The sequence below is a fragment of the Stenella coeruleoalba genome (assembly GCF_951394435.1).
Source record: "Stenella coeruleoalba genome assembly, chromosome: 4".
In the NCBI taxonomy this organism is placed as follows: Eukaryota; Metazoa; Chordata; class Mammalia; order Artiodactyla; family Delphinidae; genus Stenella; species Stenella coeruleoalba.
The window spans coordinates 51292295-51407550 of NC_137149.1; the positions used below are offsets into that span (position 1 = coordinate 51292295).

General features: G+C 39.1%; 1 protein-coding gene and 1 long non-coding RNA gene across 3 annotated transcripts; one reads left to right on the forward strand and one right to left on the reverse strand.

Moving 5' to 3' along the window:
- Positions 1-7196: 7196 nt before the first annotated feature.
- SEPSECS (Sep (O-phosphoserine) tRNA:Sec (selenocysteine) tRNA synthase) lies at positions 7197-43174 on the reverse strand. Of its 2 annotated transcripts, XR_013827907.1 has the most exons (12): positions 42939-43154; positions 41961-42115; positions 39975-40093; positions 39488-39646; positions 36957-37110; positions 33014-33116; positions 26307-26436; positions 26082-26173; positions 12923-13016; positions 9843-9933; positions 8946-9083; positions 8324-8447 (listed from the first exon to the last, which is right to left on the reverse strand). XR_013827907.1 is itself a non-coding variant. In XM_079919090.1 (11 exons), exons 1-11 carry the CDS (start codon positions 43050-43052, stop codon positions 8144-8146), a joined length of 1515 nt encoding a protein of 504 aa, XP_079775216.1. In that variant the 5' UTR covers positions 43053-43174; the 3' UTR covers positions 7197-8143. The 2 variants fall into 2 exon arrangements, 1 of the variants encoding a protein (XP_079775216.1); XM_079919090.1 differs by lacking the exon at positions 8946-9083 and having other exon boundaries at positions 7197-8447; positions 42939-43174.
- Positions 43166-77649, forward strand: LOC307185205. The gene is made up of 3 exons (XR_013827908.1): positions 43166-43483; positions 45224-45354; positions 77389-77649. It is a non-coding gene; the product is annotated as an uncharacterized lncRNA (long non-coding RNA).
- The last annotated feature ends 37607 nt before the right edge of the window (positions 77650-115256 follow it).

The window sequence follows — 115256 nt, forward strand, 5'->3', positions numbered from 1 at the left end:
CTGTGCAAAAGGCTCCTATCTCCCACCTGCCACCACCTCCACCCCAGAAGGTTTGAGTCACCAGGTGATGACAAATAGGGCATAAATTGAACATGGTGAGAGCAGGCATGGGAAATGGAAGGCACAAAGAGAAACTGATGCATTTCACAAGGGAAAAAAAAGAAAGTTTACCCAAAAGCTGTGACAATGTTTACTAGATCAACTTTTTATCTTGCAAAGGGTTTCTTCACCTCCTTCAGACCTGCCCCTGCCCTGTCATAGGCCAGTAGGTGGCTCCTGCCTCAGTTCTGACCTTAATTAGCTGTGTGACTTTGGGTAGTCAGCCATTCTCAGAACTGTGTTCTTACTGGGGAAAGCTTAAAAGGGGGAATTTCATTTCCAGGTTAACTTCTTCAAGGAGAGGTTTTGCTTTTGTTTTTTGTTCTGTTCTCTTTTTGTTTTTGTTTTTGGACAGCTTTCTAGCTAAAAGTACTTTCTGCCTTTATGGTGTAAAGGACCAATTTACTGCCTATGAACACATTTTTTGGAGGGGGGAACACTCTCTCAGCTTTTTATCTGGTCAAAAGCCCCAAGTACTTCTTAAAAGTTCCTGTCTCTCTAAAGTGGTCCATGAGATACATCAGACATTCTTCTCATTGAGCGTCACACTCAGCTCCTCTGATCCATCCCAGAGGGGGGCCCTGTCTGCCTCCCTTCTCCTCTGAAAACTGGTTTTGAGATGGCACTCAACCTTCCACTGCTCATTAAACCTGGCTGGCTGGAGCCCAACACAATGACTCAACTAGCCTTCTACACATTTATTTAGAATAAGGGTTCCCTCTATATATCTAGAATGATTACCCCCACTGCCTTATAGGCTTAATCTAATTTGGGGTTCTAACTCGCAGCCTTATGTAAAGGAAGTTAGCATTGAAATTGAATTGTTATACACGACTATGGACTGAAGTCCATTTCTTATGATAACCAGTGAAACCTGGAGCAGGTCAAATGGGAATTTCTCCAGCATCCTGGAAGATCTTTAGGAGCCCATTTGGAGTACATCCTTCATAAATCCAGTATTATTAATCCATGGGAAAGTCGTTAGAAAAACACCATCTCAAGCCTTCTTCTCTCTGCACTTGTCTAATTTTCTCTGGTTCCTCAAGCCATCTGTTTCTCACCTCTTCTCCCTTTTCCACTAAAATCTACCCTTAGGGGATCTTATTTGGATCATGACTCAAATGTAAAAAAAAAAACAAAAAACGGTAATTAGAGAAATGAACAATGATAGCATATTTGATGATATCAAGATATTATGTTAATTTGGGGGGGTGATAATAGTATTGTGACTTTTTAAAAAATGAGTCCTTTACTTAGGAGATCCATGTTGAAATGTGAGCTACACCTTGAAATGCCTGAGATTTGCTTTCAAGTAAGAGGGTGGTAGAGGGGACACGAAATTGGACTTGACAAGTGCCAAAGATGAGTGATGAATACTGGGCCTCATTATATGGTTTGCTCTACTTTTGTATATGTTTGAAATTTTCTATAATAAGTTTTCTTTAATAACCCACTCTTAGGGAAACATCTGATAAACTCATACAAACTAAGATGTCACTAACTGATAAGGATAAATAGCAGTTATCTATTTCCTGATGTATCTACACTTTAACAGGAGAAAGAAAGACTTAAGACAAAGAAATGAATCCAACAGTGGCAAATACGACGGGAGCAAAGGGGAGAGAAGGGAGGGAAGGGGCCACAAGGAAAACAGCCGCTCGAACCAAGAACTCTGAATACAGTTCCAGTCTCAATTTTCTTTTTTTCCATCTGACCTAACAGGATTTAATCAAGATCAGGCCAATAAACACAGCTACAGTTTTTTAAATTGAAGTATAGTTGATTTACAATGTTGTGTTACTTTCAGGTATACAACAAAGTGATTCAGTTTTATATAATATATTCTTTTTCAGATTCTTCTTCAGTTTACAAAGATGTAAACTTGGGAGCCACGATCGGTCATTCTACTATAAAGTCATTTAAGAATAGGGCTAAATATAATAAACTGCTATGCTTGCAGGTCTGCTGACTATACCAAAAACTTTGGTCAGATAATACAATTGATGTGGAAGTCACAATGAATGAACTTTCTCTGTACATTTTTGCTGGGTTGTGATCTGAAATTTCAAGTACATAAAATAGATAATGCACTTTAAATATGTTTCTTAAAAAGAATACTCAAGGGGCTTACCTGGTGGTGCAGTGGTTGAGAGTCCGCCTGCCGATGCAGGGGATATGGGTCCGTGCCCCGGTCCGGGAAGATCCCACATGCCGTGGAGCGGCTGGAACCGTGAGCCATGGCCGCTGAGCCTGTGCGTCCGGAGCCTGTGCTCCGCAACGGGAGAGGCCACAACAGTGAGAGGCCTGCGTACCGCAAAAACAAACAAACAAACAAAAAAACAACTCAGGTGTAAACACAAAACAAAAAGAAACTCATAAAAATGAAAGTAGAAAAATTCTGGAAAAAGAAAAAAAAGATCGTCATCTAAAATCAAGTACATACTTTTTAATTTCCACTGGAGATGAGCAAAATTCATTGATGACTCCCTCTCAAAAAACATTCTAATAAACTAATGAAGAAATTTTAATTTTTGAAATTTAATTTAAATCTAGTACAAATTGGTACATTATAGCTTTATGCAGACCACCATAGCAGTTATTAATGGCAAGTGCTATGTTTTAGGCACTGAGTTAATCACTTTACTTGTTATCTCATTTAACTCTCAATCCTATAGGATTGTACCCATTTCACATATGATGAGACTGAGGTTCAGAGAGGTTAAATATGTGTACTCACATGGTCAGTAAGTACCAGTGCAGAGATCTAATTCCAAATCAAATGAGAACTACATGTAAAATTCAGATAGTACAATTTAAAAATGAAATTTGCTGAAGAAGGAAGTGACACTATTTTATTTTTAATTAAGGTGTTGCCTTTAGAAAAGATTCAATACTTCTAAGCCTCCAACTTTCTATAGTCAATAGATCCTTTGGGAAATGGTTGCTGTTTTTTTTTCTTTTTTAAATAATCTAGCCTCCACCCCCGTGACTCACGATTCTCATTATAAAGTATGCCTTTTCTTGCTGATTTCTGGGCAAGTCGATACTGTTGACTGAATCAAAAAATGGGCAAGTAATTTAATGTTAGTTATCTGTACTTTCAAATTGTATCTGGAGCAGTGATTAGGTAAAATAATATAATGCACTATCAATGATCTATTAAAAATTTATTTCATGTAATAAATTATACAATTTAGTTTTATTTATACATAGTCTACACCAAAAGTATTTTTGGAAACATCTTTTTCTTTCAGTGTAACATACAGGTTAGCAGGCTGACACCAGCTTCAATTCTAACAGCTAAAACCCCCCACAATTAAACATTTATATGTATAAATATGAAGAACATAGCCTTTCCTCACATTTCTCTAAAAGTTAAAGTTGATACCACTTGATAAAAACAAGACCATATAAACATTTCCAGATTTTGCTTAAGGTCTTAGATTGAACTGTAGAACATTAGGTCGAAAATTATAACGATATATTCATTAGCCTTGAACTCATCATCTTACATGTGTATGTTACCATAATGGCCAACAAAGAGCATGCAAGTAAAAAGGAAGGCACAAAAGGAAGCAGTGGGTAAGTCTTAGACCTGTACACTGAGTAGCCACAAGAGACAAATAATCAACACAATTTGACAGACAAGGAAAAAAACTGTTCACTGGATTTCTTGATGTTATACGTTAACAGCATATTCAATTGTTTTTATCAGATTATTCAGAAGGTATCAAACTTCTGAAATGATCAAACTTCTGTGTACACAAATTCAGTTACAAAATGAGGTCAGCCTCCTGAATGCAAAACATAACAAAACCATTTAAGGGCTTGGCAGAAATTAGTCCATCTTAGACAGTGGGAAAGAAAACCCAACTTTCATATGCACCAAATGTGGATGTATTCAAAAAAATTTCTCTGAGTGTATTATCAATGAGACTCATCAGGGTGTGTCATTGTCGTCAATTGTTGGCTATTTTCCTCTATGAAAGAACACAAGAATTTAACTCATGATGAGCTACTAATTCAATATTAAAGTAACATTGCTGGTTAAAAAAATTATCTTTGTTTTAATTTTAATTTTCCTAAAACGTTATCATAGCCATATAGTCTAAAAGTAAAAGCACATCCCATAGCTCAGACCTCAATTACAGTTCTTATTATAGTGGTTAGAGAAACAGAACCACAATAGAGGTATGTGCTATGGCAAAATATTAGAAAAAACTTAAAAGTTATCATTCTGCATATCAAGTGCCTATTGGCTGAACATAACTGTATTCAACAGTTCATATTCGGACACCTTGTCAACTAATGCAAAAAGCTAAATAAAAAGATTTATAGTTGAACACAGAGTTCCTAAGGCTAGTATCACACAGAGGGAGAATTTGTCAGCAGAGAACTTAGGAGCCAAATTGAGAATTGGATTTAAAATACCTTTCCCTGCTGTGTGTATAATTAGTAATACGTTCGGTGACCTAAAGAATATTTCATGTTATTCAATTTTCTTTTCGGGGCAGACTACCACAGCCCAATGACTTTAAAAACCAAACTCCAAAATTCTACCTGATAGTCTTAGTAAGGGCAGTCGGATCATAAAGACAGAAAAGGACATCTTAGTCACTGACTGGAAAAGATATCATCCGTTGCCCCTCTGCCCCAGTACGAGAATAACTGAGGCCAATTATGAGGATTACCAATCATTACTAGCAGGCTAAAATAAATAACTGTATGCTTTTTATACTTATATGTGGAGATGAGAGACAGCAAGTCAAAGGACACTGGGGTGGTGGCAAAGGAAAGCCTCAATATGCAGAACCTACAACATCCCTTCAAAAATTCTTGTGACTTCTCCGACCTCAAGGTCAAATTGAAACCAGCAGGAATAGAGCTGGAATTCCAAAACCTCTGAAAAGAAAGGACTAATAAAAAAAACTGCAGCTGATTTTTATGCACCAGGAATGAAATGTTATAACATATCTATCACTCACATGTGGGTTCATGTAATTTATCTTCAATTAGAATTATTATCTATTCAGCAGCTGAAGCCCAAGAACTGCTGATACACTGCAGATGAGAAAACATTTGCTGGTCTCTCGGCTCTGGCCTTTTTTAAACTAAATGATGATCCCACGATATAGATCACTCGTTCTAGAAAACAATCTTGGCTTACGTGGACGGTATGCTGCACTGCCAGCATCTACATCTGCAACATCACTTCATTCCTTTTCACAGATTCGAGAGGGTCTATAGCAACTCTTCAGCTTATTAGTTCTACAATTCAGTCTCAAATTCACATTAAAAAATTATACAATTTTTTAATCCAGGATTTACCCCTTTGAAAGAAGTTATTATAGCTATTTAAAGAACCCAGACACTTCAAATATCTGAACCCCAAAGATACAATAATTTTAAGGTAATCTTTACAATATTTGTAATTAAGTACTTTATCTCAACACAGTTGACTTCCAAGGTTGTCAAGCCAGTGTCCAAAATATTCTAACTTACCCGTGGGAGTGGCAGCTGTCTGAGCTCACATTTAACATAGTTTACAATGCCAAAACAATAGAGAAAAACACCATCCAGAAAGCTACGTGGCATTCTCTACTGTAGTGTTTTCAAAAGTTCATTCAATGCGATATCGGTAACTATTTAATTAAAAAAAGGGTTCCATCTTTAGATAAGGATACATTCAAACTCGAATAGAAGGAATTCTTAGAAACTTTAATATGCCAATAGGCAGGTTTGCAAAGTCCCCAACTTATTTGTCGGTGGAACCTTTTATACCCATGAGCATCTCTTAGGAATAAATGCTCCACAGAGCAAGTCTTGAGAAATACAGCTTTGACATCTTGGTGCATTCAGAGGCTTCACTAACTCCTTAGGCTATGAGACATCAGTCTATTTTTTAAAATTAACAACAAACGTAATAGTTATAGCCAGTACATCTGGAATTTCAGACTCAGAAAGTAAGCATATGGGCAATGAAAAGGGAATACACCTGTTCTTCATACTCCATCATTTTCACCTCACCAGCAAAAATATGTTCAGAATCCCCATGTTAACCACTCTTAATGGCAGCTGTGCAAAACACCTGAACAAACCAACCAAATATACACACTCCTTGAAGCAAAACAATGGAATAAAGTTTTCACTTTCCCAAATGGAAAAATGCACACATGCCATATTAACAATTTGTAATTACATATTTAGAAATGGTAACCTCGGTTTTCACTTAAGAATCTATATGCTGTGGAAGCAACCTAAGTGTCCACTGACAGATGAATGGATAAAGATGTGGCACATATATACAATGGAATATTACTCAACCATAAAAAGAAACGAAATTGAACTATCTGTAGTGAGGTGGATGGACCTAGAGTCTGTCATACAGAGTGAAGTAAGTCCGAAAGAGAAAGACAAATACTGTATGCTAACACATATATACGGAATCTAAAAAAAAAAATGGTTCTGAAGAATCTAGGGTCAGGATAGGAATAAAGATGCAGATGTAGAGAATGGACTTGAGGACATGGGAAGGGGGAAGGGTAAGCTGGGACGAAGTGAGAGAGTAGCACTGACATATATATACTACCAAATGTAAAATAGATAGCTAGTGGGAAGCAGCCACATAGCACAGGGAGATCAGCTCGGTGCTTTGTGACCACCTAGAGGGGTGGGGTAGGGAGGGTAGGAGGGAGACACAAGAGGGAGGGGATATGGGGGTATATGTATATGTACAGCTGATTCACTTTGTGATACAGCAGAAACTAACACAACACTGTAAAGCAATTATACTCCAATAAAGATGTTAACAAAAAAAAATCTATATGCTGTTTAGTTGGTAACATTTATAGAGCTACCTTCTTTGAAGTACTACTGAATAATTCAAGTTGCTATGGAAAACTTCTCTTTACTGAGGAGTTCTTTTACTTTAGAGAAGTTTTTAACAACCTCAGCACTACTGACATTTTGGGCTGGATAAATCTTTGTTTTGAGAAGTTGTCTTGTCCATCGTAGGACGTTGAACAGCACCCCTGGCCTCCCCTCACTAGATGTCAATAGCATCCTACTAGGTTTCACAATCAAAAAAGATCCCCAGGGGCTTCCCTGGTGGCGCAGTGGTTGAGAGTCCACCTGCCGATGCAGGGGACACGGGTTCGTGCCCCGGTCCGGGAGGATCCCACATGCCACGGAGCGGCTGGGCCCGTGAGCCATGGCCGCTGAGCCTGCGCGTCCGGAGCCTGTGCTCCACAACGGGAGAGGCCACAACAGTGAGAGGCCCGTGTACCGCAAAAAAAAAAAAAAAAGATCCCCAGAGAATTCCCTGGTGGTCCAATGGTTAGGACTCCACGCTTTCACTGCTGAGGGCGAAGGTTCCGTCCCTGGTCGAGGAACTAAGATCCCACAAGCCATGTGGCATGGCCGAAAAAAAAAACCAAACAAAAAAACCCCAAAAATATCTCCAGCTGTTACTTAGATATAAGAAGCCAATCATCCCCAGTTGAGATCCATTTCTGTTGAGCAAAAATTAAAGCTTACACCTTGACCTTGACTCTGCTTTCCTGGGAAATGTCCATTTTCCAGGCATTCTGTGACTTACACATATCAACAAACATCTACTAATTAGTAGCATTAGCGATCTTTCTAAATTCTGTGTGGTCAGAAACATAAGTAATTTGTGAATGATAGAGAATGGTCAGAAGAAAGCAGTCTACACATTTCAAAGAGAATTAGAGTAATGTGTAATTTTACTATCATTATATTAGTAAGAATTATCTGAATCATAATGTTTATTTGGCAAATATTTAACAATTAGAAAAACGCTAATTGTACATTATAACCTGTTAAGGATAATGATTGAGGCAGTCTAAGAACAACAAATGTAACAATCGTCAATGGCTAGCTCAGACCATGTTCTATTCCTTGACCAAATATTCTCCATGAAATTCTCAATTCAAAAATCTCAAGTCTTGTCTTTAAACTGCTAGCTTATACGGTAGCCTCATCACTTTTTTAAAATTATCACAAAGAAACCCTTCACATGTCATCAGGAAGAATCCTGGCATGTGCCAAGAAGTACATTATCTGGTTTTAAAGCCATTTCTTCTATAACCACATCTTCAGTTTTATCATAATTGTCAACTCCAGATACATCACTCTCTTTACTTTGTTCTTTTCTTACTGTCTTTAAACACTTGTCAAGTCTATTTATGAACAAGTCCACATCCTGTGTCTTCATACCAATGGCTGATGCGGCATTGAGGTAAGCACAAGGGTAATTATTTGTATGTGACATAAAGCCTCTGAAAGTGTAGCCACTCACAGTCTGCACAGACCCAAGAGGCACAACCCTGAAAGGGAAAAGATTTACCAATTTAGTATGTCTGGTGATGTTAACAGAGTATCACCCATAAACAAAAGAAAGCTGTGTTACTAAGCCTTACACCTGCTTAGTAAGAAGTTTAATAACAGCCATAAATCGTAGCCTATGAAAACAGACTGCAGCCTTAAAATAAAATTATACAGTGCACTTCACATAGGAAGTACTACCTGATGCTTATCATTTACTTATCTTCTATTAAAGAGCTACAAGCTCTAGGAATCAAAAACACCTTTACATCTTCAAAAAGGTAAAAAGAAAGTTATTTCTGTTTTTGTATCAAATACCAGAATCTGATTTCACATATACACACTTTAATGGAATATTTAAGTTTGTAAATCAAACCACTTTGATTAACTGCCGTGTATCGCCTCAAGTAATCAATAGACTAGAATTACATCTATCTGATCACATTATGCAATGGAGGGTTTTAAAGCCAGGATCCAGCAGAAATTACATAACTGCTTACAGTGGGTTGATGGTCAGCAATCATTAAATTCAGCAATGGTACATGCATTTTTAAAGCTTGATTTCACTGTCATACTTGATATAAGCAGATTTCTAACAGTACTCTTTTTTTTTTTTTAAGAACTCAATTAAGATCAACCTAAACATAAAGACAAATAGTGGCAACACTAAAAAGCAAGGCCAAGAAAACCATTTTAGAAGTGTCAAAACTATGCTGCATATAGATATAGCTCATCAAGGTAAAAGGTGAATTAATCTAAGATGTTTTTCCTTTTAAAAAGTTGTTCTTTGATGTGAAATCTCTAACCTCTGGTAGTCAGAGAGAAATTCTTTAGCAGGAGCACGTAAAGAAGAGTACTTAGAGCAAGGTACTTTTCAAGTCATTTTTCTCTGACCTCATCAAACATAAAATGAAAAATGAAATTCATCTTAAGCTATGTACATATAAAAGCAAAAAGTAGATTTTTCAAAGGCAGTACTTAGACAAGAATTGCATAGCGTTTTCAGTTTGGGAAATGGACTTTTCCTTAAAAACATTTTCACTTAAACTTAGTAATGAAGACAACTTATTTCTAACACCATAATGTGACACCACTGAAGATAATCTAACAAAGGAAAATAAAGACAAAAATTTGTACAGAAGGGTAATGAACTTTGTTTTTATATGTCTATTAAAGCAAACAAGATTCATATCTTTCCTGTGACTATTTCACGTTCCACAGGTGACTGACTATGTGACAGCCTTGTAGATTCTCTACCTCATCATTCTTTTCCTCCACGATGAATTCTCAGGTGCAGTTCAGCACATACTTGGGGGACTTATTGTTAAAGAAAGGTGCTTTATTAGAGTTAATTTTAAAAAGTGAAATAAATCTAATCCTCTTTTAAACATACTTACCTGGCTCCAGAAACCTGTCTGGTAAAAAGCATGGAGCCAAGCCGAGTGACAGCTTTGTCACAGTGTTTATCTAGTGTTTTAAGCGTCATAGCTGAAAAAGAAAAAAGTATTCCAGTGAGCCTTGGTTCACCAGCACAAAACCACTTAAGAAACAAACAATCACAGAGACATCACTTTTTTTTATTGTGCTAATAAACATGTAACATAAAATTTACCATCTTACCCAATTTTTAGGTATACAGTTCAGTGGTATTAAATACATTCAATCTCGTTACACAACGATCATCACCATCCATCCCCATAACTTTATCTTATAAAACTCACACTCTATACCTATTAAACAATAATTCCCCATTTTCCCCTCCCCCTGGCAACCAGCATTACACTTTCTGTCTATGATTTTGAGTACTCTAAGTACCTCATATCGGTGGAATCATACAGCATTTGTCTTTTTGTGACTGTCTTATTTCATGGAGATATCACTTTTTATTCATTGTCACATGGCACCATTTCACTTTAATGCATTTAATATATTATAGTAAGGATTTGTTTCCATATCAGATAAAAATATGTTAACATAAACATGCTCAGAATCAGAAGAGAATTTCCATATCACCCTTCCAAAAAGTGAATTTTCCAACTAAATAAATGGAACAATGACATGGATAATATGACTTACTATACTAGATACTTTACAAATATAATCTCAACCATTTTTAACAACTTTGTATGTGAGGGATCATTATCTCTACTTATAGACAGGGAAAAGGAAGTTAGAGGCTAGTACATGGCAGAACTGGGATTCAAATCATACCGTATCACCTTCTATAATATCTACATAGATTATAAACCAACAAAGGACTGATTGGGGTGATTTTATTATCTATCAGTGGCCAAATGGTTTTCCAAGGAAGCCCATTCCTGAAAAAGGCTTCAATTACAAATTATTATTTCCTTACCTTCCTCAGATATACATGAAATATGAACCATATTATACTATATATATTCACAAATTAAAAGGGGTAATCATGAAGTGTAAAAGTTAGTTAAATGCACAAAAGTCAACATTCTTTTTATCCTGTTTAGTAGTCCTTGTACTACATGACAAAATGAAATGATCATAAATACAGATTTCTCTAACACAGGCATACTCAAGAAAATAAATAATAACAGCATTAAAAATTATAAGAATATCTTTAATGTTATGGTGTTTTGTTAACTGGTAGAAATTTTAAAATATTTATATAGAGTCCTTATCAGTGACCAAGTTATTTTGGTGAGAAGCAAGAGTTAAAAGTATTATTTTCCATATATTCAGTATAACACTTAACATAGATTTGAATTCTTTCAGCGTATAGGTTTTATATTAGAAATACATTACAGCATATTGTCACCTTATCTTTGATAAAGGAGGCAGAATGTACAGTGGAGAAAGGACAGCCTCTTCAGTAAGTGGTGCTGGGCAAACTGGACAGGTACGTGTAAAAGTATGAGATTAGATCACTCCCTAACCCCATACACAAAAATAAGCTCAAAATGGATTAAAGACCTAAATGTAAGGCCAGAAACTATCAAACTCTTAGAGGAAAACATAGGCAGAACACTCTATGACATAAATCACAGCAAGATCCTTTCTGACCCACCTCCTAGAGAAATGGAAATAAAAACAAAAGTAAACAAATGGGACCTAATGAAACTTCAAAGCTTTTGCACAGCAAAGGAAACCATAAACAAGACCAAAAGACAACCCTCAGAATGGGAGAAAATATTTGCAAATGAAGCAACTGACAAAGGATTAATCTCCAAAATTTATAAGCAGCTCATGCAGCTCAATAACAAAAAAGCAAACAACCCAATCCAAAAATGGGCAGAAGACCTTGGAGCTCCAATGGCACATTCGGTTAGCATGCGGTACTTATACAAAAATGGGCAGAAGACCTAAATAGACATTTCTCCAAAGAAGATATACAGACTGCCAACAAACCCATGAAAGAATGCTCAACATCAGTCATCATTAGAGAAATGCAAATCAAAACTACAATATCATCTCACACCAGTCAGAATGGCCATCATCAAAAAATCTAGAAGCAATAAATGCTGGAGAGGGTGTGGAGAAAAGGGAACACTCTCGCACTGCTGGTGGGAATGTGAATTGGTACAGCCACTATGGAGAACAGTATGGAGGTTCCTTAAAAAACTACAAATAGAACTACAATATGACCCAGCAATCCCACTACTGGGCATATACCCTGAGAAAACCATAATTCAAAAAGAGTCATGTACCAAAATGTTCATTGCAGCTCTATTTACAATAGCCTGAAGATGGAAACAACGTAAGTGTCCATCATCGGATGAATGGATAAAGAAGATGTGGCACATATATACAATGGAATATTATTCATCCATAAAAAGAAACGAAATTGAGCTATTTGTAATGAGGTGGATAGACCTAGAGTCTGTCATACAGAGTGAAGTAAGTCAGAAAGAGAAAGACAAATACCATATGCTAACACATATATACGGAATTTAAGGAAAAAAAACGTCATGAAGAACCTAGGGGTAAGACAGGAATAAAGACACAGACCTACTAGAGAATGGACTTGAGGATATGGGGAGGGGGAAGGGTGAGCTGTGACAAAGCGAGAGAGAGGCATGCACATATATACACTACCAAATGTAAGGTAGATAGCTAGTGGGAAGCAGCCGCATAGCACAGGGAGATCAGCTCCGTGCTTTTGGACCACCTAGAGGGGTGGGATAGGGAGGGTGAGAGGGAGGGAGACGCAAGAGGGAAGAGATATGGGAACATATGTATATGTATAACTGATTCACTTTGCTATAAAGCAGAAACTAACACACCACTGTAAAGCAATTATACTCCAATAAAGATGTTAAAAAAAAAAGAAATACATTACAGCATTTATAAAGGCTGACTAAACTTTTAAAATTTACAAATTAGCACTGTAATGAAATTAGAAACATCACTGTAACCAGAAAGAATTCATACTCTTTCTAGAAACACCAGCTTCCCACTGGGGATGGTTCAGAAGTACAATTTTGTTTTTAAGAAAAAAAATTACCTAAAGATATGGGGTTGTGAGGTGTATGCAACACTCTTTCATTGTAGGCTTCTGACAGCTTCTTTAGTTCGTTGGACAAATATGAAAACATTTCCTGCAACAACAAAATGTTACATTTAAAGAAAATCAAATAAATACTCACTGCAACTTGCTAGATTTAATAAAACAACCCTGATTGGTGTACAGTCTATGCTGTAAATTAACTCCTTCATATGCCCTAGGAGCAATTCTTTTCCTTTGCCACAATATAGAAAGATTTAAAGCTGCCAGAATTATCAGAAACCACAGGATTTAAAGGTAAAGAACCAGCACATTTCCTGCTCTGGGGCTATCACATATCTGTCACAAATCCTCCAGGGCTACCAAATCACAGAACCTCCAGGGCTACCACTCTAGTCCAAGCAGCCATTAACCTCTCCCCTGGACCACAGCAATAGATTCTAAATGACTTCTCTGCCTACTTTCCCACCCCTCCAGAGGCCACAGTGGTCTCTCAAAAACATGAATCAGATCATGTCCCTCCCAATGACTTCCTCCTGTAAGTGTTAAAAAAATCAAACTCTTCATCCACGTGATACACCCCAGCCAACACACCCAACTCAGTGACAGTCATTCCCTCCACTCACTATATGCTAGCCACATCAGCCTCCTTTCCAATCCCTGAACATGTCAGAACCTTTGTGCCTGTTTCCCCTGGACTTGGAAAGCTCTTCTCCCAGATGATGCCAAGAGTGGTCCCTTTTGTCACAATGTAAGGAGACCTTTCTTTATTACTTCCCTGTTAAAGTAGCTCTCCGACTCTGCCCACCCGAACTCCCAATCTCCCTCCAACACCATTACCTATTTTGGTTCCTTCACTATACTTATCACAGTCTGAAATTTCTCTTTAATTTGCTTAAATAAATATTGCCTATGACTACCTATTAGAATGGAAAAACTCCTTGAAAGCAGGGCCTTTCTACCTTCTTCACCACTGCTTTCCTAACAGCAAGAAAAACGTGCCAGACTTTTAGTATGTGCCAGACTTAGGAAGAGGCAGTTTAAAAATGTACTTCCTTTAAATATTATAAACTTAAAATTAACAATTCCCTTAACTCAATTAAAAGAACACAGCATCTAAAAACTAAAAATTGTATTCTTGATCCTACTCTGAAAAATAGTGTATACCCAGTAGTAAAAAATAAAAATACATATAGTTTACAAGTACAAAATCTCATGTGCACGTGTATGTGAGAATTTAATAAACCTACAAATAAATATTAAGTTGGCAACTGTTTGACCTAAAATTGTATTTTCTTCTCCTAGGAAGCACTTTAAAAGTGTTGAAACGAAAATCTGCCCAAGTGAGTCTGCAGCTGAACAAAACCCATTTGCACTGACCTCCTCCAGCCACAGTCAAAACATAGAAACTCTAATGATGCACCGAAGAGCCAAGGGCCAACAGAGTAGCCAAGTGGAGACAAGAGGAAATGATACTTCAACTTCAAAGGCCACATAAGCGGCTTCAGTTTTCTCTAAGGTGAGGGTTGGATAGTCTGATCCCACAGTGAGACCCAGAGTAGCTTTTTCATTTCTAAAGTACGTAGTAGATGACTAACTCCAGCTTTTGTTAGGTAAAGGTTTTAAAAAGAGGGAAATTCTTACCAGGTTTATGAATTATTAATGAGTCTCCTTAAGACCACAAACATTTTTATCCTTGTCAACACAGTATATTTTATATTCTGAACTAAAAAAACTTTAATAGTCATTCTTAAATTTTTAGGATATTTTATAAGATCAATTCTCAGCATGCCAGAATGATGAAATCTTAGATCACTAAAATGTACTGATTCTTTTTATATTCAAAAAGTTAACGCCCACATCTGTCATACTGAATGAAGCTATAAGTAAACATACTGTTATATGTAATAAGTCTTTCTCTTTTGTCATTAAAAAAAGTGTATAGAAATCCTTAAGGATGCATATGTTATCACCACTTGCAGAAACAGAAAAAAGAGTAGGCATCTTTTCTTAGACATATAAAGATTTCCTGGCCCCTCCTTCTTAAACTAATATTGATGTTCACTTCAGAAGGTGAAACAATAAGAAAATCAAATGAAATTTAAAAATCAAGAGTTTTTCCTGCAACTGAAACAATTCATAATCTTTTAGTACCACACCAGAGTTAATGAAGAGTAGAATTCCTAGGTTTCATTTATATTTTCATCTACTATGAAGTAACTAGGTCATAATTTAAATGCTCAGTGTTGGGAATTCCTTGGCAGTCCAGTGGTTAGGACTTGGCACTTTCACTGCCGAAGGCCCAGGTTCAATCTGGTCGGAGATCTAAGATCCCACAAGCCGCATGGCGAGGCCAAAAAGAAAAGAAAAGAAAAGAAATGCTCAGCGTTGTTTAAAAAAGGAAAAAGGAGTCACACATTTTAATTTAGATATTAACTGTTGATTCTTCTTCATTATATTAAACACCAAAGTCTTAATCTGCATCTAATTCTTACTCTCAAATTCATTAACCTCTCATAAGCAGAAAGAAATCTGATAACCAGGAAATGCCTTTTACAGACTCCTACATTTTCCCCTACATTTTCCCCCCTAACAACAAAAAAACTTATTTCAATTGTGAGGGCCAATTTCGAATATTATTCTATCTAGTCATGGCTGCCACAATAATCACCAATGCAGTCACACTTGTAGTGTGAAAGGAACCTGATGAGTAATTTGTCCTTAATTTGTACTTAGCTATTTCTTAAAAAGAAAAAAAAAAGAAATGTTTCCTCAGTAACACCCCTAGAGGGTGCTTTTAAATTTACTAATGCATACGTGGCTATTAAAAAACAAATTTTCCCAATGTTAAATTTCAATATTTAACAAATTAGTTCTAACCAGTTCTATCAATGACTTGCTAATGCCACTACAACTGTAGCTAACATTAGGATAAAAATCTTCAGACTAAACGTAATACTAACTCAATCACATATCACTAGTAAATGGGAGTAAACAAAAAAGAATATATTAGTGAGTCAAGTTCACATCCATCCGCAAATATTTTTAGTATCTCTACTCCATATAAAGTGTTATGACAGGTAATCCAATAAGCAAAGCAGTTTACAATATCTTAAAGCTCAATGCACTGAATCCTACAGTATTTCTCATATTAAGGTCCTAAATGCTCTCCCATTGATATCACTACATTTTAAAAATATCATTTAAGAGACTGTACCACTATTTCCTACACTATTTCCTACACTAATACTTAGCTAAGCAGTTTTTATCTGATATATCAAAGGTACTCCAGAACCTGCACTATTTTTTGCTACAGTTAGATCTATAACTGACATTTATTATAAAATACTTCCGTAAAGGGAGAAATTTATAAGCACCCCAAGCAAATGTATACAGAAAGATCTTACTTAAAAGAAATGAAATATTATCGATTTTCTATGTCTCTTGTGCTGTATTTAACTTAATTTTAAAAGACTCTTCACTAGAGATAAACTGAACTGTATACCTGAATGCTAATGTCAGCTACATTTCTAGAAAAAAAATATAAAACCTTTACACCATAATTCAAGATGTTAATGGAAGAGAAGCTGAATTATATTAAGCATTATCTTTCGTATAGTCTTTTGCAAATTGATTTGCAGTTGTGAAGCCCAGCATCTAGCTTATCCCTTCCCATAACCCAAAGATGTGCATCATTCACTAAATTCTAAAGAAAAAGGTCTTATGCTTATACTGCTTCATATTACAGGATAAGATAAAAGAGAACTTCACATATTATTACAATATGCCTCATAAGGTGGGTAATACAAAAAAAAGGAAACATAACAAGTAGTCTGGTATTTCATTGATAACATGGAAGGTTGGATGGACAACGGACTGTTGGTATGTATCCACACACACAGATGTCCTTAAGTGAAGACAACGGTACTAAATGAGGGATGCTGCTATCTATAACCGTGGCCAGGCCACAGTGTCCAGGCATACTCCTTGCATCACAGGCTAAAGCACTGCTTTCAAACTCTTCTGTTGAAGCCCCATATCCAGGCCTGAAATCTGACACTTTTGTTGAGATTCAACTACTCTATTTTCAGGGCTGCAAATCTTCTAAGTTCCCAAACTTAGCTTTATTATAGGATATTGTTTGAAACTGTATGTCTTATGTTCTCCAAGTTTCAGCTAACAAATTCCAGCCACAGGAGCAGCCAGTCCTCTGTCATTCCTCTTCTGAGCTTGTCCAGTTCAGCAGATAGTTGCAGCAATGAATGATTATCTGCCTGCCCTGTCCAGCAAAGCACTCTTCTAAAAGTAAAGCTAAGCAGAATTATAATGATCTTCTCCAGAACCAAATGTGAAGAATGAACGTCTAAGACTGATCTTTCCTTCTGCATAGAGCAACTCAAAGAAATAATTTCTTCAATTTTCACCCCTTTTCTTAAAGGCCTCTTCAGTTAAACTTCCTGGTCACTTCTCCCCTCAATGAAGCAGATGTGTTGATCAGGAAGGGGCTAAGAGCAAAGAGGTTCAATTCACACCCAGAGTTCCACTCTCTTTGATCCTTTCACCCTTCAAAAAAAAAAAAGGCTTGAGAAGGAATGGCTTCAAGCTGAGTTCTTGTCTTCCTCTACTGTGAAAAAGATAAAGCCTTTTTGGAAGATGTAGAGCTAGATGAAATAAACTAAAAATATCATTGTGGTGAATAAGGGCAAGGAATAAAAAAAAAAATCCTAAGTTGTCTTTTAACACTCCTTTTTTAGTAGGCAATAACACCAATAATATAAAGAGGAGCTCTCAGTGATGGTATATAAATAGCTCTGGCTGGAGCAAAATAGCTTTGCCTCAGCTTCTCCAGAGCTAAACCAATAAACTATCACGATTAAATTTTCACAGTTCAAAAGCAAGTCCATTTAAACAAAAGAGGCCTTTACTTCTGCAACAAATCCAATAAAAAAACAATATTTATGCTACATATATGCAATTATGGTTTATGGAGGACATCCACATTTTTCAACAAAAAGACTTTCCTGTTGAATGAAGTTGTTAAAAAGCAAACTTTATGCTCTTACAATGATAGCGTTCTCAAAGTTCTCAAATGAGCATTTTTATACTCTGACAATTACTACTATAGATAGTCTCTGTTCTAAATGAATTCTATACAAAGAATTTTAAATAAAACCAATGAAAACATTAGAGCCTTTGGGGTTTTACACACCTCTACTAGATAAGAACAGAGGTCAGGAGATTATCATTTTTATGGCTCAAATGCTTAGCACACAGCAGGTAAACACTTCCACAACAGTGGATGGGTGACCGGAAGCAGTGGCAAGAGTGGGAAGACAGAAAGTGGAGAGGCTTTAGCATCACCGAGACTTGGGTTCTGGCACTTATATGTGCTCCTTGGGTAAGTATACTTGTTCTAGCCTCAATTTCATCTGTAAAATGGGGATAATACCTACCTCAGAAACTGGCTCTGAGTAGTACATGAAATGAATAATGAATTCATTATAATGAAAATAATGAATTCATTATAATGAATATAATGAACCTAGCAGAATTCCTGGCATACAGCAGACATTCATAAAAATATTAGTTTCCTACCCACCTACTTTTCCCTTAGCCTAAAATAGTTTTCAGGTTGAAATAACTAACATTAGCTAGCAGGACTCCTACAGACACATGCTAATAACCTGCAGCTATAATCCTATTCTTGTCCTGTCCCTGTTCATTTCACTCTACACTATCTAGATAAAGGGAAAGAACAAAGTTCTGGATGTTACAAAGCGAGTTACCGCTTGACATCTAAAATGGAGTCTAATTCATAACACTAAAAACATAAAATTTCCCCACAAAATATTTACCTGATGATTAATAAAGGACAAAGTCACAATGAAAAGCAGAGCTGGGCAGCCTACTCGATCCATTCACCAGCTGAGCTACATACTGCTGCAGGTCAGTCTCAAAGAAGGTGGATTTTCATTCTTGCTAAGCAAAATGTACACCTGCATGGGCCTTTGGTATCACCTAAAAGTAGCTGAAAATTTTAAAGTCAAACCCTAAATGTCAATGGTCAGAAGAAGCATGGCATAAAAGAAATTCTTAGATTCCAAAAAGATGACAGAACACCCCTAATATCAACAATTCCAAAATCCTTAGGGGTAAGAAAAAGTACTTTTGGAAGAGGAGTATCCACTAGGGAGGAAGCCCTACTCCCAGAAGTACAGTGCCTGTTACATACAACAGGTAATCACCATTTTAACTTACTCCTTTTCACAAGTTTTCAACTATATCCATATGGAGAAATGTCTCTATAAGAACATCTAAGTCACAATGGAAGTCAGTATCAAAATGTTATTTACTTTCTGCCTAATTTTATAGAAAGATACTTATTCTGTGTAAAGCAAGAAAAGACTGTACAACAGTGGACCTGTGTGTTCCCAAATGCCCTGCATTAGTTCATTCTATAAACATCTGATGAGCGTCTACTACATAACAAGCAAAGGATGCTAAGAATAAAGGGATCAATCGGCAAACTCCAAAGTAGGCAGTAATCTACTACACTACCCAAAATCAAGGATCAAGTTTCACTTCAGACACCTGATGGTAATTTTTTAGGGATGTGCATTCAAACAGTCAGTTTAATTTGCTAATTAAATAAGTTTACTATCAAATTACTCAAGACTTATATTAGTTTACATAGCAAATATTTAATATTATTAGCTATTATTATTTACAGTTTCAATTCAAGAAGAACAAAAACAGGAAAAACTAAATAGTATGTTTATTTGATATTATAATAACAGCATATAAAAATTAAAAAAATTTGCATCTATATAATATAGTTTTAAAATGTCTAACTTAAAACTCTGTGTAATGGTTTTATTGTTTGAGCTACATATTCTATTTATTTAGTTTAAAAATGAAATTTTAGCCAAACCTGCAGACTGATCAATATAAGGTAAAAAGTAGCTACGGTATAAGAAAAGATTATAACTATGACAACTAAAAATACCAGAAATAAATAGAAAACTAACAAGTTGTATTTTCAAGCTTTGATATTTGCAATATTTGTGCAGTTCACCTCAAACTCCATGAAATATTATCTATGTATAAGTATTAAAATGCTATGATATATTCCCCTCCAAGTTTCTGTTACAGATACAAGTGACCTGTGTGCCCCAAAATAATGGGTTTTAAACTTGGGTGTGCAGGGAAGTTTGGTTGAAATGCAGTGTCTAAGCCCCACTCCAGACCTACTGAACCTGAACTTACCCTAAAGGAAAGTGATCTAAATCACAAAATCTCCAACAATTGCACAATACTTTGCTTTCCAGACTCAGTCTAAAATACCCTTTAAGAATTCTACACTTACGCTAGTCATCAATTCTAGCCTACAATTAAACCATGGGGGCCACTTAATCAGTGCACGAGTTGCATTTTCATAGAATAGATGTCACTTCTTCTAGTGACACTTGACCCTGTGAGAGCTGGGCTAGGTGCCCCAGCTAAGGTTAGGCGATATATGCTCTCATATACTCTGCTTGTTCTTTCATAACTCTCATCAGACTTGTAATTATTTATTTAATATGTAGATTTCCCCGACTACAATTTCCTTAAGGGTAACAACTATGTCAGTCTTGTTTGTAAATTTAACCTTAGGGCCTATGCATAAACATTTCTTTGCTTGAATGAATGAACGAGCAGGGGCCAATGCTGCTCAGGTAATGTGGGACCAGACCACAAAGGATCACGATGGATCATAATGGGAGGCTAAGGAGTTTGGACTTTGTCTTACAGGCAACCAAAACCCAAAGCGGAATAACTTGAAGAAAGGTGCATTTTTAGAATATAATCTTTTTTTTTTTTTGGGTCACGCTGAGCGGCTTATGGGATCTTAGTTCCCTGACGTGGGATTGAACGTGCGCCCTCGGCAGTGAAAGTGCACAGTCTTAACCAGTGGACCAAAAGGGACTTCCCCATTTTAAGAATATAACCTGGCACTGCTCTACAACATGACAAATTAGAGTAGACCAAGACTGGGGATCAGGAGAAGAGTTAATAAGTTATTGTAACCATCCAGGTGTGATATGGTAAGGGCTTTAGTTAGGGAGTTGTGGCAGGGACAATTGAAAAGAAGAAATGAAAGTTTGAAACATTATGAAGGGTATAAGAGGAATCAAAAGTATAAGCATTAGACAAACTATTACATACAGAATGGATAAACAACAAGGTCCTACTGTATAGCACAAGGAACTATATTCAATATCCTGTAATAAACCATAATGGAAAAAATATGAAAAAGAATATATGTATAACTGAATCACTTTGTTGCACATCAGAAACTAATATAACATTGTAAGTTAACTATACTTCAATGGAAAAAAAAAAAAGAAGTATCAGCATTAGAAATCTAGTTTAAAACGAAAGAGGTAATTTATTGGTCATATAACAGCCAGTTCTACAAGCAGGTAAGGCTGGATCCAGAGACTCAAATGACTCTCAGTTCTGTTTTCCCTCTTATGTTCTCTACTCTAAAGAAGGCTTTCTTGGCATGGCCAGAAATATGGTGGCTGAGAGTCATAAGATTACATCCTTACAGTTTACTATCTGCAAAGCAACAGACATAACATCTCTAAATGAACTATCATATCTGCTGGAAGGACTCTATCTCCACATGTCCACCTGCGAACGAGGCTAGCCAGATCACATGCCCACCCCTAAGAAAGAGGAGAAGGGACCCTGTGATTGACAGTCTCACCAGGACCACCTGGAGTCAGAGACGGAGTTCCCCAGCAACAGTGGTTCTGCACAAGCAAATAGTGTATATCTAAAATACAACTGAGCTTTTTTGGCCAAAGCTGCTAAATGTATTATTGCTTTTGCATCCTCTGGATATTAGACCTAGGTCTTCAGATTTATAGCTATTTAAAGTAGCAACATTGCTACCAAACTACATTATTTACCTATATAAAAAAAAAAGTACAGTTTAGAGGTTTTAAGAGAGAGGATCAGAAGACCAACTGCCTAGATTTAAACCCATGTCCCACAATTTACCTCATACATATTACTTCTCTGTCACTACGTTTCCTGTGAAAATGAGGATAACACTTCACAGGGCTGCTGTGAGGATTAAATGAATACATGACAAAGTGCTTCAAGGAGAGCCTGCCACATGGTAAGTGCTCAATATTAGGGGCTATAACTTCATATATATACATAAGTGTATCTACACATATATGGTATCTGCTAGATAACACAAGCCCTCCATTGAAAGACTATGTTAAGAATGATTTTTACATGAAACTTTTCTACCCAGTAGTCAAACCTTAGTGCTCACTCTACCTGACCTATCAGTGGCACTGGGCAATCACACTTCCCTCCTTGATACACTTCCTTCACTTGGCTTCTAGGACTCCACGCTCTTGCTTTCCCTCCTTCTCAGTCTCCTTTTCTGGTCTCTTTCCTTCTCCCAGACCTCTTAATGTTGGAGTGCCCCAGAGCTCAGTCCTCACACTTCTTTTCTGTTTAGACTCATTCTCTTAAAATCTCAGCTAATCTCTTAGCCAATTAACTCCCCCAATTTTTTATGTCCAGATCAGCTCTCTCTCTTAACACCAGACTCGTATCGTGCTCCATACCTACATCTCTACCTAGACATCAGAGGACATCCTGATTTCAACTTTGTCTGAAACTGAACTCTTGGCCTTCCCCTCCAACCCACGGGCTTCCCCATCTCAGTTAATGGCTCTTCCATTCTTCCAAATGCTCAGGTCAAAAATCTCAGAATTATTCTTGATGTCTCTCTTTCACTCACAATACATTCATCTGGAATTCCTGTTGGCTCAATCTTCAAAAGAAAGCTAGAATCCAACCACTTCCATCACCTCCACTGGCACCATCTAGATCCAAGTCAACATCACTTCTTGATTTCTGCAAAAGCTCAACTTCTACCCTTGTCCCCCTAATTTATTCTCAACACGGTAACCAGAGCGATCCTTCAACCAGAGGATCCTTCAAGGATCCTTTATGTCTTTCCTGATATAAATCAGATCACGTTACTCCTCTATTCAAAACCCTCCAATGGTTCTCCATCTATCTCACTCAGAATATGAGGCAAAGACCTTTTATGGCCTAGAAAGCCCTCCATGACCGGCCCACCCCCATTACCATCCTGACTTCAACTCTCACAACTCTTCTTGATCACGCTGCTCCAACCATACTGGCCTCTTCTCTGCTTCTCAAACGCACTGACTCGACCCTGATTCCTGGTACTGGCTTTTTACCTGAAACACTCTTCTCCATCATGCATGTATACTCCCTCAAACTTCTTCAAGTCAACTCAAATATGTTCTCAACGAGGCCTGCACTAACCACATTTAAAAAATCAATCCTCACCACTTCCCCCCACACATCATCCCCAACCCCCCCTTGTTTTACTTTATTCTTTTCTTCCACAGCACTTTCAGCTTTATAATTTATGTATTAAACAAACATTTATATTTTATGTGATTTGTTTATTGCTGGTGTCCTCCATATGAAATGCAAGCTCCGTAAGAGCAGGTATCTTTGTCTATTTTATTGATTGCTCTATCAACATTATGTGCCTGACACATAACAGATGCTCAACAGATATTTAGTAAATTAAGTATTTACTCAATGAAACTCATCCTACACTCAACTTTATCTACTTTGAGTTTCAAAGAAACACACTAGTCCATACTGTAGACCATGCTACTTTAAATGGGCTTGTCATTGTTCAGATGGGGGGTGGGAGGGGTCAAAACAGCTTAATAGGGGTGGAAATGGATAGGAGGTACCATGAAATTGAAGAGACCATCATCTTAAAATTTTCAAACTTAAAAAAGTTTGATTTATAAATTACCCATATGATTTGTGCTGGATTACTAAATTACAGGCCAATTCCCATGATTATAACGCTCAAGGCCCCAAAAGTAGCTGTTTTATTTCAGGAAATATTCTACAATCTTTTAGAACTAGAAGTGGCCTGAGATAGCAACTGTTTCTTTCACAAGTAGTGAAATAAAATCTGTGAGTTCAAGAACCTTTTCCATAGGGAAACAACTAGTGATAGGAGAGCTAAGACTCCCTGACATCGGATACAACTCAACTCTCATACAGAGAGATGATGGCTTTCCGCATCTATAAACAGTCTTTATCTGTCATACGGAGAAGGGCCCTTGAAAGATTCTGCTGAGGTTTTCTCCTGGCCAGGACAAGATGATTACTTCTTGGAGTTTATCAAACTGGAGTGTTAGTCTAATCATTTAAAATTTCTTTTCAGGCATAATTTACATATAGTACAATTTCAGGTGTCCACTTTTACCAATTTTGACAAATATATACAGTCATGAAACTACTCCCACTATCAAGACACAAAACATTTCACTGCCATTAATAGTCCCCTCCCCCAACCCAAGCCTCTAGCGTCCAGTGATCTTTTCTCTGTCCTGATGTTTTTTTGCCTTTTCCAGGATGGCATATAAATAAACCATATAATATGTAGCCTTTCAAGCCAGGCTTATTTCATTTAGTGTAATGCATCTGAGAGTTGTTACAGTATTGCATATATCAGTAGTTTGTTCCTTTTTATTGCTGAGTATGTACATACCACAGTTTGTTCATACCCCAGATGATGGACACTTGAGTTGTTTCCAGGTTTTGGCAATTATGAATAAAATCACCATGAACATTCTCATAAAGGTTTTTGTACAGATACAAATTTTCATTTCTCTTGAGTAAACAGCTAAGAGTGGAACAGCTAGTTTATGTGGTAAGTAAATGTTTATAAGGAACTGCCAAAGTGTTTTCCAAAGTTGCTGTACCATTTTGCATTCCTATCAGCAACATCTGAGAGTTCTACTTGCTTGAGATCCTTGCCAGTGTTGTCTGTTTTCATTGTTTGTTTGTTTGTTTAATATTAGCCCTTTTCCTAGGTGTGTAGTGGTATCTCACTGTGGTTTTAATCTGCATTCCCCTAATGACTGAGGTTGAGCATCTTTTCCTATATCACGTAAATCTTAAGAGATGTCCTAACAATGGAAAGTAAATAATTACCTTCCTATGCGTTGAATTAGTGGGGAGAAAGGGACTAGGGTAAAACAGGGCACAGAAAATGTTAAACTTCTGTTACATATTCATAAGGCTGTTGAGAGGATCCATCAGATGACGTACATGAAAATACTTTAAATATGTAAATTACTATTATAAATCTAAGGGGCTGTAATTGCTACAAAGTGTTAGAAAGTTATACAGATACAAAAACTGCACCAGGGGCCTCTAGCTCTCCCAGATGGGAGATGAATAAAACATCTTAGTCTGATCTGCCCTACCAACATTGTCTGTCTACAATTTTGGAGTTGCCCCTGAATTAAGCTAGTTTTTAGTGCTGGAGACAAAGTCCAATTTTTTTTTTTTTTTTTTTTTTTTTGCGGTACGCAGGCCTCTCACTGTTGTGGCCTCTCCCGTTGCAGAGCACAGGCTCCAGATGCGCAGGCTCAGTGGCCATGGCTCACGGGCCTAGCTGCTCTGTGGCACGTGGGTTCTTCCCAGACTGGGGCACAAACCCATGTCCCCTGCATCGGCAGGCGGACTCTCAACCACTGCGCCACCAAGGAAGCCCACAAAGTCCAATTTTTAAGCACAAATGTCACTTTTCTTTTCATAATCAACACAATCAATGAGTTCAGCATTCTAATAATGCCAAGGGATGGACTTATTATTTTAGAATGAGAAGCTGGCCAACATCTGACCTGGTTCTTCCTCCTGCAACTGACATGTCACACCTAAACAAATCTTCAGGCTTACAAAACTAAAAAGAAAAAATGTGTCCATTTGTCTTTTAAGAGCCTCTACCTATAAGTGATAAATGAATTAAATTTTACCGAAATAATAAGAATCCCTGATGCAGGAGTTTCTTAAGACAAAAACAAACACAAAAGCAAAAATCACTTTTCCAAGATTCCTCAGGATATCTGAATAGACAGGATAACAATGATTAATTAAAAACCATCCAAATCAAAGTAAATCCCCTAGGACTTTGCTAGGTATCTACATCCCAATGTGATAAACCAATAGACAAAAACACCAATACTTTGGAGTACTGTTTTAGTCAACAGTATTGTTTACACCTAACGGGAAAGCTTACCTTTCTTTCTTTTAATAGCTTCTTGTAGCCATTCGATCCAAGTGATAATAAAGTAATAAGGACATCTAAAGAAGGTGAAGCTGAAGCTCTTCCTGAAATAAGGAGGATAAGTTACATTCAGAAGGGGAAAAAAGCTTTGTAAATTAAGATTTATTACAGCAGCCTATGTACAAATGGATTTTTGTTTGTTAGTTACTTTTTCTGAAAAGCAACTGATTTATTTACCTGGATACATCTTGCTTATTTCCTGAATGAAGGAATCATTAAAGCCAGCAATTATAGCGCCACCTACTGGAACCATAAAATTTTTGTCCAAGCTCTGAACGAAAGCGTCTATTCTACCAACCCGAGCCCCCTAGAATAGAATAAGATGTAGTATTACATATTTAGAAGAAGAGACAGCAACTGCTATTAATAAATACCATTAAAACAATGCAAAGAAACAAAAACCAGATGAAAGATTTTTATTTTCTTTGTACCGATGCCAGTAAAATATTTTTAAGCGTTAAACTGAGTTTTTAAATGCTGTTCCTTATAGGTGGAAGAGCACTTTATAGTTACAAGCTGCTTTCACACATCAATCATTTAATTTCACACCAAGCCTGTGAGGAAGGCAGAGTTTCAGTATCAGTTCAGGTGGGAACTACACTGAAACAGAACTTTTCACCTTAAAATTGAGTAAGAGAGAGTGAATGTCTCCCATGCCTTTCATCTGTGCTCTTCTATTTGACAATAAATAACAACAGTGGGTCCTACAACTATTAAGTAATTTTAAACACCCTCTGTGAGTTCACGAGTGGCCACCATAATCTAATGGACTGTAGCCACCCATGCTGCCAATCAATAAGTTATACATTAAGTGCCTCTCTTTGATGCTTGGATAATCTACTAACCTGCATGACCACTTTAAGCAACAAGCTCTGCTCCTACCACCACTTGGATAATAAAGGAGAAAAGAAAAATTTTATTTTTAACTTCAACTAATGGAATTGTTTTGGCATACTCTTGGCATAAGAGTTTCTACGTAAGAGTTTCTACATAACTTATGTTTCCTAATGTTATAATCTTAGATGATCTCATTCCACTGCAAATGAACTTCAAGTGAAAATCTAGTATTCTGGTGAAAGACGGAATACTTGCTAGAAATGTAAAACTAAGCTCTAGTCCCATGCGACATAGTCTATAACCTTCTGCCTAATGTGATTCAATTTCCTCCTCTTAAAAACTAAGATACTATCTAAACTTCAACTAAGATAGTTTTTTTCTTTATCTGTAGCCACAGATTTTCAATCTGTATTCACAATCTACATTCCTATTAATATTGTAACACTATTTGACCTTCATCCTCCCACTTTATATCCACATCCATAGCTGAGGGAGAATAGAAGGAGCAGATAGAAGAGAACAGAAGTAGCCTAATCTAAGAGGCCAGATCCAGGCCATAGGTAGAAGCAGCAAAAGCAGAAAAGGGAAGGGGCACAGACAACTTCGGAGGCTATCGCATGATTGTTTAAATCTTAACCTTCCCCTGTCATTCTCCTTTCTAACTTCCTCATAAACTATGATCAGAGAAAATCTCACCTTATCACAGGAAAACAGAGAGAAGCATATGAGACTAATTGAATAAATAACTGAAAACCATGCAAAGTAGCACATAAAAATAAAGTGGAACAGTCAGAGTTGCCTTTTTATTAACACTTAAGTAGTGCCCGAGGTTTCCTGAGAGAAATCTGAACCTAAATTAGGAGGAGTACTAAGAGAGCAATCAGTGCACCAGACTTTGCTAGAACCCCTTCATCACTAAAACACAGAAGCATTCAAAGGGTAGCAAATTCTGTGGCAAGAAAACAAACAGGCTGGACCCAACCTCAGGAACTGTGTATAGACCTCATTCTCCACACTAAAGTCTGGGGCCATTAATGAGGAGGAGAGAAAAACACCAGAAGGCTGGAAGGGCTTAAACAGAATAGGAAACACAGGAGAAGTAAACGGTTGCCATTTATCAGTTCATCCATTCACTCATTTATTCAGGGAACAAATATTTGGGCACCTATCATCTGCCGAACATTGTTCCAGGTTCTGGGCATAGCAGCAGTGAATAAAACAGATCATTGTTCATATAATAATTACAGCCAAAATTTACTAAGAACTTACTATGCATCAGGCACTGTTCTAAGCACTTTACATTCTTAACTCAGTTAACCAATGCAATAGCTATCTGGGCAGATGCCACAATAATAGCTATTTCACAGATGAGAAAATTAAGGCACAGTGAAATTAAAGTGACGTGCCCAAGGTCAGAAATGCAGTTAATAGCACAGCTGAGATTCAAATCCAGGCAGTTAAAGCACCTTACTGAATGTCACCCAGGCAAAAACCTAGGTAGTCAGGATGAAGAGTCCATGTTTAAAAAATAAAATATTGGGCTTCCCTGGTGGCACAGTGGGTGAGAGTCTGCCTGCCAATGCAGGGGACACGGGCTCATGCCCCGGTCTGGAAAGATCCCACATGCCGCGGAGCGGCTGGGCCCATGAGCCATGGCCGCTGAGCCTGCGCGTCCGGAGCCTGTGCTCCGCAACGGGAGAGGCCACAACAGTGAGAGGCCCGCGTACCGCAAAAAAAATAAATAAATAAAAGTAAAATATTATTCCTATGGCATTTCCATCCTTCCAGCAACTCAGGCCAAAAGTCTTGGAGTCCCTGAATCCTCATTTCCTCGTTCCTTGCATCTGGTTCATCAGCATACCGTGTAAGATCCACTCTCAAAATACATCTGAATCCAACCATTTCTTAACACCTTAACAGCAACCACCCTGGCCCATGCCACCAACGCATCTCATGTGGGCTACTGCAACAGCGTTCCCCGTTTGCCTTCCTACAGGCCATTCCCCACAGCGCAGCCGTCACACGTCACTCTCCTGCTCAAAACCCTCCAATGGCTGATGACCATACCAAGAATAAAATCTCAAATCTTTAACACACCTCAATTAACACACCTCAAATTTCTTTACGACCACTGCTGCTCTCATTTGCCCTGGTCCGGCCACGCTGGCCTCTTGCTATTCTTCATGCATTCCAAGCACATCCCGGCCTCAATGTCTTGGCATTTGATGTTACCTTCTGTCTGGAATCTCTCCAGAGAGCTGCCCAGCTCACGCCTTCATAACACTCGGGGCTCTGCTCAAATGTTACTTCTCAGAGAGGACTTCCTGGATCACACCATCTGATACTCCTCCCCCACAAATACTAGAGCATTTATCAAGACCTGTCATCCTTATTGTTTACTGTCTGCTTCTGTTCCATGAGGGTAAAGATTTTGTTGTATTTACTACTGCATCCCCAGTGCCTACCCTGCTGCCTGGCACATCCGTGGGAACCCTGCAAATATCTGTTGAATGAACTGACAATTAGGTCTATGAATAACTAGTATAACACCTACTTCTCTCAAATTCTCAATAAACAAAACTTGCTGCTTCCCACACTTGGGGAGCTTTACAATCCTTAATTCTATGTATTTTTGTGACTCTACTACAACCCTCTCTATTAACGTGTCCTCACATCCATATTCCATGAGTCTCCTAAATTAGTCAGTTTAGTATATGTCAGAAGTATAGGTTCTGCAAAGCTAATTTCCTGGGGACTACATATGCATATCAGAATGCTCTATATGCTCAGCATTGAGTCATTCTGGGACATTGCCCTAAAAAAAAAAAATTCTGAAACATTTTAGTTATACCTCTTTCTTCATTATTTGCTTGATTATTATAATACTATCTTCTCAAGAAAGCTTCCCAGTTTTAGTACTTTGATTTTTAGACGAAGATAAAGGGATTTGGAATCACACTGAACTATATGGGCCATTTTGCAGCTTGGGACCTTAGGCAAGTCACTTAATACTTCCGAGTTTGTTTCCTCACTTGTAGAACGGAAACAATGAGAAGTACACCTTAAACTGTTAGGATTAAGTTAATAAACTTTACAAGTCTAGCAGGGGGCTTCCCTGGTGGTGCAGTGGTTGAGAGTCCGCCTGCCGATGCAGGGGATGCAGGGGATACGGGTTCGTGCCCCGGTCCAGGAAGATCCCACATGCCGCGGAGCGGCTGGGCACGTGAGCCACGGCTGCTGGCCTGTGCATCTGGAGCCTGTGCTCCGCAATGGGAGAGGCCACAACAGTGAGAGGCCCGCGTACCGCAAAAAAAAAAAAAAAAAAATCTAGCAGGATGCCTGACACATGGTGCGTATGGGTACTCAGTAAATGGTATGTACAACTGATAAAAACTACTGAGATAAATTAAAGCTAATTTTAATTTTTTAGAATGTCATGAAACAACTAGCACTGAATAAGACCCAAGTATTTATTTGGCTGAAAGCAATAGGGACACCATCTCTTTTTGTGAGGGCCAATTTTTATGTACTGCTTTTTTTTTTTTTAAAGAAATGTCCATTCTAGAAGGTAATACAGTATCTGCAACAATACAACAGCTACCTTATAAAAATTCATTTACCATCTTATAGTGTTATTTTCTGGTTAAAATTTTAGTAAAACCACCTCACGAATTAAGAGAGGTGATGACAAAGTAGGGTATTCGTGATGCACAACTCCATGGGCAGCTTTCATATTGTATCCTGGAGCTTGTTTTCATTTAAGAGTCTTAATCTCTTCAATTACACCACCAAATTTTCTAGTATTCAAAACTATGTCATGAGCACCAAAACAATGAGCACTGCTGAGTTAAGTACATAACATATGGGTAAATGTTAAGGAGCCATTAAACTGATCAATGAAGACTTTATAAGCATGTGGAGAGTACAGAAATATAATCTAAGTTTATATTTAAGTTTAAAAATTAAATATGCTTTTGACTACATTTTAGAAAGTTAATACTAAATGTACACAATGGCTATAACCATGTAAAAAGCAATATGTATATGTATTAAAGAAAGAGAAAAAAGGGATACACAAATTATTAAGGGTAATTGTTAGGGTAACAGGGTTATGAGTGATCTTCTATCCCTTCCTCACTTTTCTAAACTTTTAGGAATGCTAGAATATCTGACTTTTAAAAGAATTAAGGCTGCTAAAAATTAAAGAGGAGGAGAAAGGAAAAAGGGGAGGAGGAATAAAAATGAATCACTGAAATAGTATGTTTTTTCAAGATTTCCAGCATAGCTAACTGTACAACCTTCCTCTGCTACCATTCAAATTAGATATAATCTAGTCTGAAACTGTGATAAGCCTTAAAAAGTTAAGGAATAATGCAAAAGGATACCAAGGAAACAGTAAATGGTCTTCCTCAAAGGTTTTAAGAAACCCTCGAATACCATGCATACGACCACTGCACCTCTGGACTTCTTTTGTTATGTAAACTAATCTATTTCCTTATTGATTAAGCTAATTTGGGTTGGGTTTTTGTTACTTGCAGTCAGTTACATACTAACTGGTACAAACTTTGAGTAAAGTAATTAAGCAAATCAGCTAATACTACTGTATAAACCATATTTATATCAGAGATAATACTAGTACTCAAAATAACAAAAAAAATTATGAGATAGGATCTACAGGGCTAAGGAGCATTCACCACCACATGGCAGAAGGCCACAGATAATCTGTGAATAACTCTTATCCACATAACACAAGTCACATGTGTGTCAAAACTGAATATTTGACTAACATCATTATGCACGCAAATCATAAAATTCATATCACACCCAGATAATATCTATCCATATCCTGATATAGTGTGAATAATTAATCACTGTAAGTAAATGTAATACATCATTTATTCATTCAATTGTTTGAGTAACCAATTATTGAGTGCCCGTTATGTACCAGGTACTGTCCTAAGTATTGAGGACATAACAGTGAACAAAACAAAGTCCTTTCCCTAACAGAACCTTAATTCTAATCACTACCAATAAGTAGACAGTAAACAAACATCATATCAAATGGTGACAAGTGCTATGGGGAAAAAGAGCAAGAGGCCATCAATTTCAAGAAGCACCATTACTTTACATACCACTAGGTAAGAATAAACATTGCCAATTAACATTATAAGACACCTCAATTTCAGAGATATAACATGGAAAAATGTGTACTTTAAAATCAATGAATATGGCAAAACAGAAAAAGAGGGATAGAAAATGCTGGCAAGGAAGAAGGTGCTATTTTAGATAAGGTGTCTGAGAAAGTCTCATCAATCTAAAGAAAGTCAGGTAACAAGCCACGCAACTCTCTTGAAAAGCAACCTAACAAGAGGTATGAGCCGGAGTGGGGTGCACACGGGTAGCACAAGAGAGGAAGAGAAAGGAGGCAAATGTGCCAGGAGGGTGGGTAAGAGGGAGAGCAGCAGGAAATGAAATCAGGGAAGCTGCAGATGCCTGAGGACACAGAGCCATGGCTGTGTGGGATGGGACTCTTACTCTGAGTGGGACTCTTACTCTGAGTGGGATGGGACGCTCAGACATGTTTTAAAAATAAGAATCTAAAACAGATGACTGGGATCTAGGTGATGCTTATAAAAATAAAAAAAAATACAATCACAGTTTTTAAAAACCTGCCAACTCCATAGTTATACGCTAGAATGTTTATAAATGAAGTCATTTTCACTAATCAATATAGTTTTAAAAACACTATAACCCACTATATTAGAAAAATGAAAAAAACATTGGCAATGGAACATTCTCAGAAAGTTAAAAAAATAAGCTACTAAAGTACTTCCATGTTGGTGCTGACCAAAACTATAGTCCAATGACACTAGCAAAGAATAATGACTTTTACTGAGTGACTGCTGGGTGCAAATTTCTAATGCTCCATGAATTAGAAGATGCTAGATTAACCGTTTTTCTGTATTAGGTTGTAAGAAACACAAAGTAATAATCCCAAATATGTTAAAATCCATTTTTCCCCGACATATCTTTGGAAACTCTCTTACCTGCTGAATGAGGTGCATGCACTTTGAAGACTGCACTCCATACGCATTGTTAACTATATGTGGAATGTCATAATTAGCACAAATCACAGCCAGTTCTTCTAATCTATAAACATATTCAACAGAAAGACATATTCATACTCTGTCTTAATAAATTACGAGAAAACGTTTTTAATTTAATAGTTATCCTTAAAGTATACTAGGGGAAAAAAAAGACAAACTGAAATTTCTACAGCAGTATTTTAGCATATAGTTTGGCACCTTGGAAATGCATAGCAGGCATTTAAGGATAAACTTGAAAAAGCTTTTAAATTAATGTCACCAATAAATAAGAAAATGTGTATTTAGAAAAATCTTACATAGATAGTAGCTTTTAAATCACCTGAAAATTTCCTATATAAAAAGCAAGAAGCAGATTATTTATAAAGACCTCTTACAAGGTTGATATGCTCATTTTTAAGTGCTTTCGGTTGCTTATCATCCTAAGCTAATATCCGCAAAATAATCAGCATATCTTGAAATGTTAAGAAATCTCACATTAAGCATCTCATAAAGTAAAAAATACATTTTCAAATAGACTTTAATGTATTAAAAAATACAGAACATTAAAATATTTCAGTACCAAAATAACGTTTTCCAACAACTTGGATACTAAAGAATCTTTTAAATAGCTGCTGGTTTTAAATTCACTCGTACTCCTTCATTTGACACTCCCCATATTAAAACAATCTGAGAGTCTAACTTTATGCAAAGTAAGGTAATAAATTTCAATTAGAGTGTAATAAATGATGTTCCTTTGCAAAACCAAATAATACTTGTGACTGAAGTCATCTCTAACAGAAATGTCTTCAAACTATGAAGCTAAAACTAAATCCTATGGTTTGATAAAATTAATTTTTAAAAAATGTTCTGTCTACAGTATAAAAAATCTGGAAGTAAAGCATTTTGAGAGAATAAAAATTATTTCTCAGATAAATGTACTACAAATATATATTATATGGTTTAATTATCAACTTACACAGAATACATTTTCCTTTTTTAGTAGCTGTGCATTAATATGTTTTTAAACTACAAACAGAACTAACATTATTCTATTCAACTGTCAGAAGTTTTCAATTTACTTCCCTAAAAGTTTTATGAATTAAAAACTTATTTTATCACTCATTTTCATAAACCTCACAAATCAAGCAGAAAACTAATCAGGTTTTGTTTTTAACAAAATGGACCTTCTGGGATACACACAAGTATTTTCTTCATAAAAGGCACTTTCACATGTTTGTGTTCTAATGAAAGTATTCCTTGATAACAAGCTTCCTTGAGAGTAAGGCAGTATAATAACGTAAAGTACTATTTTTTTTAAATCACTTGAGTAGTTTTAAATATTCTGAATTGATCAAATTTGCTAATATTTTCATTGTGTATGAGAAAGGCAAAGAGAAGCAGAAAAAATATTTTCCATGTGAATCAGATTGTATTCTAACTTAGAAGCCAATTTAAGGTGTTTCTCAATTTGAAGAAATGATGCTCTTCTTTTTTTTAACATTTTCTTTGATTTTGTCCCACAATACTCTCTGTCCAGTTAACTAATAAAGACAATATATATGTTCAAATTAAGACTATAAAGGAATTAAACTTAAAGAAATCAAAATGTATTTTTAAATTTAATAAAATCAGAAATTCAAACATATTACTAATAACTGAGCATCACCATTTTCCTAAAGTTCACTCTAATCAGAAACATTCATTATGTAACACCACCAAAAAATAGTATATGAGAATTCTATTGACTGAAAAAAAAACTTTTTGATTTTTTCCAAAGGAGAAAATGCATGTAAAATGTACTTAGCACTATACCAGGCATACTGTAAACATTCCAAAACAGTTATTCAAAATGATACAGATGGCCAATGGGCACATGAAGAGATGCTCAACATCGCTAAGTATTAGAGAGATGCAAATCAAAACTACAATGAGGTATCACCTCACACCAGTCAGAATGGCCTTCATTAAAAAGTCTACAATTAATAAATGCTGGAGAAGGTGTGGAGAAAAGGGAACCCTCCTACGCTGTTGGTGGGAATGTAAACTGGTACAGCTACTATGGAAAAGACTATGGAGGTTCCTTAAAAAAACTAAAAACAGAGTAGCCATAGGATCCAACAATCCCAATCCTGGGCATATACACAGACAAAATTCTAATTCAAAAAGATACATGCACCCCTATATTCATAACAGCACTAGGTACAATAGCCGAGATATGGAAGCAACCTAAATGTGCATCTACAGATGAATGGATAAAGATGTGGTCTGTATATATAACAGAATACTACTCAGACATAAAAAAGAATGAAATAATGACATTTGCAGCAACATGGACAGACCTAGAGATTACCATACGAAGAGAAGTCAGACAGAGAAAAACAAATACCATTTGATATCACTTATATGTGGAATGTAAAATATGATACAAATGAACTTACAAAACAGAAACAGACTCACAGACACAGAAAACAAATTTATGGTTACCAAAAGGGAAAGAGGCTAGGGGAGGGATAAATTAGGAGTCTGGGATTAGCAGATACAAACTACTGTATATAAAATAAACAAACCACAAGGTCATACTGTATAGCACAGGGAACTATATTCAATACCCTATCATAAACCATAATGAAAAAGATACAAAAAAGAATATATATATATATGTATGTGTGTATATATGTTATATAGATATATACATATACATCTATATGTATAACTGAATCACTTTGCTGTACACCAGAAACTAACACAACACCGCAAATCAACTATACATCAATTAAAAATACGTCAATTAAAAAAAAAGTTAGTCAAAATGAAACAAAAACAAAGATATCCTCAAGGATAAATAATTTAACTAATACAAATATTCATATGGTGTTTTTAGAAATGTAATTTATTTCAACCACATTAAAATTTTTCTAGATAGCAAAAACATCAATGAAGAAAGACTAAAGATGCTTATTTAATATTTAAATACAAATTTAAAATTTGATTGATAAGTAATGAATAAACAACTAAAGCATATGCAACATGATCTGAAAATAGAATCCAGACTCATGAATGAAGCAAGGTAAATTTTCAAGAGCAGGGTTTTAAAATTGTCTCTTAAAGTCTGCCTATAGTAAAAGCTAACATGCATTAATTACTGCCAAATTATATGACTCCATGAATTAAAATCAAAGTATAACTTGATGCTATGAAAATAGTCCAAAGCAATAGTTTTTTTACAAATTATTAGCACTTCTGTTCAAAATGTTAAAATGAAACCAACAGTTGCTGTCAAAACTAGAAATATTTATTACTATACCTAAGCCTACTACATTTTCAGAATAAAAATTTGCAGCCATCCTTCAGAAAAGCAAACGTTTGCCTTTTTAAAAAAAATTTTCTTAAATATCTGCATTTTTCTCAAAATGCAAAGACAATTATATACCTAACTGTATATCTGGGTTAGTCTTGCAATTAAAAAAAAATTAGAGGACAATAATTCTAAAATTTTCTCTTTAAAATCTGTTAATACTGATAGTTCCTATATATGAAAACTAATTGTAAGATCAAAGTGGAGATGGCAATAAAAACAAGTAGGTAAATCCAAAATTTAGCTTAGAGATTTCTATTAAACAATAAGGAAAAAGATGCAAAATGTCCAGAAACATAAAGAAGAGCAAGAAAACAGAGATGCTCTGCATCTACTCAGGTGATAAAAGGATCTCCACTTGGTACTAGTTATTTTTCCTTCTTCTATATCTAATTTTTATTTTCCCAAGCCATTATGTTGTTTCTTCAACAGTCCATTCACGTAGTATTTACTGCCAAATGTTATTTAGGCATCTTTGAGAATTAGTATAAGTGCATTTTATGTAAAAGACTAATGAACACTGAAGGACAATATTCACAAATCATTTACCTATCAGGCACCCTTGGAGCAAAACAGGATGTAGTAGAATGAACACAAAGAACGTAATCAGGCCCAAGTTCGTGGACTTTAGCCTCCACTGCTTTCAGGTCTGTGCGTAGCTCGTCACCTTCTAAAACGTTCTCTATCACCACAGGCTCAAAACCTAACCAAGTCAACCAGAAACCAAAATGTTAGTATAAACTGAAATAAGGGGAGATTGTGGACTCTAGGAAGCAGTGCTATTCTACACAAAAACTCTTAAACATTTATTCTAGTCAATGAACCCTTCTCTAATAATAAAGACCTGGCTTAATACCAGCATGAGTCAAAGGCAGGTCAAGGGCTTCCCTGGTGGCGCAGTGGTTGAGAGTCCGTCTGCCGATGCAGGGGACACAGGTTCGTGACCCGGTCCGGAAGATCCCACATGCCGCGGAGCGGCGTCTAGACCACAATTAGGACTACAAATCTATTTAACATTTTGATATGACATGAAAGACTAATTTTGGGAAGTAAGGAAGCAAATGTTAAATAGAGGCCTACAAAAGTAATAAAGACTCACTGATGACAAAAAGGGTCACTTAGCCCAGTTCAATTTCAGTCCATAGAAAAGTAAATCTACTCATTCTCTGGCAACATTTAAGTTTTATTTTAAATTTCTCTTTATTTCAGAGATGAACAAAAATAATAGCTCAAGTATTGAAACAAATCACAATCATCAACTTAATGTTTTACCTCTAAAGAAAAATACAAGACATTTTAGTAGACCTATCTCATAGCTTACAAAAGCCTTCTATAATTTAAATATAAAAATTGTCTTGCACGCGAGCTATGTACTCACATCTTCAGTCTTCTCAAATACCAGATCTAGCAGCAGGCTAGATTTGTGGATTTAAGAGCTATGAGGGATTCAGAAACCATTTAGCTCAACTCACTCACTTCAAAGATAAGGGAGTCAAAGTTTAGGAAGATTAAGTGCCTTCCCCAAGGTCACACAGCAATTTAAAGCAAAGTTACAGGCAAGCAGTCTTCTGTTTTAGAATCCACGTCAAGTTGTGCGCATTCTATCTACAGAAATATAAAACTTCAGCCACTATAAAATCATCAATTCATATACGGTGGTCCACAGAACTCTAGGTTTCATATCTATACAGCTATTAAAACAAAGAAAATTTTACTTAAATAAGTAACTTCCTAAGGACAGTTAATTCTCTATTATTTCTCAAATTCTCTACACTCAACCCTATTTTTGTTTTCAAACAACTATGATGCAAGTTTTTGGGTTTTTTTAAGAATACAACCATCTTGCTTCCTAAGAACATAACACAGTCCAAGTCATAACATCATTTGGAAAAAGTTTACAGTTTTTCAATATGCCAATCTTTCTCTAAGTTTGGTTATCAGTTCTTCGGTTAATAGTTTGCAAATTAACAGACTTGACAGCTTTATGCCACTTAAAATAAACCTTTTAAAAGTCTACCCATTTCTGCTATATGTCCTTATGAATCCCTTTACACGAGTTTCTTTAGGATTATTTATGCAGTTTAATTACAGCCCAATACTGTTCATTTCATACAACAGACGGAGGCCATTCAAAAAATAACTTTAAATTCTCAAATTCAACTTGACCTAAGCAAGCCAAATACTAAAATACCAACTTAAAGTTTTTGTCTCATCTATACTCAATGATGCCTGTATCCTCGTACTTTGATTCATGGTAATTATTTACGTGTACTCCACTCATGTATACAGAACAAACATTCCTGAAGCACCTCTTATGCTCCAGGGATTATTGTTGGGCATTTCGTATGTCATCCCACTTAATTCTGAAAACAGTCTTCTGAGGCAGGTAATCATATCCCCATTTTAAAGAATAGGGACATACGACATAACACTTCCATTTCTTAGAGTGTACTGAAAAGAATTCAAAGCAGGGACTCAAACAGGTATTTGTACCTCCATGTTCATAGCAGCATTATTCACCACAGCCAAAAGGTGGAAGCAACCCAACCCAAGTGTGCACCAGTGAATGAATGAATGAACAAACAAAATGTGGGATATATATACAATGGGAGTCCTAAAAAAGGAAAGAAATTCTGGCACATGCTATAACATGGATGAACCTTAAAGACATTATGCTAAGTCAAATAAACCAGTCACAAAATGACAAATATTCTATAATTCCACCTATATGAAGGACAAATTTATAGAGACAGAAAGTAGAATAGTGATTGCTAAGGACTGAGGGTGGTGGGGAGGGGAGAGTTATTGTTTAATAGGTAGAGTTTCAGTTTCAGAGGATGAAAAAGTTCTGTAGCGAGATGGCAGTGATGGTCCACAACAAGAGGAATGTAGTTACTGTCAAGGAACTATACGTTTATAAATGTTTTGTTAAAAGGGTAAATTTTGTTATGTATATTTTACCACAATAAAAAGAAGGAATAGGAACAGGTTTAGTTTCTTTTTCATTTATCTAGCTCTATATAAAAAGTTTGAATTTTCTGTGACATTGAAAAACATATATGTTACTTCTCTTCTTTTACCTGCAGTGATCATGGATTTAAAGCAGGACTTCTGGTCTATTCGTGGCCATATAATGTACTTTGCTTTTGGTCTTTTGTGTCGTAATGTTAAGAAACACAGGGTTAGACTCATACCAGTTGCCATCGGAACTACAAAGCAGTTGGTCACTGTATGGACACCTACAAATAAGAAGAAAAACAGAAATTAGTTATTCCACTAACAAAACAGCATGCTTCTTAAAGAAATGATATACTTCTATCAAATAAAAAGAGTTAACAGACTTAGTGCTTATTCTTCTGCACTCACACTCAGGAAGCTCACTGCTAAATTCATCCTCCAGGCTTATGGCTCTGATTTTCTATCTTATTCTAAAAGTTTTATATATATATATTTGTCTTTTCAAAAGCCATTTTATACTCTTTTTGGAGAGAAGCATTAATAAAAGAAATTAGGCAAAGGTTTGTGTGACTGGTCAGCCAAAAGTATTATGATTAACACAGTACATACCAGCCAACTTTATGATGTCCAGGACCAAAGAATTGGTAATTTTGTTCAAAAGGCTAGAACCTGCAGCTTTGGGTTGCACAGCAGAAATATCACCCGATCGTCCAATTCCATGAATGAACCTAAGCAAAAAATGGCCAAAAACTGGACAAAAATATTCAGTGTTCTAAGTAATCCACTGTATAAGTATACAAATACAATAACCAAATAAACACTATACTTGACTATTAATAATGTGAAAATATCTAATTAAATCAAAACAAATTCATCAAGTATGCTGTGGTAGCTAGTCTTCATGATGGCCACCATCAATTCCTTTTCTCCCTATGCCCATACGCCACTGCCACACCAAGAGATGGGGTCTAATTTCTCTCTACCTGAATCTGGGCTGGCCTTAGTGACTTGCTTGGTCTGGAAGAATCTAGCAGAAGTGATGGTCTGGAACTTCTGAGCTAGGTCATAAGAAGCCTTATAGCTTCCATCTGGCCTCTTGAAGGGTTTGCTCAAGGGGAGGTGGGGGGCAGGGGGTCCTCTCTTCAAAGCCAGCTGCTATGCTGGGGAAAGCCCAAGCCAAGCCACTTGGAGAGGTCATCTGAGCTCCCAGCCATCTGAGTGACTCAACTTGGATAAACTGCCCAGTTGAACCTTCAGACGACTAAACTCTCAGCCAACACCTGACTGTACTACATGAGAGACCTGAAGCAATAATCACCTGCTGAGTCCAGGTAACCTGTCAGAGGTAACAGTAAATGACTGTTTTAAGCCACTATGTTTTGAGGTGGTTTGTTATACGGCAATAGAAAACCAGGATATATGCAACATTAAATTCTGTTCTTTCTTCCCATTTCCCTAATCAGAGCAGTGAGCTAACTTCCAACAGGGATGAGCTGATGTTTCAAATACTGCCTTAAGTTTAGAAGAAGTACATACTCCTTGAAAATTAGTGTGCAAATCCACTCATTTTAAATTTAATCATGTTATACACTATTTAAAGATACCTCTGAATACACTTCAAAATCAAAAATCTGTTTGTCATTTATAGTTGCCTAGATCAGAAATTCTGCACACTGGAATTATCACAGAACACGTGTCACACTCTATTACCACTGCAACCTCACATACTAAGCATTTTTTTACATATATTATCAACCATGTTATCACCTTATTTTTAACCATTAGTTTTTCATCCAGGTCATACATTCATATCATTAGTTTTGACTGCAATAGTTTCGGCTGAAATAAAATTCTACTATTCCTAGGAAAATTTCATCATGATTTAAAATCATGGAAGATGGGAGTTTTAAAGAGTTTACCTATATTTCACAGAAAGGTTGGAGAACAGAGAAATGATCATATTTGGAACCACTAACAACTAAATGGTTATCAGAATTGATGAAGAGCTTTCTGAATAATGCAAAAGAAAAAAGTGACTTAATAATCTAAAATTATAATATACCTTTCCTACATCTACTGCAACAAGATATTTATAAAATGGGATTCAGTTTAGATGCAGATGAATGACGTTAAAGTTCTATAAATATACCATTCTCTAAAAAAACTTGCCATGTTAGAAAAGAAACATGGAAAACTATAAACAACCTTAGCATATTTTAAACTCTTAACAACCAAATAGGTTTATTAGGTTAAACACTCTTAACAGAATGTATAGACAGTACAAACATTCTTAACAGAACGTACAGCCAGTATCCTTAATCACCCAGAAGCTGACAGGGTATAACCACCTCATATTAGAACTTTTACCCTATTGTCCTGAAAAGCACCTACTCAGGTACATTGTTTCCATCTCCCCGTGGCATCTAGTTCACATGCCCATTTAAACAAGAAGTAGGTTACAAACGGACATTTTATAATTTAATATGATTAATACTGCTATAAAACTATTGTTTTTAACAAAAAAAACTATTGTTTTTAACAAAAAAAAAAAGAAAAAAGGGAAAAGGAAATACTTTGTACTTAAAAAAATCATACCTGTAATGTCGCCGAGCAACTAATGCAGATGCCACTCTCCCTTCCCTTTCTCCCACACCACAATTGCCCAGGAAATTGTTGCTATCCATGATTGCAAGTTCATGTAAAAAGAGTTCAAGTGTACTTTCATCCCAACCATCCTCTGGACACTTGCCCTTAAGAAAAGAAAAAAGAAAACAAAAAAAGTCTTATGACTATATTTAAAAAACCATCATTCCCCAGAACCCTACTTCAGTGAACTTTAAAACTTTTCCATGCACATTTTACCATGCTCCTTGTTTTCTAAAATTCAGACATAAATTCAGCACTCTGAAGAAACTCTGAATAGGCAAAATGTTTGTGTTACACTATATTACAATTATCCACACGATGCTGTGAGAAGTGATGATAAATACAATGAGATTACTCAGGTTTAAAGTTGCAGTTAAAAGTAACTGAAAACGAATAAACCTTATCTTCAACTAGGATTTTTCACACCAGGGTGTTAGAACTAGGGTTGTCAAACTTTAGTGACATTAAAATTCAGGATGCTGGCTAGAACGAGACCTGTGAAGTTCCTCAGCAACACCTGCTTCGAGTTAGTATATCGTAGTTTATAAATATCATGTGTTCCCCAGGAGTAGTGAAAGATGGAAGACACGAACTTTGCCCTATCCGCAAACGAAAAAGTAAATCATGCCGGCCTTCCCCTCGCTTCCCCAACCCGAAGTTAGGGGAAAAAAAAAAAAGGGCTCGACGTTCCGAACTCCCCACATCCCCTAATAACACTCTCTGGGGTTTTGCCAGCATTGGCGAGGCTGAGAAGGAGCTGAGCGGCGCAAGCCGGCATATGGCATGCCCAGTTACGAAAGACTCTGGGGACAGGGCTCAACCAGCAAACACGAGCAGGTGATGCAGGTCCTGGAACTAACAGGGGCGCTGGGCGGAGCCGGAGCCTGGGGGGCGCGGCAGCTGGGGAGGGACCCGAAAGCTCGGTACCTTCTCCAGAAGCAGCCGTATGAGGTGCTCGTGCGAGCGGCGGGCCTCACAGCCCTGCCGCACGTAAGCCGGCGACACCAGCCGCTCGCCCGCCGCGAAGCTCTCGCGGTTCATGTCCACAGTGGCGACTACTGCCGGAGAACAACACACGCCGGACACACTCCGAAACCAGGAGTCGACTCGCCGCCTGGACGGTACGGGAAGGCCTTGGGACAAACATCTACGACTCGCTCTCGCACATGCGCAAACCGCTCCAAATAGCGTGCCAGGAGCGGAAGCATTTGAGCATGCGCAGAGGCGTCAGGACGTTTGGCGGGCTTCAGGCAGTACAGAAAACGAGCCCCGCCTCCCTGCATCTGATTGGTCCAGTTAAACACTAGTGTGCCTGAGACCGTCTTGAAGGAAGGACTTTTCTTCTGTGAGGAGGGCCTGAGGAGTCAGAGCGAAGTGCGTGGCGTCTCTGAAGAAAACATTTCCGAAGTTACTCTGTGTTCCACTCGTGTTGAATGATGAGCTCTGGGAGTCTGTGCTTCAGCCTTACTCAGGTCGTGTTTCTCAGATTCCTGAACCGTTTATCCTTACTCTCATACATCTCAACATTTACAGTTGCCTGGCAACCCCATTTTTTTTAAAATTTATTTTATTTATTTATTTATTTTTGGCTGTGTTGGGTCTTCGTTGCTGCGCCCGGGCCCCCTCTAGTTGCAGCGAGCGGGGGCCACCCTTCGTTGCGGTGCGCGGGCCTCTCATTGCGGTGGCCTCTCCTGTGGCGGAGCACGGGCTCCAGGCGCACGGGCTTCAGTAGTTGTGGCACGCGGGCTCAGTAGTTGTGGCTTGCGGGCTCTAGAGTGCAGGCTCCGTAGTCGTGATGCACGGGCCTAGTTGCTCCAAGGCATGTGGGATCCTCCCGGACCAGGGCTTGAACCCGTGTCCCCTGCACTGGCAGGCAGATTCCCAACCACTGCGCCACCAATGAAGCCCCCCCTCTCTTTTTTTTTGACCGCACCACCTGGCATGGGGGAATCTTAGTTCCTCAACCGGGATTGAACCAGTGCCCCCAGCAGGGGAAGCGTGGGGTACTAACCACTGGACTGCCAGGCAATTCCCTGGCGACCCCATTTGAAATAGTGGTGCCCCACTCCTTTTCTCCTTTGCATTCCAGAATTTTTGGTCATAGCACTTATCATTCACCTCCTGATATAACAGACATTTGTTTATACACACGCACACACACACACACCTATGAATGTAAACTCTCTGAAAGGCAGGGCCTTGGTGTTTGCTGCTATACTCCACGAACACCTAGAAAAGTGCCCAGAATATAGAAGGGGCTTAAAAAAAATTTTAATACTGAATTAATGAATTAGTTTCACTATTCAACAACCCAGCCCTAGGTGCCTGAGATACAGAAATGAAAAGGCAGATTCCCTGCCTTTGATTTCCTCCTAATCTTCCCTTTAGGTGAGCCTACAGTAATTCCTGAAATCACTCTTATCTACTGGTATGCTGGGGCCCACTTGCACTGGTTCATACTTGCTTGCAAGAGCTGATTGTTAAAAAAATGTTCAGTAATTTTGTGATTTTACAATTAAGCCAATTGTATTAAAAGCAAAAGTAGTAAATAGTCATCACTTCCTAATTATTTTACTACATTTTACTATTAGCTCTGCTCTTGAGATTATTTACATCTGTTGTACCTGAATAGTGGAAATAAGATATATTGGCATCCTACTGCCCATCTCTTTCCAACTCCCTTTTTTAGTGTTATCATGTTGGTAGCTTGAAACTGGCTGTGGTAGGAGTATTTACACCGTGGAAATCAGAAAACTCTACAAATCCGGCTCTTACCTTCCCCCCATACACCACTCCCCTAGGACTCAGTTGTTTAACATGTACCAACTCACCACTATTCCTACTGCATGTTCCCAGGGCATCCTGCCATTTTTCAGCCATAGTGCTTGTCAAATTCCATTTCAATTGTTAATGTTTTGCCTTCCTCAACTAGACTGTGAGCTCCTGGTTGACAAGGGCTATATTTGACATCTGTGTTCAAAGCACAGCTCGGAACACTATGTAATAGTCGTTCAACAGCTTCCCCTTGCCAACAGCCTCCAATCAGAGCACACCTGAACCCTTCCTCTTTTTCACCATAAAGCTTTTCCCTCTCCCCTGCCTGCCTCTGAGTCTGCCAAATGCAAGTGGTAGTAACTAGGTCTCCTGCACTACCAAGTTCTGAATAAATAGTCTCTGTTTGTTATTTGGATGGTCTACGTTACTTTCCACAGTTTTCCTGAAGACTCCACTGAGACACGGACTGCACTGTCCATCACCATGGACCCCAGCCTTCAGCCAGATGAGGTTCTCACAGAGACCGTAGTGCCTTGCGCCTTCTTGCTGTCAAGTCTGTGCCAACATGGTAAGTCAGTGCTGAATCTGAGCTCCACTATTTTTGTGTTGAGTTCCTCAGCTATTTATTCTAAGTGTGGTACCCAGGTTTTGTTATTGCTTCCGATTTTGTTTGACATCCTTGGTGGAATCAGACCATTCTTTTTCATGCTTTTTGGTTCTCTGTTGTACTTCTGTTTTGTATTGAGCTGTCTGAAAGTGTGGTCATAAGAAGAAGAATCATGGGGTAGAACACAGGCATAGGCCCTGTAAGCTTGTTGTCTGAGCCAGCCTCACAGACTGACGAGTTTGCTGTTCTTACCAGACCGGCATACATTTGGACAAACTTCGTTGTGAGTCACCAGTAAAACTGGATGAGGTTCTCCTTTCCTCTTGATTTTTTGTCCTGAGAGCTTGCCTTTGATCAAAAGGGAGTTCACTCTAATTTTCCACCTGCCAAGGGGCACAGATTGTTGGGTCTGTGTTCAGAGGGGTCTTGAAACATGAAGAGAACATGCCAGCTCTCCTGAGGTCATCAAACCAACCATTGCCAGCTCTCCTGAGGTCATCAAAGCTTAAAACCTCTCCTCCTCTGGGAAAAATGGCTGCTGCTTATGTGTATTTTTATTACAATCCTAATACTGGTGCCTAGTTCTCTAAATGGTGTAATGTCAGCAGTGGGTATTTGGGCCTTCAGTGGCCACTCTGGGGAACATTTGACTTGAATACATATTTTATTTGATAGGCACCTTAGAAAAGAAAGGGAATTAAGATTTCTCAGGCCCAATGGGCAGCTGTGTTTGATTAGTATGCAGAAGCCTCCAAAGGAAATTCTGGTTCGAAAAGTATTTCACTAAAAGATTCTGTAGCCAAAGCCAATGAGCAATTTAACAAACTATTTTTTTTAAGACTTTATCTTTTTTAAAAAATTATTTATGTATTTATTTTTGGCTGCATTGGGTCTTTGTTGCTGCGCGTGGGCTTTCTCTAGTTGCGGTGAGCGGGGGCTACTCTTCGTTGCGGTGCACAGGCTTCTCATTGCGGTGGCTTCTCTTGTTGCAGAGCATGGGCCCTAGGCGCGCGGGCTTCAGTAGTTGTGGTACATGGGCTCAGTAGTTGTAGCTCGCGGGCTCTAGAGCTCAGGCTCAGTAGTTGTGGCACACTGGCTTAGTTGCTCCGCGGCATGTGGGATCCTCCTGGACCAGGGCTCGAACACGTGTCCCCTGCACTGGCAGGCTATTCCTAACCACTGTGCCACCAGGGAAGTCCCAATTTAACAAACTTAAGCAACAATAAACTAGACTCCTTTCCTAGTAAATCCTCCTCATCCTGTTGCCTCCCTACATCCAGATGTCCCCCTTCTTCCTTGTCCTTGTGATCTCATCAACTCTTCCCTTCTCTTCCTCTTGTCCACACCCCCTCCCTACTCCCAGAAACTCTCCTAAGAGTACAAAATGCCAGTTGCCTCTAAGATCCACCCCTCCTATGAGCCAGATATATGGGCCACTGCATAATTTAAACTTTGGACCCAAGATGAATTAAGAGCTATAATTAAGCATCTCTGCTGCCATATAAGACCAGCAACTATTCATAGGAGCATTTTAAATTAGTTTGGGTGCATATGATTCAGGGTTACCTAACCTATATCAACTTGTACACATGTTGGTCAGAACCTCAGAACCTCAGCTAGATCTTGGATGGCAAAGCTGATTGGATTGACCCAGAAAGGCATCTACAGAATCTCTCTTTCTACAATACACCTGTCCAAAAAAACGGATCTAAAATATATATATATATTTGAAAAGCAAGACAAAGTCTCCTAAAAGTACCGTAGTATCCCCAAACATTTCCAATAAAAATTTATTGTATGAACCATACAAACAGAAAAATGATGAAAATATAGGAGATTTCCTTGATTTTCTAGTAGAAAATACCTTCTGACAACACTCAAGAGTTAATGAAGGTGCCAGTTGTAAAAGTAGTCCTTACATCTCATCTTGTCAATGGGGTTAAACCGGAAACTAGAAGCCTAATTCAAAAGTAGAAATTAGAACGGGAAGTAGCTCCTTTGCCTGAACTAAAACACCTGTCAGAACATTTTGAACAGCTCTAGATAAGCTCCAAAATAAACTAGAATCATGCAGACTCAGCAGCTAGGTGGCCCACTTCCCAAACAACTATTTTTGGCAAGGTAGATATTGTAAACAAAAAGGACACTGGAAAAAAAGAATGTCCCATCCTATAAAAGAAAAACCAAGATGAAGAAAATCCCTCAATTCTGATCTATGGGGGTGCTCTGAAAAAGGAAAACACTTTCAATATCCTGACTTACCCTTAAACACTCAACTTGAATAAATATAGATGGTCAACCTCATCAATTCCTGGTAGATAGGGATGCTACTCTTACTGCATTAAACACCATCTTTGCTCAACCTCTTCCTCAGAGTAACCATACACACAAGTGACAGTTCTTTCAAATAACCCACAGATATTTCCTATCTCCCAGCCCTTAGCTGTAACACTTGAGCCCTTGAATAAAAAACATTCCTTCCTGCTCTGTGATACCACCCTGCAAATTTAATAGGGAGAGACTTACTTTGCAAATGGAATTGTAATATTAAATACACAACAGAACGACTATTAAAGTTCCAGAGGACTCTTCTATTCATAATCAAGTTGTGTCTGTTCTAGATATACCTTTGCCTTCTCTATTATATTTGATGCATACCCCAGATAAAGCTCTTGACATCATACATGACATTCTATGACCTTAAAAGTCTCCTGACATAGAAAACTAATTAGAGCAGTAAATAGATCCCACCAAATATCCCCAATATCCCTTGAAGCCAGAAACAAAGGAAGGTTTCAAAGCTGTAGTTGAATGCCTTATATCCAAAGGTCTTCTTATATCCTTCACTAGCCCTTGTAACACTCAGTAAAGAAACCAAATGGATAAGGATATCAATTTCTTCAAGACCTCAGGACAATCAACAAAACTTATATCCCTCACTTCCCAGTGATACCTAACGCAAATACTATCTTGGCATCAATTCTACCTGAAGCTACTTGCTTTACTGTAGTGGACCTTTGCTTTGTCTTTTTTGATGTGCCTCTAGATCACATCTAGGACAGTCAATACCTTTTAGCCGTCACCTGAAGAAGATAACAGTATTCCTAGACAGTCATGCCCCAGAGGTTCACTGAAGCCCCCTCCTATTTTTCTCAGTTCCTCAAACAAGTCTTAACAGATCTAAATTTCCCGTGTTATTAAGTTCTGATACAATATGTAGATGACGCCTTACTTTATTCAAAGATTAAGAAAACTTGAAAAAGGATTCCATTTACTTGCTCTCAGTCTTAGAAGAAAAGGGACAAAGTTTCAACAGATAAACTGCAGTTTTTACAAAGCACAGTCCATTATTTAGGTCATGGGATATTTAAGGAGGGGAAAACGCTCTCTCTTGATAGACAAACAACTATTCAAACTTACCTTAGACCTCTCACAAAATAACAGTCTGACAGGATTTCTAGGTTTAACTGGATATTGCAGACAAATTTTTATAAGATTGCAATGCCTCTTTACAAGTTGACTAAGTTCTCAGTAAGAGACCTTTTCTGGAAACCCAGATATGGAACAGGCCTTCTGTAATATGAAGAAAGTTCTTCAGTAGATTCATTCACGGGCATTCCTAACTACAAAATTCCTTTTTGTCTATATGTGCATAAGTGAACTGGACAAGCCCTTGGGATTTTAATTCAACTTCATGGGAACCATCAAAAACCTATTGCCAGACCCTTGACCTGGTTGCAAAGATTTATTGCCCACGTCTTATAGTAATAGCTGCTGCTAAAAATAAATAAATAAATAATTGTTGAGGTTTCTGCTGAGCTAGTTCTAGGCTCCTTGCTTGACGTCACGGTTCCTCATACAGGACAGACATTACTACTGGCTAAGAACATGCAACACTTTTCAGCCAGCTGATTAACCTCCTATGACATTGTTAACTCTTGTAGTCTCGCATTGCTAAGTATTCACCACTCCAACACTGAATTTGCCACTTTGCCAGAGGAATGTGAACCTCACAGTTGTCTTACCTTTGCTAGGGAATGTTGTGTACGCATTCAAATGTATTAGAGAATGCCACTGAGAACCACAAACTAATATTATTTGTTGATGGCTCATACCTCAAAACTGAAACTGGAGGTTATCAAGCAGGATATACTATCACTAATTTAAGCTCTCCTTTGGAATGCAGTCCTCTGCCCAAGGTAAAAATCAGCCCAGATGCCAGAACTTATTGCACTTAATAGAGCTAGTCAGTTAACCAAAGACCAGAGAGTAAGCATGTATAGAAAGATAGAATGTATGCTTTTGGAATAGTACATGATTTGGAAAACAATACTGGAAATCTCATTTAAAAAATGGATGAGTGGGCTTCCCTGGTGGCACAGTGGTTGGGAGTCCGCCTGCCAATGCAGGGGACACGGGTTCGTGCCCCGGTCCGGGAAGATCCCACGTGCCGCGGAGCGGCTGGGCCCGTGAGCCATGGCCACTGAGCCTGCGCGTCCGGAGCCTGTGCTCCGCGACGGGAGAGGCCACGACAGTGAGAGGCCCGCGTATTACGCCGCAAAAAAAAAAAAAAAAAAAAAGGATGAGTTAGGAAACTTTAGGTGCATTCCTACATCTTAGAGAGGTGGCTGTTATGAAAATGGAGGCTCATGCAGAAAGGGATAATATGGTAAAGAAAATGCTCTAGCAGATCATTGTGCCAAATAAGCAGCCGTAACCAATGTTATGATCCTATCTAAACCTCAAAGCATCAATCTATGGAGGTATTCAAAGAGGCCATTATAAATATCAGTGTTTAACCCCTGATTTTGAAAGGTAAAAATGGAAAAGCTCTGGTTGTACCTTTCACTGAGATAGTCTCTGGAACTCCCAAGATGGCTGCTTGGTGGCATCAGATGACTTCAAATGGAAATTAGCTAAATTTCTCCATGAAACTACTCATCATGATAGAGACAAATCGGTCGCTCTCTTAAATCAGGACTGATCAGGAAACTCTAAAAGGTTAGCTGAGGTTATTTTCAGGTCATGGGCCACCAATCAACAACGTAATCCTGAAAAAAACCCATAAAGGTGGGACATAGCCTGGAACCAAAGCCTCAATCGCCTTTTGAACACCTTCAATTTACTGTTTTGTCTATTTTAAAATAGTTTTTAGTGATTGTATGTCTACTTTCAGGATGAGCTGCAGCATTTCCTTGCCAAAAAGCTATAGGCTTCACAGCTACTAAAAATCTGCTCGATTTTTATTTTTAACCTGGGGCATACCAATTTGTACGTAAGGTGACCAAGCACACACTTTATGGTAATCATTATAAAAGAATTCTGTAATGCATTACCCCTTACTCAAAAACTACATTGTCCTTACCACCCACAATGTTCTGGAAATGTTGAAAGAACCGATAGCATCCTTAAGTTTAAATTAACAAAACTTTCAGAAATGTGTGCCATCACTTGGCCAAAGGTAATCCCACTGCCACTAGCCTTTATGGCCATATGGTCCATCCCCTTGGGGACACATCACACATCACATCAGTTATTCCCCTATGAATTGGCAACTGGAAGGCCCAAGCATTTAGGGATTTCACCTCTAATAATAGTCTCTGTACTGCTGCACACAGACATGAGAAAATATTGCAGGGACTCATGTACTATACCCCGTCCTATCACCAAGATCATTTTGCCATTATTCCCACAACATCTTCCTAAACAGCCTCTTTGTCATCTTCGGCCAGGAGATTTCAGATATTGGAAGAGATATAAGAGACAAACTGTTCTTGAACCTCATTGGTAAGGACCTTATCAGGAACTGCTAACAACAAGTACAACAGTGTTACTCCAGAGAGTCAATCATGGGATTCAAGTTTCACAACTAAAGAATCAATTCAGAATTCCATGCAATTAGAAGATTACTCCAATAAGGCAGCTCAAAGTGAAGATTCTCAGGGATCTTCTAGAAGAAGCCAATCTTTGGAAGTTGACAGCTGACTCAAGACCTTCAGAAAAAGCAGATGACCTCAAATAGTAGATAGCTTCCTCCCAAGATATTGAACCAAGATCCCTGCCCTATTCCTGTTTTGGTTTTTATCTGCTTGCTTATTCTCTACCTGGGAGAATTACTGATTCATTGCTCAGGCAGGGTCCCCAGTGGTGAGAATCATACAAAGAGAAAAGACTATAAGAAACTTGTTGCTAACTAAAGCAGAATTTTTCAATGATACCATTTCTGCTCTAGATGGAATACAAATTAGTTGCAATTCATTGGCATGAGTAGTAATGGACAAATGCATTTTTCTAGGTTTCTTATTGGCCAGTCATGGTGGCATCTGTGCCATTGCTAAAATTCTTGCTGTACTTAGATCAATAAAAAATCCAAGATAGAAAAGGCTATACATTGTTTTAAGGAAAAAGCTAATTAGCTGTCTTAAGTTGATACTCATGGCCTGTAGGATTTGCTGTCTTGGCCTGAGTTGGATCTATTGGGTTCCTGGTTCTAAAACATCTTAAAAGAACTTTTACTTGTTTTTGTTTTTGTCATAATGGTCATGATGCTGGTCTTTGCATTCTATGTAGAGTCTTAAATTCTTCTGTACACTCGCTCTTTCATCAGATTATTATCATAATAATAAAACAACAAAAAGTTTAAGAAGATCTCACAATAAAATTGACCATGAAGGCAACTGAGCAATCCCTAGGAGGTGAAGATCTGGATCTCTAGCCTTCCCTACATTGGCCAACCTCTTTCAAGTGAGAAAATGACCCAAAAGGGCAGGGTCTGAGGAGCTGACTATACAAAGGAACACTAGCCAGACCATATATGATGATAGAACTCTGACCCAAAACCTTGCAGCAACCAGCCCAGGAAGGCAAACCACAGTCTCTGCAGCAATCATCCTAGAATAGTCAGGACTTGGCCAAGCACCAAAAGCATCCCTTTAATTTGCCTCCACTTCCAAAGCAGGACCGATTCGAAAAAGCTATTCTTCACACCAGTCACATCAGATACCTCATTTCTAGTTAACCCATCTCTAGCTTCCTCATGCCAACAGCCTACAATTGGAGCATACCTGACGCCTTCTCTTTTTTTTCCATTATAACGCTTTCCCACTGCCCTGCCTGCCTCAATTGCAATTGAGAAGGGCACTTCAGCTCCACGATATTTTTCTCCAAAACTAATAACCCCATTATAACCATTGGAAAATATCAGACAAACCCTAATTGAGGAACATTCTAGGAAATACCTGACCAGTACTCCTCGAAACTGTCCTCATCATGGAAAAAAATAAAATCTGAGAAATTTTCATAGACCGAAGGAAACTAGGGAAGGCATGGTGACTGAATGCAGTGTGGTTTCCTGGATTGAATCCTGGAACAGAAAGAGGACACTGGTGAGAAAACCAGAAAAATCCAAATAACAGTCTGAAGTGTGGTCAACAGTATGTGTCAATATTGGTTTCTTTGTTTTGACAAATGTATTATGGTAATATTAGACATTAACATTAGGAGAAGCTAGGTGAAGGATATACGGGAAACTTTATCCATCTCCGTACCTCTAAAATTGTTCCAAAATTTAAAAATTTATTTTTTTAAAAAATGGACACATTTTCAGGCAAAAACAGAGAGTTTTCAACAAAACACCACTCAAGGAAATGCTAAAGAGTGTCCTCAAGGCGAAAAGAAAAAGTTCCAGATGAGATAGCAAAGATGCAAGAAGGGATAAGGAACAATGAAAATATATGGATGTAAATATATGGGTGAATCTAGGCTAGTATTGTCTACATAAAAAACTACAGTAATGTGGTGAGGGATTTAACTATATATAGAATTAAAGTACATGGTTGGCATTTAAGTAGGGAGGAGATAAATAGAGTAAATACAGTTAAAGTGTTCTGAGGGTTTCGTAGTCATAGAGTGGCCCATGAACTTACTAGAAAGCAGAATCTTGGGCCTCTCCCCAGACTTACTAAATCATAATTTTCATTTTAACAAGCTCCCCTGTGATTCACATGCACATTAAAGTTTGGGAAATACTGTTCCAAAGGTGCTTGTATTGTCTCAAAAAGAGAGTAAAGCTACCATTTGATATTACATTTTTGCAAATCTAGAATTTATTTTATAATCTCTGGGGTAAGCAATGAAGGAATAGTTTTAAAAAGTGTGTAATTTCCGATCTAACACGGGGGAAAAGTGGGATAACAAAAAATAATCAGTTCAAAATAAGGCAGAAAAGAGTGAAAAAGAAACAGAACAGGTAGCACACATAGAAACCATATTAAATATAAGTGAAGCAAATTATCAGACAATTTTTTTAAACAGTTATATGCTTTGTACTGAGAACACATCTAAAACAAAAGACTATACAAAGATTGAAAATGGAAAGTAAAAGAATGGGAAGAAATATAACATGCAAATACTAACAAAAAGAAAGCTGACATAGATTTTTAATATTAGATGAAGTAGACTTTAAGGTAAATGGCATTACTAAACATAAAGAGGAATACTTCATAATGATAAAAGACTCAGTTCACCAGGAAAATATAATAATTCTAAATTTGTACACACCAAATAATATAATTTCAAAATACATAGGTCAAAACTGATAAAAGGAGAAATAGATAAATCTATAGTCATTTTGAGATATTACAGAGCACCTTTTAGGAACTAATAAGTCATATTAACACAAAAAATTAGTAAAGATTAAGAAACACTATATTTAGTAAACTTGACCTAATGGACATTCATAGAGCCCTGTACCCAACAACTGCAGAGCCATACATTCTTTTCAAGGTCACGTGGAACATTTACCAGAATTGACTACATCCTGGGTCATAGAACAAGTCACAACAGATTTCAAAGCAGTAAAAGCCATGCAGAGTACCTCATCTGACACAATGCAACTAAGCTAAGAATCAATAATAAAAACAAGGTTATAATAGAAATTAGAAAGTATTTTGAACTGAATGATAATAAAACTACATATCAAGGCTTATGGGAAGAAGCTAAAACCATGCTTGGGAGAAACATATGACTTTAAAAGCAAAAGAGGGGACTTCCCTGGTGGTCCAGTGGTTAAGACTCTGTTCTCCCAATGCAGGGGGCCCAGGTTCGATCCCTGGTCAAGGAACTAGATTCCGCGTGTGGCAATGAAAATCCCGCATGCCACACTAAAGATCCCGTATGCCGCAACTAAGACCCGGCACAGCCAAAATAAATAAATAAATATATATATATTTTAAAGCAAAAGGGAGGGGGCATGGAAGGAAAAAAGCATATAGTAGAAAGGAAAAAAAAAAAGCTAAACCTTTCTTAGTTTTTATCTCAAGAATTAGTAAAACAGTAGAAAATAAACTTGAAGAAAATAGAAGGAAAGAAATAATAACAGTAAGACTGGAAATTAAGGAAATAGAAAACAAAGAGAGGATTAGCAAAAGCAATAGTGGTTTCTATGAAAAAACTAAGGATGAGGTGGGAAGCAGGGTCCAGGTCCAAAGACCAGGGAAACTACAAGAATGAAGTGTGAGGGGTCACAGGGGAAGGTAGATACACAGCAAGTGGCCAGGGAGGGAGAGAAGGAGCCAGATTTCAACTGGGATTTTGGGGTGAAGTGCTGTACATTCTAGAGGAAACCCCCATCCTCCATCTCCCTATGAAACACTTAGTAAAATAGTCTTTTCTTGTTAATCCATTATGGGATTGGATCTATTCTGGGGATGTCTTGAAGCACTAAATCCTGCTCTTAGCGTGGGTGAAGAGTGAAATAAAGGCAGTTCAAAAGCACCTGGTCCCTAGCTCTAATAAGAGCTAACACTGAGCCCATGTGCCAGGTGCTGCTCTGAGGACTTCACCTGCAGTAGCTCATCCAATCTTCCCAGTGGCCCTATGAGGCAGGTATTATTATCCTCACCCCATTTTATAACTGAAAAAGCTAAGACTCAAAGAATCCAGGTGAGATTGCACCAGTAGTCAAGGGAAATAGGATTCTGACCGTGCTGTCTGGCTCTGGAGACTGTGCTCTTAACAAACCGTCCCCACCCAGTGTCAGAGCCAAGAGCCACTGCATGGTCCATGCTTTAGATAGGTAAATATGCAGCCTCAAAGATCTATCCAATGGGATGTGGATGGAGTAACAAAAATATTGCCAGAAGGGGAGAGAGGACAGGTTGCCAAAAGCATATGACTAAGTCTTAAAGCCATTAAACCTTATGGGCAGAAAAGACCCCACCGTATTGGTATCAGGAGTCCTTGATGCTGAGCCCTGATAGCATCTGAAGACCCAGAAGGCACCATAGACTCTTCCACTCCACCACCACTCACAGTTCATCTATCAACAATCTTTTCATGCTTCACCGCAGCCCTTTCTCTCCATCTTCCTTCTGCCACCTATGCCAGGCATCTCATTAACCTTAGACAACTGCAAATACAATCCAGAGTCCTTACCTTGACCTGTAAGGCCCCACAAAGTCTAGTCCCCACTAACATCAAGTGATATCTTTCCTCTCTAGCCTGTGGGCTTCCACCCCACTGACCTCCTTGCAGACCCTGGAACACACCAAATTTTTCCTTTACAACCTCAGGACCTACCCACATACTGTGCCTGCTGCCTTAAATGATCTTCCCCTCTTCCATTTGTATGGCTAGCTCCTACTTTTCCTTCAGTGTAAATGTCACCTCTTCTGAGAAACCTTCCCGGATCACCATATCTAAGTAAGAACCTAGTTTGAAGTAAATTCTCTATATATTCACTTAAAATTCTTTAATGAGTTGATTGCTTGGGTAATGTCTGGAATGGAAGCTCCTGGAAGACAGAACCATGACTATCTATTCACCTACTCCTCCAGCACTTAGCATGGTGTCTGACACGTAGTAAGCATTCACAAACATTTTTGAATGAATAAATGATAAAAATGGGTCCCAAAGATTGCTTATCATTTGGTGGTTGCTGAATGAACCCAGATATGAAGAGAGGGGAGAGAGCAGGGACCAGAGATGAGCAGGTGACACCTCATGTGATGAGGGTATTTCCAATTAAGGAGATACTTTCCAAAGGCAAATGCAAATAGGCAAATAATGACCACATCACTTTGTCATTCCACTCACATGTGTTCTAAAAATGTTTAGGGTGGGGGAAATGACAAGTCTCACGAAGCATGGCAGGATCTGGTGGTTGTCAACCTCATTAACGAGACCTCTTAAGCAATTTGAAGCAAAATAACTTCCACACCAATGTCAAGCTTCATAGAGCAGTTGGAAGGAGGAAGTGAGGGAGTAGTAGAATCAGTAACTAGGTTGCTCAGAAAAGTCTCCTGTGATTAGAAAAAGAAAAAAAATGTAGTAATTACATTTTGCTAAGACTCAGAATTCAGAGATCCTGGTCTCACCTTCATCTCTATTTCAGATGGAGAAAGATGAAATAAAAGTAGATGTGGATGTAGCAGAAGGTAATTGAAGACCTTCTCTGGGATGAGTAAAGCAATTCTCTCTCCAGAGGGAGGAGGGATGGGTAGAGAAAGCTTCTTCCAAGCAATAAAACTGTGCCATGGTTACAGTTCCTGCAAAAGCAGGAGCCAAGAGGAAAGCTGTGGGAGACTCGTCAGGAGTCTGTGAACTGGCCCAGAGCCTGGGGCTCGCTGAGACTTGAAAGAGAGTAAGGAGAGTTTCAGAGGCCCTTGACTTAGAGTGATGGCGGGTGGGGGAGCAGTGATAAAGGGAAGTGAGTGGCTGGTGGTCAAGTAATGGTGAGGAAGTGGCCTCTGGAATCAGGCAGATGGAGTTCAGAGTCTGGTTCCTCCTTTTCCTCCAGCATTAATTTGTGCAAATTACCCAATCTCTGTAGACCCCAGCTCCCTCCTCTGTGAAAGGAATCTAATAATAGTGAGGGGAAGGCAATGACAGATGTAAAGGGTTCAGCCCAGCGCTGGCACCAAGGGAGCACTCAGCAAATGGGAGACCCTGATCTCTGCTGTTGCAGCTAGTAGTGGCCATGGTAGTGAGGCAGTCACTTGACCCTGGGTGTGGAGAGTACAGCTTCTTTCTCATGGGCCTTACCGGAAGCTGGACAATTACAAAATACATTCTCCAGACTCCCAACTAGCACTCTAGAAACAAACTAAGTTTAGCCAATTAGCTGTACTTGTGTGAGACTTAGAAGATGGAGGGCATTTCCTGCTTTTTTTGACTGTTTCTTGTCACTGGCAAGCAAGGCAGTAGACACATGAAATTTCTGGCATTTCAGAATCCATTCTTTAGAATGGAATCCATTCTTTAGCCTCCTGGGTGTCCAGAGGCAGTGTGACCTTGATACTAGGAACACAGTCTCAGCTCTGGGTTCTTGACATCAGTAGCCATAGCAATGGCCCCAGAGGTGGTATCTTCCCTGGCAGGTCAGTTCCGCAGTATTCTGGAACGCATTTCTAGAGGCCCAGTCTAGGGCCCACACCCCTAGAACTCCCGATGATTTTGTAAACACCTTATTCTCTATATTAAGTCCCTTCACAGTTAAAATATCTAGAGGCATGTCTGCTTCCTGCACTCAATCCTGACTAGTACACTAGGTGTTTGCATTTCTTTCTTTCACAATCTCAATTGTTATCACATTTTTCATGAGTGAAAAAAAAGTGTCTTTAAAGCATCATCCACTTTACCTGGTAATATTATTTTCCCTGAGTTAGTCGCACCTACAGGAAGATTGACCAATTACCCCATCCCTATGTAACTAAGCCTGAGGCATTGTCATACCCTGGTGACAGCTGCCCAGATTGCTACCGTGATGCTGGAGAGGGAGTAATCAGAGTCAGAAAATCAGAGTACAGCAGACTTCACATTCCCAAACCAAGAAAGGGGAGCCCGATCCATACTGATGTGCTCATGGAATATTGAAAATGGAGACGCTGACAGAGGAGAATTTCTCCAGTATTGCCCAAGAGAGATGGAGCACTGATGACTCAATATGTGTCTTTCCGTCAGCTTGACAGATTTAGCTTTTTCACTGAGAATGACTCACCATCCCTCAATGGTGACTGTATTAGTTAAAAATAGCCACTCCCTTTGCAATGGACTCAAATCATTTTCAGAAGAAGGCAGGAAATAAACACACTCTGCAACCCTTTCATCTTAACTAGGTTTCCCTATTGATGAAAGATCACGCTGCCCATCTGACACCTGTGCTGGTGTGGTTGTAACTTCTCTATCTCCCTCAACACTAATGAGTTAGCATTCTAGAGTTTTCTTCAGCTTTTTGTGAGTCTGTAATCATTTTATCAATGATTCAGTTTTACAGAGCCTGAAAACTGTTCTACAGAGAAGTGAGAATAGTTTGTGAACCTATAAATCTGAGTCAAAATCTGAGCTCGTCTCTATGAGAAGCCCATTAACCCTGAAACCTTCTTCTACCCCCCAAAGCCCGACTTGCATTCTCAAGTGGACAAACATACACTTTTTGTTCAATTCTTAATTATCTGCATGTGGCATATTCAACACCATTTATTTTCATTCCCTTAGGAGACTAACTGAAAAGGCCAGGCTCTTGAGTTCAAGAGATATGGGTTCAAATCCTGGTCTTTGGCTTCCTGGCTCTGTGATCTTGGACAGGTTACTTTAGTTCTCTGCATTTCATTTTCCTAATTTGTAAAAGGAAGCAATAAGAATACCTACTTTTAACGCAGATGGCCAACAGGCACCTGAAAAGATGTTCAACATCACTGATCATCAGGGAAATGCATATCAGAACCACCATGAGATATCACCTCACACCTATCAGAATGGCTATGGTCCAAAAGAATACAAATAACAAATGTTGGCAAGGATGTGGAGAAAAGGGAACCCTCTTAACTGTTGGTGGGAATGTAAATTGGTGCAGCCACTGTGGAAAAAAGTATGGAGATTTCTCAAAAAAACTAAAAATAGAACTACCATATGACCCAGCATTTCCACTCCTGGATATATATCTAAAAAAAAACAAAAACACTAATTCGAAAAGATACATGTGCCCCAATGTACATAGCAGCATTATTTACAATTGCCAAGATATGGAAGCAACCTAAGTGTCCATCAACAGATGAATGGATAAGGAAAATGTGGTGTGTGTGTGTGTGTGTGTGTGTGTGTGTGTGTGTATATGTATACACACACATACACACACACACACAATGGGATACTACTCAGCCATAAAAAGGAATGAAATTTTGCCATTTGCAGCAACATGAATGGACTTGAAATTGAAATTATTTGCTGGATGTCACAGGAATGCAAAGATGAGCAAGCCACAATCAAAACCCTTTAGAAATATCTGATCTAGTAAGGGAGGATGCAACCTGCATGTAGGTAACATAAGAGTCTGAATGAGATGCGCCATATAACTCAAGATCCCATCCAATTTAGACAACAAGCTTAAGTAGGACGTATCATCTGAAAGTGGAACAGGTCTCTGTCCAAAGATAGGTAGAAAGAGTGTTCCAGGAGGAGGGCAGTAAAAGAGTAATAGTGTGGAGATAAAAATAAGCCTGATAGGCCTTTCAGTGGGTAAGGGAGTGGACCTTAAAGGCCAACTTGAACTTGAATAGTCAGATTGCAAAAGCAGCCACAAATGCTTCCCCCTTCAGCATCCACAACTTAGGTAATTCTTTCCCACACTGACACTGAACTTGATCATGCAGCTTGCTTTGACCAGTGGGATGGATGGTAGCAAATGTGATTCAGGTAGAGTCATGAAGAGAGCTTGCACATGTGGGCTGACCCATGCTGCACATGGAAACTTTCTGCTGCCACATGAACAAGCCTGCTTTAGTCATTTGGATGGTGATGAGAAACATGTGGTCCAGTTCTCTCCGTTGCACAAGTCAACAGTCAGCACTGGCAGGGGAACAGCAACCTAGCTCCCCGCAGCTGGCCATAGATCCAAGAGCGAGCCCAGTCAACACCAGCAAGGGAATCACCCAGCTGGGCCCAAGCCAAAGAACTGTGAGCACAGTAATGGTTGTTGTCTTAAGCCACTGCATTTGGCGTGGTTTGTTAAACAGCAAAAGCCTGCTGATAATGGGAGCCATTCAAAGGTGGAGGCAGGTGAGCAAATATGACATGCTATCCAGATAGACATATAGTTAGGAAATTGTAGGCACATCGTAAATATTAGATTAAGCAACATAATTAGTAATGTAAATTTGCTTCACAATAAAAAAGTTGATGAGTGATTTTTGAGTGTGGAAGATAGTAATTCATGATACTCCACACTCTTGCTACTTAAGGTGTTGTCTGTGGACCAGAGGCAGCAGCATTACCTGGAGCTTATTGGAAATACAGAATTTCCTGTGGAGCTAGGCTCCCCACCAAACCTGTTGAATCAGATATGAATTTCAACATCACCCATATGGTGATTCTTTGTCACTATTAAAGTTTGAGAACCACTAGCCTATCCTAAAAATGCAAACTGAAGCCACATTGAGCACTCACCTAGTCTTTCCTATTCTGAAGGTATACTAAAACATCTAAAGATATTTTTATTTCTTTAGATGCTTTAGTATACTTTCCTGGCTGCCTGCTTCCTACTGTAGCTTTAGTTAAAAACAAAACACACACACACAAAACCCCACCTTTATCCTTTGAAGTTGTATCATCAAAAAGCCGTGTGTGGGGGGGCTTCCCTGGTGGCGCAGTGGTTGAGAGTCTGCTTGACGATGCAGGGGACACGGGTTCGTGCCCCGGTCCGGGAGGATCCCACATGCCGCGGAGTGGCTGGGCGCATGAGCCATGGCCGCTGAGCCTGTGCGTCCGGAGCCTGTGCCCCACAACGGGAGAGACCGCAGCGGTGAGAAGCCCAAGTACCGCAAAAAAAAAAAAAAAAAAAGCAGCTGTGTGTGTGTGTGTGTGTGTGTGTGTGTGTGTGTGTGTGTGTGTGTTCTTGGGAACTTTGAGTAGGGCCCAACAAATAAAATTGCATTCCCTATCCAGATTTTGAACCAATTAAGAAATAAGACAAAGGATAAGGCAGATAGGGACCAAAATATCCTCTTTATCACTGATAAAGTCCAGGTTAGAGACACTGCCAAATGGGCTTCCCCTACAGCATCCAGAATTAACCAGACTTAACCATAAGGCACGCTGGCCCAGGGCAGGCTCCCCAAAGAGAAGGAAAGGAAGTCCTGGCTGCGGGAAGGTGGGGGAGTGAGTAAGGGGCTGGAGAGAACCAGGAGAGTTAGCTCCACATGAAAGAAACACTGGGAATGGAGATAGGTATGTGTGTGGAGGTGGTGAGAGAGATGTGTTCTATAAAATGTGGTCATCATAAATGCCTAGAAGTTTCTTAAGAGCTGAATTCTTTAGAAATGATCTTTAATGATGATTGATTGATGGTGCCAAAACTGAGGTGAAAGAAAAGCAATGTGGATTTGGGGAGAACAGGAATTTATTTATGAAGATTGATATTTGACCCAGGAGTGGAGAGAACCATCAATGACTTCTATGTTACCCCATGACATTGAGTTGCCCTAAGACACTATTATTACTATTAATAATGATCATGATAACAATGGTTAAGCTTTTTGAGCTCTTACTGTGTGCCAAGTACTGAACTATAAGAACAATATTTTATTTAAGCCTCATGACAAGCCAATGAGGTTGGTATTTTTATTACCAGTGTTCTCATTTTATGGATGAGGAAATCAATACTTAGAAAGGTTAGTAACTCACCCAAGGTCATACAACTAGTCAGTGGTAGAGTGAGGATTCAAACCCAGGTCACCAGTTTTATGGTCATCTATATCTATTATTTTCTTTTTATTATTAAAAAGAAATTAAATTTTTATTATTTCTATTCAAGTGTAATACATTTGTGGCATAGTCCCCCCAAATTAGAAAATACAGATTTTAAAAAAGAGAAGAAATTAAGAATCACCTATAATTTTCCAGAGAAGGATAACCACTATTAAAATTGTTGTATATACCCATCCTGTCTCTCTTCTGTGCACATATTTGCTATTTTTGTTGATGTTTTACAAAAGAGGAAATATGTAGGTTTCATTCCCTGCTTTTCATACTTAACAATGCATTATAAACATTTTCCATGTAGTTCTAAGTCATGTTTTCTTCTACAATACTGTTTTGAACATCGCATTTTATTCTGTTGTCTGAATCCATCATAATGTATTATATTTAACCAATCTCCTATTATAGCTTATTTAGGTTGTTAAAATATTTTCACTATTGTAAACAACCCTGTGATGAACATTTTCGTGGCATCATCTTTGCATGCATACTTTTTTTAGTCACTAGTTTTGTTTATCCCAAAGACATTTCTTCTCCCAGTTTTTCCTCCTAAGGAAACCTCCATTTTTAGAAGTTAGAAGAGAGATGTCCTTTGATCTAGACAAACTTTCCTCAGCCCCTGTTGCAGTTGAGTGTGGCCATGTGACTGAGTTCTAGCCAATGGGATGTAAGTGAAAGTGATCAGACTGTTTCCTAGTCAAATCTCGAAGAAGTAGCTGTGCTTCTCCCATTCTCTCTGTACCCATCTCTAGAGAGGTGCAACTGCAACTATGCACAGCCCTAGAGAGTGGCTGTATTATTTAGGGCGCTCCAGAGAAACAGAACTAATAGGATATAGAGAGAAAGAGATTTATTATCAGGAATTGGCTCACATGATTATGGGAGCTAAAAATCCTGAGATCTGCAGATGGCAAACTGGAGATCCAGGGGAACCAGTAGTACAGTTCTAGTCCAAGTGCAAAGGCCTAAGAACCAGGAGAGCCAATGGTGTAAATTTCAGTCCACATCTGAGTCCAGAGACAGGAGAAAACCGATGTCCCGGCTCAAAGAGAGTCAGGCAGAGAGAAGGAATTCTTTCTTATTCAGCCTTTTATTTTGTTCAATCCTTCAACAGATTGGATAAGACCTGACCACACTGGCGAGGGCAATCTGCTTTGCTCAGTCTCCTGATTCAAATATAATCTCATCCAGAAACACCCTCACAGACACACCCAGAGATAATGTTTAACCAAATCACTAGGCATCCCATGACCCAGTCCAGTTGACACGTAAAATTAACCATCAAAGTGGCAAAGTCACAAGATGAAAAGAGTGTGGGTGACTTGATTGCCAATTGGAGGAGAAATACTTGCTATATAGAAGATCTTCCTTGAACTCTTCTTTGGATAAAAAATAAACTTTTATTATATTGGAGCCATTATACAAATATTTCTGCTGTGACATAATAGACATTGCTGAAAAACCACACATTCAGCAAAATTATACATTCAAAATAATGCTTTTAGGAATTAGGATTACAGTCAGACCACTAAAAATTTATGCAGTTTTATAACGAGAGCACTAACAAAAACAGTCATTGGTACCTTGGGAGACAACTTGGACAGTCCAGGCAGGAAGCTCGGCATGGTTGGAAGTTGCTCCAAGGCTATGAAAATGCTATTAAAAAATAATTGTGTGAAATTATAGGGCTAGAGAACAGATTAGCTATTGCTAGGGGTTAGAGATGGTGGTGGAAGAGGCTAGGCCTGGCTGTGAAGGAGTAGCACAAGAGAATCTTGGGTGATGGAACAGTCTGTAGCTTAGTTTCGGTAGTAGTTATGCTAATCTACACGTGTGATAAATTTGCTTAGATCTACACACACACACACACACACACACACACATGGTGTGGGTAAAACTGGTCAAATCTGAAGAAGCTCTAGATTGTACCAACCACCAGTATCAGTTTCCTGGCTTTGATATCGTACTGCAGATGTCCAAGATGTTACACTTGGGGAAGCTTGGTGCAGGTCATATGGAAGCTCCCTGTGCTTTTTTTTTTTTTTTCAGTTTCCTGCAAATCTACAATTATTTCAAAATCAAAAGTTTAAAAAAATTGGGTAGAAATGATGTCCATGGTTGTAGAAACAAAATGGATGGAAAAGGAAGCTCTGAACTGGGGGGTGGGAGGTGAGGAGGTGGCAGAATGGCCACTGCATCTGGGCCACTAGAGGAAGTGCAGTCTGCCCTGAGCAGCGCAGCGGGGAGGATACCTGTCTGGGAAGGAAGCCCAAGATATTGCACTTATTTTCATTTTCTTAACAAATACCTGAAAGAGTTCTTGCCTGTGTATCAGCTACGCTGAGGGCTTTTTCTGTTCCCATGAAAAGTTATAATTCTACTCTCACTGTTCAATCTCTTCTTCTTTCAAAGTATGTTAATGTTTTGGATTTGGTTTGCTTTCTATCTTTGTTCTAGATCTACCTAGCCATTTAGAAAGATATATACTTGATTGCAAGTGGGACATTTTCAACATATAAGCCATAAAATATTTAAGGGACAGGGAGTTTTCTGGGAAGCTTTGAATCATATGAACAGATCTACCCTTTGTGGAGACGTCCAGGTGTATTTCTGAGAACAGGCTTCTACAGACTGTTGATGTCCCAGTGTGTAAAGGAATACATGAGGCTCAACCAAAACATAGTTGGTGACTGTAAAAGCCCTCAACTCAGAGGTGTTAACCATCAGCGCATAGACATCACCAGAGGCATTTATTTGCTTAAAATGCAGGTTATCTGATTTCCCATTCCCAGAGTTTCTGAATCCTCCTGTCGAGGGATAAGGTCCAGGAATAGGCAATGTAACAAGCACCCCAGGCAGTATGGCTGCTGCCTGTCTGAGGATCTCTCTTTGAAAAACACAGACTTAAAACCTCAACAAGGAGGAGGCTGGCCCACTAGCTTTTAAGTATTTAGCTGAGTTCCTGCTGAAATAGTGCAATTTGGCTGAACAGTGAGCTGTGGAAGAGATGAGTAGAGGCAATGCTTCAAAGACATGCTGTGCAAACTGAAAAGCAAGTTAAAGCACCATGACATTGCTTCCAATAGCCTGGGATTGACAGCAGCTGACAGTTGTGCTGCTACCAGTGTCACCTCTGAATACAAAGAATATTGGGTATTTTGACTTATTTCAGCAGGGATAAAATGTTAGGGAGGAAAATATTCGCTTAACTAGTTTCCTTCTCTGAAGCGTCAGTGTAGAATAATAATGCCTTATATTCATGCATCAGCTTCCTAATCACCAACTTATTTGAAGCCATCACAACATTCCAAGTTCTTTATAGCTTAGAAACATTTCCTTCTTGGGATGTTAGGAGGTGTCCAGTTGAAGTAAAAGTGAATACAAACAGAGGCAGAATGCTGGTTAGCAGATGGTTAAGACATCAAGGAAAATTCTCTGCCCATGGGACACTGTGTTGCATTTGAATTTATAAAAATTATGAGACCTGTTTTTGCCAAACACTGTCTTGAACATTCACTGAAGAACACACTTACACTCTTAGAGACTCTGAGGTCTGTCTGGTTCATTTTTAGAATTTGCGTTTGCAATATTATTGGCATCTCAAGGACCAAGACCATAGTTCACTGATTTTGTATATTCTGCATTTCGTACAGTATCCAATATACAAAAGATATCAGATAATGGTGAAAGAATGAAATATCTCTTTTAAAATGCACTAGCCAAGGGGACTTCAGAATAGAGCAGAAGGAGTGGAGAGAAGCGGTATCTCCTGGCCCCCTCCTTCCTTTTGCTTTGAAATTCATAGTACCTAACCATTTGTTCAGATACAAAGAGTTAACCAAGCTACATGAGATGGTGGTGGAACTTCGGTAAACCAGAGGGAGCAGTGGAGAGTAAGAACCAACAAGTACCACCCCCCCAAAAGCTGGAGATCTTCAACAAATAAGAGTAAGTTCCAAGGCAGGCTGCCCAAATAATAGTGTTTTAATAAATGAAGCAGTAACTGAGTGAATCTCCACTTTTGCAAGTAAAGAAACTAAGGCTCAGAGAGGGAAAGGAACTTGCCCCAAAGGCACAGCCAATCAGTGACAGAGCTGCAATTTGAGGGTCTGCCTCTGCAGAAGCCCACACAGCTAACTGTTCACACCACCTCAGTCCCTCACTTCTGCTCTGAAGGGAGGACATGATTTTGTTTCATAAAAATGGAGTGTAAATGAATTATTCATATTCTGGTGCTTGTTTACCAGATCATCTATACCTCCCATATGAGGCTTGTTTCCTCAAACACCCAAGTCATGACTTCAAGGACACGCTGATTCCCTCAGAAATTATAGAGTCAGCCTCTACATTCACAATGGCAGCTTCACTTTCAAAAACAAATCATCACTAACATATTTTACCTCACAGTAAACAGCTTCTAGAGAATACCCCCAGAGAGATGATATGACCAACGATAAAAACAAAAACCCAATGACTGGGTGTTATTGACCAAATTAAGCCACCTACCTAGTTTCATGAACTTTTTATTTTCTAGTTATATTGAAAAAGTATAACTAATGTAAAGGAGGAAAAAAATAACTTTTTCCTCTATCCTCTTAGGTTAAGTAGCTGGGGCCCTACAAATTACACTGACAAAAGACAGATTAACAGGAGAAAAGATTTATTATTACTTATGCATTTGGAGGTCTTCACTTCACAGAAAAGTGAAGACCCAAAGACATGGATAGGCCTCAGATTTTATATATACCTTTTTAACAAAGAATGATAAATTGTGGAGACATGACAAGAAAAAAGAAAAAGGAGTTTGGGCTAAGGGTGGTAAACTGTGGGAAAGTGACTAGGAAATGTATGGGGAAAACTAATGAAAGATAAGGTTTATTTCAGAAAGGTTGGTTTGCAGACCTATCTCAGTGCTGACCTTCCATCTTCCTCATGACCATAAAATTCCCCTGAGAAAGGGGATTTATAGCAGACCTCACTTCTCAGAAGTGTCTGCTTTTATTCACATGAGATAAGCTCTGAGAAGGCTTCTTTCTCCATCTGTTGATTCTCATTTGCCTCCAGCTCAAAATAATCCTTATGCCAAAATGGCATATTTTGGGGTGGCATATTCTGATCTCCTTCGCTAACATTAACTGATGCCCCAGAGATGTGGTGAGGAATTGCTAGCAATTGTTATGATAATCACCCTGACCTCCTTATCTCTGTAGTTCAGAAATAAGGTCTCAAAGTAAATAAACAGGCGTGTTTGCATCTCAAAGAGGTATTCCCAAAGAGGAGAACACCTGAACTGATGGGCAGGAAAGACACCCAATCTCTCCACAGTTGCACCTCCAGAGATCCTTGTTACTTATGTCCACCAATCTTAAAACTCAGTTTGGGTGAGATCATAAACGTTCTCCTTCCCTTACTAGATTCAAGCTGCTTTCTCCGATAAGAACTGCATGGGTAGAGTAGAACTTCATTTGCTATTCATTCTCCAAAATTATGCTACCCTCTGTTGTGTAGATAATCAGGAATGTCTAAGGTATTATAGATTAGTTCAGATTAAAATTACTCTCTAGCCCAGGGGTTGGCAAATTACAGCTTGTGGACCAAATCTGGTTCAGCAGTCTGTTTTTGTAAATAAAGCTTTGGAATTTTGGAACCCATTATTATTCTAGCCATGCCCATTATTTATATACTGTCTTATATGCTACAATGGTAGAGTTGAGTAACTCTGACCTGAGATGGTATAGCCTGACAATCCTATGTGTTTTAGATTTGTAAGAGCTAGAGTTTTGGAGAGCAAAAACAGTTTTTAAGCCTTAAGAAGCTAAGAGTCTGGACAATTCAGAAAATAATTTATACATTAGAGCAAAAATGAGGAGGAATACATAAAGATGTAAGGTCAGTTTTTCAGTTGGAAAAGGGATGAAAGTAAAATCGGTGGACGGGACAAGGGAAAGAAAGCAAAGCAACTAGTATTTAGCAGCAGTTTCATCCTTGAAATGGATCTAGTACCCATTTCTGCCCTCAAGGCCAAGCCTCTGATGCTGACAGTTGTGGGGTAGTGATAGAAGCTACAGATAGGTTCATGTTGGTCTTCAAAATAGAAGGGTTCATACTTGATTTTCTCGTGGAGAAGCTCCTGGTATCTTCATGGCTTTGTAGTATTAAGTTCAAAATGAAAGCCAGGTGTATTTAGGCAAAAGGCCTAAGAAAAAACCCTAAATCTCCCACAGCACCGGAGAGCTATTACAGAGTATCTGAAAGTGTCCCATGCCCCTGAGAAAAGTCTGGAATTGCTAAGAGCAGATGGTGGTCATGGAACAGCCTCATAGTCAAGATTAAGAGGATGTAGAGTAACCCACATAGATCCGGAAAAGCATGCAGGATGAAGACATTTCAGAAGCGGATGTAGGAGCAAGTATACCAATGGCCAAAGACTACTAGGGTTTTCACATTTCAGCAGAAGCCAGCATAGACCTGAAAGAAATGTTTCCCCCAATTTCTCAATGATATACAAGCACTAAGCTTAGATTACAAAGCTCGGCCTGGACAGACGAGGCAACAGCTGAGCAATGTATTATCTTCTCTTCTCTCCCCAGTTTAAATCCTGAATTGATCAAGTTAAAACACCTAATACACCTAAAGGAACTATAAAAAGAAGAACAAACAAAACCCAAAATTAGTAGAAGGAAAGAAATTAATGAAGATCAGAGCAGAAATAAATAAAATAGAGATGTAAAAAAAAATAGAAAAGATCGATGAAACTAAGAGCTAGTTCTTTGAAAAGATAAACAGATTTGATAATCCTTTAGCCAGACTCATCAAGAAAAAAGGAGAGAGGGCCCAAATAAATAAAAATCCTAAAATGACTGGGTTTACTTAGGAGCAAAAGATTTAGTTTTCTGAGATTAGAAGACTCCAAGTTAATTTTAGTTCAATTATAGAAAAATAAAATTTCATTTTTGACACCTGAATTTATACTGTGAAATATACACCTGCTATGCCACTTTTAGGTAATATACCCATACTATCAGATACTGACCTAAGTTAGGTACCTTATTTTTTATAAGATTTGAATGTGCCATGTAGAAGTAACAAGCAATTATGGGAGTTCTAAAATGGGAAAAACAAGAAAGAAATAACAGTAAAAGAAGTCATAAAAGAAAACTTCACTGAGTTAACAGGACTTGAATTTTGGATTGAAAGGACCCACCAAGAAGAATTAGGCAGACACACAAGCCTCTTAGATAGCCTCATCCACCAGAGGACAGACAGCAGAAGCAAGAACTACAATCCTGCAGCCTGTGGAATGAAAACCACATTCACAGAAAGATAGACAGAATGAAAAGGCAGAGGACTATGTACCAGATGAAGGAACAAGATAAAACCCCAGAAGAAAAATTAAATGAAGTGGAGATAGGCAACCTTCCAGAAAAAGAATTCAGAATATTGATAGTGAAGATGATCCAGGACCTTGGAAAAAGAATGGAGGCAAAGATCGAGAAGATGCAAGAAATGTTTAACAAAGACCTAGAAGAATTAAAAAACAAACACCTAGAAGAATTAAAGAACAAACAAACAGAGATGAACAATACAATAACTGAAATGAAAAGTACACTAGAAGGAATCAATAGCAGAATAACTGAGGCAGAAGAATGGATAAGTGACTTGAAAGACAGAATGGTGGAATTCACTGCCATGGAAAGGAATAAAGAAAAAAGAATGAAAAGAAATGAAGACAGCCTAAGAGACCTCTGGGACAACATTGAACACACCAACATCCACATTATAGGGGTCCCAGAAGGAGAAGAGAGAGAGAAAGGACCTGAGAAAATATTTGAAGAGATGATAGTCAAAAATTTCCCTAACATGGGAAAGGAAATAGCCACCCAAGTCCAGGAAGCACAGAGTCCCAGGCAGAATAAACCCAAGGAGAAACACGCCAAGACACATAGTAATCAAATTGACAAAACTTAAAGACAAAGAAAACTTACTAAAAGCAACAAGGAACAAACAACAAGTAACATACAAAGGAACTCCCATAAGGTTAACAGCTGATTTCTCAGCAGAAACTCTACAAGCCAGAAGGGAGTGGCATGATATATTTCAAGTGATGAAAGGGAAGAATCTACAACCAAGATTACTCTAGCCAGCAAGGATCTCATTTAGATTCGAGGGAGAAATCAAAAGCTTTACAGACAAGCAAAAGCTAAGAGAATTCAACACCACCAAACCAGCTCTACAACAAATGCTAAAGGAACTTCTCTAAGTAGGAAACACAAGAGAAGAAAAGGACCTAGGAAAACAAACCCAAAACAATTAAGAAAATGGTAATAGGAACATACATATTGATAATTACCTTAAATGTGAATGGATTAAATGCTCCAACCAAAAGACACAGGCTCACTGAATGGATACAGAAAACAAGACCCATATATATGCTGTCTACAAGAGACCCATTTCAGACCTAGGGACACATAGAGACTGAAAGTGAGGGGATGGAAAAAGATATTCCATGCAAATAGAAATCAAAAGAAAGCTGGAGTAGCAATATTCATATCAGATAAAATAGACTTTAAAATAAACAATGTTAAAAGAGATAAGGAAGGACACTACATAATGATCAAGGGATCAATCCAAGAAGAAGATATAACAATTATATATGCACCAACATAGGAGCACCTCAATACATAAGGCAACTGCTAACAGCTATAAAAGAGGAAATCGACAGTAACACAATAATAGTGGGGGACTTTAACACCTCACTTACACCAATGGACAGATCATCCAGACAGAAAATTAATAAGGAAACACAAGCTTTAAATGACACAATAGACCAGATAGATTTAATTGATATTTATAGGACATTCCATCCAAAAACAGCAGATTACACTTTCTTCTCAAGTGCACACAGAACATTCTCCAGAATAGATCACATCTTGGGTCACAAATCAAGCCTCAGTAAATTTAAGAAAATTGAAATCATATCAAGCATCTTCTCTGGCCACAACACTATGAGCTTAGAAATAAATTACAGGGGAAAAAAACGTAAAAAACACAAACACATGGAGGCTAATCAATATGGTACTAAATTACCAAGAGATCACTGAAGAAATCAAAGAAGAACTCAAAAATACCGAGAGACAGATGATGACGAAAACACGATGATCCAAAACCTATGGGTGCAGCAAAAGCAGTTCTAAGAGGGAAGTTTATAGCGATACAATCCTACCTCAAGAAACAAGAAAATCTCAAATAAACAATCTAACCTTACACCTAAAGGAACTAGCGAAAGAAGAACAAACAAAACCCTAAGTTAGTAGAAGGAAAGAAATAATAAAGATCAGACCAGAAATAAATGAAATAGAAACAAAGAAAACAATAGGAAAGATCAATAAAACTAAAAGCTGGGAAAAAAAAAAGAAGAATCCGGCTTGATAAGTGAGAAAGAAGCACACACTTAGACATATTATATCCTGTTGAAGTATCTGAACTCTTCAGAGAAAGAAGATAACCTACAAACTTTCAGGCAGAAAGAACACATTATTCACAAAGAAAGAAATCAGGTTGGTGTTCATCTTTTCATCTGTAACATTGATGACTAAAAGATGGTATTATAAAATTATAGAATGTTGTTATAACGGTATGGAACTCCAAGATTTCCATACTCAGCAATGATATCACTGATTAAAAAAAGGATAAAAGATGTGATCTGACATGAATAAAGTAAACCACCCATAAAATCAGCTGAGGAAAGTACTCAAGGAAATACATTAAATGTAATAAGGATGATGTCAAAACAAATATCTTAAGAAAATATCAAGAATACAAGAAATAACAAGCATTGTACCTTATCTATAGTTAAAACTCTGTTAAAGAGACAGAGAATTACAATCTAAGTGTTCCATAGGTTTGTTGAAACAGATGAGACATATTGCAGGGGAAAATTTATAATAGCCTGAAACTGAAATTCTAAACTGTCTCAGAAAAACCCAGCAGCTGAGGGTGAGGGAGCCTGAGGGGGAAGAGAGGGTTGTTGATTTTTTAATATAAATTTATTTATTTATTTTTGGCTGCACTGGGTCTTTGTTGCTGAGCACAGGCTTTCTCTAGTTGCGGTGAGCGGGGCCTACTTTTCATTGTGGTGCATGGGCTTCTCATTGCGGTGGCTTCTCTTGCTGTGGAGCACGGGCTCTAGGCATGCGGGCTTCAGTAGTTGTGGCACATGGGCTCAGTAGATGTGGATTGCGGGCTCTAGAGTGCAGGCTCAGTAGTTGTGGCACATGGGCTTAGTTGTTATTGCAGCATGTGGAGTCTTCCCAGACCAGGGCATGAACCTGTGTCCCCTGCCTTGGCAGGTGGATTCTTAACCACTGCGTCACCAGGGCAGTCTGGAAAGAGAGGTTTAAAGAAGCTTTTTAAAAATTCTAGAGGCTTGTAGGAAGTGGGCAGGTAAAATAGTTTATTAGAGTGGCATAAACATTATTTAAATTTTCTATGTTAGTATAAAAATAAAGTTTGCTGGTTAAAGATGGAAAATGAAGCACATAATTTTACTCTGTTCTCTACCAAGTCCTCACTAAAAGCTACAATAAATGGCTTTTTAAAAAAATTGTAAATCCACGAGGACAAAGAGAATAAGAAAGAGAAGACTGAAACCTAATTTTGTGAGCTGAAATGTAGAAAGATGAGTGGTAGTTGATTGCGAGCCCCTGCTATAAACTAATGGAATTGTAAGCATTTGAAGCGTATAGCAGTGAAATGACCCCCCCTTATATCTTTCATGTTTCCTAACAAAGGCATTGTCACATAACAGCTTACTAATAAATTTTTTTAATGAAAAATATAGTTAAAGAGGGAAAAGTAAATACTAGTGGAATTCAAAAGCGTAGAAGAACTTCCAGAAAACCAGGGTCTGGAATGAGGAGGGAGTGCTGTGAAAGTAGAGAGACTTGACCAAGCCGGTAAAAGTAAAGAGAATAGAAGGAATGAGCAATTGAATAATTAATAATTCTAACATGAGGTGACAGGAATGAAACCAAGTGAGATATCATAATGAAGAAAATGATGCAGACCTGGCTTAAGATGGAGCCACCAGTAGAAGGTAACAGTCAAACACATCATGTATGCCCTGTAGGGAATGGCAAGATTTCTTGGAAAACCCATGAGTAACTGAAATTTCCTTTCCAGTATACCTTCTAATCTTATGTTCATTGCTTATTTACAAAAATTGGTCATATAATTGATCAGAAAGACAACCTTAATAAACTCTGAAATATATTGTTTTTATAGATTAATTTCTCTATAAGCTAATAAAATTATAAGTCAACAACAAAATTATGACTAAAAAAACCTTAAACAATTGGGAACTTTTAAACTCTCTTGAAAACAAAACAAAATTAAACACTTTGGTCAAAGAGAAATCAAAACTAAAAAATTACATGGAAATTAACAACAAGGAAAATATATCATATCCAAGCTTATGGGAATAGGTAGTGTTATACTCAAATGGAAATGTATAGCCTTAAATGCTGTCATTATTTTAAAAAATCTGAAAACAAATTAAATATGTGGTCAGTTTTAAGAAACTAGAACGAGAATAAAATAAGGTAGGAGAAGGTAATTAATAAAGATAAAAGCTAAAATTAATAAAATAGAAAATAAAAGACAATAGAAAGTATTCTACACTTATTTTTGAAAGAACATTAAATGTTAATAAATAAGTTAACTAAATAATTAATTATGAGCAAATCAAATCCAGTTGTATATTGAAAGGATTGTTATACCACTTCCAGGTCAATTTTATTTCAGCATTGCTAGAATGGCTCAACATTATGAAATAATATATAAGTAAAATTTATTGCATCAATTTAAAGAAGAAAACTATATCAACAAATGCCAGCAGAACTGACCAGAGACACCAGACTGTATTCAGCACTCCTCTGGTTTTGAAGCTTATTTATCATACCTAATTCTGTTCTACAAGTGAGTTGACAATTCTTCTAGTGATAATAAGAGCAGAATGCTTGTGACTGCAACCTCCCTCACTTTCCCTTTCCCACCAGGAATATTTCTTATAAAACAATAAGTGCATATTGTTCTAATTTAAATGCTATCTCCTCTAGTTCCTTCATCATAAGTCATCTCAGACATGCAGTGACGCATTCTCCTGCAAATACAAATCACCATATGGGCCCTCTGACTTGTGCACGAGAGACTGTAGAAATCTATGAATGGGGAGAAGGCGTATCGCAGTAAACACCACCACCATTCATCCACGTACTCAGGCCAAGAAACTAGTGAGCGCCTTGACTCTCTCCACCCCTATCCCCTCATCCGACACATCAGTGTCTTAGCTCTGGCTGCCATAGCAATATACCATGGAGTGGGTGGCTTAAACAGAAATTTATTTCTTGCAATCTGGAGCTGGAAATCCAAGATCAGGGTGCCAGCCTGGTTGGTTAGGGTGATAAACCTCTTCCTGGCTTGTGGAAGGCTCACTTCTTGCAGCTTCCTTACACGGTGGTGAGAGCAAGTTCCTCTCATAAGGGTATCAATCCTATCATGGAGGCTGTACCCTCATAACCTCATCTAATCTTAATTACTTCTCAAAGGCCCCACCTCCTAATACCATCACACTGGGGGTGGGGGTGGATGTTAGGGCTTCAACATATGAACTTGGGGAGACATAAACATTCAGTCCATAACAATCAGCAAGTCCTAAAGCTCTACCTTCAAAATCCATCCCCAGATCCAGCTACTTCTCACCACCCTCACAGTGGTCCAAGTCACCATCAATGCTCTCCTAGATCACTGTAGTGCCTCTTCACTGGTCCCCTGCTTCCACTCTTTCCCCAACTGCAGTCAGATTGATCTTTTTAAAACAAAAATCAGATTCTGTTGCTTTTCTGCTCAAACCCTTAAATGCTTCCCCTTGTGCTCAGACACCCCTCTGGACCTCTGATCTCACCCCCTACCGCCTGTCACCTTGCTCACTCCACTCTGCCATCCTGGCCTTCCTGCTGTTTCTCAAAAACCCAATGCTCATTCCTACCTTGGGCCTTTACATTTTAGGTGACTCGGCTGGGAATGCTCTTCTCCCAAATCTTTGCACTGCTGACTTCCTTTGGGTCTCTGCTTTATGTCGCCACCTCAGAAAGGCCTTCCCTGAAGCATCCTATGGCAGCCCCTCCTACCCCAAAACTCTAAGTTTTCACCCTGCTTTGTTTCTCTTCAAGTGTATATTTCTGCCTAATATATTAAATTGTTATTTGTTTTTGTCTGCCTCCCACTAGACAGTTCTTCAGAATGTAGACACTTTTCTTATTCACTGCTCTATTCTTAATGTCTAGAAAGGACTTGGCTCATAATAGGTGCTCAATAGATAATTGTTGGATGAATAAGTGGAGATTTCCCCATGGTCATTTGCATAGATTGCCAATCCTTAGTTAGGTCTCCACTTCTGAGGCTTGAGTGGTATCCCAGGTTACGTTCCCCAGGAAGCAGACTCTGAGATGGAGATGAGCATGCAGGTTGTTTATCAGCACCAGTGGGAGGAAGGGAAGAAAGCAGGATTGGGCAGTGGGAGAAGTCGAGCTGTGATGCAGTCTTAGTAGGAGCTTCAGCCAACCCTACAAGAAGTTCTGAAGACAGATGGACCCTTGGAAGCTTTCCCAAGGGGACAAGGCAGTCCTCTTAGCTGATGCCATCTCAACAGCTAAGGATTTAGTCATCCACTTCTGAGTGGCACAGCAAAACATCTTCCACAGATGGGAGGACATGTGGTTTAATCATGGTAATGCCAAGGAAGTCTATGACTCTTTACCTAGAGACCTCATAATGTGGCATCTGATTCCTTGGCGATGTTACAGCCCTCCAGGGACTGGTTCATGGTCTGCCAAATCCAAAACCCTGATGGTGTGAGCACATAGAAAATGGACCTGTCTCAGAGGTGCACTCACATTAACTCAGGTTCACAGATAGCAGTGCATACAACTGGATGACAATATATTTTACGACTGACATAACTTCCACTGAAACTGCAGGTGTCAGCAAGACTTGTCCCTTCTTTCCAGAGCCACCTACATACAGCTTCCCAGGCTGCATAGTGCGGAACCCTAGGGGCTGCCATTCATGCGGACTGCAGTGAGACTGGTGCAACCTCCACTGCCACAGCTGTGCAGTGCACCAGCCCTGAATAACCAATAGGTTGGTTGTTAAACATGGAACCAGGTGAGGAGAGTCAGATAGGGAGACTTTAGAAGTGGCCCTCCGATAACAAGGGAGGGGAGAATGCAGTGAGGAGACAGTCCTCCTCACTGCAAAGATAGTCTTGCCAGTAGAACCACAGTATTACACGAAGTCTGTTGGCCAAGGTTCCATCCCAGGTGTAGCTTTTGAATGAGACCTCCCTTTTATCACGTTTATAACCAAGAGAAGAGGGTGCACTCCACAGGCGAATTCATTGCCTCTCTGCATATAATACAGTTTAAATAACGAAATACTGGCTAACTAAATAACTAAAATAAGCTAAAGCTTATTTTAGAATATTGTTCCAATAAGGTTTAAAAAATATTTTTGTATTTTTCAAAAGGCAACAACAAATATGTCAATATATACTATATTCCTATGGTCCTTGGTATGTAAAACTCTTCTGTGCTAATTTAGGTAATTAGGAGATACAAAAAGTTTGCATTTGGTTTATGAATGAAAACTCTAGTTGAGTAATCAAACAGACCAGTTCAAGTCCCATCTCTGTCACTTAGCAGCTTTGTATCTGGGGCAAGTTACTTGGTCCTCTAAGCCTCAGTTTCCTTATCTACAAAATGTCAATAATAACAATCAATAACAACTACTTCAGAGCGTAGCTTTGAATATAAAATGAAATTACATGACACAATGCATATAGAACGACACATCTAGTACTTATGTTCAAAAATGTTAAATATTATTGAGTAGAATCAGGCAAATTTTTTCTGTAAAGGGCCAGATAGTAAATACTTTTTGGCTTTGAGGGCCATTATGTCTCTGATCCAACTATTCAGCTCCATTAGTGTACTGCAAAAGTAGCCACAATAAATATAAATGAATGGGCATGGCTATGTTCCAATAAAATTTTGCCTACAAAAACAGGCAGTGGACTAGATTTGGCCTAAGACCATAGTTTGCCAACCCCTGGACTGGATAAACTGATTCATTTCATGGCACAATAGTAATATCTATGCAATACTTTTTCTATCCCCTTTGTTGCAGACTCTTGAATTGATACTCAGTGATTCCAAGAGGATCTGCCTCTCCTTGCTTCTTCCTTAATGAACATGAAATACCAACAGCTCTAAGGGGAAAAAAAAAAAAAAAAAGGCTTCTAACCCTACTCATTCAACTCAGGTCTTCAAAGCCCAAGAGAAAAATAAAGTTGCCAATTGTCCTTGCTGGGCTCAACATATCCAATGTATTTGAATGGCCATTTTACATTTTCAAAAGTGCTAACAGATACCACATAATTAAGTGTATTAGCCGTGATATCACATGTTATTCTGCATTTTGTGTTGTTACCTCCGAGCTCTGCCAATTGTGGATCTTAGCAACCAGTGTGTGGTGGCATCTCCATTTCATATTAATACTGAATACTCACCTAGTCGCAGCCCCTTGCTTTAGGAAATAAGACCCCTCTCAGGCATTTCAAAATAGTTATTTGTAATTTATAATTACAAAATAATCATTTAGCCTCTTAGAATTCCATCCAGATCGCATTTATAAATGTATTTAAATTAGTCTATTAGTAGATTGAATTGTGCATCCCCCCCCCCAAAAAAAAAAGTTTTCTCCACACCCTAATCTCTGCAACCTATGAATGTGACCTTATTTGGAAAAAGAGTCTTTGCTGATGTAATTAAGTATCACAAGATGAGATCGTCATGGATTATCTGGGGAATTACCTAAAACCATTGACAAGTATCCTTAGAAGAGACGGAAGAGGAGAGGACCCAGGGAGAAGAGATGGCCATGTGAAGATGGAGGCCGAGATTAGAGTGATGCAGCCCTGTGCCAAGGAAAGCCTGGAGCCACCAGAAGATGGAAGAGGCGGGGAGAGATCCTCCCCCAGAGCCTTCAGAGGGAGCGCAGCTTGCCAACATGTTGCTTTTGGACTTCTGGCCTCCAGAACGGTGAGAGAATAAATTTCTGTTGTTTTCAGCCACCAAGTTAGTGGGGATTTGTTATGGTATCCCTAGGAAACTAACACACAGTCCAAAAAAATCAAGTGGAGTCAAAAGCAAGGCAGATTGTTTAACAAAATCATGACATTTCAAACTCAGCTACTTAACTAAAATATTCAGCCTACTAAACTATAGATCTTCTATGCATATATCACTTTGAACATGGATGTTCTTATCATTTGTGAGATAGAATTATATTGGAAACCTGTATTTTGGTTTCCCCAAGGAAAACAAACCTTGTCTCTTTTCTAAGATCATACCCCTCCCATACATCATTCAGGAACAATGAGGCATTCAGTTGTCCACGGCAACTTTTCCAAGTGCAATGTTAGAAACAAAGCAGGGACCACATAAAGGCACAATACAGCATCTCTGAATAAGCCATTCTTGTCTTATTTATTATCACCTCACATAGGACTCATTCAAATACATTCAGCAAGCACTTACTGTGTGCCTAGCAGATGCCGGACTCACTGCTAGGTGCTGAGCAGTCAGAGATGAGTCAGGTATAGTTCTTGTGGTTTAGTTGAGAAAATCGAAGTTGACTGAGAGAGACAAATAAGGAGTCAGGTATGGTGTGTGTGACAAGTGAGAAAGCATAGTGGCGATGGGAGGCCAAATAGAGGTGCCCCTGACCCATGGGGACAGGAGGAGAAGGAGGAGATGGAACCTGGGCTGAATTTTGAAAGCGTGGTTGACTGGATTCTGGGCTGGGACACATAGCATCAGGGAGCAGCGAGTGAGAGCTTGGAGGCCTGGGAAACTGCCAGAGGGTCGGTATATCTGGATTAGAGAATTATATTACAGAAAGGCTGAAGACGCAAACAGACCTGTGCTGGTGAAGGGCCTTGGAAGGGTTCAGATTTCATCCTTAAAAACATTAGAGTGCCATTAAAGCAGCAGTCCCCATCCTTTTTGGCACCAGGGACCGGTTTCATGGAAGACAGTTTTTCCACAGATGGGGGGTTGGAGGGGGATGGTTCAGGCAGTAATTCCGGTGATGGGGAGCAATGGGAAGCGGCAGAGGAAGCTTTGCTCGCCTGCCTGTCTCTCACCTCCTGCTGTGCGGCTGGTTCCCAGCAGGCTGCAGACCGGTATCGGTCCACGGCCTGGGGGTTGGGGACCCCTGCGTTAAAGGGTTTGGCATCAGTTACTGAATGATAGGATCAGATTGCTTTCTGGAAATGTTCACGTTCTGCTGTGAGGATGTTGGATCCGGATGGGGCAGGAGTGGTCAAGGAAACCATGTAGAGAGGCTGTTGCCGCTCTCCATCCAGGCTTTCAGAAAACCTGGTGGTAGCAATAGGGATGAAGAGGAGCAGAAGGTCTGGAGAGGGTATTAAAGGGCTAGTTTTTAGGGCTAGCTATAGGGTCGGGGTAGGGGAAGGAAATGTAGTTTTTGAAAATTACTCTCTCTCCTAAGTTTTTGAACTCCAGAAGGATTAAGCACTGTCTTTTTATTCATCTCTGTACCAGCCCGGCCACCTGTACAAAATAAGTCTTCAATTTGTTAGTAGTTGAACAAATTTCCGAGGTTTCTATTAGAAACTGAGGTTCCAGGTACTTTGCACAGTGCTCTCAGAATGCCCTTCACTTTCAAGTATATAAAGCTATTATGAGAGGTAATTTATGGCTCTCAGAAGGGCCTCCTGTTTTTGTTCATCTGCCCATATAGCAGCCTCTTACTGGATTAATGGCCTGGTGCATGAATCATGTCGACAACCTGCACAGAATTAAGCGCTAACAGGAGGTTCCAGGAGAGCCACCTCTGATGCCTTCTAGAGGCCCAAGCAAAGGCCAGCCATGGTTGAAACCCCGATCCCAACCCACCCCCAACCCCAGGCCTCTCACTGGCATCCGTAGCATACACATTTATACTCATTCTGTAGAAAGGCCCATGTTCATGTCTCCCTAGGTACAATCTCTAAAGAAATTCCTACAGCACTGCCTATGGAAGCCTTTTTAAATCATTTTATGAATAGCAGACTGGCTTCCTGAAGGCAGAGTGCCTCCAATGTGCTTCGACAGATAGGCTTTTACATCAAGAGGAGAAGGAAACCAGAGAAAGTAAGACTGAAAAGCTACTCAGGAGTTGGCGGGGTAGCAACGGCATGGAGTCATCCAAGAAGGAGAGGTGACTTCGGGCTGGGTTGCAGGGATGACTTGAGCTGGGTCTCTAAAGACAGGATTTAGCCAAAGTTTTGGAGGGAGTGCTATTGACAGTTTGGGGCTGGATGACTCGTTCGTGCTTCATGCATGACATAATGCTTAGCATCCCTGACTCCTGCCCGCTACGTACCAGGGATCCAAAATACTCCCCGACATATACGCTTCCAAATACTCCCGGAGGGCTGACCTTTACTGGGTGTGTGAACCACTGATGGATAGCGAAGGGGAATGTGAGAGGGTGATTCAAATGGAAGAGACCAAGGTGTGGAGAAGGACTCATGAGACATTCTCCGACCACTGGTAGAGCATTGTGACTGTGGTAGAGGATTCGAGAGGAAAACAACTTTTAAAACAAGCTAAAAATGAGGTTTGTCATTAAATTCTATTCACAACATGTCCAAATGGCCCCCAAAGACCCTGTTAAACACTAATGTCGGATTCAGTTAAGAAGTCAAAGGCGTGTAGTAGATGGAATATGAGCTCTGACTTCAGACCTAGTTTGAATCCCAGCCTCACCACTTACTAGCTCTTTCCCTGGGCAAGTTACTCATGGTCTCTCGGCCTGCTTTAACAACTTCAAAATGAAGATCATACTTCCTCAAAGCATTGTGGGAATCTCATCGTGTTTGAGGAAGTCATTGAGAGGACATGACCCCAGTTGACCTTCAAGCTGGACCCAAGCAATCAGAAGCTCCTCACTCCCTGCTCCCCTGTCCTTGGAATATACATTCTGCCCACTGTACCCACACTAGGAGCCACTTAAAGGACACAGCTTTGATAGAGCAATGTATTATTGAGAACATCTAGACAGTATACATGACTGAACCCCATTAAGGCTTCTACACAAACTCTTAAGATTCTGGTGGATAGGTGGGGAGATCTACTTATGTTGCAGCCACCCAGGACAAACCTCATATGTAAGGTCTCTTGCTTATTAAAACTGCCACCTACCAATCTGCAATGATCTGCCTCTTTCTTTGGTCTCTCTTTGTTCCCCACGTAAGGATACCAATTCTGAATTTTACCAGGAAACTCCCAAGGATGCAAACCAACACATCAATCTTACATTAAAAACATTTGAGGGCTTCCCTGATGGCACAGTGGTTGAGAATCTGCCTGCCAATGCAGGGGACACGGGTTCGAGCCCTGGTCTGGGAAGATCCCACATGCCGTGGGGCAACTAGGCCCGTGAGCCACAACTACTGAGCCTGCGCGTCTGGAGCTTGTGCTCCGCAATAAGAGAGGCCGCGACAGTGAGAGGCCTGTGCACCGCAATGAAGAGTGGCCCCCGCTCGTCGCAACTAGAGAAAGCCCTCACACAGAAACGAAGACCTAACACAGCCAAAAATAAATAAATAAGCTTTCAATAAACAAACAAACAAACAAGCATTTGAGCCTTGAAATAACTACTTTGCAAATGAATATATGTTCTACCAGTGTATCTATTTTTTTTTGTAAGTCCTCTAAATTTTGGCTGTATGTTGTTCACAGTTAGCTGGAAGTTTTTTCCTCTTTTTTGTTAAGCAAGGTAATATTTACACTAACTTCAAGTGTCCAATTTGGTGAACTTTTGTAATTTTTTACAATCATTGAACCACCACCACAATCAAGAAATAGAACGATTCTCTCACCCTAAAAAGTTTCCTCACCTCATACCCAGCATCTCCCCTCACCCTGGCTCAGGCAACCATTGTATCATTATAGGTTAGAATATTATAGAATTTCATATAAATTGACTCATACAGTATGGAATCTTTGTGTTTGACTTCTTTCGTTTAGCGTAATATTTTTGAGATGTATCCATATTGTTGTCTATGTTAGTATTTCCTTCCTTTTTATTGCTGAGTAGTTTTCCATGGTATGGATACACCACACTTTGTTTATCCATTCAAAGGCAATGGACATTTGAGTTATTTTCAGTTTGGGGCTATTACAAATAATGCTGCTACAACCATTCATATACATGTTTTGTCTGGACATATATTTTCATTTCTCCGGGGTGAATACCCAGAAGTAGAATTTCTGCTTGTATGGTATGGTTGTATGGTAATGAATCTTTAACTTTTTAAGATAATGCCATACTCTTTGCCAAAGTGACTATATTCCCACCAGTAATGTCTGAGAGTTCCAGGTGCACCACATCCTTGCCAACACTTGGTAGTGTCAGTCTTTTTCACTTCCTCCATTCTAGTGTATAGTGGTATCTCACTGTGATTTTTGGTTTTCTTTATTTTTATTTTTTTCTTTTTTGCGGTACACGGGCCTCTCACTGTTGTGGTCTCTCCCATTGCGGAGCACAGGCTCCGGACGCGCAGGCTCAGCAGCCATGGCTCACGGGCCCAGCCACTCCGCGGCATGTGGGATCTTCCCGGACCGGGGCACAAACCCGTGTCCCCTGCATCGGCAGGCGGACTCTAAACCACTGCGCCACCAGGGAAGCCCTCACTGTGATTTTTAATTGCTATTTCTCTGATGACCAATAAAGTTGGACACTTTTCGTGTGCTTATGAAAATGTTTAATCAAAATATCCATCAAATGAAATGCCAAAATGCAGTTATTGGAAGCAATAACTTCATGAGCACAGGAGCTACTGAGCAAATTAAACGATGAGCCCCTAAATGGTATACAATATTGATATTGAAATTCTGTAATTGCATTTTGGGATATCTCAACTTGCAGAATGAATCATTTGCTGAAGTACCTTTTTTTTTTTTTTTTTTGGCGCTACACGGGCCTCTCACTGTTGTGGCCTCTCCTGTTGCGGAGCACAGGCTCCGGACACGCAGGCTCAGTGGCCATACCTCACGGGCCCATCATGTGGGATCTTCCCGGACCAGGGCACGAACCCGTGTCCCCTGCATCTGCAGGCGGATGCTCAACCACTGCGCCACCAGGGAAGCCCTGAAGTACCTATTTTTAATTGGGTAAATTTATGTTCTATACTGGAATGAAATGAAATTTAGGAGGCCTATAATTATGCAGAATCATAAGTAGAGACAACTTATTTGATGAGGTTTTTCTTATGAAATATTTGTTGAAGAAAGTCACTCTGAATGAAGGCAAAAAAAGTCAGCATCTGTGAAAATATTTGGGCTGAAATATTTACACATTTCAACATGCAAAAACTTAAAATTGTGAATATGCTTGTTTTAGTTTGCTAATGCTGCCATAATAAAATACCACAGACAGGGTGGCTTAACAGAAATTTATTTTCTCTCAGTTCTGGGAGCTGGAAGTCTAAGAGGAAGGTGTCGACAGGTTTATTTTCTTCTGAGGCTTCACTCCTTGGCTTACAGATGGCTGACTTCTGGCTGTGTTCTCACGTCTTTTTTGTGTGTGTGCTTGTACCTCCCTGGTGTCTTTCTGTGTCTAATTTCCTTTTCTTATAAGGACACCAATAAGATTGGATTAGGGGCCATTCTAATGACCTCACCTTAACTATTTTTTAAGACCCTATGTCCAAAAATTGTCTCGGGTGTATTTGGCGCTAGGGGTCAAGGCTTCAAGATAGGAATTTTAGGGGGATATAATTCAGCCCACCACACTCTTCCATTTAGCAGACCAGTTCTGACATCCCTTTTACTTCCACATAACACAGGAAGAAACATGACCGCTGGCATCTAGTGAAGGGTATAAATGGGCCAGAGGGTAAATGCCCTCTGCCCTGTAATCTGCAGTCACCCTCGTGCTCTGTGCTTTCCACGTGTCAGCATGGACCTGCCAGGTTCCAAAGTCCACCTGTTTAGGCCAGTAATATCTACCTGACCTTCTCACACTGGCACATTTAAAAAAAATAGTTCTGTTTCTTCTGTTTGTAAAAGTAATATATGCTCATTGGGGAAAAAAAAAAGACCAAACACTGGTGAAGTATATAGAAGAAAATAAGATCACCTCCAAAAATACACACCCAGAGATAGCCACTGTTAACTACATTTGTTGTATATCCATCAGAATGTTTTGTCTATGCAAGGACTTGTGTGCTTTTTAACATAAAAAGTAGAAATCATAACATATATAATTTTTCAGCTTTGTTTTTTCTACTTAATATATTCTGGACATATTTCCCTTTCTATAAACAGCTATCTTAAGACTTGTCAAAATTCAGCCTGGCCAGCTGTGCCACCACCCAGGCCTCGGTTTTACTTAGACTCTTTGGAATGAGGTAGAAGTTTCAGGGCCAAGAGAGTCAAAGACCATTCAAGGTTAAGCAAAGTGCAGCCTTTAGTCCCGTACTGTTCCAACCTTCTTCCTGAAGGTGGGATGCACAGATTACCAAGTGATGCTTGGCCCAAGTCAGGAAGGCTCGGGGAGTGATTTGGGAGCTGATGACAAGAAGCCTCTGATGTCCTGCAGGCTTGAGGAGAACTGCCTTTCTAAGGTGGAAGCTGCCCTTACCTCTTTTATTAACCTTACTCCAGGCTGAAATTGTGACCCTTAGCCACTCCCAATCACACTTCTATTCTCTCATTTGGGACACTGAGGGGCATCTTTCTTCCTCCAGTTCCCAAACAGACAACCTAGAAAGCAATTCAGCACAACTTCCAACAAACAGAAACTATCGAAAAGAAATTTACAAGTATCACACATTCTCCTCCTTTGCTTCAAATACACAGTCCATCTTCTGGGAATTGGGCCCGGAGGTGGATAAGGAATATAGATGTTTGTCCTAGTCTGTTCATTCAATCTCCACAAGAAAGAAAAAAATCACAGTGTAAGAGAGTCATCAGCCCAGCCACATAATATCCTTTTAAACAAGTGCTAGGAATTCCACTGCCTAAAAGAAACTATATCAGAACTTATTTCCTATTGATAGATATCATAGGTTATTTCCAAACTTACTAAACAATACTTCATTGAACATCTTAGATATATATTTTGTACTCTTGCCTTAATATGTTTCCTTAGAATATATTCTGAGGGGTGGAATGTATGGGTTGAAGGGTATGTATTTTTCAAGTTGTGATAACTATTTCTAATTTGCTCTCTAGAAATGTTATTGCAGTTTATATAATTTCAATTACCTTGGTTATATACCTAGGAGTGAAATTGAGTCTCATTTTGTAAACCTATGTTTAACTTTTAGAGTAACTGTCAGATGGTTTTCCAGAGCAGCTGCACATTTTTATATCCCATCAACAATGTATGTGGGTCCCAGTTTCACCATATCCTCATCAACACTTGTTATTATCTGTCTTTTACTATAGCTGTACTAGTAGGTGTGATGTGGTATCTCAGTGTGGTTTTGATATGCATTTCTTTGGTGACTAATGCTGTGACTATCTTCTCATATGTTTACTGGCCATTTGTCTATCTTCTTTTAAGAAATGTCTATTCAAATCCTGTGCCCGTTTTTTAAATAGGTAATTTTTCCTTTTAATGTTGAGCTATAAGTGTTCCTTACATATTCTGGATAGTACTAATTCCTTATCAGATATATGAGTTGAAAAATTTCCTCCCATTCTATGGGTTGTCTTTTCACTTTCTTAATAGCGTCCTTTGAAGCCCAAAAGTTGTAAATTTTGATGAAATCCAATTAATGTATTTTTTCATTGGTTGCTGAGCTTTAGGTTTCACGTCTAAGAAACCATTGCTTAATGCAAGGTCAGGAAGATTTACCCCTATGAGTCTTAGAGTTTAAACTCTTACATTTAGGGCTTTGGTTCATTATTAGTTCTTTTTTGTATATGGTATGAGGCAGGGGTCCAACTTCATTCTTTTGCATGTGGATATCCAGTTGGCCCAGCACTATTAGAAAAGACTAATCTTGGGACTTCCCTGGTGATCCAGTGGTTAGGACTCCACACTTTCACTGCAGGGAGCATGGGTTCGATCTCTGATCAGGGTACTAAGCTCCCTCATGCTGGAGGGTGCGGCCAAAAAAAAAAAGAAAACAAGATGAATCTTTCCCCCACTGAATTGTTCTTGGCACCCTTGTCAAAAATTAATTGACCATAAATTGGTTTATTCTTAATTCAGTTCTATTGATCTGTATTCTATCCTCATGCCAGTACCACATAGTCTTGATTAAAATAGTTTTGTAATAACTTCTGAAATCAGAAAGGGTAAGTTCTCCAAATTAGTTGTTTTTTTTTTTTTTTTCATGAGTGTTTTGGATATTCTGGGTCCCTTGCATTTCCAAACGTATTTTTCTACTATTAATTCAAAAAGTACTTTCTATGTTAAGGATAGTAACCCTTTATTTATTAAACATATTACTATTTTCCCTTGTAAATTGTTTATTTTTTCTATTTAGTAGTTTTAATGTTTAATTAGTTTATTAATCTATGACTCTTTCATTCAGTTTGGGGATTTGGCTATAGCTAACTTTTTGGAACCTCAATCTTTATTCTGCCTAAACCTACGACAGTCATTTAATCCTGCCATCACTGATCACTATGAAACTCAGACTCTACTCTCCCTGAGTCACAGTATTTGTTAGTCTCTTCTTATGTAAATCGCGTGAAAGATTGAAAATGGCCAAGAACTCTTTGACACTCCTCCCATCAAGCGATAGGGTTTGTGTCCCCTCCCCTTCAACTTAGGTGGGCTCTGTAACTGTTTTCATCAACAGAATATGGCAAAAGCTCACTCTGTGCCTGGGCTTAGGCATTAAGAGTCTGGAAGCATTCACCTCCTACCCTTGGAACATTCTCTGGGAGCCCTAAGCTGCCATGTAAGTCTGACCGCCCTGAGACCACCATGCTGGAGAAGCCCTGTGTGGGAGCATCCCACAGCCGAGGGTCCCAGCTAAGCCCAGCCTTTCAGTCATCCCTTCCAAGAATCTGTACAAGCCAGTGAAGCCTTTCAGAGCAGTCATCCACAAGCTAAACACCATCAGATGACCCCAGTTGATACTCACGATGGAGAATTGTCACCCAACTAAGCCTGCCTGAATTCATGACCCAAAAAATCATGAGATAGAATTCAATGGTTGTTGTTTTAATTGTGGCAGTAACTTGTTACAAAGCAATAGATAATCAGAAATTAAACTGGGCTAATAGCCACCCATGTACTGGTAAGACAGGTGGAGTAAAAAGAAGCATATAATCCTTAAAAGAAAAAAAATTTTTCCTTTTAGAAAAGAGGAGAAAAAGTAATGGTTGAAAATCAAATGTGGAAACTTTTCAAGCTCTGTCCTCTTTGCAGATTCTGGATGAGACATTAAGACTATATAGGAGCTGAGTGGTATAAAAAGATGAAGCTTTGAGGAAGTCAAATAAGGGTATGGCTTACTCCCTTATCGTGGTTGATCTCTCTGAATAGTCCTCCCCCTATATACTCGAGCAAGAAGATTCTTCTCAGTTCCCACATTTCTATGATGGAAGAGATAATAGGAAGAATAGACCATGGCTAAATTCTAAAGTGCCCCTTGTGAGCTTTCAATGCAGAATCTATTTTAAAACTGCTCCAGCTGTTGGTGAGAATATGAAATGATGCAGCTGCTATGGAAAACAGTATCGTGGTTCCTCACAAAATTAAACATGGAATTACTATATGATCCAGCAATTCTACTCCTGGATACATATCCAAAAGAATCGAAAGCAGGGTCTTAAAGAGGTGTTCGTATACCCATGTTCATAGCGGTATTCTACACAGTAGTCTAAAGGTGGAAGCAATCCAGGTGTCCATTGATAGATAAATGAATAAACAACATGTTAGGTGATTACGTAGAGAATCATTGTGACACATGCTACGACATGGATGAGCCTTAGGACATTATGCTAAGTCACATTAAGCCAGTCACAAAAAGACAAATACTATGTGATTCCACTTGTATGAGGTATCTACAGTAGTCAAATTCATAGAAACAGTAGAATGGTGGCTGAGAACCAGATAAGCTCATTAGAAGACCACCTGAGGCCAGATTAAAGGAGTGCAGGCCCTGCACACACACTGATCCTTATCAGCAACTCCACCCTTCAACCATTGCTATAAAACTCCTCACCAAATCCTCCCAGGTGGGAACACACAGTTTTCTAGGGCACAAGCTTGCTGTGTCCCCCTTAGCCTGGCAAAGCAATAAAGCTATTCTTTTCTACTTCACCCAAAACTCTGTCTCTGAGATTCAATTCAGCACCGGTACACAGAGGCCAAGTTTTCAGTATCAATACCCAGAGGTAACCAAACTAGAAAATTTGAGGGTACAGCCCCCAAGACTGTCCTCACTTCTGACATCAACTGCAAGTTCAAGGGTTCCCCAAACTACCCTCAGGTTCAATAATTCACCGAAGGACTCAGAACTCACTGAAAGCTATTGTGCTCAGAGTTACTCCTTATTACAGGAAAGGGTACAGATCAAAATCAGCTAAAGGGAGAGACACATAGGGCAGACTCTGGGAAGGTTCCAAACACAAAGCTATGCTGTCCTCAGGATGCAGTCCTCTGCCGGCGTCAGTATGTAACCATACACACGGAATATTGCTGACCAAGGCAGCTCACCTGAGCTTCTGTGTCCAGACTTTTTATGGGGTTACAGAGGCATGATTGAGGGAATGGTTATCCACACGGTTGAACTCAGTCTCCTGAGTTGAGATAACATATGACTCAAAGACACCCCCCTGAACCCCATGTGTGGTCTTTCTGGTGTGGCTAGCCCCTACACTAAGCAAAGACACTCCTACCCAGTATGACATTGATTACCTCCTAGTAGCTGATGGCAAAGTCAGTTTTTTCTCTGAGCAAGGCCAAATTCCTTACTACATAGCATATGTCAAAACACACATTGGCTTTTAAAGCTTCTACTCAGAAGTAACACGTGGCATTTACTCTCACATCTTTGGATAAATCAAGTCCCAAGGCCAAGCTTGACTTCAAAGCGGGTGGTGAGGTACATTCTTCCCATAGCTGATTAGGTATAGGTGATTAGAAATCCTGTCTACCACGTGAGTGTTTTTATGTGTATTAATTCATTTAATTCTCTCAACAACCCCCTATTACTACCTTCATTTTTCAGATAAAGAAACTGAGCCACAGAGAGGTTAAGTGACATACCCAAAGTGGCACAGGTAGTAAGGGAAGAGCTGGGATGCCAGGTTTCAAGCCCAGGAACTCTACCTCCATAGCTCATGCTTTTTAAGACAACTAAGGGAGAAAAAATCCTATAGCTTCTTCAAGTTTCTTTTTTTCTACATTCAAATAATACTTGATGAATACTTCTGAAGTACTCCAGGCACTGGACTGTGATGTGCTGGAAATTAATGGTGAATTAGACGTTAGGCACTTGCCCTAGTGAAGCTGAAGTTTTTCTACTTTCTTCTTGGACAAAGGGATTTGTGGTGGAAAACAGGAGCTGGAATAACCAGGCCCCACTCCTCAAACACACAGTCACCACTACTACAACTACATCACACTCATTCCCCCAAACTAAGATCAAATCTTACCCACCCACTTCTTGAGACTTTGGAGGAGCAAAGAAAGAGGTAAGGGAAAAATAAAAGTGAAAATGGATGAAATGAAGTAAAAGCTATTAAAAACCCAACAGGATGACTCTTTGCCACTTCTCCTTACTTCAGATTAGTTAACAACAGGTACAGCATAGGCACTGCCCAGTTGATGGCAGTGATAGACTGTTGTCCCATCTGTAAGCATCAACCCTGTCCTTACCCCTCATCCTCCAGAGTGGACACATTCTCTTGGAACTACTGAAGAAAGAATGTGTTTTTTTCTGCTGGGTTTTCTGAGAAGACAAAATGTTGGCAGCTATCTTGTCAGCACTAGAAATCAGCCTGTCTGAGAATGGAGCCACTATAGAGGAAAGCAGGCAAGCCCCAAGACATGTGAATCAAGCCTTTGACAGCATTTGAGCTCCTGGATCCAGCCATGCCTGAGGTCAAATGGCCTAGACTTTTCAGTTATGTGAGCCAATTAATTCCCTTTTTATGGCAAAGAAGTTGAGTTTCTGCTATTGAAGTCAAAGAGTCTTAATACACCTATATATTTATCCTCTTTTTAAAGTTCCAATGCCAAAGAAGCCATCATGTGCCCTTCACAGGAAGGGGAAAAGTTCGTCTTTAAGAAATGAGAATAAACCTAAGGAAGGCTGGTGCGGAAAGCTTGGCCTCTCTGCACAGGTGCCAAATTGAACCTTGGAGACAGAGTTTTAGGTGAAGTAGAAAAGAATAGCTTTATTGCTTTGCCAGGCAAAGGGGGACACAGCGGGCTCCTGCCCTCAAAAACTATGTGTCCCAACGCTTGAGGATTTGATGAAGAGTTTTATAGCAATAGTTCAAGGGTGGGATTACTGACAAGGTTAGGGTGTGTGCAAGGCCTGCACTTGCTTCATGTTGGCTTAATGTCGTCTCAGCTTCTCTGGTCTCTTTAATCTTTTTTTAAAATTAATTAATTATTTATTTATTTTGGCTGCGCCGGGTCTTAGTTGTGGCACGCGGGATCTTCATTACTGCATGTGAACTCTTAGTTGCAGCATTCATGTGGGATCTAGTTCCCTGACCGGGGATCGAACCTGGGAGCTCTGCTGGGAGCTCTGCTGGGAGAGTCTTAGCCACTAGACCGCCAGGGAAATCCCTGGTCCCTTTAACCTTGCCTCAGGTGGGAGCTTGGCTGCTCCTCCCTTGATTAGCAGCTGTTCGAATCTGCCCTTTGGAACTCAGGGAAGGTCATGAAGACTGGAGTCTTGCCTACAAGAAACGGGGGACAAAAAGGCTTCTGTGCCCAGGAGCCCCACAGGGTCCTTCTTGGTTTCAAGTTAAATGAAGCTCATGGGGGATGATACCAATTTCCTAGGCACCAACTGCTGAGACTGTCCCCCTTCTACCAATACTTATAGCCCGCAATTTCTAGGAAAGCATGAATAGCAACAGAAGGAGGAATTGGCTACCAGGATGCATGGAGAGACACCAGCAAACTGCATATCGTATCTCCACTAAAAAGATTTAGTATTAGAAAGCTACAGTGAAGTCTCATATCTCTAAAATTCATCGCAGCCACAAAAAGCACCACCATATTTTCACAAGCTATTAAAACAGTTAAAATGAAAATCCATTTGGGGTTTCCCTGGTGGTGCAGTGGTTGAGAGTCCGCCTGCCGATGCAGGAGACACGGGATCGTGCCCCGGTCCGGGAAGATCCCACATGATGGGCCCGTGAGCCATGGCCACTGAGCCTGTGAGTCCGGAGCCTGTGCTCCGCAACAGGAGAGGCCACAACAGTGAGAGGCCCGCGTACCACAAAACAAAACCAAAAACAAAACAAAACACAATGTCTGTCTCTGAAAAGTATGATTTGGCAAGGTGGTTGTAGGAGTTGGGGTGGGGGACGGTTAGGGAGAGGACAGGAACTTTCATTTTTTACTTTATAAACTCTGTATTTGATTTTTTTTTTTACAGTGAAGATGCATTTTATGACAATTTTAATTCTTTAAAAACAACTGGAAGGAAATTTGTAAAATATTAACAATGGTTGTCTTTAGGTAATGGGGTTTGGGAGATTTTTTTAATGTCATCTTTCACCTTTCTAAACTTTTTTAAGATTCCTATGATGAGCATATGTTTCTTTATGCCTGAAAAAAAAAACTTGTTTCAATGAGATGATGCATTTGAAAGCACTCTGTAATCTGTGGAGCAATTCAATTATAAAAGTGATTTCATTACTACTGTAAAACGTATTAAATGCTGGCAATGCCATTTGTAAAGTCAGAGGACAGATCCACTAACCAACTACCCGAGCACTCAAGTTTTGCGCAGCTGCCGCCTTCCGGAAGGTGGGAGGGAGGCCGGACAGACCACCACCGCCCACCCAGAACAACTATAATGCTTAAGAGTTGGGGCTTCCCTTGTGTCGCAGTGGTTGAGAATCTGCAGGCTAATGCAGGGGACAATGGTTCGAGCCCTGGTCTGGGAGGATCCCACATGCCACGGAGCAACTAGACCCGTGAGCCACAACTACTGAGCCTGCGTGTCTGGAGCCTGTGCTCCGCAACAAGAGAGGCCGCGACAGTGAGAGGCCCGCGCACCGCGATGGAGTGGCCCCTGCTCGCCGCAACTAGAGAAAGCCCTCGCACAGAAACGAAGACCCAACACAGCAAAAGTAAATAAATAAATTAATAAACTCCTACCCCCAACATCTTCTTTTAAAAAAAAGAGTTTATCTGGCAAAACCGAAGGTGTTAGATTAGAAAAGCATTTCTTAGGACTGTGCTTCTCAGCCCAGGAGGCATATTAGAATGGCCTGAGAGAATTTTTTAGCGCTCCACCCCCAGAGATAAGAAATCTATTGTTTAGGGTGAGGCCCGGGTGTGGGTATTTTTAATGTTTCCCAGTTAATGCTAATAAGCAGAACGTAGAGTGATAGCTTTGGGAAAACTCCCATGTAATGTGGATAAATTCTCCATGTAAAGTGCTGGGAAGAGTTCTAAAACCCCTCTGGGAACATTTAACTCTCTAACCAAAAAACTAGAAAAATATTGCTTTCTTCAAACCAACCTGAGGTTTTTGTCTTTTTTGTTTTTTTTTAAAGTAAGAATTTTAATTGCTACTTCTGTCCTTACAATTTACAAAGGTCATCATGGAGATAATCTTATTTGATAATCTCATTGAATTATGATAATGTATGTAAAGTGCTAATAGGTGTAACTCTCTAGACAATTCTGGGAGGTAAGGGAGGCAAAAACCATTATTTACATTTCGCCCAGGAGGGAATTGAGAGGAGAGCGTTCAGAAGTTTCCCAAGATCCAGCAGACTTGAACCCAAGTAACTTCCCCAATTATAACATGCTTGTTTCAAAAATTGGCTTGTATCTTTAAGTTGCCAATAACATTACACTAGAACAAAAGATTCAAAAAAAGGCTTGTCTTCCTCCTTTCCCACTGCATCCTCGGGATCTAGAGAGCAAAGTGAAAGTACAGTCGTCCCTTGGTATCCATGGGAGATTGGTTCCAGGACTCACACAGATACCAAAATCCAAGGGTGCTCAAGTCCTTTCTATAAAGTGGTGCTGTATTTGCATTTAGCCTAAGCACATCCTCCCGAATACTTTAAATCATTTCTAGATTACTTATAATACCTAATACAGTGTTAGTGCTATGTAGATAGTTGCCAGTGAGCAGCAAATTCAAGTGTTTTGGGGAACTTTCTGGATTTTCCCCCCAAATATTTTCACTCCACGGTTGGTTGATTCTGAGGATTCAGAGGCCACAGATTTGAAGGGTCGCCTGTGTTATGTGAACATATTTTACGTGAAACTGTGCCACCAATAGTACTCCTGGGAGCAGGGTCCGGACACATGAGTAAGTGTGTACTGAATGAAAGAATGAATGACTGTATCCTGGTAGATAACATTACCCCCATTTGTCTTAGTCCTTTCAGACTGCTATAACAAAATACCATAGACTGGGTGGCTTATAAACAACAAACATTTATTTCTCACAGTTCTAGAGTCTGGGAAGCTAAGATCAAGGCGCTGGTATATTCAGTGTCTGGTGAAGGCTCACTTCCTGGTTCGTAGACGGCGGTCTTCTTGATGTAACCCCACGTGGCAGACAAGATGAGGGGGATCTCGGGTATCATTTATAAGGGCACTATTCCCATTTGTGAGGGCTCTACCCTCATGACCTAATCACCTCCCAAAGGCCCCACCTCCTAGTACTGTCATATTGGTGGTTAAGATTTAACAGAAGTATCTGAGGGGAAAGCCATAAACATTCAGATATATAGATAGAACCATTTTACAGGGGAGGTATCTGAAACTCCAAGAGAGAAGGTGAAACTCCAAGAGGGAAGTTGACACTCCCGAGGTAACAGAACTTATGCCAGACAGAACTGGAAAGAAAGAGAACTCGGGACAGCCAAGTCTGTATTTTTACCCACCATACTAAACTGCCAACTTTTGCTGTATTTAGAGACCAGGCCCCAAGGACAAGCCCTTAGAGGTAATTTATGTGGCAACTCTTCTCTAGATATTATACAAAGATGCTATAATAGGAGGAATATTGAATAGGAGTTGGCAGCAGTGATTTGCTATTATAGTGTTTTATTGAAAACAATTCATTTTACTGAAGACTTACTTCCAGAATCCTTAGTCTGATTAATGACAACCTTCTGGAATGATTTTTTTTAAATAAAAAAGATTTTACTTCCTTAAAAATTCACATAATATAGTATGTGACAGATCACCATAGTCATATATTTAGATCCACAATTACTAGACACAAATAAAAGAGAGCTGGAGAGAAGACATCATACATGCTTTTAATCAGGAAAGAAAAAGACCTCTCTAATCAATGTCTTGCAAAATCGTTAACCAAAGTCGTAAACTGAAGCTCAAATAATTGAAAAATGAAAATGATCCATCTACTCGTGACAGGGAGATTGCGGTCTAATAAAAAAGTTGAATGCATATATGGTTGAAAAGGATTGACACTGCCATTTGGTAATTGGCCAACAGTCATAAACAAATGGAAGAAATAACCAAGTTGAGAGCAGATGTCAGAATTTTCCCCATCATCTTTAAGAGGTCACAACACATTGATCTAGAATTTTGATGCTCAAATCATTAGTTATGTGGAATAGAACTGACAATGGTAAAAGGCATTACAATTCATCCATCCATCGTCATTCATCCATCCATCGTCCGTCTGTCCATTCATTCATCCACTCATCTACCCATCCACTAGGTTTAACAACATGAAATTGCCATTATTTGATCATTTTTGACTTACAAGAAATGCAAATTCATGTGGTTCAATATAAAATATTCAATTAATACTTATTGAACATACTGCCATGTTCAATGCACTATGTAAGGCTTGGGGAGTAAAGGTTGAATAAGAAATACTCCCCATTTCTGAAAATCTCTACTGGGAGAAACATACACCAACTACTGTTTATAAGAGAGTTACAAAGTGCTATAGGTTTATATTGATTACTGTACATGCATAGAAAGAACATATAGCAAATTGTCAGTAGAGATGTGGTTGGTGGGAGTTTGTGAAATTCTTTTTCCTTTTGCTTATTTCTACCTTAAAACTTTTTATTCAGTGAACATGCATTATTTTCATAATCAAAAGTTTTTTGAAAATGTACCATGAAGGCTGAAAAATTGATGGATATTAATAGATATGTATAAGATAAAGGATGTAAAACTTAAAATAGATGAAGCGACCTAGGTAAATAATAAGTGAGAAACTGAATATACAAAAAGACAATGGTCAGACTATATACAAAAATAGAGCTCTGACCCACAACCTGTAGCAACCAGCCTGGGAAACCAATCTATTATTTATAGTAACCAGACTGGAAAGCCAGTCTTCTATCTATAAGTCAGACTGCTATCTCTATCAACCAGCCCAGGAAGCTAAATAATAATCGCTGTAACAGTTGGCCCCAAATCAAGCCAGGACTTGATTAATAACTGAACTTTCCTAATATTTGTCCCCACTTTGAACTTAGGACCAATCAGACACAGCCCAATATGCACCCCTAACCAATCACATAGGATGCCCCACTTCTAGTTAGCCCACCTCCAGGTTCTCCAAGCCAACAGGCTCCAATCAGGGCATACCCGAAGCCTTCGCTTTGTTTCACTATAAAACTTTCCCACTCCTCTGCCTGCCTTTCAGTCTCTGCCAAAAGTCAAGTAATGGTGGCTGACTCCCTTGCTATAGCAAACTCTAAACAAAGGCAACTTGCCCCTTCTCATTTGGTTGGTCTTCATTTATTTCCACAGAAGAGAAAGAGAAATGAACTCGGGAGTGAGCTTAGCACACAGAATGCAAATGACAAAGGCATATACATTTATGAGAAATGAACATTAGAGCAACTGTCCATACCCCACTGATCACAGGGACTAGCTGGGTTCTGGTTAAGCTCCAGGAAGATGAAGTTGTTTTACTTCTTGGTATTTCCTTTTCCACACCCTCTTTCAGCATGCTTTACCCCCCACTCCTTAACCTGAAAAGGAAAATCTAGAGCTACCATATGCCTCTGATTTGGTTTGACCTTTGAAGGCTGGCTCTGAATCAGGAAGACCTTAGGAACCAGATTCTATCACTTAGAATATCAACTCCATGAGGGAAGGGAGCAAGCATATCTGTTCAGCCCACCTCCATGTGCCCAGCTGAATGATTGAAATAAACATGTGGATGCATTCAGGGTATAAGCACTATGTGGTACATGCAGGAAGACAACTCAAATGAATAGCTTGTGTCAAAAACCTATTTTGCTTCCCTGAAGTTATTGAACCAAAGCACATTCAGAGAACACCTATGGTCCAACACACCAAATGTGGTCTAAATAGACTAGCCACACAGGAGCTGAAGATTGGGGTCATCACTGCATAGTGATTTGTCCTATGATGTTCAGTGCTTAGTTGGATACAGCTGCATTTCTAACTCTTTCTTTCGTGTTCACTGGATAGTAAACATGAATCACTATTAATAATAATTTTCCACGGCACGTCCAGAACAATCCATGCAGAGAAAATTGGAACTTCTTCTTTGCTGAGGTCCAGTCCCATCAATTTGATGCTCATTTTATAGAAAGGCCATTGAGCAAAATTAATGTACCCAAACAAATAGAGTTTGTCCTTGTAACTGATTCCGAGTATGACAGGAAACAAAAGGGCTGCCTTAATGACCTCCTCTGAGAAATTTATTTTCAGAACATTGAGTTATTTCCTTCTACCTGACCAGATTGGATTAAAATTTTTATAAAAAAAAAAGAAAAGAAAGGAAGAAAAATAAAACTTAGTTGTCTGTTTTCATAGAAATCACTTTGAGATCTAGCTTCATTTAAATTCACTTGTTATTGTCCAAATCAAATAATGTTATAATCTTTGGGTTATTTTACTTCTTTACATTTGACACTTCTTTTCCCATTTTCTTCACACTGCCCCCAGCATGTTTTACTCCCAGCCTCTTAACCTGAAAAAGAAAATCTAGAGCCACCATATGCCAGAAATGAGGGAGACTGAGCCTCTTTAAGATACTACTATACCTTGCCAGGAGATAACACTTTAGACTATTATCCAAAAACTCTGGCGATCCTTTTTCTGCAGTATTGGACAGATCAGTGAGGGTACCTGCCTTACTCTCAGTCCCTGGGGGGGAAAAAGAAAGTCCTCCCCCACAGCCTCTGGAATGTTCTTTTCCATGTGATCTGCCTGTCTCCTGACCTCCTCCATCACAACCAGTTGGACCAATTGGGAAGCTCTATCCAAACAGGAAGGGTAGGAAGAAAAGACGCCAACCAGAGTGCCTTGGTCAGAAATTAGATCTAGAAAGTATGAAGAGAGAATCAGCTGGGTTCAAGATTCTGAAAACTTGCAAAGAGAAGGCATGAGTGAGCCCATGTTACTCATAAACAGCTGCTACAAGGTCAGGAAGGTGTGGACAGATGGGAAGTTGTTCGTGGGTAGTAGCAGGAGAAGAGCCGAAGAGATGGGGCAGAGCTGAATCAGCAGAATGGCAGGGAATTGGTGACTCCTTGCTGCTGAGGTGCAAGGAGAGAAGCTAGTTCCTTATCAGGTTTCCCTCCAGTTCAGCTGGACCACAGCTTGTAAACCCAAATAACATTTCAGATTGTATTATAAGTATCATGGGAAGCCACGGAATATATAAGCAGAGGGGGAACACAACTGGAAATGCAAGTTAGGAACATCACTCTGGCTGCTCTACAGAAAAGAGATTTGGGTGGAATGCCTGGCTGATACCTTGGGTTGCTTGTCAAATACCTTTTCCTCCCTTACCTCTTGCAGACAGAATTATAATTTGGTCTGGTGTACGTCTATTCAGGGTGATTCAGGATAATGGGATCATATTCCCAACTCCAAGGGTAACTTCTGATTGGTCCAAGTCAATATGATGGTCCCATTCTCCTTGTCAGTGATTGATTCCATAGTAGACATGTGAACCAGTTCTGACTAATGAGCTTTCAGGGGAGACCTATCGTGGGAGACTTCTGGGAATGGCATCTTCATTTGTAGGAATGCACCAGGAGACAGTACCTTTCTGCTTCTGGATGTGGCTGTGTCTGGCTATGAAGCTGCTGACAACACCTGCAGTCATCATTCACCCATGAGAGTGGCAGCCTGAGAGTGAAGCCAACAAACTAAGCGTGGATGAGCTAAAGGATGGAAAGAACCTGGGTCTCTGGTGACAGTGACGAGGCCCTGAGTGAACCAGCTCCCAAACGTGCCCTCTTGTTGGCCTTTCTCCTAAGTCAGATAATGAATTTCTTTTAAACCAATTTGAGTTGGGATTTCTGTTTCTGCTGCTTATGACTTCTTAACTATTTAGGGGGCTAAAGTACAAGTGAGAGTCAAATTAGAAGATTGTTGGAGTGGTCAAGACAGAGATGATGGTGAACAAGGATGGCAGTGGTGAAGAGAGAGAGAAGCTGATGATTCAAGAGATATTTCAGAAGTAGAATCAAGAGGGTGAGGGGTGGATGAATGGAAGGATGGTTAGATTAAATCATTAGGAAAGTTCCATGCCATACCCCATGTTGCCAATGTCTGTCTTAGTCTATTTGGGATGCTATAACAGGAATACCATACGCTGGTGGCTTATAAACCATAGAAATTGATTGGAGGCTGGGAAGCCCAAGATTGTGGTGCCAGCAGATTTGGTGTCTGGTAAAAGCCTGCTTCCTGATTAATAGGTGCCCATCTTTTCACTGGGTCCTCACATGGTAGAAGAGGGCAAGAAAGCTCTCTAGGGTCTTTTTAAAGAGTATTAAATCCATTCATGAGGGTCCCACGCCCACAACCTGATCACCTCCCAAAGGCCCCACTTCCAAACACCATTGTATTAGGAATTAGATTTTAATATATGAATTTTGGGGGAAACACAATCTGTGGCAATTACTTAATAGTTTAATATGCCCTTTGAAAATTTCTCGTGGACCAGAAATGATTGCAGTTGTACTTCTGAGGTTCTTTTGCATCTCATTCATTGGCCAACAGTACCAACTCTGTGACAGAAGTTAAAAATAGCATCAGCCTATAAGTTTGTTTGTTCGTTTGTTTTTTTAACCTGTGCCAGAGTCCAGAAGTATAATTCTGGGAGTAGAAACGACTTTGCAGCCACTCTCCAGTGTTTTCTCAGAACCAAGAGTGACAAATTCCAATTGCCAGAGCTTCCTTAAACAAATAAAGATTTCCTTTATTCTGAGGCCAGCTTGACGGGAAAGCCTAGCAGAGAAGCAGTCTCCAGAAACGAGTGGCCAGAGGTCATTTTGGTGTAGCTGGGGCGTCTTTGTGGGTGGCTTGGACAGTTCTGGATACGGTTACATGCATGTGCCTCCTGTCATCTGACTGCATCTGGATCCTTGCAGGTGGGCCTGTCACACACCCAGTGAGGAAGGGACTGTGTGAGGAAGCTCAGAGCACATTCAAGACACCCCGAAGAGTTAATGGAACCACATTCAGCATATGGTGCTTCATAGGCAGATTTCCATCAACAAAGAGCTTTCATTGTGAGGTTTGGAATCATGGTCTTTTCATCCATGGAAAAGCATTAAATCTGGTCATGTATAGGAAGAAATTTTCCTTATCCTTTCTTTGACCACTTCTTAGGTTTGCTCAGTGGTCTCCTTTTTTTGATAGTCATAGATTCCAGGAAAGCTATGCTAATAGACACGTTGAGGTTTTGGCTGGGGACCTTCCATCTAATAATGACAGATGCAAGTTACTGCGATGGGGTTTTACAGTGAGTTGAATAGTGTCCCCTGTTTAAAAAAAAAAAGAAAATATCATGTCCATTCAAAACCTCAAAATGTGACCGTATTTGGAGATAGGGTCTTCGCAGATGTAATGAGTTAAGATGAGGTCATCCTAGATTAATGGAGGCCCTAAATCTAATGACTGGTGTCCTTATAAAAAGAAGAGAGGACAAGCAGAGATAAACAGAGAGGAGCAGGATATGTGATGTTGGAGCAGAGATTAGAATGATGTGTCCACAAAGCCAGGGATTTCTGGGAGGTACCAGAAGCTGGAAGAAACAAGGATGGATTTTCCCCAAGAGCCTTTGGAGGGAGCATGGCTCTGCTGACACCTTGATTTCAAACTTCTTACATTCAGAACTGTGAGAGAATAAATTTCTGTTGTTTTCAGGCACCCAGTTTGTGATGGTTTGTTAGGGCAGTTCCAGGAAACTAATACAGGCTTCAAAGGCTGAGCCCCAGATCTCTTTGCAGGCCCACGCCTGCTGACCCCATTTCTTCCTCTTCACCAGGGGCTTAAGGATGACCTATTTTCCTTTTCTTTCAGCAACTGTCACCACCCGCTCGCCTCCCCTCACCCAAGCCCAGCAGCAGAGTGGTACCCAATTTTCCCAGGTCCTCCTTTTCCTGCTGACAAGCTCATAATCCTCTCTTTGCTTTCATTACTTTTTTTTTTTTTTTTTTTACTAATTACTACAGACAGACAGGCAATCACACAAGTAAGAATGCAGGGGAAATTGCAAGGTTTATAAAACGTGTTAAACCACTGCTCTTCTGGTCTATCTTGTTCCTGGATTTATCTAGCGTCTGCAATTAAATTGGCACTTGGGTATTTTTCCTTTCTGTCTGTTAAAACAAAAAAGAAACAAAAATTGAATTGTATACTTCTCTACAGTTACAACAATTTTAAAATATTTCCTAAAATTGATATAAACTGCACAAATCAGAAGTACCAATGCATTTTCATCAAGTACTTATATTTTTAACCACCACCACAGCCTTGTATGCCATGAACCCATCCCCATCTCCAACCAGGATTTTGGAAAAGAAAATCTGGCAACTTTTTGCTTAACTCTCTTCTGAGATGGCCTCTGAGGAACCAGGCTTCTGTCCTTCGTGTTCATTCTGGAGTGTGGGGCTGGCCAACCCTTTCCCTCTTTTCTTGTTGAGATGTACCCTTTCCTTTGGGAGCTCTTCTCATTTGGCAGATGTGATCATCACTGAAGAAGTCGTCATGGCCCCTGACTGACATCTGGGAACTTCGGTTCCCACCATTCCTAATAAGAGTGGCTCACTATGCCTAAAATGTTTGTGCAAACAATATGGTTTATGCTGAACACGTGCTTTGTTTCTAGGGATGTGGAATTTTGGTAGATGCTAGGCAGGGGGTGCCTGCATGACTAGCCCCAATAAAAACCTCGGACACTGAGCCTCTAATGAGCTTCTCTGGTAGACAACATTTGACACGTGTTGTCCCAACTTGTAGTCTAGGGAGGTAAGAGTGTCATGTGGTGCCTCCAATGGGAGAGAGCTCTTGGAAGTAAGGACCTGGTTTTTCCCAACTTGGTCTCAGGTGCTTTTTCCCTTTGCTGATTCTGCTTTGCGTCCTTTTGCTATAATAAGTCATAGATGTAAATATGACTATATTGTGAGTCCTCTTAGTGAATCATCAAACCTGGGGATGCTCTTGGGGACCTCCCAACACAGGCTTTCTTTGTGATATTTGGGGAGCAAGTATCAATACTATCAAAGAGAAGTGGTGGGTTTATGGCTTTCACTACAAAGTTTATTTACATAACTCCTTTAAATCTAATTTTACTTATTCATTCATTTGTTCACGAATTTATATGCTTTGTCAAGCACACATTATGTTCTAGTCACTCTCCTAGGAACTGGAGGGAGCGAGAGAGAAATACAGAGAGAACATCACATCCTTCCCTGCAAGGAACTCACAGTTTCACAGCACCTTTGAATAGAGAAATAATCAAACTTCAGTGGGAGAGGTGCCACTAGAGGAAGTCAGAGCAAGGATTTGGGGAGAATACAGGACAGAGACATGGTGATCTCTGCTTAGGAAAGTGGGGACAGTGTTCCAAAGGAGTTGGCATTAAACTGGGATTTAGAGGTCAGGTAGAGGTTGGCCAAGTGGAGAAGAGGGTAGGGATTTCCTGTCACCAAGAATAAAGCCACAGAGGCATGAAATAACTGGTTCTAGGAATAGGGAGATGTTCAGGATGGCTGCAGCTGGGATGAGGTCAATCGTGGGGGTGATGTGAGCAGTTAAGAGCCCAGTCTGGGAGGAATTACATGCAGTGATAATTTTTTCTTTTAATAAATTTATTTATTTATTTATTTATTTTTGGCTACATTGGGTCTTTGTTGCTGCGCACAGGCTTTTCTCTAGTTGCAGCAAGCGGGGGCTACTCTTCATTGCGGTGCACGTGCGGGCTTCTCATTGCGGTGGCTTCTCTTGTTGCGGAGAGTGGGCTCTAGGCGCACAGGCTTCAGCAGTTGTGGCTCATGGGCTGAGTTGCTCCGTGGCATGTGGGATCTTCCCAGAGCAGGGCTTGAACCCGTGTCCCCTGCGTTGGCAGGTGGATTGTTAACCTCTGCGCCACCAGGGAAGTCCCTGCCATGGTAAATTTTTAGGTTTGTTTTTGTTTTTGTTTTTTGGTGAGCAATGGGATAACATTAGAAGTTAGTGACTGTCCATCAACAGATGAATGGATAAAGAAGATGTGGTGTGCATATATATATAGATATAGATATAGAGATATATATCAATACAATGGAATATTACTCATCCATAAAAAAGAATGAAATAATGCCATTTGCAGCAACATGGTTGGACCTAGAATTTATCATCTTAAGTGAAGTCAGACAGAGAAAGACAAATATCACATGATATCACTTATATGTGGAATATAAAAAAAAATGATACAAATGAACTTATTTACAAAACAGAAATAGATTCAAAGACATAGAAAACAAACAAACTTATGGTTACCAAAGGGGGAAAGGAGGGGAGGGATAAATTAAGAGTTTGGAATTAACAGATACACACTACTGTATATAAAATAGGTAACCAGGCTTCCCTGGTGGCGCAGTGGGTGAGAGTCCGCCTGCCCATGCAGGGGACGCAGGTTCGTGCCCCGGTCCGGGAAGATCCCACATGCCGCGGAGCGGCTGGGCCCGTGAGCCATGGCCGCTGAGCCTGCGCGTCCGGAGCCTGTGCTCTGCAACGGGAGAGGCCACAACAGTGAGAGGCCCGCGTACTGCAAAAAAAAAAAAAAAAAAAGGTAACCAACAAGGACCTATTGTATAGCACAGGGAATTATATTCAGTACCTTGTAATAGCCTATAATGAAAGAGAATCTGAAAAAGAATATATATATACATATATATAACTGAATCACTTTGCTGTACACCTGAAATTAACACATTTTAAATGAACTATACTTCAATAATAAAAAAAAAAACTATCTCCTAAAAACAAAGTTGTTGACAATGATCAGAACTGTGATTTAGAAAGAACCTTCCACTGGTTTCCTAAGTGAAGAGAGGCTGTATAATAGAATGGCTAAAAGGGTGCAGCCAGACCACTGGCGTTCCAACATTAACTCTGCCACTTACAGCTGGGTGATCTGGGACAAATCACTTCACCTGTATATACCTTAGTTTCCCCATGTGTAAAGAGGGGATAATAAGAACACCTGCCACAGTGAGCTGTTGTGAGGGTATATAAGCTAATAAACTCAAAGCATGTGGAACAGCATCTGGTTCTCAATAAACTGTAGCTTTCATTATCACTGCATAAAAGCAGTGTTTCACAAGCATTTTATCTGCATGTAAGTTTTTGGGAACAGATTCTGCTTAAAGCAAGATCCAGTATTAGTATAAGATAAATTTGGGAAATGACAGAAAACTGAGAATCAGGATTTTCTTTAATATATCTGTATTCAAATCACAACATATACATGTAGTTATTGAAGTGGAGCAGAATACAAAGATTGGAGGGTTCTTCTGAAGGATCTTTGTGTTTCTTCAAGACAATAATAATTCCCCGTGAAGTAAAAGTCCACTGGAGCTAGCTAAACAAAGCCAATATAGATTATCAACCAAGTGGCTATTATCAGATTTATAATATTATGGTATTTATAATATATCAGAAAGGCTAGTGTTCTTTCTGTTTTCCATGGTTACACATGGCATATCAGTTGAATCATAACCTTAAAAATCAACCTCATCTAATTAAGACATTCACCTAAGTCAAGTAGTCTTTGTTTCTTTTTTCTCCATTGCTATAAAAACCTTGTAATGCACTAAAATCATTTTAATGTAACTTTTCAGTAAAAAAAAAAAAACCAAACAAACACAAAAATTAAAACAGTGCCAAAAACAGAAGTAGAAGCTCCAGAATTTTCATATAGAAGGGATTTAGAAGTAACCAGGTATTTGGAACATTCTTTTTGTTTGTTTGTTTTTTGTTTTTTTTAATTCTTTATTGGAGTATAATTGCTTTACAATGGTGTGTTAGTTTCTGCTTTATAAAAAAGTGAATCAGTTTGCAGATGACATGATACTATACATAGAGAATCCTAACGATGCTACCAGAAAACTACTAGAGCTAATCAATGAATTTGGTAAAGTAGCAGGATACAAAATTAATGCACAGAAATCTCTGGCATTCCTATACACTAATGATGAAAAATCTGAAAGTGAAATCAAGAAAACACTCCCATTTACCATTGCAACAAAAAGAATAAAATATCTAGGAATAAACCTACCTAAGGAGACAAAAGACCTGTATGCAGAAAATTATGACACGGATGAAAGAAATTAAAGATGATACAAATAGATGGAGAGATATACCATGTTCTTGGATAGGTATTTGGAACATTCTTATCCCATAGCCTAATAGCTATCACTTTCACCCTCAATTCTGTCCTTGAGCGTTTGACTATTGTATCAGTTTCTTGCCTTTGTTGGCATTCCTTGGATTCCATGGCTTGTGGCCACATCAGTCCAATCTGTGCCTCATCTTCACATCCGCCTTTATGTGTGTCTTCTCCTCTTCTGTCTCAAACTTCCCTGTGCCTTTCTTTTATAAGGACACTTGTCATTGGATTTAGTGCCATCTGGGATGATATCATCCCCAAATCCTTAACTTAATTACATCTGCAAAACCTTTTTTTCCAAATAAGATAATATTCACAGGTTCCAGGGATTTGACAGGGACATTATCTTTAGGGGGAAATCACCATTCAACCCACTACCACCACCTTGTATGAAATAGCACCCACCCATTGTACTACCATCATTCTGTACTCCTCACCCTTCGTTATTCTTTTTCATAACGTTTGTCATAATTTCACATTCTAATATTCTCTTGGCTACTTTTTATCGTTTATCTCCCCCAGGAGAATGGAAGCCTCATGAGAGCAGAGGTGTGTTCACTCCTCTCTTCCCAGCACTACAATAGCATTTGGCACAATTTATTTGTTGAATGTATGGAGGAACTAGGAAACTTTCTTGAGTCCATGTTTCCTCAGTAAGGATCGTTTTCTACTTAGGGGTGAAAATAAAGATCACTTGGGGTACCTTGGAGGGATGAGAGTTGTTGATGGAGCCCAACCAGTACCACTAGCAAAAAGCAGCAGCTAGATTGCTGAAAAAAAATGATCAGAAATTTCAGGTGGGATTTTACTCCAGCCAAGTCTCTTCCCTGCCCCTGAATTCTCTTTCTTAACCCTTTTTCCTGATCTTGGCCCCTCTTATATGCTCTCATAGCAGCCTGTACTTCCTCCACATAGCTACAGCATACTGTATTGTAACTGCCTGTTTATTTGTTTGTAATTTCCATCTCATCATACTCTCCCTTATGGCAAAAACCTTGAGATCTTTGCTGAGTTCTGTGAGTTGTTCTGGCAAATTACAGAACCTGAGGAGGTCATGGGCCCCCCAAATTTATAGCCAGTTGGTCATAAAAGGGGGTGTCCTGGGGACCCCTGAATTGTAGCTGGCATCTGTAGTAAGGACAGTCTCATGGAGAACTGACCCCTTAATTTGTGGGATCTGTCCTAACTCTGGGTGGTTAGTGGCAGAATTGAATTGTAGTATGCCAGGTGGTGCTGGAATGCCTATCCTGAATCTTCCAAGGGCTCCTTGCTCCGGGGTGTTAAAAAGCCTGAGGCTCACAACAAGACTGGATTTGAAATACAGATGTTGACACAGCCTCCATTAACAAAGCCCCAGCAACTAGCGGCAGCGCTCTGTGTCTTTGCTTATTAAAGGAGCATTATTTTACAGGTGACGGTGACATTGGACATGGTGCATTTAGGCCTGTGTTAGGATGTTCTAGGATGTAGCGTTAGGATGTAGAGTGATGTTGTAAGAGCGATGCCACGTTTCATTTAAAGATCTTGCATCTTCTAAACCCTGACTCTTATTGAAGAATGGACTCCTAAGGGAATATTCCATGGGAACAAAATTAAGAAATATCTGTGAGAAATACTGGAGGCAGCAGAGCCTTAGAATTCAAAACTGAGATGCTGACACAGGGATATATTTTACCACGTTTACGAGAATTGAAAACAAGTCTGCTTTGGCTGATTGATTTGGTAATAAACATTGGCTTTACAGATCAACTTTTTTTTTTTTTTTTTTTTTTTTTGTGGTACGCGGGCCTCTCACTGTTGTGGCCTCTCCCGTTGCAGAGCACAGGCTCCGGACGCGCAGGCTCAGCGGCCATGGCTCACGGGCCCAGCCGCTCCGCGGCATGTGGGATCTTGCCGGACCGGGGCACGAACCTGCGTCCCCTGCATGGGCAGGCGGACTCTCAACCACTGCGCCACCACGGAAGCCCCCGATCAACTTTTAAGTTAGATTTTTTTACATACACTGAATGAGCCAAATCTCCAAATCTGCAAAACTTTCTAAAGTTTTGGCAAAAATATACTTAAAACTCATGATAAGATAAAAGCATTTGAACAAATAATATTGTATGGCCAAAGGTCTATAGAAATGTTAATGTTCTTATTTTCTCAATTCTGAGTTAAAAAATAAAGTGCCTTGAAATGAAAGAGTTACAGTACAATTATTAATTACTGATAAGTCTTTTAAAAGACTTTTTGGTATACTTCCCAGAGATTGACAAAGTGAATAACTCAAACAAAGGAGGACCTAAATGAATTGCCTTATAATAGATCATAAAAAATAATTTTTGATGATAGAGTGCTATATGACTTTTAGCATTTGGAAGATCAAAGATCTGAGTGACATTGCTATTTCAAAGTATTCACCATAAGCATCTATTTATTTGAACATACTTTCTCAGTGTTTATATCTATAAAAACTAAAACTATGAATAGAACTGATGATGAATCCTGTCTTATCTAGCAATAAGTAATATTCCTCTACTAACATGTGAAGTATGGACAAAAAATAGCACCATTCATCTCACTAAAAGATACATTTCCATAAAAATATGTTATAGGAGATTATATCAGACTAAGCCTTTTATAGATAAAAGTTATAAACTTTGGATAAAATATAAAAACAATTGTTTGAAGACGCTGGAAAGTAACCAAAAGCTAGCAGGCAGGATTTTAAGGGATGGCTACTCTTCAAAGAATTGAAATATAATGAGTGATTTATGCTCATACATCTTTTTATCTGAGGGCACTACTCGGTCTGCACTGTGAAAAGCAGCGGGAACTCAGAAAGCCACAATCTTAATGGCTTAAGGAATTAGAGAATGGACCCTGGGGCTCCCAGAGCATCTGGAAGTTGAGGATGAAACTCCTGAAAAGGAAGGAGTAATAGAGGGAGAGAGCTCCGAAATCTACACATACACTCTGCAAGTCCTTGGTTGACTCCTGAACTCTGTGTGCATAGGATAAAAGTTAACTACCGTAAGTCCCCTACATACGAATCTTCAAGTTGCAAACTTTCAAAGATGTGAACGTGTATTTGTGTCCAATCATGTAAGTTAGTTCACGTGTCTGCTGTATATTGTCACGTGCATGCATCCTCTACAAGTGGTTGTGCTTTTGTTTATTTTACTGTACAGTACTGTATAGAGTACAGTAGTACAGTATCTTTATTTCAAGCCCAGGATGTCCGGAAGCAAGCGTAAAAGCAGTGGTGATGTAGCTGGTACTGCTAAGAAGCTCCAGGAATTGGAGGCCCAGAGAAAGGATGAAGAGAGACAAGAGGAAGAAGAAGTAACTGCAGAACCGAAGAGATTCACAATGTAGGAAATGGCAAGGGGATTTTCTTTATGTGAGGAGGCACTGTTACTTTTGGAGGCACAGGACCCGATCGTAGAACAGTACATGAAGGTTGCAGCAGCCGTTCAGAATGCAATCCAGTGCTACCGTGTCATCTACAATGAGAAAAAATTGCTACCCAGACATCACTGGATTGTTTTTTCAAGAGGGTAGATAGAACTGAATCCAGCAAGGAACCAGAACCTGTGCCGTCAACGTTAGGCGTGAGTGAAATTGCAGCTTGCCCTCTGTCTCCTATTGCTGACGATCCTTGAGCTCTACCATCTCCCACCTCCTCTCCCTCCAGTCAGTAACTCTTCTTGCCTGTTCACTCGATGCCAGCCCTGTTGTACTGTACTACTGTACTTTTCAAGGTACTGTACTGTAAGATTAAAGATGTTTTCTTTATTTTTTGTGTTTGTTCTTCATGTATTATTTGTGTGAGAAGTATTATAAACCTATTACAGTACAGTACTATGTAGCCGATTGTGTTAGTTGGGTACCTAGGCTAACTCCGTTGGACTTACAAACAAATTGGACTTACGAATGTGCTCTCGGAACAGAACTCATTCGTATGTAGGGGACTTACTGTACCTGCAAGAATACATCAACATGTATCAGAGGAAGATAACAGAATCTAGAGGCTCTACAATGTATCACCTACAATTTCCAGTACACAATAAAAAACTAACAAGAATATAAAGGAATAGGAAAGTTTTGGGGTTTTTTTACTTAATTTTTTTGGAGTATAGTTGCTTTACAATGTTGTGTTAGTTTCTGCTGTACAGCAAAGTGAATCAGCTATACATGTACATATATCCCCTCATTTTTGGATTTCCTTCCCATTTAGGTCACCACAGATCACTGAGTAGAGTTCCCTGTGCTATACAGTAGGTTCTCACTAGTTATCTATTTTATTATTTATTTATTATTTTTATTTATTTTTTTTGCGGTACGCGTGGGCCTCTCACTGTTGTGGCCTCTCCCGTTGCGGAGCACAGGCTCCGGACGCGCAGGCTCAGCGGCCATGGCTCACGGGCCCAGGCCGCTCCGCAGCATGTGGGATCTTCCCGGACCGGGGCACGATTCCCGAACCGGGGCACGAACCCGTGTGCCCTGCATCAGCAGGCGGACTCTCAACCACTGCGCCACCAGGGAAGCCCACTAGTTATCTATTTTATACATTGTAGTGTATATATGTCAATCCCAATCTCCCAATTCATCCCATCCCTCCTTTCCCCCCTTGGTGTCCATACGCTGTTCTCTAGTTGTGTCTTTATTTCTGCTTTGCAAATACGTTCATCTGTATCATTTTTTAGATTCCACATGTAAGCAATATTATACGATATTTCTTTTTCTCTTTCTGACTTTCACTCTGTATGACAGTCTCTAGGTCCACGTCTCTGTAAATGGCACAATTTCTTTCCCTTTTATGGCTGAGTAATAGTCCATTATATACATGCACCACACCTTCTTTATCCATTCCTCTGTTGATGGGCATTTAGGTTGCTTCCATGTCCTGGCTATTGTAACTAGTGCTGCAATGAACATTGGGGTGCATATGTCTTTTTGAATTATGGTTTTCTCCAGGTATATGCCCAGGAATGGGATTGCCTGGTCATATGGTAGTTCTCTTTTTAATTTTTTAAGGAACCTCCATACTGTTCTCCAGAGTGGCTGTATCAATTTACATTCCCACCAACAGTGCAAGAGGGTACCCTTTTCTCCACACCCTCTCCAGCATTTATTGTTTGCAGATTTTTTGATGATGGCCATTCTGACCGGTGTGAGGTGATACCTCATTGTAGTTTTGATTTGCATTTCTCTGATAATTAGTGATACTGAGCATCTTTTCATGTGTTTGTTGGCCATCTGTATGTCTTCTTTGGAGAAATATCTATTTCGGTCTTCCGCCCATTTTTTGATTGGGTTGTTTGTTTTTCTGATATTGAGCTGCATGAGCTGTTTGTATATCTTGAAGATTAACCCCTTGTCAGTTGCCTCGTTTGCAATGTTTTATCCCGTTCTGAGGGTTGTCTTTTGGTGTTGTTTATGGTTTCCTTTGCTGTGCAAAAGCTTTTAAGTTTCATTAGGTCCCATTTGTTTATTTTCATTACTCTGGGAGGTTGGTCAAAAAAGATCTTGCTGTGATTTATGTCAGAGTGTTCTGCCTATGTTTTCCTCTAAGAGTTTTATAGTGTCCAGCCTTACTTTAGGTTTTTAATCCATTTTGAGTTTATTTTTGTGTATGGTGTTAGGGAGGTTCTAATTTCATTCTTTTACATGTAGCTGTCCAGTATTGAAGAGACAGTCTTTTCTTTTGTCTGTTCTTGTCTCCTTTGTCATAGATTAGGTGACCATAGATTAGGTGCCTGGGTTTATCTCTGGGCTTTCTATCCTGCTCCATTGTTCTATATTTCTGTTTTTGTGCCAGTCCATACTGTCTTGATGACTGTTGCTTTGTAGTGTAGTCTGAAGTCAAGGAGACTGATTCCTCCAGCTCCATTTTTCTTTCTCAAGATTGCTTTGGCTATTTGGGGTCTTTTGTGTTTCCATACAAATTGTATTCTAATTCTGTGAAAAATGCCATTGGTAATTTGATAGGGATTGCACTGGATCTGTAGATTGCTTTGGGTAGTATAGTCATTTTCACAATACTGATTCTTCCAATCCAAGAACATGGTATATCTCTCCATTTCCATTTGTGTCATCTTTGATTTCTTTCATCAGTATTTATAGTTTTCTGAGTACAGGTCTTTTGCCTCCTTAGGTAGGTTTATTCCTAGGTAATTTATTCTTTTTATTGCAATGGTAAGTGGGATTGTTTCCCTAATTTCTCTTTCTGATCTTTTGTTGCTAGTGTATAGGAATGCAAGAGATTTCTGTGCATTAATTCTGTATCCTGCAACTTTACCAAATTCATTGATTAGCTCTAGTAGTTTTCTGGTGGCATCTTTAGGATTTTCTATGTATAGTATCATGTCATCTGCAAACAGTGACAGTTTTACTTCTTCCTTTCCAATTTGGAGTCCAAGGAACAGGAAAGTTTGACTCATGGTTCAGAGAAAAGGTAGTCAGTAGAAACTGACTCCAAGATGACTCAGATGTAACAATTAGCAAAGACTTTTTTTTTTAATTCAAGTACTGTTGATTTACAATGTTGTGTTATTCAGGTGTACAGTAAAGTGATATATATTCTTTTTCAGATTCTTTTCTATTATAGATTATTATAAGATATTGAATATAACTCCCTGAGCTATACTGTAAGTCCTTGTTGTTTATCTATTTTATATATAGTAGTGTGTATATGTTAATCCCAAACTCCCAGTTTATCCCACCCCCTTTCTTTCCCCTTTGGTAACCATAAGTTTGTTTTCTATGTCTGTGAGTCTATTTCTGTTTTGTAAATAAGTTCTTTGTATCATTTTTTTAAGATTCCACGTATAAGTGATATCATATTATATTTGTCTTTCTCTGACTTACTCCACTTAGGATGATAAATTCTAGGTTCATCCATGTTTCTGCAAATGGCATTATTTCATTCTTTTTTATGGCTGAGTAATACTCCATTATATATATATATATATATATATATATATATATATATATATATATATACACACATACCACATCTTCTTTATTCATTCATCTGTTGATGGACATTTAGGTTGCTTCCATGTCTTGGCTATTGTAAATAGAGCTGCTATGAACATTGGGGTGCATGTATCTTTCCAATTATGATTTTCTCTGGATATATGCTCAGGAGTTGGATCACTGAATCATATGCTAACTCTATTTTTACTTCTTTAAGAAACTTCCATACCATTCTCCATTGTGGCTAGAAAAGAGTTTTAAACAGTTATTATACATATATGCAAGGACATGAAAAAGTATATGGTCAAAATAATGAATTAACAGAAAAAGTCAGCAGAGATATAGAAATTCTAAAAAGAGAGAGAGAGAGACAAATGGAAATTCTAGAACTGAAAAGTACAAAATTTGAAATAAAAAATTCACTGGGTAGTCCTAACAGCTATTTAGAAATGGCTGAAGGGTTGGTAAACTTAAAAACAGGTTAAAAGAAATTATCCAATCTGAAAAACAGAGATAAAAACTATTAAAAAAATGGACAGAGCCCTACTAGCCTTCAAGACAATATTAAAGAGCCTAACATACATGTAATAGGAATCACAGAAAGAAAGGGAAGAGAGAATGGGGCAGAAAATTTTTTGAAAAAATAATGACAGATTTCCCCAAATTTGGTAGAATACATAACTTTAAAAATGAATAAACCCAGCAAAACCCAAGCAGGATATATAAAAAAAGAAATTCATACCACAAACATCATGGTCAAACTATTGAAAACCAGATAAAGAGAAAATCTTAAAGGCAGCTAGGGAAAAATGACATAGTAGAAATTGAGTGGGTGGGTAGAGGGACAGGATTCAGAAACAACAAAAGCTAGAGGACAATGGAATCATATTTTTAAGAGTTAAACTGGGAGCAGGGGTAGGGGGCAACATCAATCCAGAATTCTATATGCAGAGAAAATATTCTTTGAAAATGATAGTGAAAGATGACTTCAGAGAAACAAAAACTTAGAAGTTATGCATTACAAGAAATGCTTTTAAAAAATTATTCAGAGGGAAGGGAAATGATATTAGATGAAAATTCAGATCTATGGGAAGAAATAAAGGGCACTGGAAATGGTAAATATGTAGGTAAATAGAAAAGAATATACATTTTAAAAATTTCTTTAAAAGACATAATTGTTTAAGGCAAAAATAGTTCACTGCATTTAAACATAGGTGGGCCTAATGTATATGAAAGCAATCATGTAAAGAATGGAGGATAAATAGAACTACACTTCTGCAAGGTTCTTACATTTTACATCAGTTACTACAATATGAGGTCTACATGCATTGAGACACTTCAAGCATGAATATGCTAGAGTAAGCACTAAAAATTAATGTAAAGAAGTTTAGTGGAAGGTCAATAAAGGAATAAAGATGAAATATAAACAAATATTGATTAACCCAAATGAAAGCAGAAAAAGAGAAACCAAAGAACAAAAAAGGGATGAAACAAATAGAATACAAATTGCAAATAATAATAGACTTAAAATCCAATGATATTAATCTTATGTTAAATGTAAATAGACTAAAAACTCCAATTAAAAGGCAGAAATTATCAGACTGGATTTTTTTTTTTTAATCAAGAACCAACTATAGGACTTCCCTGGTGGCACAGTGGTTAGGCATCTGCCTGCCAATGCAGGGGACCCAGGTTTGAGCCCTGGTGCGGGAAGATCCCACATTCCGCTGAGCACCTAAGCCCGTGTGCCACAACTACAGATCCTGTGCTCTAGAGCCCACAAGCCACAACTACTGAGCCCATGTGCTGAGACTACTGAAGCCCACATGTCTAGAGCCCGTGCTCCGCAACAAAAGAAGCCACCATGATGAGAAGCCTGCACACCACAACAAAGAGTAGCCCCTGCTCGCTGCAACTAGAGAAAGCCTGCTCACAGCAAGGAAGACCCAACATAGCCAAAAAAAAAAAAAAAAAAATAGATTGAAAAGGAAAAAGATTTACCAGGCAAACAGTAAACATAAGAAAGGTGGAGAGGTTGTATTATTATCAGACAATATAGAATTCAAGCCAGGAGTATTAAGAGAGATAAGGAGGGACAGTTCATGAAAGAAGGAAAGAGAAAGAAAGAAAGAAAGAGAGAAAGAAAGAAAGAAAGAAAGAAAGAAAGGAAGGAAGGAAGGAAGGAAGGAAGGAAGGAAGGAAGGAAGAAAGAAAGAAAGGAAGAAAGAAAGAAAGAAAGAAAGAAAGGGTTAAATCATCAGGAAGACTTGAAAGCCTAACAGAAGACATAAAAATCATATGTATATATGCACCTAATAACACTTCAAAATGCATAAAGGCAAAACTCATCAAACTAAAAGAAGAAATAGACAAATCCACATTCACAGATTGTAATAGTCTCCTTTCAGTGAGTGATAGAACAACTCAATTTAAAAATCCATAAGGATATAGTTGATCAGAATAACACTATCGACACCAAACTGAATTAATATTTATAGAAAAAAATTGACAGTTATATAACTACTCAACTGCAGAATACACATTCTTTTTTAAAGCACACATGGGATGTTCACCAAGGGAGATAATATGGTGGGTTATGAAATGAGTCTCAATAAACTCCAGAAGGTTGAAATTTTAATGACTCTTCTCTGTCCACAACAGAATTAAATTAAAAATCAGTAATAATAACCAGGAATCATTTTGCAATATATACAAATATTGAATCATTATGTTGTATACCTGAAAGTAATATAATGTCATATGTCAACTATACTGTAATTAAAAAATAATATCTAGGGCTTCCCTGGTGGTGTAGTGATTAAGAATCTGCCTCCCAGTGCAGGGGATGCAGGTTCGAGCCCTGGTCCGGGAACATCCCACATGCTGTGGAGCAACTAGTGCACCACAACTACTGAGCCCGCGTGCCACAACTACTGAAGCCTGCGCGCCTAAAGCCCATGCTCCGCAACAGGACAAGCTACCACAATGAGAAGCCCATGCACTGCAACGAAGAGTAGCCCCTGCTCACCACAACTAGAGAAAGTCCACGCGCAGCAACGAAGACCCCACGCAGCCAAAAATAAATAAATTAAAAATAGTGTATATGTGTCAATCGCAGTCTCCCTAAAAATATATCTATATAATAATTTAAAAATAGTATCTAGAAAAGCCCCTGAATATTTGGAAATTAAAC

What these genes read in the sequence shown, in the direction of transcription:
- SEPSECS (XM_079919090.1), bottom strand. Translation starts at nt 43,052, where the DNA reads ATGAACCGCGAGAGCTTCGCGGCGGGCGAGCGGCTGGTGTCGCCGGCT. An exon ending in TAAATCCATGATCACTGCAG is followed by an intron (nt 37,111 to 39,487) that starts GTAAAAGAAGAG and finishes TGACTTGGTTAG; the next exon opens with GTTTTGAGCCTGTGGTGATA. An exon ending in AATAAGCAAGATGTATCCAG is followed by an intron (nt 26,174 to 26,306) that starts GTAAATAAATCA and finishes TCCTTATTTCAG; the next exon opens with GAAGAGCTTCAGCTTCACCT.